Raw genomic sequence first — 140016 nt, forward strand, 5'->3', positions numbered from 1 at the left:
ATTAACTACTCCTTCCAAGGCCATCTGTCTGGTCCACACTAGAACCTATCTCTTGCCTGAGTTCCTAGAAAAGCTTCATGATTGACCTCCCTTGTCTATCCTCAACACTGTGTTATCTATTCTCAACACTGTGGCCAGGATGGCCCAGTGAAACAAGGTCCCATGGGGTCAAAGCCCCATAATGGCTTTCTATCACCCTACTGTCACCTCCCAGAGGTCATGTCCTAAGCTGTCTCTTGTGGCCACAGGGCCTTCTTGCTGCTCCTGGACATACCTGGTATGCTCCTGTCCCAGGGCTTTTGCACATGCTTTTCCTTCCATTTAGAAGGCTCTTGATGTGATATCAGTCACCTTCTTTAGATCTTGATTCAAGTATCACCTTCCTAGTGAAATACCACTTTCCCCCATGTGAATATCAACCAACACCCCACCTCCCTTTCATCACCCCGGCCCTGCCTCCTGCTTTATATTTCCAGAGCAGTTATCACAGTAACCAGTACATCTTGGCAAGGGAGAAACAGAGGCCTACATGGATAGTTTCACTTCTGACTCACTCCAATTTCCGACTCCAGAGCCCTGGGGGAAAAGGTGACCAGAGCTCTTGCACAGTCAGGATGCCTGGGCCCAGGAGTCCACCTAATGCACCCTCCACACCATCAGGGAAATGAGCCATAAGGGGAATCCACTTGCACATGAAACCTGAAACCAGACACCTTCCTCGATTACAGATGAGCACACACACTTCCTCCCCTTGCCTGATGAGCTCACCTGAGAAAACTGAGCAGGAAAGCATCCCAGGGCCCCAATCTCCCTCTGGCCCACGTCCTGGGAAACAGACAGCTCTCCTCCCTACACCAGCTACCTGTGACGGACGTCCGGCGCCCCCCTGTGGTCAGGCAGAGCACTGCACCTCTCCCTCTTTCCTGGGATGTCATCACAAACCAGACTTTGGTGCACAGTTTTCAGGAAGGACCCTGCAGCAGCAGCAGCAGCAGCAGGCTGCCCAGGTTTGGCCTCAGCCTTGCACATCAGGCCCCAAGTGGAACTAGAGCTTCCTGGAGACTGGTGTGCTGTGTGGCCTTGGAACCTAATAACAGGAGCTGAGATTTCAGTTCCAAATGAAAACTGGCCTCTTCCACATAGCACAGGAAAGTGGAGGATTTCTCAGGGGTGTGGTTTTGGAAGAAGTTCTTCTGCTGGTTGAATTCATAGACACCAGGCAGAGGACACCTGCTGCACCTCGTCCAAAAAAGCAAGGGGCACCCGGGCAGGATCAATAAGGTTACCTAGGGACCACTTCACACCAACCACCCTGCTGAGCTGAGGGCATGAGAACCAAAAAAAGTAGCTTTCGTGGTACATCTGCAGCAGTAGGGCTGGCCAGGAAGCAGAGCCCTGTCCCTGGAGCAGGATGGCCTGCCCTCAACAGTGATGGTCCACCACCATGGCCTCACAATCTCCCAGATATCTGATCTGACAATGCTTCCAGGCTCAGACCTGCTCACATGATGAGTCATAAGATCCAGAGACTGCTTTTCACCCTGGCTCAATGCCACTCACAAAGAAGCAAACTCCAGCCTCAGAAATGTGTTCATCATTAGTTCTGGAATTCCCTGGGTTTGTCTACACTGGCCCACCCAGGTGTCCCATCCGATCATTCCTCAAGTGCCCTAGGGTTTCAAGCCACTTTCAAGCTGCCCTTATAAAGGCAGGAACTGGTCCGAGTAGAAAGACCAGCCAAGTGACTCTGCGTGCTGGAAACTTGGACAACATCTTCCCTGTACACCAACACCTCCAAGTCCAAGCTTCAAACCTTTGTTCACTATGCACTGAGGACCGTGTCAGCATGAACACTGCTCTGTCAAATCTCTTATCTCCCATTTCTTCAAATCAGAAACCAGGCTCCAGTCACCACTTCCTTTTCCCTTCAGAGAAGTAAGGAAAAGGATAGAATAAAACACTACATGTGTGGGGCACCTGGGTGTCCCAGTGGGTTAGGCCTCTGCCTTCAGCTTAGATCATATCTCAGCATCCTGGAATCGAGCCCCGCATCAGGCTCTCTGCACAACAGGGAACCTGCTTCCCCCTCTCTCTGCCTACTGTTCTGCCTATTTGTAATGTCTCTCCCTCTGGGTCAAATAAAATCTTTTAAACAACACACACACGAGCAAGATGGCGGAGAAGTAACAGGCTGAGACGACATCGGCAGCAGGAGACCAGCTAGATAGCTTGTCAAACCATTTCGAACACCTACAAACCCAACAGGAGATCAAAGAGAAGAAAAGCAACAATTCTAGAAACAGAAAATCGACCACTTTCTGAAAGGTAGGACCTGCGGAGAAGCGAATCCAAAGCGATGGGAAGATAGACCGCAGGGGGAGGGGCCGGCAAGCGGCGGCGCACAAAACCGGGACTTTTGAAAGTCTGCTCCACTGAGGGACATCGCTCCAGAGGCTTAACCGGGGTGAAGCCCACGCGGGGTCAGCATGGCCCCAGGTCCCGCGGGGTCACAGAAGGATCAGGATGTCTGAGTGTCGCAGAGCTCGCAGGTATTAGAGCGGGGAAGCCGGCTACAGAGACGGAGCCGACAGTGAGCTCTCAACTCGGGGTTACCTTGGACCGGTCGCAGGCTGGGTGAGCTCGGAGCATGGCTGGAGACCAGGGAGACGGGAGTGATTGAGCGCTTTTCTCTGAGGGCGCACTGAGGAGTGGGGCCCCGGGCTCTCGGCTCCTCCAGGCTGGAGACCAGGAGGCCGCCATCTTCGTCCCCGTCCTCCGGAACTCTACGGAAAGCGTTCAGGGAACAAAAGCTCCTGAAAGCGAACCGGAGCGAATGACTTAGCCTGGCCCCGGCTAAGGGCGGTGCAATTCTGCCTCGGGCAAAGACACTTGAGAATCACTACAACAGCCCCACCCCAGAAGATCAACAAAAAATCCAGCCAAGACCAAGTTCACTTACCAAGGTGAACAGCAGAATTCCAGAGGAGGAGAAAGCAAAGCACGGAATTCATGGCTTTCTCCCCATGATTCTTTAGTCTTGCAGTTAATTAATCTTTTTAAATTTTTTTTTCTTCTGCTATTTTTTTTAACTTTTACCCTTTCCTCTTTTAACGGTTTTTACCTAGTTTATCTTAACAATACCTTTCATTAAAAAAAGATAATCATAATCTTTTTTTTAAAGATTTTATTTATTTATTTGACAGATAGAGATCACAAGTAGGCAGAGAGAAAGAGGAGGAAGCAGGCTCCCTGCCAAGCAGAGAGCCCAATGCAGGACTCAATCCCAGGACCCTGGGATCATGACCTGAGCCAAAGGCAGAGGCTTTAACCCACTGAGCCACCCAGGCGCCCCAATCATAATTTTTTTGAACCTTTGTTATTATAGTCATATTTTATCCTTCATTGTATCTAACTTTATTTTTTTTTTTTTTTACACATAGGGTTTTTTTCTTCTAAAAAAATTTGGGGTACAACTTCTTCTAATAGATCAAAATATACCCTAAATCTAGCTCCAGGCTTGTTCTAGTCTCCAGCCCAAGCAAATTCTCTCCACTTTCTTTTTCTTTATTCTCCCAACCAACTTACTATATCAACTCTTTTTTTAAAATTAAAAAAAAATTTTTTTCACCTTTATGGGCATGTTCCGTCCCTTCATTGTGTTTACCCTTAAATATGTTCTTCATTCTTTAAAATTTAGAAAGGCAGTTTCTTCTAAGAGACCAAGATACTCCCAAAATTAAATGGGTGACCCTGTTCTAGTCACCAGTCTAATACATATATATTTTTAATCCAGCTTCCAGGCCCCCAACTGGGGACACTCCTGCAGGATCCTGACCGGCTATGACCACCAACCCCAGGGCATGAGGCACAGTGCTGAAGTTGGGGGACTACTCTGAGGATTGTTGCCACCACACCTGTGCCTGGGGGAACAGGGACCTGGAGGACCCTTCTGCACAATCCTGACAGCCTATTGCCACCATCCATGAGGGACACAGGGAACAATGCTAAAATTAGGAGATGCCTCTGAGGCATCTACACCTGTGCCTGGGGCGGGAGACAGGAACCTGGAGGACGCACCTGCATGATCCTTGTGGGCCTTTACCACCATCTCCAAGGGACACAGCGCACAATGTTGACGTTGGGGGTTGGCTCTGAGGCTTGGTGCTGCCACACTTGTGCCTGAACAGGGGGACCCTGCTGAGCTGGAGGTGCTGCTCAAGGTCCATTACCTGCACTGTGTCAGGGACTGGGGTGCAACCCACTGACGTGGGGACTGTGTGCCATCCTGGCATCCCAGTCTTCCAGGGGAACACTGGGAAATCTGAAATGTCCACAACTCATCCCACAAAACCAGAGGTGAGTGGGCATCCTAGAGTTCAAGGATCTGGGGGGTATGGCCAATTAACGGATATAGGGCAGAAGGGACTTTCGAGGGAAAAAGGAGAACTCATCTGAGTTCCCAGGATTAGCTCATTCCATGCCCCCTTCCAGTACCCCCACTTCCCACATGGAGCTCAACCTACCACCCGAGTCCCCACCCCAGCCCACAGCGTGTACTCACCCACCAGGGAACCCCCACAGGTCAATCTCGCTTTCTCCTGCCTCACTGCTGTATCCAGGGGCAGCTGGGGGCCCACCCAGAGAGAGGTAGCTCCACCCCCACACGGTGACTGGTCAGGGAGGGTGGTGCCCCAAGCCCATTGGTGGCTACACCTGCCTGCATCCAAGCACCAGAACTTATACCGGTGCCTCCCTGTAACTGCAGGGGGTCCTGGAGGCCCTTCCCACCTGTACAGCTGGCTGCAGCTGGCTGGGCGGCACAGGCATTGGCGGTGTTTGGGGCGGGGCCCCCACAAACAGGGCCCCTTCCCCGGATTCCTCTAGCTGCAGACCACCCTCAGAGCCTTGCCCCTTCCCTTCCTGCAACACTTCCTGAGGAGTTGTGCCTGGCTCCTGACAAGGTCAACTGTTCTCAGACCTTCTGAGGCTTGGGCTTCAGGAAATGCAATGGTTTCCCACATTTCCAAGACAATTTTAAGACCCAAATAGTAATGCTCCAAGTGGAAAGAACTTCATTTTCTGGTCTAACCCATGGAGTGGATAGTGCTTCTTAGACCTTGAAAACACCCTTCTAGGATAAGCCCATTTGTGATGGAATATATATTCCCAATTAAAACTCTTCAGAGTGTAGGGATAGAGGAACATTCCTCAATTTCATAAAAAAAACACCTATGAAAAGTCCATAGCACATGTCATTCTCAATGGGGAAAAGCTGAGAGCTTTTCCCTTAAGCTCAGGAACACAACAAAGATGCCCCATTCTTGCCACTATTTTTCAACATAGTACTAGAAGTCCTAGCATCAGCAATCATAAAACAACAAGAAATAGAAAGCATTCAAACTGACAAAAAAAGTCAAACTCTCTCTCTTCACAGATGACATGACACTATATGTAGAAAACCCAGAAGACCCCACCCCCATATTACTAGAACTCATACAGCATTTCAGTAATGTGGCAGAATACAAAATCAATGCACAGAAATCAGTTGCTTTTCTATACACTAAAAATGTAACTGTAGAAGGAGAAATTAGGGAATCAATTCCATTTACAACAGCGCCAAAAACCATAAGATACCTAGGAATAAACCTAACCAAAGAGGTCAAGGCTATATACTCTAGAAACTATAGAACACTTATGAAAGTAATTGAGGAAGACACAAAGAGATGGAAAAATATTCCATGTTCATGGGTTGGAAGAATAAATGTTGTCAAAATATCTATGCTGCCCAGGGCAATCTACACGTTCAATGTCATCCCTAGCAAAATACCATTGGCATTTTTCAAAGAGCTGGAACAAACAGGAACCAGAAAAGACTCCACATAACAAGGGAAAGGTTGAAAAAGAAAACCAAATCTGGGATCATCACATCACGATGCCCGACGTCAAGCTGTATTACAAAGCTGTGAGCATCAAGACAGCATGGTATTGGCACAAAAACAGAACATAAATCAATGGGACAGAGTAGAGAACCCCAAAATGGATCCTCACTTCTATGGTCAACCCATCTTTGGCAAATCAGGAATGAATATCCAGTGGAAAAAGAACAGTCTCTTAAATAAACTGTTCTGGGAAAATTGGACATCCACATACAGAAGAATGAAACTGGACCATTCTTTTACACCATACACAAAGATAAAATCAAAATGGATGAAAGACCACAATGTGAGACAGGAATCCATCAAAATCCTAGAGGAGAACATAGGCAGTAACCTCTTTGACCTCAGCCACAGCAACTTCTTTAAAGACACATCTCTAGGGGCACCTGGGTGGCTCGGTCATTAAACGTCTGCCTTCAGCTCAGGTCATGATCCCAGATTCCTGGGATCAAGCCCCACATCAGATTCCCTGTTCAGCAGGAGGCCTGCCTCCCCCTTTCCCACTCCCCTTGCTTGTGTTCCCTCTCTCCCTGTGTCTTTCTCTGTCTAATAAAAAATAAAAATCTTAAAAAGAAAAAGACTTGTCAAGGGAAACAAAAAAAGAAATAAATTTGGGGGACATCATCAAGATGAAAAGCTTCTGCACAACAAAGGAAACCGTCAACAAAACTAAGAGACAACCCATGGAATGGGAGAAGATATTTGCAAATGGCATTACAGATAAAGGGCTCGTATCCAAGATCTATAAAGAACTTATCAAACTCAACACCCAAAAAAACAAATAATGAAGTCAAGAAATGGACAGAAGACATGAACAGACACTTCTCCAAAGAAGACATACAAATGGCCAAAAGACACATGAAAAAGTGCTCCACATCACTAGCCATCAGGGAAATTCAAGTAAAAACCACAATGAGGTGCCACCACATTCTAACACCAGTTAGAATGGCAAAAATTAACAAGACAGGAAACAACAAATGTTGGCAAGAATGTGGAGAAAGGGGAACCCTCTTACACTCCTGGTGGGAGTGTCAGCTGGTACAGCCACCTTGGAAAACAGTATGGAGGTATCTCAGACATTAAAAATAGAGCTACCCTACAACTGACCAATTGCACTACTGGGTATTTACCTGAAACATACAGATGTAGTGAAAAGAAGGGACATGTGCACCCCAGTGTTCATACCAGCGATGTCCACAATAGCCAAACTGTGGAAGGAGTCGAGATGCCCTTCAACAGACGAACGGATAAAGAATATATGGTCCATGGGGCGCCTGGGTGGCTCAGTGGGTTAAGCTGCTGCCTTCAGCTCAGGTCATGATCTCAGGGTCCTGGGATCGAGTCCCGCATCAGGCTCTCTGCTCAGCGGGGAGCTTGCTTCCCCCTCTCTCTCTGCCTGCCTCTCTGCCTACTTGTGATCTCTCTCTGTCAAATAAATAAATAAATAATCTTTAAAAAAAAAAAAAAGAATATATGGTCCATATATACGATGGAATATCACCCAGCCATCAGAAAGGATGAATACCCACCATTTGCACCAACATGGGTAGAACTGGAGGGGATTAAGTCACAAAACTGGAGTGAAGTAAGTCAACCAGAGAAAGACAACTATCATACAGTTTTACTCATACGAGTAGCGTAAGGAATAACATGGAGGACCACAGGGAAGGAGGGAAAACTGAGCGGGAAGAAATCAGAGAGGGAGACAAACATGAGAGACTCTGGATTCTGGAAACCAAACTGAGGCTTACAGAAGGGAGGGGAATGGGGTACCACAGTGATGGGTATGAAGAAGGGCACGTGTTGTGATGAGCTCTGGGTGTTATACACAACTAACGAATCATTGAACACTACATTGAAATATAATGTACTATATGTGGCTAACTGAGCATAATAAATAAATAAATGTGCTTTCTACATGAAAAACAACAATGGGAAGAGAAGTTCAGATTTGTAAGATGTAATGTTCAGATTATAAGATGAAACGTTCTCAACATCTGTTTCACAGCAGTGTAAACACACTTAACACTGCCAACTTTATACTGAAAATGCTAAAAATGGCAAAATCAATGTTCAATTCTTTATAATTTTTTAAAAGTACATTCTGTACGATGCCATTTTTATATTTTACTCATTTATTTCGGAGAGAGAGTGTGCGGCATGAGAGTGGTGGGAGAGGCAGGAGGGGAAGAGAGAACCATGAGCCCAAACTACACTGAACACAGACCCTGCACTGGGCTCGATCCCACATCCTGAGCCAAAAACAAGACTCCGTGGCTTAACTGAGCCACCATCCACCTCCACGGGCACTAGCATTGTTTACTTCACTGCTATCTCCACCACCGCTGTGTTGAACTCTGTTGAAAATACATCTATGAGGGGCACGTGGGTGGCTCAGTGGGTTAAAGCCTCTGCCTTCAGCTCAGGTCATGGTCCCAGAGTCCTGGGATCAAGCCCCATATCGGGCTCTCTGCTCAGCAGGAAGCCTACTTCTCCCCACCCGCCCCCAACTGCCCCTCTACCTACTAGTGATCTGTCTGTCAAATAAATAAATTAATCTTTTAAAAAAATACATCTATGAAAAACTGTGCCAGAGCTTCCAGGGGTGAGTCGGAGTATAAGCACTGCCAGGTGACGGGTGCACCTGTGGCCTAGGAAGGGTGCTGCTCACCATTCTCCCAGACAGGGGTGTCCGTCACCCTTCTCTCCAGGGGAACTGCAGGAGACCCCCTGTCCTCAGGCACCTGAGGTCCACCTGACCCAGGAATTCACCTTCTCTAGCAGAGAACAGATGGGGCTTCCTTCTCTGGCTAAGAATATGAACCTTGATCCTGCGAAAGGAGAACTCTGCTGGGACTCCTGGCCTGGTAAGGAAGCTGTGCCCACTGTGTGTGTGACAGAGCCAGAGCAGCTGGGCATGGAGGGAATGAGTGCCTTAAGTCAGCCTTGTGTGCGGCAGTGTGGGAGCAGCAGCCCCTGCTTCCTGGGTAGCAGTGATGTGTGCAAAAGGAGGGAGGCAGGGGCACCTGGGTGGCTCAGTGGGTTGAGGCCTCTGCCTTCGGCTCAGGTCGTGATCTCAGGGGCCTGGGATCGAGCCCCGAGTCCGGCTCTCTGCTTGCCAGGGAGCCTGCTTCCCCCTCTCTCTCTGCTTGCCTCTCTGCCTGCTTGTGATCTCTCTCTCTGTCAAATAAATTAATTAATTAAATATTTAAAAAAAAAAAAAAAGGAGGGAGGCAAGGGTGGAGCCTTCTAAGCCACACCAGTCTCACCCTTGGTCCTGAAACCAGCAGGAAGAGAACGCTGAAGACAGAGACTCCAGGGGGATTCCCATCCAGGGAAAGGGGGTCCGCTGGAGGGCACTGAAGCTGCCAGCCCCGCCGACCACAGGCCATTGGCACAGGATCACCTCTGGCACTTCTTTAGCATGTTGTCCGTGTTCATGTGTGGATAGTGATTGACCCACTGGTGCACTTCCAGAGTCAGACTGGAAAACTTCCAGTGCCTGCTCATGGGTCAGAGGACCCCACGCCCAGAGAAGCAGAGGATGTCCCTCTTTCTCCAGAGCTGGAGAAGGCAGCCACCACCCTGGGGCAGGACCTGGTCCAGGCATATGTTCTTCCTGAAACCCCCACTTTCAGTGGGCATTGCTGCACCTGAGAAAGACCCACTCAGCCCCAGAGTCAGGAGCCGTAAGGGGCTGTCTCCCATTCTGGCCCAGGATCATGGCTAGAAACAATCCTGTCTTTGAGATGACGGGTCTTCTTCAGGAGCCAGAGAGAGGACTGGCCCCTCCCCCTTCCCAAGTCCAGGACGCCCAGGACCCTGCGAGAGCTCTTCATTCAAGGAGGAGTCATGGAGAGCGTGTGTGTCTTGTCAGCCCAGCAAGTGAAAGAACCAAACCCCAGTTCTCAGGTTCTAACAGAAGCAGAATTTCAATGTACTGCTTGGGGGCAGCCACATCCCCTCTTACATGGCCTTGGGGGACCCCAGGGGAAGTCTTCCTTGCTCTCCTGCCCTCAGAGTGAGGAGATGACCCCATGTTCCAGGGCTCCACCCTGTCCCACTGATGAGGAAGAGCCACACATAGGGACCTGGTGTCAGGAGTGTGGTCTCCAAGGGGCTTGGCAGCTGCGTAGAAGGGCTGAATGGCTTTGGGAGGAGGGGTGCTCACTGGCAACACTGTGCACCATCCCCCGCAGCACTCTGCAATCCAGACTCTGTGCCCACAACAGGTCAATCACCAGCTCCCATATGTTCCTGCCACGGGAGTGATTGATCATTCGGGATCACTGCATTGCACAGAGGCAAAGAGTGAGGCCCAGAGAGGGGAGGCAAATGACTCCAGTCACAGGGCTGCTCAGCAGAGGGGCTGGAAGGCCAGCCCTGCCGAGCCACCGTTAGCCCAGCCAGGGATTCCCTGAGCCCAGGGCGAGCTCTCCCCTGCCTGCCCGGCCACACACCAGCCCCTGAGCTGGATGATGGGCTGTTCTTGGCTCTGAGGGTGTTGCTGACCAACTAGGAGAGGGAGTCCAACTGGCAGGACAGGCTGTAGCTATAGGACAGAGTGACAGTCTGAGCTAGCACAAGCCACACTCTGGTTTCCCTCCCAGAGCCTGCCTGGGAGCTGGAGTATGGGTGCCCTAGGGGCCAGCACACAACAGGGTCTGTGCAGACCAGGGAGCCATGGCCCCCAGGGAGAGTCCATTCTGCCCTCTCCCTGCTCCTGTGCCACATAACCTCTCCTCACTGTGGGACTCCAGGACCTAAAATCAGGCCCCATAGGGCTGGCATGGCGCCAGCTTGTAATGAGTTTCAAGACTCCTGGAGCAGCAGATTTCCTGGGGCTGGAGGGAGGTCTGGCTGCAGACGAGGACTGGACTGGGGGAAATGCGGGCCTCATGGAAGGTGAAGGAGGGGGCAGGGGCCGAGTCCTGGGGCCACAGCTCACGTCTAAAAAGGGCTGAAATCCATGCGTGTCCACAGGGCCCCTCATTACGGTAACAACCCCCTCACACTTGGGCATCCTGGTGGTGACCCCCTCCTGCCTGCCCTCCTTCCCACCCCTCTGACTCTAGCCAGGGCTAAATCCAGGGACAGGCTAGAGCTCTGTCCCAGGGCACAGCCGGGAAGACAAGCAGAAGGAGGAGAGGAGAACTGAACGGGGCGGACTGATCTCCCTGCCCTGACTAGGCCTCCACTGATGTCTCCAAGTCCTCTGGCTCAAGCCCGCATTTAGCTGGACCCTGTAATGGAGTCTGAATTCCAGACCAGCTGGGTGGGGGGAATTCAGTGATTTTCACATCCCCAGATGTCCAACCCGCCTGGCCTGGCACCCTGAGCCTTGCTTCCCAGGATAGGCATGGTTCTGGTGCTCAGCAGACTTCGGGGCCACAAAGCACCTGGCAGTGATGAGGGAACATGGGGGACCAGTCGGGGACAGTGCCATGGTGGGTACTCATCCACCACAAGGCTGGGTCAGGGGACAGGTACTGTGTGCAGGTCTCCTGGGCACACCTGGCCCTCTCGGAATGGAGGTCTGTGTGCCTCGTGCACCTTTCCTCCACCTCCACCTATGCCTGGAGGAACAGCCAGGTTCAAGCATTTCCATGTCCAACCTTCGGGACAGTTGGGAACCTGTGCTCAAGAGAGGCAGCGACTGGCCCAGGACAAAAATCGGGTACCGAGTCCAAGGGGCAGTGCTTCCCTCCAGGCCTAGGCAATTCCTGACCCTCCCATGAGGTTTGCTTTGAGGGTGAGAGCTCCTCAGATCCTTGGGGAGAGCTACCCACCCCATCCCATGTGGGGACATGACCTCGGGCATCCCCAGACATCTAGAGGCATATGTGTTTGAGCGTGCATGTGTGTGTGTGTGTGCACGCACACACACACACACACATACACACACGCACACACACCCCACTCTGCCCAGCTAGGGGTCAGAGGGGGAGACACCCTGGGACAATGGTGGGTAACAAGGGGGAAAGAAGAAAGAGGTTGGAGACAGCTGGGCCATGGGGTCGGGGGCATCAGGACTCCTGGCAAGGACCAAGATCCAAAGCATGGGGAAGGGAGACAGGACAGGCTGATGGTCAAGGGGTCCCCAAGGGGCCCAGGGGCTTTGCCAGGGCACTGGGTGATGACAGGGTCTGGGGCCTGGTGTCCATCACCACCCTGGACTACTGGAAGTAGGAAGAGGCACCCCCCACCCCCAGTGTGGACAGGGCTACAACACCGAAGGCCTCCCCTTCCTCTTCTATCAGTGGGGCCATAGAGACAGGGTGTCCCTAGTCTCCCTCAGGCTTGTAGAAGAGCCTGTTGGCCTTGAATCTCTGTCCCTGACCCACTGTGCTCCCAGTCTTGGGAAAATGCTTTGGACTCCCTCGAGGTCCTTCTGAGCAGAAGACAGCCTGGGGACTCAGGGGGCTGACCTTGTGGGCTTGCAGAATGTGGCAGAGCACTGGACCCCTGGTCTGGGGACCCAGGGCAGGACCCTCCTGGTTGCAGCCGCAGGGTCCCCACCGGGAAGAGGTTCCAGAGTCAGAGCTCTGCTCGGGGTGAGAAGGCCTTACTTAGCAAGGAACCGAGCACCAGCCCAGGAGAGGGAAACAGGGACAAGGGAGACTTCGGAGGTTTCTCCCCTCAGCCCTGGAGCCCACAGATCCGGCTCCTGGGAGACACCCACAAACAGAGACAGACGCAGGCACAGAGACAAAGACAGAGACAGAGACAGACACTGAACCCAGGAGAGAGGGAACCAGGAGAAGTCCCAGACTTTCCTCCATCGGCTGGGAAATGGCAGCCAAACATTGTGTCCCCTTCTCAGTCCCACGGGCCAACCATCCTGGGAGGACGGATTCTGGAATGCCCGGGGTCTCCTGTGGGGGGTGGCCAGCACATGGGCGCAGACGAGGCCCTTGGACCTCCACCTAATGGGAGCCCCGGGAAGCCTGTGTCACCAAGGTCAGAAGCCATGCACTGCAACCTTGCCACGGGGGATGGGACACAGGCAGGAGGACGGTGGCTTTGCCTGGATCCCAGAGCAGATCCAGGCCCCTCTGGGCTGTGTTCCATGCCCCCGGCCAGCCCCTGGCTCACCCGTGCCTGGCCAAGTGTGTGCACCAGCCTCCTGGGAGAGCGGGGATGGAACGTATGCAGGGGTCCTACCCCTGATGCCATCCCTAGAGGGAGAAGCCAGGACACCCCCAGTGTGCAGACGGGGAGACTGGGGAGGCCCTGAGAGCCACAGGGTGTGTGCGGGCTCACAGACCTGGGCAGGAGCAGGAGCCCGGTCTGAACCCAGCTCTGGGCCCTCCCAGCGGGGACAACAGCTGCACCCAAGCCTCCCAGGGGCTGTGGGGAGGCTGTGTGGGGGTCACTGGATGGACAGGGCACGGGGTGGAGGGTGAGTCTTGAGCAGCTGGGGGAGGGGCGCCCTCAGGGAGCTCTGGTGGGAGCAGGAAGTCCGGTAAGGAGCTCCCAGGCAGTGGTGACCTCACTTCCCTGACGACAGAGCCCAACGGACTTGGAACCCACGTATCCAGGCACCCACATTCCAGAGAAAACACCCCTGCCCAGCTCATTTCTGGGCAGATCCTGAAGGAAGCGACATGTTCTGCTGCTGCCTACCGAAGCCCAGAGGATGCAGGCAGAGGAGAGCTTACCCGCCAGACACGTCCCCTCACTGGGCAGGTCGTGTCAGGCTTCCCCAACGACTCTGGCCCTTTGGCAAAAAGAATCAAAAGGTGACACCAGGAGGCTCAGAGTCAGACAGACCCACACCTTCTGACCGACCCGTGTAGGCCTAGGGCTCCTCCCCGTGTGTGTGTGTGTGTGTGTGTGTGTGTGTGTGTGTGTGTGTACAGAGAGCTCATCGGGGATGGAGATGCCCCAAACAGGAGCAGGCTGATGAAGAGTCAGATGCCTGATGGGCAGGTCATGTTCACACCCCAGGTTAAGGCTGGCTGGGTGGGACGGAGTGTGGGGGCTGCACCCTTCTGCCCAGGGTTGATCCTGAGACCCTTCAGGGATGGGTCACTGACCCAGGTGCGGGGCTGGGCACGCTCAGGTCTGCGTGGGATCTGGGAGAAGCAGGGGCACTGGGCAGGAGCACGGTGGGTACGGCCGGGCAGGGCTCTGACGCCTCTTGCACACTCCCCGTCTCTGCCTTGGCAGGCCACGGATGAACTCCGAAGGAGGCGGGAAGACACGCACCCCTCCCCGACCCCAGAGTCCCCGGTCCTGGGAAGGCCCCCGCTACATCCCAGACCACTGCCCGCGGTACTCCACTGGATTGTGTTCCTGGACACGGAGCCCACGGAGGCCAAGTCCGAGGGTGAGAAGGCTGGGGTGGGGTGCCTGTGGCTGTGTGGGGAGGGGTCGGTGCTGGGCCCCACAGGGAGAAGCCCCCACAGGCTGGCGTGGGGCCAGGAGCCTCGACTTGGCTCGGAGCACCCAGGGGGTGGACTGCAGTCGGGGAGACGTCCCCGGGAGGGTTTTTTCGTGGCTGCGGCTTCTCCGGGAGGCCCCGGGCTGGGCTCTGTCTCTGCAAAACCACAGGGAGAGGCAGGCCCGCGGGTGACCTTCTCTCCTCTCCCAGCTTCTCCAGCGGAGGAGCTAGACCCACTCCCAACTTCAGCAACTCCGGAGGGGCACATGGTGTCTGGAGTCACTTCAGCGGGAGACCGGGAGCCCACAGGTGTCCGGGCGCCTGCCCACGGAGATGCTGATGCTGTCCGGGGAGAGCTGGCTCCTGCTCCTGCTCCTGCCCCCACCCTTGCTCCTGCCGCTCCCCCTGCCCCTGCCCCTGCCAGAGCGACTCCCACTTCCCCTGCCCCTGCCTGTGCTCCTGTTCTGGCCCTTGACCCAGATCCTCCCTTGGTCCCACCCCTTCCCCGACCCCTCCCTGGGCCCCTGTTCCCGCCCCAGACCCAGCTCCTGCCCTTGACCTCGCCCAGGCCATCACCCCTGCCCTTGCCCCAGCTCCTGCCCCTGCCCCTGCCCCCGCCCCTAGCCCTTCGCCTTTCCCTGCCAGGGCCACTGCCCAGGCACCTGCCCCTGCACCGGCCCCAGACCCAGGTCCTAACCCTGTTCCTGCCCTTTCCCCTGCCCCTTCCCGTGCCCCTGCCTGGAAGGCGTCCTCTTTCCCTGCCGGTGCCCCTGTTCCTGCCCCAGACCCAGGCCCTGCCCCTGCGTCTTCCCCTTCAACTGCCGCCATCCCTTCCCCTGGCCCTGCCAGGACCACTCCCCCTTCCCCTGGCCCTGCCTAGGCCCCTGTTCCCACCCCAGACCCAGCTCCTGCCCTTGACCTGGGCCAGGCCATCACCCCTGCCCTTGCCCCAGCTCCTGCCCGTGCCCATTGCCCCACTCCTCTCCCTTCTCCTTTCCCTGACAGGGCCAAGGCCCCTGCACCTGCCCCTGCACCTGCCCAAGACCCAGGTCGTGCCCCTCCACCTGCCCCAGACACAGGTTCTTCACCTGTTCCTGCCCCTTGCCTTGCCCCTTCCCGCGCCCCTGCCAGGACAGCCTCCCCTTCCCCTGCCTGTGCCCCTGTTCCTGCCCAAGACCCAGCTCCTGCCCTTGACCCTGCACCGGCCATCACGCCTGCCCTTCCCCCAGCTCCTGCCCGTGCCCCTTCCCCTGCTCCTATCCCTTCTCCTTTCCCTGACAGGGCCACTGCCCCTGCACCTGCCCCGGCACGTGCCCCAGACCCAGGTCCTGCCCCTGCACCTGCCCCTACACCTGCCGCAGACCCAAATCCTAACCCTGTTCTTGCCCCTGCCCCTGCCCCTGTCCCTGCCCCTGCCTCTGCCAGGAAGGCCTCCACTTTCCCTGCCGGTGCCCCTGTTCCTGCCCCAGACCCAGCTCCTGCCCTTGACCCTGCACCAGTCATCACCAAGGCACTTGCCTCCGTTCCTGCTCCTGCCCCTGCCCCTGCCCCTGCGTCTGCCCCTGCCCCTGTCCTTTCTCTTTTCCCTGCCAGGGCCACTGCCCCTGCACCTGCCCCAGACCCAGGTCCTAACCCTGGTCTTGCCCCTGGCCCTGCCCCTGCCAGGAAGGCCTCCACTTTTCCTGCCGGTGCCCCTGTTCCTGCCCCAGACCCAGCTCCTGCCCCTGCGTCTTCCCCTTCAACTGCCGCCATCCCTTCCCCTGGCCCTGCCAGGACCACTGCCCCTTCCCCTGGCCCTGCCTAGGCCCCTGTTCCCGCCCCAGACCCAGTCCCTCTCCTTTGCTCCTGCTCCTTTCCCTGCCCTTGCCTGGGCTCCTGTTCCTGCCTCTGACCCAGCTCCTGCTCTGGATCCTGCACCGGCCACTACTGCTGACCCTGTCCCCGCCCCTAGCCCAACCCCTGCCCCAACACCTTCTCCTGCGGGCCTCCCAGACCCGCATCCAGAGCCCACAACTCTGCGGGGAGATCTCCCCAGAAAAATACCATCAGTTCCATCCCCTGACCCCGACATCCCCCCAGAATGTTTCATCCCCTCCCCTTGTGTTCTTCCTCTCCTGTATGGAGTCACCGTTCTCGTGGCCGTCCATCTCCTCTATGCCGTGTATTATTTATTTTAAATAAAAGTTCTTGTTTTCCCTTGAACACGTCATGAGCATGAAGTGCATTCCCAACACTGTGCCACCACGCCACAGAACATCATTGCAGGCTCTCTCCTTCCCCAAAGGAGGAGACCCTGAGCCCAAGCCCTCCTGCCCATTGTTCCCCCAGCCTGGCCCCTCGCAAGCCCTAAGCTGCTTTCTCTTTCTGTTCCTGCACGTGTTCTGGAGGTTTCTGGAAGTGGAATCCCTCAATAGGTGCCTTTGTGTCTGCACCTATTTTCAAAGGGCCCTTGTTTGGGGTTTGGTTTGGTTTGGTTAGGTTTGGTTTGGTTTTTGTTTCTTCTCTCTGTTTGACATAGAATTTCCCTTATTGGATGTTGAGACGCCCAATGGATTACAGAGGAGATGTCATCCTAGGGACCCCTTTAGGAAATCTGGGCACAATCTCGGGGCCAAGGCCCCTGTTCCTGCTGGGACACCACAGTCGGTCCCCAGACAGGACACGGCTGTTTCCTCCTGTGGCCCACACAGAAACCAGGGAAATGCAGAAAGCTGGAAGACACACCGTGGAGGGCAAAAGCATCACTCACAACCCTCGGCCAGAGAAAGGTCTCCCATGGGTCGGCTCCAATCCATGCTCCAGGTTACTGGGTCCCACAGGGACAGAGACAGGGACAGAGACTAGACACGTGCAAGTCCAAGGGGGAGGAGAGGCACACAGGCACTATGTGTCAGGAGTTGCAGGAGCTCCCGGGGAAGGACTCAGGCAAAGGAAACCCTGGGGAGGCAGTGCTGGTCACCCTCAGATTGGCAGGTGTCTGGTCTGGGGACCAGCAGCCCTGGGGAGAACGTGAGGAAGCAGAGGTCCAATGGAGGGCCCCTGGAGAGAAGGCAGACAGGCACCCCTGTCTGAGACAACAGTGAGTGGCACCCATCCCAGGCCACAGGTCCACCTATCACCTAGGAGGGCTCAGCCTGGGACTCACCCCCAGAAACTCTGGCTCGGTTGGCCATGATGTGTTTTCAGTAGTATTGGGCACAGCAGTGGTGGAGAAGCAGGGAATGGGGCAGTGTTCATGCCCAAGGAGATGGAGGGCATCCTCATCCCAGTCCTCATGACACAATGTCCTGGGGCTCCTTTCTCAGTGTTGTCTGGGGCACAGGATCGTGGCAGGCCCTCCTGAATCCCACTCCTGCCACCCTACTCCTGGGGACATTCATAACAGTTTAAGGAGGACGTAGAGAGGATCCAGGATGACAGAGGGCCAAGGAAAAGGAAGGTCAGGACTGGGAGGACAGATGGACCAGCCCCGAGACACCATTCAGAGCCTAATCTTAACCCGAACCAGAACCCTAATACTAAGCCGAATCTGAACCGGAACCCGAACCCTAACCCTAACACCGAACCTCAATGCGAACCTAAACCCTAACCTCAAATCCTAAAACTGAACCCAAACCCGAACCCTAACCCTAAACCTAATCAAAAACGCCTAACCCTGACCCAGACCCTGACTGTGAGCCTGACCCTAACCCTAACCATACCCTGAAGCTGACCCTGACCCTAACCAAGAAACAAACCCTGACCCTAACACTGACCCTGACCCTGAAGAGAGCCTCACCCTCACCCAGACCGCAACACCGATGACGCTGACCATAAACCTAACCCTGACCCTGACCCTAACACCTAACCCTGATTCTCAACCTAACCCTAAACCCTACACTAACGCTAACCCTCACCCTAACCCTGTCTAACCCTACCCTAACCCCAACCCTAACACTAACCCAAACCCTAACCCCAAGCCCTAACCGAGACCCTAACACTGACCCTGACACTAACCCTAACCCTGACCCTGACCCTAAACTGAAACCTACACTGAACCATGACTCTGACCAAAAACCTAACCCTGGCCCTGACCAGAACACTGACTCGGAGCCTGACCCAGTCCCTAAACCTAACCCTGAGCCTAACCCTAACCCTGGTCCTAACACTGACCCTGACCCTAACCCTGACCCTAACCCTAAAACGTACAATAACCCTGACCCTGGCCTTAACCCTAAAACTAAACCTAACCTTAACCCTAAACCTAAAACTTACCCTAACGCTGACCCTGGACCTGACCTTAAAACTGACACTGACCCTGACCCAAACCATGACGGTAACACTGACCACGACCCTGACCCTAACCCTAACCATGACCCTGACACTAACAAGGACCCTGACCCTAAACCTAACCCTGATTCTAACCCTAACCCCAACCCCAAACCCTAACCCTAACCCTAAAACTTACCCTAACCCTGACCCTGGCCCTGACCCTAACACTACACCTAACCTTAACACTAACCCTAACCCCTAACCCCTAACCCTAACCCTAACCCTAACCTTAACCCTAACCCTCTCTCTCTGCTTGCCTCTCTGTCTACTTGTAATCTGTCTGACACATAAATAAATAAAATCTTAAAAAAAAAAAAAAGAAACTCGTAATCCTACAAAACAAACTGAGGCTAGGAATAGGGTGGCTTGGTTATGGACATTGGAGAGGGTATGTGAAATGGCATGTGCTGTGAATTGTATAAGCCTGTTGATTCACAGACCTGGAACCCTGGAGCAAATAATACATTATATGTTAATTTTTTAAAAAAAGAAAACTGAAAAGACTCTACCCCAAAATTGCTATAACTGTTACAGGAATTCAACAAAGCCACAAGATATAAAATCAATACATTTCTATACACTAACAATGAAACAGGAGAATGAGAAATCAAGGAATCAATCCCATTTACAATTGTATGAAAAACCATAAGATACCTCAGAATAAAATGAACCAAACAGGTAAAAGAACTGTGCTCTCAAAACCAAAAAGCACTTAAGAACGAAATTGAGAAAGGAACAAAGAAATGGAAAAACATTTCATGGTCTTGGACTGGAAGAACAAATATTGTTAAATTGTCTATACTACCCAAAGCAATCTACACATTCAAAGCAATCCCTATCAAAATACCATCAGCACCAAACTATAGAAAGAACCTAGATGTCCATCAACAGATGAATGGATCAAGAAGATGTGGTATATATACACAATGGAATACTATGCAGCCATCAAAAGAAATGAAATCTTGCCATTTGCAACGACGTGGATGGAACTAGAGCGTATCATGCTTAGCAAAATAAGTCAAGCGAGAAAGACAACTATCATATGATCTCCCTGATATGAGGAAGTGGTGATGCAACATGGGGGCTTAAGTGGGTAGGAGAAGAATCAATGAAACAAGATGGGATTGGGAGGGAGACAAACCATAAGTGACTCTTAATCTCACAAAACAAACTGAGGGTTGCTGGGGGGAGGGGGTTTGGGAGAAGGGGGTGGGATTATGGACATTGGGGAGGGTATGTGCTTTGGTGAGTGCTGTGAAGTGTGTAAACCTGGTGATTCACAGACCTGTACCCCTGGGGATAAAAATATATGTTTATAAAAAATAAAAAATTAAAAAAATACCATCAGCATTTCTCAAAGAGCTGGGAAAAAATCCTAAAATTTGTATGGAACCCAAAAAGACCCTGAATAGCCAAAGAAATGCTGATAAAGAAATACAAAGCTGAAGGCATCACAGTCCCAGACATCAAGCAATATTACAAAGCTGCAGTCAAGACAGTATGGTACTGGCACAAAAACAGAAACATAGATCAATGGAACAGAATAGAAAACCCAGAAATGCATTCTCAGCTCATGGTCAATTAATCTTCAACAAAGCAGGAAAGAATATCCAAGAGGAGGGGTGGGGGAGGAAACAAGTCTCTTTAGCAAATGGTGTTGGGAAACCTGGACAGCCACATGTAGAAGAATGAAACTGGACCACAAAAATAAACTAAAAATGGATGAAAGACCTAAACGTGTGATAGGAATCTATCAAGATCCTAGAGGAGAACACAGGCAGTAACCTATTTGATGATGGCTGAAAAACTACTTCTTAGGCATGTTTGCAGAGGCAAGGGAAACAAAAGTAAAAATGAACTATTGGGATTTCACCAGGGTAAAAATTTCTGCACAGCAAAGGAAACAAACAACCAGACTGGAAGACAACCTATAGAATGGGAAAAGATATTCACAAATGACATATCAGATAAAGGTCTAGTATTCAAAATCTATAAAGAACTTATCAGACTCAACACCCAAAAAAACAAAAGTCCAGTCAAGAAATTGGCAGAACACATGGATAGACACTTTTCCAAAGAAAATACAAATGGCTTAGAGACTCATGAAAAAAATGTTCAACATCACTCATCACCATGGAACTATAAAAACAAAACCACAATGAGATATTACTTCACACCTGTCAGGAGGTCTAAAATTAACACCTCAGGAAACAACAGATGTCGGTGAAGATGCAGAGAAAAAGGAACCCTCTTACACTGTTGGTGGGAATGCAAACTGGTATAGCTACTCTGGAAGGTTCCTCAAAAAGTTAAAAATAGAGCTACCCTATGACTCGGGAATTGCACCATCAAGTATTTATTCAAAGAATAGAAAAATTATGACTCAAAGAGGCAACAAACAATGTTGCCCATTGTTGCCCATGTCTTTTCCCATTCTATAGGTTGTCTTCCAGTCTGGTTGTTTGTTTCCTCTTTGAGTCATAATGTTTGAGCCCCAATGTTTATAGCAGGAATGTCCACAATTGCCAAAATATTGAAAAAGCCTAGATGGTCATCAACTGACAAATGGATAAAGAAGTGGGATGTGTGTGTGTGTGTGTGTGTGTGTGTGTGATGGAATATTACTCAGTCATCAAAAAAAATGAAATTTTGTCATTTGCAATGATGTGGATGGAACCAGAGGGTATTATATTAAGCTAAATAAGTCTGTCAGAGAAAGAAAAATACCATATAATTTCACTCATATGTGGAACTTAAGAAACAAAGCAGATGAACATAGGTGAAGGGAAGGAAAAATAAAATAAGATAGAGAGGCAAATAAAAGAGACCCTCACTTATAGGGAACAAATTGAGAATTCCTAGATGGGAAGTGTGGTGAAGAAATAGTAATTGGGTGATGGACATTAATGAGGGCACTTGATAGAATGAAATTTTGTGTTATATATAACTAATGAATCACTAAACTCTACCTTGAAAAAAATAATACACACTAACTAACTTTAATTAACTTTAATTAAACTTTTAATTGACCTTTTACAAGGTCAATTAGATTAGGCACTTATTTCCTGTGGGTTTATTTTTTTAAGAATTTATTCATTTATTTGACAGCAGAGATCACAAGCAGGTAGAGAGGCAGGCAGAGAGAGAGGAAGGGAAGCAGACTCCCCCCTGAGCAGAGAGCCCAATGAGGGACTCAATCCCAGGACCCTGGGATCATGACCTGAGCTGAAGGCAGAGGCTTTAACCCACTGAGCCACCCAGGCGCCCCTTTCCTATGAGTTTAAATAGGTTTATCTTCTATAATAAAGTTTGATTTTAGAGCTCCTTAATGGCATAACCATGGCATAGTATTAAAATGGTCATTTTTAAAAGTGTTTTCAAATAATTTCAAATCTCAGAAAACTTGCAATATCTAATATCCCTTCATTCAGTGGTTAATGATGCACATTTGGTTCTTCACAGAAAATTCTCCAACGTATTTTTCCCAGTTTAGTTACAATTTAATTCAATGATAGTAAACAACTCACACATCAGGCTAACAACAATGTTGAAAATCTAATCCACAAACACACTTCAATACAAGTATTACCAAGTACAACAACTACATAAAAATATGAATCTTTCTTCATCCTGATTCTGAGACTATTCCTTATTTTCATAACCTTGATAAATTTCAGGAGTTCAAATTTCTTCAACCTCATCAGGCAGTTTCAGGCATCATTGTACTCCTGATTTTAGAAGAAAAGTTTGCAGTGTTTTACCATTGATTATAATGTGAACTGTGACTTTGTTGTATGTGGCCTTTATTATGCTGAGGTATTCTACTTCTCTACACAATTTTTTGGTGGTTTTATTATGAAAGAATTTCATATTTTGTCAAATTTATTTTTGCATCTACTGAGATAATATGATTTTATCTTTAATTCTATTAATGTGATATATCATATTTATTGATTTATATGTTTTGAACCATACTAGCCCCTCAGGAATAAATGCTACTTGGTTATGGTATATAATCTTTTTAACATTTTTTAAAATTTGGTTTCTTAATATTTTCTGAGAATTTTTGTACCTATATTCATCAAGAATATTGGTCTAAAGATTTTTTTTTTACTTCTGGAATCCTTGTCTGGATTAATAACAGTATAATGTTGGCCTCATAGAAAGAGTTTGAAAGTGCTTCTATTCTTAAATTTTTTGTAAGAGTTTGAGAAGTTCTTCATTAAACATTTGGTAGAATTCACCAGCTGTTTAGTTCCTGGGTTTCTGTACAATTGGTGTTCTCAGAATATTATAGTACACCTTATAGTGGTGTACGACCTACATTTACTGAAATAAAATATTAAAAAATATTATTTTTTTAAAGATTTTATTTATTTATTTGAGAGAGAATGAGTGAGAAAGAGCATGAGAGAGGAGAAGGTCAGAGGGAGAAGCAGACTCCCCAAGGAGCTGGGAGCCCAAAGTGGGACTCGATTCTGGAAGTCCGGGATCATGACCTGAGCCGAAGGCAGTTGCTTAACCAACTGAGCCACACAGGTGCCCTTAAACATTATTTTTAAAACATCTTTCATATTGGGGCACCTGGGTGCCTCAGTGGATTAAAGCCTCTGCCTTATGCTCAGGTCATGATCCCAGGGTCCTAGGATCGAGTCCCACATTAGGCTCTCTGCTCAGGGGTGAGCCTGCTTCCCCCCTCTCACTCTGCCTGCCTCTCTGACTACTTGTGATCTCTCTCTGTCAAATAAATAAATAAAATCTTTTTTAAAATCTTTCATATTAATGCCTTTACAGAGTGTGTTACATGCTACATTCATGAAGACCATATTTTTTTACTGAAATCATACTGCTTTTATGTTATCATATATTCTCACTCTTAGAAAACTACTTTAAACTTTGAAACAATCCATGTAACATACACCATAGTGTGGTGAACATATATTTCATTTAATAACGCTATATGTACTCACATATACAACTAGCATTCCTTCCTTTTATGCCTGGGCATTTACAGAATGTATTAAATTGACTTTTGTAGTGGGAATAGAGTTCCTTATTCCTTGGACATGGCTGTATAGAGATCAGATCACTTGGAATACCCAGGAAATTGGTCTGACCATTGGAAGAAAAATTTCCATGGTTGGAGGGATATGGTGTGGCAGGTACAGGTGTATGGAAGTGAATTGGGGGAGAGAAAGCCGCCATCCTGCAAAGCGGAGGGAATAATTTCCATGGGGGGAAAAAAGAGAGATAGGGAGAGAGTGGCTGAGAGAGTGTGATGTAAGATTCACACAAGAACCTGGGGAGCTGTGGAAAACATTTGGGGGAATTAAGCATCTGTTTTAGTCCTGGGTTTTCTCTACAAGTAGTGTTTTCAGAATATTATAATACATTTTATACTGGTGTACTAAGTGCAGTGGTGTGCTACTTCACTTGGTACACAGGTTTTTTTGCAGTGAGTGTAGCTCAAAGTCTGAGATTTTGGAAGTACACAAGTTTTGGCTGAACAGAGCTATAGCAGGTACACCTGTAGAGAAGGATGGCTCTGGCCCAACAGTGTACACAAGGTGGTGTAGAGATCTCCTGGGTCACACAGAGAGAGATCATTCCCCTTCCTGGAGTACATTTGGAAGAGGGTATATTGTCTCTCCAAGGATGAAAGACCATGCAGGCACCAGAAAACTGGCTCCCATTGGCAGGGCAAAGAGGCATGCACAGAGGGTGGATAACCTAGTCGTTGCTTTTTGTTGTCTACACCATAGATTCTGCACACTGCACAGACATAGACAGTTTTTGTGGTTCAAAGGGCCCTAATAAGAACACAGAAGGGCTCTCATCTAAGGAGGGAGCAGATCCAAGGTGTGCCAAGTCCTTTAAGATTTGGAGTTTTGAATCCCAGCCATGTACAAAAGATAAAAGCAGGAGAGCTGTCCAGACAGACATGCTGATGGCCCTCAACTTTTTGCAGGGCTTCCTGAAATGGAGACAGGAAATCCCCTGTCCATAGACAAGAGACTGGGGTAGCACTATTTTACCATTGCTACAAATACAATTGGACTGCAGAGAACAACACAGCAACCCCCAGTGAAGATAGAAGCCCCTTACATCAAACCCTGCCACCCATGCTTGGCAAATGCTTTTTTTTTTTTTTTTTTTTTAACAGGGGAAAGATTGACTCAAAGTCAGCCCAGCAGACCTCTTCCCTAGAGGGGCAACACAGGCAGCATGCCATAAGCCCCATACAGTGCCTCACAGCATCCCCTTCAGTTCCAGTGGAAATAGGACTAGGCTGTATTCTTTTCTTTCTTTCTTTTCTCTCTCTCTCTCTCTCTCCCTCTTTGAATCAGGCTTATGCTTTCTGACTTGTTTGGTTTTCTTTCCATCTCCTTTTTGGTTTTTTCTTCTTTTTTTGGATCAGTCTTCATTTTTTTTCCTTTCCTTTTTTTTTTTTTTTTTGATAGAAAGGATCACATTTTTATTTTATCTTATTTATTTTATTCTTTTCTTTTTTCTTTTTATTACTGTGTTATGTTAGTCACATAAAATACATCATTAGTTTTTCAATGCTGTGTTCCAAGATTCATTGTTTATGTATAACACCCAATGTTCCATGTAATACATGCCCTCCTTAATACTCACCACCAGGCTCACCCATCCCCCCACTCCCTCCCCTCTAAAACCCTCAGTTTGTTTCTCAGGGTCCACAGACTCTCATGGTTCTTCTCCCCCCTTGGATTTCCTCCAATTCACTTTTCCTTTCCTTCTCCTAATGTCCTCCATGTTATTCCTTATGTTCCATAAGTAAGTGAAACCGTATGATAATTGACTCTCTCTGCTTGACTTATTTCACTCAGCATAATCTCCTCCAGCCCCACCCATGTTGCTGCAAAAGTTGGGTATTCGTCCTTTTTGAAGGCTGGGTAATATTCCATTTTATATATGGGCTACATCTTCTCTATCCACTCATCTGTTGAAGGGCATCTTGGCTCTTTCCACAATTTGACCATTGTGGACATTGTTGCTATGACCATTGGGGTACAGATGGCCCTTCCTTTCACTACATCTGTATCTTTGGGGTAAATACCCAGTAGTGCAATTGCAGGGTCATAGGATAGCTCTATTTTTAATTTTTGGAAGAATCTCCACACTGTTTTCCAAAGTGGCTGCACCAACTTGCATTCCCAACAACAGTGTAAGAGGGTTCTCCTTTCTTCACATCCTCTTCAACATATGTTGCTTCCTGTGTTGTTAATCTTTGCCATTCTGACTGGTGTAAGGTGGTATCTCAGTGTGGTTTTGATTTGAATTTCCCTGATGGCTAAAGATGATGAACGTTTTTTCATGTGTCTGGTAGCCACTTGTATGTGTTCTTTGGAGAAATGTCTGTTCACGTCTTCTGCCCATTTTTTGACATGATCATCTGCATATTTTCAAATGAAACTGCCCTGAAACAGGAGCTCAATCATAAGGGGAAAATAGGAAGAAATTAAAACACTTGAAAGTTAAAGAGCATACTGCTCAAGAATGATTGGGTCAACCAGGAAATCAAAGAAGAACTTAAACAATTCATCAAAACCAATGAGAATGAAAACACATCATTACAAAACTTATGTGATACTGCAAAGGTGGTCCTAAGGAGGAAATATATAGCCAACTAAGCCTCACTCAAAAATGTAGAAAAATCCCAAATATACAAGCTAACCTTACAACTAAAGGAGCTGGAGAAAGAACAGTAAATAAAATCTAAACCAAGCAGGAGAAGAGAAAAAATAAAGATTAGAGAAGACCAATGAAATAGAAACACCAAAAACAGTAGAGCAGATCAATGAACTAGAAGCTGGTTCTTTGGAAAAAATTAAGAAGATTGATAAACTTCTAGCCAGACTTATGCAAAAGAAAAGAGAAAGGACTCAAATTAATCAAATCATGAATGAAAAGGGAGAGATCATGACTAACACCAAGGAAATAGGAATAATTATTAGAAATTATGATCAACAACTATATGCCAATAAATTAAGCAACCTGGAACAAATGGATGCCTTCCCAGAAACTTATAAAATACCAAGACTGAAACAGGAAGAAATAGACTATCTGAATAGACCAATAACCAGGAACAAAATTGAAAGAGTATCAAAAACCTCCCAAAAAACAAGAATCCTGGGCCAAATGGCTTCCCAGGGGAATTCTAACAAACATTTAAAGAAGAAATAATACTTATTCTTCTGAAGCTCATTCAAAAAATAGAAGTGGTGGTGGGTATTAGGGAGGGCACATATTGCATGGAGCACTGGGTGTGGTACAAAAACAATTAATACAGTTAGGCTGAAAATAAAAAAAAAAAAATAGAAGTGGAAGGAAAACTTCCATACTTTCTCCATGAGGCCAGGATTACCATGATCTCAAAACCAGGCAAAGACCCAATCAAAAGGGAGAATTAAATACTAATATCCAAGGTTAACATAGATGCCAAAATACTCAAGATCCTAGCCAATAGGATCCAACAGTACATGAAAGGATTATCCATCATGACCAGGTGTGATTTATTCCTGGGATGCAAGGATGGTTCAACATTCACAAATCAATCAATGTGATAATGTGATAGAACACATTAATAAAAGAAAAGACAAGAACCACGGTGTTCTATTAATTGATGCAAAAAAAAAAGCATTTGACAAAATACAGCATCCTTTCTGATTAAAACTCTTCAGAGTATAGGGATGTAGGGAACATTCCTCTGATTAAAACTCTTCAGAGTATAGGGATGTAGGGAACATTCCTCAACTTCATAAAATCCACAGTAAATATCATTCTCAATTGGGAAAAGCTGAGAGCCTTTCCCATAAGATCAGGAACATGACCAGGATGTCCACTCTCACCACTATTGTTCAATATAGTACTAGAAGTCTTAGCAACAGCAATCAGAACACAAAATGAAAAAACCGTATTCAAATTGGCAAAAAAGTAGTCCAACTCTCTCTCTCTCTTTGCAGAAATATGATACTCTATGTGGAAAACTTAAAAGTCTTCACCCCCCCCCAAGTTACTAGAATTCAAACAAGAATTCAGTAATGTGGCAGGATAAAAAAAGAATATCAATGCACAGAAATCAGTTGCTTTTCTGTACAGTAATAATGTAACTGTAGAAAGAGAAATTAAGGAATCGATTCCTTATTGTCAATTCCTTATTGTCCTTAAGGAATTGATTGTTATTTACAATAACACCAAAAACAATAATGTACCTAGGAATAAACCTAACTAAAAAGATAAAGGATCTGTACTATAGAAACTACAGAACACTTAGGGAAAAAATTGAGGAAGACAGAAAAAGATGGAAAAGTATTCCATGCTCAAGGGTTGGAAGAATAAACATGGTTAAATGTCTATGCTATCAAAGCAATCTACATTTCCAACACCATCCCTATTAATATAAAATTGGCATTTTTTCAAAGAGCTGGAACAAATAATTTTAAAATTTGTATGGAAACAGAAAAAACTATGAATTGCCAAGGGAATGTTGAAAAGGAAACCAAAGCTGGGGGCATCACATTGCCTGATTTTATGCTCTATTACAAAGCTGTAATCACCAAGACAGCATGTACTGGCACAAAAACAGACAAATAGATCAGCAGAACAGAGTATAGTGTCCAGAAATGGACCCTCAACTCTATGGTCAACTAATCTTCAACAAAGCAAGAAAAAATATTCAATGGGAAAAAGACAGTTTCTTCAATAAATGGTGCTAGGGAAATTTGACAGCTATACACAGAAGAATGAGCTCAACCATTCTCTTAGACCATATACAAAGATAAACTCAAAACGGATGAAAGATCTCAATGTGAGAAAGAAAGCCATCAAACCCCTAGAGGAGAACACAGGCAGTAATGTCTTCAAACTCAGCTGCAGTAACTTCTTGCTAGACATGTCTCCAAAGGCAAGGGAAGCAAAAACAAAAATGAACTTTTAGGACTTCATCAAGAAAAAAAGCTTCTGCCTAACAAACGAAACAGTCAACAAAACTAAGAGACAACACTGGTTGGGAGAAGATATTTGTAAATAACATTACAGATAAAGGGTGTATACAAAGTCTATAAAGAGCTTCTCCGGGTAGTTCCAATCTATAAAGAACTTCTCTGGGTAGTTCCAGAATTCTCATGAATTCTGGAACACTGAAAAGAAAATTTAAAAATAAATAAAATAGTCATAATTCAAACTGCAAAAAAAAAAAAAAGAACTTCTCAAACTCAGCACCCCAAAAACAAATAATCACATCAAAAAATGGGCAGAAGACATGAACAGACACTTCTCCAAAGAAGACATACAAATGGCTAAGAGACACATCAAAAAATGTTCAACATCACTAGTCATCAGGGAAATTCAAATCAAAACCATATTGATAATTGACTCTCTCTACTTGACTTATTTCGCTCAGCATAATCTCCTTCATTCTTCTGTGTATGTTGACACAAAAGTTGGGTATTCATCCTTTCTGATGGCAGAGGGGGAGACAAACTATGAGAAACTGTGGACTCTGAGGAACAAACTGAGGGTTTTGGAGCAGAGGAGTGTGGGGGGGTTGGGTGAGCCTGGTGCTGGGTGTTAAGGATGGCACATATTGCATGGAGCACTGGGTATGGTGCATAAACAATGCATCTTAGAACACTGAAAAAATAAAATAAAATTGTAAAAAACCATATTGAGATACCACCTTACATCACTTAGAATGACAGAAGTTAACAAGGCAGGAAACAACAAATTCTACTGAGCATGTGGAGAAAGGGGAATCCTCTTACACTGTTGGTGGGAATTCAAGCTGGTATAGTCACTCCAGAAAACAGATGGAAGTTCCTCAAGATGCTAAAAATAGAGCTACCCTATGACCCCAGAATTGCTCTACTGGGTATTTACCCCAATTATACAGATGCAGTGAAAAGAAAGTCTCCTGCACCCCAATGTTCATAGCAGCAATGTCTACAATAGCTCATCTATGGAAGGAACTGAGATGCCCTTCAGCAAATAAATGGATAAAGAAGATATGGTTCCTTTTTACAATAGAATATTACTCAGCCATCAGAAAGGATGAGTACCCACAATTTGCATCAACATGGATGGAACTAGAGGGGATTATGCTAAAAGTGACATAAATCAAGCAGCTAAAGACAATATCATATGGTTTTACTCATGTGGAACATAAGGACTCGCACAGAGGACATTAAGGGGAAGAAGGGAAACTGAAAGGGGGGAGTCAGAGGGGCAGATAAGCCATGACAGACTGGGAAATAAACTGAAAGCTTTAGAGGGGAGGGGGGTGGGGAGATGGGGTAGCCCAGTGATGGGTATTAAGGAGGGTATATGTTGTAATGAGCACTGGATGTTATATACAAATAATGAATTGTTGAACACTACATCAAAAACTAATCATGTACTCTATGATGATTAACATTACATAACAACAACAAAAACTATTACCCTGATTCTAAAGAAAAAAAGGAAAGGAAAAAAAGAAGCCTGATCCAAAGAAAAAAGAGAAAATGAAATGAAGCAAACAAACAAAAAAACTATAAGCCTAATTCCAAAGAAAAAAGAAAAAGTACAAAAGAATAAGTTTAAATATATATGGCCTGAGCCTATTTCCACCAGAACTGAAGGGGATGCTTTGAAGCACTCAATGATTAGTAGACTTAGTGCATGTGGCCTGTTACCTGTTTTGCTCTTCTGGGAGAGAGGCCTGCTGTGCTGGCTCAGAATCAACCCTGCCCTTGTTAAAAACAAAACAAAAGGGGTGGGAGGTTGGGGGAGCCAGGTAGTGGGTATTATGGAGGGCATGGATTGCATGGAGCACTGGGTGTGGTGCATAAACAATGAATTCTGTTACGCTGAAAAGAAATTAAAATAAATAAATTAATTAAATTAAAAAAACAAAACAGTTGCCAAGAATGGGGTGGGGAGGCTTATGGAGGTTGATGTAAGCAACTCCCACCTCCACTGGGGGCCACTGTGTTGCTCTCTGATGTCTGACTGTGTTGATAGTGGGAGTAAAATGATGACATCCCCATCTCTCTTTCCTAGACAAGGGAATCTCACACACCCTGCTGTTTAGGAGGCGCTCACAGGAGATGGAAGGCTGTTAAGGTACACAGTACTCAGTTTTCCTGCATTGTATATTTGGCAGAGCTGGGATTCAAAACTCCAAATCTTAAAGGAGCCGACCATTGGTATCCACTCCCTCCTCTGGATCAGAGGCCAGCTATACTCTTACTAGTCCGTCTTGCCCCCAGAAAACAGTCTCCTGCCTTTGCAGTGCTCAGAATCTATGGTACGTTCACCTCAAAAATCAGCAACTGGGCTATCCATCCCCTGCCCTCACCTTTGACCCCTAACTATGAAAGGCCATTTGCTGGTGACTGCAGGGTCTATTGTCCTTGGAGAGGCAATATACCCTCCTCCAAATGTACCCCAGAATGGTGAACAATTTCTCCCAGAGCCACCCTGGTGATTGATCCCTACACCACTCTTTGTGCACTCCCAGGCCAGAGCCCTCCTTCTCTCCAGGAGTGTATGCTACAGTTTTGCTCCTACAAAAGTAATGTTGTTTTCAAAATCCCTGAGCATGAGTTCCACACACGGTGGAAAAACCTGTGCCACTCAGTTCCCCCCAGGTTTTCTTCTTGCCAGAACCTGACACCTCACTCTCTCAACACTTCTCTCCCAATCTCCCTTTTCTCTCTGTGGAAAGGGTTCCCTCCATTCTGCAGCACAGCAGCTTTTCTCTCCCCCAAATCACTTCCATGTACCTCACACCTGCCTCCAACTGTGGACATCCTTCTTCCAATTCTCAGATCAATTTCCTGGGTGTTCCAAGTGATCTGGCCTCAATACAACTGTGTTTGAGGGATAAGAAAAACCCAGAATCCCCCTACTTCTTCACCATCTTAACTCTTCTCTCCCAATATTAGATTGTTTTATACCATATTTTACACCTATGGCTCATGAGCAAGTCCCCAAGTTCTTTCTTTTTTTTCTTTTTAAACAAATCCCCTACTTATATTCAGATATATTTTAAGATGTGCACTGGAAGTACAGCCAGAGGTATAGTTTAAAAAAAATCTCACAGTTTATCAGCACTATTTACACTGTGCTATATATTCCTTTGATTTTTTTTTCATTTTAGCAAATACTTACTGAGTGGAAATTCTGTGCTAGTCTTTATTATAAACACTGAGGATACAGAATCTAACAAGGTGGTCAAGGTACCTGCTCTTGAGGAGTTAACATTCTAGTTGGTGAACATATACAATAATAAAACAAATTTTAAAACTAGTACAGTTAAGTACTGTAAAGATCATCTCACCAGAAGACAGAATTGAGAGTGATAGGTTCTACAGTACACAGAAGTGTAAGAGAAGACTACTTCTTACGCTCTTTTTCCTTCTTTATATTGGTACACACTTGAGTTTGTAATGTTTCAGAAACAGCCTTCATTTTATAAAAATCTATTATTTCTTCTTCCAGTTGTCTTCTCTCCTCCTCAAGTTTCATTGTCTCTTCTTGCTGGACTCTTTTAAGATGCTCAAACTTTTCCTGTAGCTGGGGAACAAATGTGCAGTTACGACTAAAAGCACTCTATTCCCAGGTGGCACATTCCCAGGAACATGCTTGTCTTTTCTACTGGTTATCAAACAGACTACATGAGAGTAGAGTTTGATATTAATAACAGTTTCAAAGTTTCATATTTAAAGTAAAAAATCAGGTATGCAATTTCTTTTAATTTTAAATGTGTCCCCATTGAGCCAAATGGAATAAAACACAGAGTTATGGAAAATATTCAATTGTAGAAATTTTTCCTAATGAGGTAATATTTTTAACTCTACATTTTACCATAAATCTCTTTGACTAAAATTTGATAAATCCCTGTCCACTAAAAGTACATACATTAAAATATGACATGGATTATAAAATGTTTCTTGACATTTAATTGATAAAGGCATTCTTTAGCATAATTATAGGAAGAAACAAAAACCTCATTCAGTTACTTTTTACTTGATTCTGAGATCTCATTTAATCTGTGGTACTTAAAATGAGCCCAGTTAGCCATAGGAAGGAAATAATATCACCTTACTTTCCATTACAGAAAGGCCTGGGTCTTTAGCATGAATTTATTGAACATAAGGATGGCTTGTATGCATCAGAGGACATATTATTTTTAAAGTTATGGTTACTATGATGTAAAAGTATGAAGTACAGACTCATTTTCAGTTTAACCTTTTGAAAAACAGACTAGGAGCCTAAACTGTCATAATATTAATTAACTAATTTATAGGGCTATGAAGACCATAGAACATTGTTAATACTAGGGGTTCTTAACTCTAGATGCCCATTAGAATCATTCAGTAAGCTTGCAAATCTCCCAGTGCACAGGTTGTACACAGATCAGTTGCATCACACTATCTGGAGTGGAAACCTGAGCATCACAGCTTTTAAAAATTCCTAGGTGTTTTAACGTGCAGCAAAGTTTGAGATCCATGGTATAAAAACAAAGATTACTTTTTCCTCTGCTGAAGTTGGATATCTCTTAGAATTATATTTTCATCCCTGAGAGGGAAATGAATATCTATACACAATTAGAAAAGCTGGGGATAAGATAGTCTGGTATCTATAAATGAGGTCAAAATCAGAACGAAAAAAAAAAGTTTCCCCTAAACATGGAAAGGTGAGTCTTGGAAGGAAAATAGCAGTGGAATAGGAGGACCTGAGGCTCACCTCATCCCAGAAACACACCTAAATAACTATCTAAACATGCCGAAAATCAACCTCAAGAGTGACAGAACAAACTCCACAACTAAAGGGAGAGAGGAGGCCACATTTTAAGTGTGGAGATGTGATTTTGGGGAGAAATGGATCACAGGTGCTGTGAAGGGCAGAGAGCTGTTGTCACACAGAAATGGCATGAGACAGAGGACTACATAGGGGAACACACCATGAGAACATTTCCCCAAAGCCATTGGTTTGGAAAGTAAGAGTGACTGAGCTTTGTGAGTTCTTGCAAACTGTCAGGCTTAAAGCCTGGAGTTTTAAAGGTCAGCAGGCTTTGTTGGGATAGAGCCCTGAGGGCACTGCCCTGCTCCTGGAGAGAAGATATACAGACAACCCAGGGGCATATTGCTTGGAAACAGCAATCTGGAGAACACCTGGGGCACATAGGTGAAAGATTATTTATTCTTCTCAGAGTGCATACCTGAGAGGCAGCATTCACTGAGACTTCTCTCCAGGAACAAAGGAGCTGTCTGGGACCATTTGCCTTGGTAAATGATTTGTTCCTTCTCTCCAGGAACAAAGGAGCTGTCTGGGACCTTCCTAAGTTCCTCAGCATAAACACAGAGCCACGTGCTGGAACAGATACAGCACTGACACTGGCTTCCTAAGTTCCTTATACCAAGCTCACCCCTCTGCATTCTGGAAGGACTGCTCTTCTTAGTCAAGCTTCTTCCCTCAATGTAGTGGGCCTCTCCCTCAGAACACCAGCACAAACTACCACCCATACCAACGTCTCCCCACTGAGTACTTCAGGGCCTTAGTTATGAAGGAAATGGTGTCAGGTCTCATTTCACAAAAGCAGACCAGAGCACATTTAGTTAAACCTCACCACATTCAGACCAGAGACCAAACACTGCCCACTCTTGGCAAGGAGTGCCCCTGTAGAGGAATGGCCTCATGGATAGATTATCCAAAACACAACAGCAGAGTCCACACAGGACATGCTGGAGACACTCTCTGAAGGCCAGGCCTGGGCACTACATGGTCTTTTCTTCATAAGACCATTACTTTCAGGAGCAAGAGACATAACTGGACCTTCTCACACAGAGAAGAAGGTAGAGACTTGGTCAAAATACCAAAACAAAAGGATTTATCCCAAATGAAAGCACAAAGTAAAATCAAGTCATAGAGTGAAGAAAAAAAGATATAGGTAACATGCCTAATGGAGAATTTAAAGGACCAGTCATAAGGATACTCACTGGGCTTCAGAAAAGAATAGAAGACATCAATGAGATCCTTACCACAGAGATAAAAGACTTAAAAAAAAAAAAAAAAGGAAAAGAGGTAAGATGGCAGAGGAGTGGGGTAACCTTAAGCCTGCCTTGTCATTGGAACACAGCCAGATAAAGATTGGATTATTCTTTTTCTTTAAGAATTTATTCATTTATTTGACAGAGAGATCACAAATAGGCAGAGAGGCAGACAGAGAGAGAGGGGGAAGAGGGCTCCCTGCTGAGCAGAGAGCCTGATGTAGGGGCTTGATCCCAGGACCCTGAGATCATGACCTGAGTCAAAGGCAGTGGTTTAATCCACTGAGCCACCCAGTCACCCCGAGATTGGATCATTCTAAACACCCAAAAAAGGTAGGAACTGTGGAGAGTTGATCCATGGGAGAAAAGATCAGAGGGTGCTCCCCAAGAAAGGGAGCTCTGACTGAAGAGGGGATAGCAAGAGAGAAGAGGAGAGAGAGAGAAAAAGCATGGAAAAAGAGAGATGGAGGAGAAAAAAGTGAAAAAGCAGACAGGTGTCTTTCACACAGTGAAAATATGCACAAGAAAGCTATTGCTCAAAACCGTTCATGGGGGGGGGGGGAGAGGCTTACATTACCACCATTTTTCTGTAGACAGCAGAACACAGATTCTGAGGTATGGGAAGTTTGCGACACACCGTTTCATGCTTGGGGAACTAAGTGGTATCCTTGTGTGGGAGCAGAGCTTAGCCCCAGCAGCTGGAAGCCTCAGCTCCCCCTTGAGAAGCAGTTCCCCTGCCTGGAGTGCATTTGGGAGAAGTGACATGGCTTCTCTGTGGGCAAAGTTCCCTGTGGGTGTCATTAAATGGTCCTGCCTACCAGTATAGGAACAAAGATGCTGGCTGAGAGGTACAGACGATGACAGTTCTGGCTGAGTATTGCAGTTTACCATAAAATCTCATACACTGCTTTCTGTAACAAGCCAACTCCAGTCACAGCTTGAGAACTTGAGTGCATATGGGAGAGGTGACAGGGCCTCCCCACAGGCAATGGACCCTGAGGGCACCATCGAAGGATCTGACCCACCAGCACAGGAACAGACACCAGCTGAGAGCTACAAACCTCAGTGCCATGTGTGTTGCAATTCACCATAAGCTCCAAAGTGCTGCATGATCCTGCCACTATCTTCTGCTACAAGGCAGCACTAGCCACAACATCAGGAAAACCTCCCCAGACAATCAGTGTGAGTCTGCCTTTCCAGGGTCTCTGAAGTGTAGAGTTTTGAATCAGCAACTTTACAGGTAATACAATGGCACTAAATTCATGTCTTTCAGTAATTACTTTGAATGTGAATGGACTAAATGCTCCAATCAAAAGGCATAGGGTATCAGAATGAATAAAAAACAAAAGACCATGCTATTTATAAGAGACTCATTTTAGACCCAAAGACACCTCCAGATTGAAACTGAAGGGGTGGAGAATCATTTATCATGCTAATGGACATCAAAAGAAACCTGGAGAAGCCATCCTCATAGGAGACAAACTAAATTTTAAACCAAGGACTGTTGGGACACCTGGGTGGTTCAGTCTGTTAAGCCTCTGTCTTTGGCTCAAGTCATGATCCCAGGGTCCTGGGATCAAGCCCTGCATCAGGCTCCCTGCTCAGCAGAGGAGTCTGCTTCTCCCTCTCCCTCTGTCCCTGTTGTTGTGCTCTCTCTCTCTCTAACTCACTCTCTCAAATAAGTAAATAAAAGCTCTTAATAAAAATAATAAATAAATAAAAATTTTAAAATTTTTTAAACCAAAGACAATAATAAGAGATGAAGAAGGACATATATCATAATAAAGAGATCTACCCAAAAAGATTTATCAATTGTAAAATATTTATGCCCCTAACTTAGGAGCAGCCAAATATATAAGTCAATTAATAACAAACATAACAGAACTCACTGATAATATTACAATAGTAGAAGACTTTAACACCACTCTTACAGCAATGGACATATCATCTAAACAGAAAGTCAACAAGGAAACAAGGACTTTGAATGACACACTGGGCCAGATGGACTTCACAGATATATTCAGAGAATTTTATCCTAAAACAGCAGAATACATGTTCTTTTCTACTGCACATGAGACATTCTCCAAAATAGATCACTTATTAGGTCACAAATCATGGCTGAACAAGTACAAAAAGACTGAAACCGGACCATGCACCTTTTCTAACCACAATATTATGAAACTAGAAATCAATCACCAAGAAAAAATCTGGAAAGACCATGAATACATTGAGGTTAAGCAACTTTCTATTAAACAATGAATGGATAAAACAGGAAACAAAGAGGAAATTTTAAAAATACATGGAAACAAATGATAATGAAAACACAACCATCAAAAACCTTTGGATGCACTTAGAGTGGTCCTAACAAGGAAGGATAGAGTAATATGGGCCTACTTCAACAAGCAAATAAGGAAAATCTCAAATAAGGAACGTAACCTCACACATAAGGAAGGTAGAAAAAGAACAAAAATTATTCCTAAAGCCAGCAGGAGGAAGGAGATAATGAAGATTAGAGCAGAAATAAATGATAGAGAAACAAAAACAGTAGAACAGATCAATGACATTAAGATCTAGTTCTTTGAAAAAATTAATACTATTGATAAACCCCTAGCCAGACTTATCAAAAAGTATAGAGAAAGGACCTGGATAAATAAAATCACAAATGATACAGGAGAAATAAGAACTGTAGGAACATGAACAATTATAAGAGAATATTATGAAAAACTATATGCCAACAAATTGGATAATTGAGAAGAAATGGATAAAGTCCATTTGGATATCAAAACTGAAACAGGAAGAAATAGAAAACCTGAATAGACCAATAGCCTGCAAAGAAATTGAATCAATAATCAGAAAACTCCCAACAAACAGACTTCCAGGACCAGATGATTTCCCAGGCAAATTTTACCAAACACTTAAAGAAGAGTTAATATCTTGTCTTCTCAGACTATTCCAAAACAGAGAAGAGGAAGAAAAAATTCCAAATTCATTCTATGAGGCCAGCATTACCCTGATACCACAACAGATAAGGACTCTAATAAAAAAGAGAACTAAAAGCAAATATCCTTTATGAACACAGATGCAAAAATTATCAGTAAAATACTGGCAAACCAAATCCAACAATACATTAAGAATGTCATTCACCACAATCAAGTGGGATTTATTCCTGAGCTGCAAAGGTCCTATACAATCAATCAATGTGATGCACTATAGTAGTAAAAGAAAGGATAAGAACCATATGATCTTTTCCATAGAGGCAGAAAAAGCAAATGAAAAAGTACATCAATTCATTAAAAAAAAAAAACCAACAAAGTAGGATTAGAAGGAATGTAATTCAACATAATAAAGCCCATATATTTAAAACTTACCACTAATATAATCCTTAAGAGAGAAAACAGAGCTTTCCCTCTATAGTCAGGAACAAACAGGGATATCCACTCTCACCAGTTATTTAATATAGTACCAGAAGTTCTAGCCATAGCAATCAGACAACAAAAAAAGAAATAAATGGCATCCAAGACAGCAAGCAAGAAGTAAAACTTTCAGTATTTGCAGAAGACATTATACTCTATATGGAAAACCTGAAAGATCCCCCCAAAACTGCTAAAGCTAATGAGAGAATTTAGTACATTTGCAGGGTACAAAATCAATGTACACAAATATGCTGCATGTCTACACACCAATAATGAAACATCAGAAGGAGAATTTTTTTTTAAAAATCTGATTTATAATTGCACCAAAATAATAAGATATCTAGGAGTAAGTCTAACAAAAGAGGTGAAAGATCTATACTCTGAAAATGATAAAATACTGATGAAAGAAATTAAAAATGACCATTTTTAAGCATGGAGTGGAAAAACACTCATGCTCATGTGTCTGGTTAAAAGCACTTAAAAAGAGCAAAAAACCTTAAGGTGCAACTGGTGGAATTGGGTGGTCATGGGCACAGGCCTAAGCCCATGAACCCAGGGCAGCCACCACCAGCAACCACCCATGAAGGAGAGAGTGCAGCAGAGCCTCCAGTTCCTGGCCCTTGAGCCCCTGGCTGTGCACTGCTTGTACCACTGCTCAGCTGGGACCACCCCTGTCCACATTTGAGGGAGTCATGGGCATTCTCTAGAACCACACCCTTTTGCGCTCTACACACACTGCATGACTAGGTTCTGACTGCACTCCCCTCCACATCCCATGCCTGAGAGACCTTGATGTGGGTGCTAGCTGGCAGTCTCTAGGACCGGCCAGGTTTCCAGATGCTGCATACTCCCAGCCTATGCCTGAAGGAACTCAGCTTGATCTCTAGTCTGGATCTCTTAGCTGCTGCAGCCCCATGACTGAGCATATCTGGTGGCATGGGCCTAGTCCCCAGATAGCAGTCCCAGCAAAGGCAGCCAGCAGAAGTGGGCTCCCTGGACCAATACTGCTCACAGTTTTAGTGGTGCAGGGGTGCAGAGAGAAGTGGGCACTTCAGGCAAACCCTGAGATGGTGACTGGGGACATACACTGCCTGTGGGAGGCCACACAGCTCAGTGGAGTTTGCAGAGGGGAGAGGTCTGTGTGTTCTGGACCACCCAGAGTGAATCAGACTGAGGCTTCTCTCTGAGATGGAGGTCTGGGTGTAGTTTGCTTTACACTAAACCTCCAAAAGGCCAAAAAGCCACAAAAAGCCACCAAAGAATGAAAAACCTCCAGAGAACAAAAGCCTGAAACACAGGTTTCACAGAGACCAAGCTCTTGATAGGGGGCAGGAGGACTCAACCCAAGCAAGACTGACTGAAAAACAATGAGGCATTCCTCAAGAAATTAAAAATAGAACTTCCCTATGACCCTGCAATTGCACTGTTGGGTATTTACCCCAAAGATACAGATGGAGTGAAAAAAAGGGCCATCTGTACCCCAATGTTTATAGCAGCAATGGCCACGGTCGCCAAACTGTGGAAAGAACCAAGAAGCCCTTCAACGGATGAATGGATAAGGAAGATGTGGTCCATATATACTATGGAGTATTATGCCTCCATCAGAAAGGATGAATACCCAACTTTTGTAACAACATGGACGGGGCTGGAGGAGATTATGCTGAGTGAAATAAGTCAAGCAGAGAGAGTCAATTATCATATGGTTTCACTTATTTGTGGAGCATAACAAATAGCATGGAGGACATGGGGACTTAGAGAGAAGGAAGTTGGGGGAAATTGGAAGAGGAGGTGAACCATGAGACTATGGACTCTGAAAAACAATCTGAGAGGTTTGAAGTGGCGGGGGGTGGGAGGTTGGGGTATCAGGTGGTGGGTATTATAGAGGGCACGGATTGCATGGAGCACTGGGTGTGGTGAAAAAATAATGAATACTGTTATTGAAAATTTAAAAAATAATAATAAAATTTAAAAAAAAAAAAGAAAAAGAAAAACAATGAGGCAGGACCTTCCCCTAGAAAGCAAGCCAAAAGAATGAGAGGACAACCACTACAGAGGCCCATAAAACTGTAAAATCCCAACATCAGGAGAAAACAATATATTAAGCTCCTGGTATTGCCCTAAAACCTTTATATTTCATAGATACAACCTTTTCAAAAATTCGTTCTCGTGATTCTTGTTCTTTTAATTTCTTTAACCTACATACCAGTACAACTAGAAGCTTAATACAACATACTCCATAATGTTTTAACTTGAACTTTTTCCATATATGTACCTGTGGCTTTTTTTCCTTTTTCTTTTTCTTTTAAATACATATAGATAACAAGCTTCAAGATAATACCTTTTCCCTATTCAATACTACCCCTATATATAAACCAGTTTTAATCTCCCTTTATCTCTGGAAAGTTGATTCCTTTAACAAAAATAACAAAATATACCAAGAAAGAGACAAAATAACCTTCCTCACCCACATCAAGGATTTATAACCACCCAGCTTTTTCTTCTGTCAGTGTTTCTGTGTATCTGTTTTGTTCTGGTATTATATAAATCTTATTCTCGCAGTTCATTTTGACTGGATTCTTGTCATTTACTTTTGGTGGTCTTTTTGTTTGTCTGTTTTTGTTTATATATCTTACTTTGGGGGCTCATTTTGGCTGGGTTTCTCTTTTTTCTCTCTTTCTCTCTTTTTTTCTTTTTCTCTCTTCTGATTGCTCCAAAACTTTCCAGGGTGCACCTTGCCTGGATCATGATTGATATATTCAGCCATACATCCCCTCAACCACCTCTCACCAAAATGACTAGGAGGAGGAACACCCAAGAGGGGAAAAATTCAGAGACTGTGCCCTCTCCCACAGAACTATCAGATATGGACCTAAATAGTAGGTCAGAAAGGGAATTCAGGGTAACAATTATTCAGGCAATGGCTAGGCTGGAGAAAACCATTAGTGACAACATAGAATCTCTAAGGGCAGAAATGAGAGCTAGACCCTTAAAGGGTCTATCCACTGAGAAGATCTAACAATTGTAAATATAATGCTCCCAACATGGGAGCAGCTAACTACTTAAGCCAACTGTTAATCAAAATAAAGAGTCATATTGATATGAATACATTAATGTAGGGGATTTTAACATACCGCTTTTGGTAACAGATCATCCAAGCTGAAAATCAGTAAAGAAACAGCTTTGAATGACACATTAGACCAGATGTACTTCATAGATATATACAGAACATGCCACCCTAAAACAACAGAATACTCATTCTTCTTGAGCGCACAAGGAACTTGTCCAGAACACTACATACTGGGTCACAAATCAGAGCTCATATGATACCAAAAGATTGAGATTACTCCCTGCATATTCTCAGACCAAAATGCTTTGAAACTGGAACTCAACCACAAGAAAAAGTTTGGAAGTAATTCAAACACTTGGAAGCTAACGACCATCCTGCTTAAGAATGTCTGGATCAACCAGAAAATCAAAGACGAACTTTAACAATTCATGGAAACCAATGAGAATGAAGAGATATATTGGTCCAAAACCTATGGGATATGGCAAAGGCAGTCCTAAGGGGGAAATACACAGCCATCAAAGCCTCACTCAAAAAAAACTGATAAATCCAGAATACACCAGTTTTCTTTACACCTTAAAGAACTGGAAAATTAGGAGGAGTCAAGATGGTGGAGAAGTAGCAGGCTGAGACTACTTCAACTAGCAGGAGATAAGCTAGATAGCTTGATCCCAAAACCAGACAAGGACCCCATCAAAAAAAGAGAGCTATAGACCAATATCCTTAATGAACACAGATGCGAAAATTCTCACCAAAATACTAGCCAATAGGATTCAACAGTACATTAAAAGGATTATTCACCACGACCAAGTGGGATTTATTCCAGGGCTGCAAGGTTGGTTCAACATCCGCAAATCAGTCAATGTGATACAACACATCAATAAAAGAAAGAACAAGAACCATATGATACTCTCAATAGATGCTGAAAAAGCATTTGACAAAGTACAGCATCCCTTCCTGATCAAAACTCTTCAAAGTGTAGGATAGAGGGCACATACCTCAATATCATCAAAGCCATCTATGAAAAACCCACCGCAAATATCATTCTCAATGGAGAAAAAATGAACGCTTTTCCACTAAGGTCAGGAACACGGCAGGGATGTCCATTATCACCACTGCTATTCAACATAGTACTAGAGGTCCTAGCCTCAGCAATCAGACAACAAAAGGAAATTAAAGGCATCCAAATCGGCAAAGAAGAAGTCAAATTATCACTCTTCGCAGATGATATGATACTATATGTGGAAAACCCAAAAGACTCCACTCCAAATCTGCTAGAACTGGTACAGGAATTCAGTAAAGTATCAGGATATAAAATCAATGCACAGAAATCAGTTGCATTTCTCTACGCCAACAACAAGACAGAAGAAAGAGAAATTAAGGAGTCAATCCCATTTACAATTGCACCCAAAACCATAAGATACCTAGGAATAAACCTAACCAAAGAGGCACAGAATCTATACTCAGAAAACTATAAAGTACTCATGAAATAAATTGAGGAAGACACAAAGAAATGGAAAAATGTTCCATGCTCCTGGATTGGAAGAATAAATATTGTGAAAATGTCTATGCTACCTAAAGCAATCTACACATTTAATGCAATTCCTATCAAAGTACCATCCATCTTTTTCAAAGAAATGGAACAAATAATGCTAAAATTTATATGGAACCAGAAAAGACCTCGAATAGCCAAAGGGATATTGAAAAAGAAAGCCAACGTTGGTGGCATCACAATTCCGGACTTCAAGCTCTATTACAAAGCTGTCATCATCAAGACAGCATGGTACTGGCACAAAAACAGACACATAGATCAATGGAACAGAATAGAGGGCCCAGAAATAGACCCTCAACTCTATGGTCAACTAATCTTTGACAAAGCAGGAAAGAATGTCCAATGGAAAAAAGACAGCCTCTTCAATAAATGGTGCTGGGAAAATTGGACAGCCACATGCAGAAAAATGAAATTGGACCATTTCCTTACACCACACACAAAAATACACTCAAAATGGATGAAGGACCTCAATGTGAGAAAGAAATACATCAAAATCCTTGAGGAGAACACAGGCAGAAACCTCTTCAACCTCAGCCACAGCAACATCTTCCTAGGAACATCGCCAAAGGCAAGGGAAGCAAGGGCAAAAATGAACTATTGGGATTTCATCAAGAACAAAAGCTTTTGCACAGCAAAGGAAACAGTTCACAAAATCAAAAGACAACTGTCAGAATTGGAGAAGATATTTGCAAACGACATATCAGATAAAGGACTAGTGTCCAAAATCTATAAAGAATTTAGCAAACTCAACACCCAAAGAACAAATAATCCAATCAAGAAATGGGCAGAAGACATGAACAGACATTTCTGCAAAGAAGACATCCAGATGGCCAACAGACACATGAAAACGTGCTCCATATCACTCGGCATCAGGGAAATACAAATCAAAACCACAATGAGATATCACCTCACACCAGTCAGAATGGCTAAAATCAACAAGTCAGGAAATGACAGATGCTGGCGAGGATGCGGAGAAAGGGGAACCCTCCTACACTGTTGGTGGGAATGCAAGCTGGTGCAGCCACTCTGGAAAACATCATGGAGGTTCCTTAAAATGTTGAAAATAGAACTACCCTATGACCCAGCAATTTCACTACTGGGTATTTACCCTAAAGATACAAATGTAGTGATCCAAAGGGGCACATGCACCCGAATGTTTATAGCAGCAATGTCCACAATAGCCAAACTATGGAAAGAACCTAGATGTCCATCCACAGATGAATGGATCAAGAAGATGTGGTATATATACACAATGGAATACTATGCAGCCATCAAAAGAAATGAAATCTTGCCATTTGTGACAACATGGATGGAACTAGAGCAAATCATGCTTAGCAAAATAAGTCAAGCAGAGAAAGACAACTATCATATGATCTCCCTGATATGAGGAAGTGGTGATGCAACATGGGGGCTTAAGTGGGTAGAAGAAGAATCAATGAAACAAGATGGAATGGGAGGGAGACAAACCATAAGTGACTCTTAATCTCACAAAACAAACTGAGGGTTGCTGGGGGGAGGGGGGTTGGGAGAAGGGGGTGGGATTATGGACATTGGGGAGGGTATGTGCTTTGGTGAGTGCTGTGAAGTGTGTAAACCTGGTGATTCACAGACCTGTACTCCTGGGGATAAAAATATATGTTTATAAAAAATTTAAAAAAAAGAACTGGAAAATTAACAACAAAATAAGCCAACCCCACACATAGAAGGGAATAATCAAGATTAGAGCAGAGATCAATGAGATAGACACCAGAGATACAGTAGAACACAACAACAAAACTAGAATCTGTTCTTTGAAAGAATCAATAAGATCAATAAATCAATAAACCACTGGCCAAAGTAATCCAAAAGAAAAGAGAGAGGACCCAAATTAATAAAATTATGATTAAAGGGCAGAGATCATGACTAACACCAAGGAAATAGAAACAATCATCAGAAATTATTATCAACAGTTATATGTCAATAAGTTAAGCAAGCTAGGAGAAATGGATGCACACCTGGAAACTTATAAACTTCCAAGACTGAAACAGGAATAAATTGACAACGTGAATAGACCAATATCTAATAATGAGATTGAAGCAGTGATCAAAACCTCCCAAAAAATAAGAGCCCAGGACCTGACAGATTCTCTGGGGAAGTCTGCCAAACATTAAAAGAAGAAATAATACCAATTCTTCTGAAGCTGTTTTAAAAAAAATAGAAACAGAAGGAAAACTTGCAGACTCTTTCAATGAAGCCAACATTACCCTGACCCCAAACCAAGCAAAGACTCCATCAAAAAGGAAAATTTCAGACCAATATCCCTGATGAATATGGATGCTAAGATTCTCAACAAGATCCTAGCTAATAGGATCCAACACAACATTAAAAACATTACCCACCATGACCAGGTGGGATTTATCCCTGGGATGCAAGGGTGGTTCAACATTCTCAAATCAATTGATGTGATAGAACAAACCAATAATAGAAGAGATAAGAACCACATGGTCATCTCAATTGATGCAGAAAAAGCATTTGACAAAATACAGCATCCATTCCTGATTAAAACACTTCAGAGTATAGGGATAGAGGGAACATTCCTCAACTTTGTAAAATCTATCTATGAAAAACCCACAATGAATATCATTCTCAAAGGGGAAAAGCTGACGGGAACACGACAAGGATGTTCACTCTCACCACTGTGGTTAAACATAGTACTGGAAGTCCTAGCAACAGCAATCAGACAACGAAAAGAAATAAAAGATATTCAATTTGGCAAAGAAGAAGTCAAACTCTCTTCGCAGATGACATGATACTTTATATGGAAAACCCAAAAGACTCCACCCCCATAACTATAGAACTCATACAGCAATTCAGCAATGTGGCAGGATACAAAATCAATGTACAGAAATCAGTGGCTTTCTTATACACTAACAATGAAAATACAGAAAGGGAAATTAGAGAATCGATTCCATTTACCATAGCACCAAGAACCATAAGATACCTGGGAATAAACCTAACCAAAGAGGTAAAGGATCTGTACTCGAGGAACTACAGAACTCTCATGAAAGAAATTGAAGAAGACACAAAAAGATGGAAGACCATTTCATGTTCTTGGATCAGAAGAATAAACATTGTTAAAATGTCTATACTGCCTAGAGCAATCAATACTTCCAATGCCATGCTGATCAAAATTCCACTAACATGTTTTAAAGAGCTGGAACAAACAATCCTAAAATTTGTATGGAACCAGAGGAGACCACAAATTTCTAAGGAAATGTTGAAAGAGAAAAACAAAACTTGGGGCATCACATTGCCTGATTATAAGCTTTACTACAAAGCTGTGATCACCAAGACAGCATGGTACTGGCATAAAAACAGACACATAGACCAGTGGAACAGAGTAGAGAGCCCAGATATGGACCTGCAACTCAGTGGTCAAATAATCTTTGACAAAGCAGGAAAAAATATCCAGTGAAAAAAAGACAGTCTCTTCAATAAATGTTGCTGGAAAAATTGGACAGCTATGTATAGAAGAATGAAACTTGACCATTCTCTTACACCATACACAAAGATAAACTCAAAATGGATAAAAGACCTCAATGTGAGTCAAGAATCCATCAAAATCCTAGAGGAGAACATAGGCACAGAAACTTCTTTCAAGATATGTCACCAAAGGCAAGGGAAACAAAAGAGAAAATGAACTTTTGGGACTTCATCAAGATCAAAAGCTTCTGCACAGCAAAGGAAACAGTAAACAAAACAAAAAGGCAACCCACGGAATGGGAGAAGATATTTGCAAATGACACTACAGACAAAGCGCTGATAATCAAGATCTATAAAGATCTTCTCAAACTCAACACACACAAAACAGATAATCACAACCAAAAAAAAAAAAAAATGGGCAGAAGACATGAACAAACACTTCTCCAAAGAAGATATACAAATGGCTACCAGACCCATAAGAAAATGTTCATCATCACTAGCCATCAGGGAGATTCAAATCAAAACCACATTGATATATGACCTTATACCAGTTATATATCAATGGCAAAAATTAACAAGACAGTAAAAAACATGTGTTGGAGAGGATGTGAAGAAAGTGGAACCCTCTTACACTGTTGGTGGGAATGCAAGTTGGTGCAGCCACTTTGGAAAACAGTGTGGAGATTCCTTAAGAAATTAAAAATAGACCTATGACCCTGCAATTGCACTGCTGGGTATTTACCCCAAAGATACAGATGGAGTGAAAAGAAGGGCCATCTGTACCCCAGTGTTCATAGCAGCAAGGGCCACAGCTGCCAAACTGTGGAAAGAACCAAGATGCCCTTCAACGGATGAATGGATAAAGAAGATACAGTCCATATATACTATAGAGTGTTATGCCTCCATCAGAAAGGATGAATACCCAACTTTTGTATCAACATGGGTGGGACTGGAAAAGATTATGCTGAGTGAAATAAGTCAAGCAGAGAGAGTCAATTATCATATGGTTTTGCTTGATTGTGGAGCATAATTAATAACATGGAGGACCTGGGGAAATGGAGAGAAGTGAGTTGGGGGAAACTGGAAGGGGAGACAAACCATAAGAGACTGTGGACTCAGAGAAACAAACTGAGGGTTTTGGAAGGGTAGGGGTTGGGGGGTGGATGAGCCTGGTGGTGGGTGTTATGGAGGGCACATATTGCATAGAGCACTGGGTGTGGTGCATAAAGAATTAATTCTGGAACACTGAAAAGAAATAAAAATAAATTAAAAAAATAAACCACCATAGGGTCCCCATAAAACTATAAAACCCCAGCACCAAGGGGAAACAGTATATTAAGCTCCTGGTATTACCTCATAGCCTGTATATTTCTCAAATATAACTTTTCTCTCTCACTCGCTTGCTTGCTCGCTTTTTAATTCTTTCTCATGATTCTTGTTCTTTGGTTTTTTTTACCTACTTACCATTTTATATTTTTAATTTTATTTTACTATTTCAGTGTCCCAAGATTCATTGTTTATGTATCACATCCAGTGCTCCATGCAATATGTGCCCTCCTTAATACCCACCGCCAGGCTCACCTAACCTCCCCACCCAACTACCATTTCACCTAGGTGTTTAATACAACGTATTACATAGTATCATTTTAACTTGAACTTTTTCATACATAGACTTTTTCCTTTCTTTTTCTTTCTTATAGATATAGATAGATAGATAGATAGATAGATATAAGCTTTTTTCCCTATTCAATATTACCTTTATATATACACCAGCTTTAATTTCCCTGTATCTCTGAAAAGTTGTGTTCTCTAACAAAGATAACAAGATACACCCAGGAAGAACTGAAATACACTTTCTCACCCACATCAAGGGATTATAACCATCCCTCCACCTTTTTATTTTGGATTTTTTCTTTTTTTGGTCTTTTTGTTTCTCTGTTTCCTTTTGTTTTCATACTTTATAAATCTTACTCTTGGGGTTCGTTTGGTCTGGGGGTTTTGTTTGTTCTGTTCGGTTTTTTTTCCTTTTTCTTTTCTTGGACTTTTGTTTGTTTGTTATGTTTTTTTACTTTATAAATCTTACTCTTGGGGCTCATTTTGGCTAGATCTCTTTTTCTTTCTTTCTTTTTGGTCGTGACTTCTGATTACTCCAAAACTTCCCAGGGTGCCCATTGCCTGGAGGGTGGTTGTTATTTTCACCTGTACAGCCCTCAACCACAACTCAATAGAATGATAAAAAGGAGGAATTTCCAACAGAGAAAAGGCCCAGAGACAATGGTATCTCCAGCAGATCTGATGGATATGGATCTAAGCAAGATATCAGAAATAGACTTCAGGGTAGCAGCTAGGAAGACAATAGTCAGGCTTGAGAAAAGTATTAACGGCAAAATAGAGTCATTAAGGGCAGAAGTGAAAGAAGATGTGGCAGAATTTAAAAATGCTATCAATAAGATACAATTTAATCTAAATTCTCTAACAGTTAGGGTAAATGAGGTAGAAGAATTAATTAGTGATCTTGAAGACAAACTAATAGAAAAGAAGGAGCAGTAGGAGGCCTGGAGCAAACAACTTAGAATCCTTGAAAACAGAATTAGAGAAATAAAAGATGCCATGAAATGTTCTAATGTCAGAATTATTGGGATCCCTGGGTGGGGGGTGGGGTGGAGAGAGAGAGAGGACTAGATGATATAGCTGAGCAAATTCTAGCTGATAACTTCCCTAATCTGGGCAATGAAGCAATCCTGTCCTAGAGGCAGAGAGGATATGCCCAAAGATCAATGAAGGCAGATCAACACCCAATCATGTAATCATAAAATTCACAAATACTATAATACAAGAATACGTTATTGTAGGTGACCTTAACACTCCACTCTCAGCAATGGACAGATCAACTAAACATAAAATCAACACAGAAACAAGAGCTTTGAACAACACATTGGACCTGATGGACCTCATATAAACATACAGAACATGCCACCCTAAAACAAAAGAACACTCATTCTTCTCAAGTGCAAATGGAACTTTCTCCAGAATAGACCACATACTAGGTCACAAATCAGAGTTCAGCCAATACCAAAACACTGAGATTATTCCCTGCTTATTCTCAGACAACAATGCTTTGAAACTGGAACTCAACCACAAGAAAAGGTTTGGAAGAAATTCAAACACTTAGAACCTAAAAACCAGCCTGCTCAAGAATGTTTGGGTCAACCAGGAAATCAAAAATGAACTTAATCAATTAATGGAAACCAATGAGAATGAAGACACATCAGTCCAAAATCTATGGGATACGGCAAAGGAGGTCCTAAGGTGGAAACACATAGCCATTCAAGCCTCACTCAAAAAAACAGAGAAATCCCGAATGCACATACTTATTTACACCATGAAGGAATCAACAACAAATTAGATCTACCCCATGCATGAGAAGAGAAATAAGATTAGAGCAGAGATCAATGAATTAGGAATCAGAGATACAGTAAAACACATTAATGAAACTAGAAACTGTTTCTTCAAAAGAATAAGATCAATAAACCAATAGCCAGACTTATCCAAAAGAAAAAAACAGAGGACTCAAAATAATAAAATTATGGATAAAAGGGGAAGATCATGACTAACACTGAGGAAATAGAAACAATCATCAGAAACTATTATCAAGAGTTATATGTCAGTAAGTTAATCAATCTAGAAATTGATACATTCCTGGAAACCTATAAAATTCAATGACTAAAACAAGAAGAAATGAACAACCTGAATAGGCCAATAACCAGCAATGAGATTGAAGCAGTGATCAAAAATCTCCCCCAAAAACAAGAATCCAGGACCTGATGGATTGCCTGGAGAATTCTACCAAATATTCAAAGAAGAAATAATACCTATTCTCCTGAAACTGTTTCAAAAATAGAAACAGAATAAAAACTGGATTTTTATGAAGCCAGTATTACCTTGACCCCCAAACCAGGCAAAGATCCCATCAAAAATGAGAATTTCAGAACAATATCCCTGGTAAATATGGATGCCAAGATTCTCAATAAGATATTCACTAATAAGATCCAACAGTACATTAAAAGGATTTATCCATCACAACAAGGTGGGATTTATCCCTGGGATGTAAGGGTTGTTCAATATTAGAAAATATTCAATATTAGAAAATCAATCAATGTGATAAAACACATAAATGAGTTTCTCAGTTGATGCAAAAAAAAAAAAAAAGCATTTAAAAAAATATAGCATCCATTCCTGATTAAAACTCTTCAGAGAATAGGGATAGAAGTAACATTCCTCAACTTCATAAAATCCCTCTATGGAAAACCCACAGTAAATATCATTCTCAATGGGGAAAAGCTGAGATCCTTTCCCTTAAGATGAAGAACATGACAAGGATGCCCCCTTTCACCACTATTGTTCAACATAGTACTAGAAGTCCAAGCAAAAGCAATCAGACAACAACAACAACAAAAACAACAAAATTTATTCAAATTGATAAAGAAGAAGTAAAAGTCTCTCTCTTTGCAGATGACATGATACTTCATGTGGAAAATCCAAAAGACTCCATCCCCAAATTATTAGAACTCATAGAGCAATTCAGCAATGTGACAGGATACAAAATCAATGTACAGAAACCCACTGCATTTCTATACACTAACAATGTAACTGAAGAAGGAGAAATTAAAAAATCGATCCCTTTTACAATACCACCAAAACCATAAGTTATCTAGGAATAAACCTAACCAAAGAGGTAAAGGATCTGTACTCTAGAAACTACATAACACTTGTGAGAGAAATTGAAGAAGACACAAAAAGAGGGGAAAACATTCCATGCTCATGAATTGGAAGAATAAACATTGTTAAATTGTCTATGCTACCCAAGTCAATCTATACATTCAATGTGATCACTATCAAAATACCATTAGCATTTTTCACAGAGCTAGAATAAACAACCCTAAAATTTGTATGGAACCAGAAAAGACCCTGAATCTCCAGGGATTATTGGAAAAGAAAACCAAGGCATGACAATGCCTCACTTCAAGCTATATTACAAAGCTGCAATCATCAAGACAGCATGGCAGTGGCACAAAAACAGACATGTAGATCAATGGAACAGAAGAGAGAGCCTAGAAATGGACCCTCAACCCTATGGTCAAGTAATCTTGGACAAAGAAAGAAAGAAAGAATAACCAATGGAAAAACGACAGTCTCTTCAATAAATGGTATTAGGAAAACTGAACAGCCATATGCAAAAGAATGAAACTAGACCATTCTCTTACAACATACACAAAGATAAACTGAAAATGAATGAAAGACCTCAATGTGAGACAGAAATCTGTCAAAATCCTAGAGGAGAACATAGGCAGTAACCTCCTTGACACTGGATATAACAACTTCTTTCAAGACATGTCTTTAGGGGCGCCTGGGTGGCTCAGTGGGTTAAGCCACTGCCTTCGGCTCAGGTCATGATCTCAGGTCCTGGGATCGAGTCCCGCATCGGGCTCTCTGCTTGGCAGGGAGCCTGCTTCCTCTTCTCTCTCTGCCTGCCTCTCTGCCTACTTGTGATCTCTCTCTGTCAAATAAATAAATAAAATCTTTAAAAAAAAAAAAAGACATGTCTCTAAAGGAAAGGGAAAGAAAAGCAAAAATGAATGTTTGGGACTTCATCAAGATCAAAAGCTTTTGCACAGCAGAGGAAACAGTCAACAAAACTAAGAGGCAATCCACTGAAAGGGAGAAGATATTTGTAAATAACATTTCAGATAAAGGGCTGATATTCAAGATCTATAAAGAGCTTCTCAAACTCAACACTCACAAAAGAAATAATCCCATCAAAAAATGGGCAGAAGACATGAAGAAACACTTCTGCAAAGAAGATATACAAATGACTAAGAGATGCATGAAAAAATGTTCAACATCATTAGCCATCAGGAAAATACAAATCAAAAACACAATGAGATATCATCTTATAGCAGTTAGAATCACAAAAATTAACATGACAGAAAACAAGTTTTGGAGAGGCACTGTTGGTATGGATGTAAGCTGTTATAGCCACTCTGAAAAACAGTGTAGAGGTTCCTCAAGACATTAAAAATAGAGCTATCCTATGACCCAGCAACTGCACTACTAGGTAGTAACCCCAAAGATATAGATGTAGGAAATAAAGGCCATATGCTCCCCAATGTCCATAGCAGCAATGTTCACAATAGCCCAACTGTAAAATGAACTGACATGCCCTTCAACAGATGAAAGGATAAAGAAGATGTGGTGCATATATACAATGGAATACTACTCAGCCATCAGAAAGGATAAGTACTCACCATTTGCATGGACATGGATGGAACTGAAGAGGATTATGTTAGCTGAAATAGGTCAAGCAGAGAAAGACAATAATCATAGGGTTTCACTCAGAGGTGAACATAAGGAATAGTGTGGAGGACCACAGGGGAAGGGAGGGAAAACTGAATGGGAAGAAATCAGAGAGGGAGACAAACCATGAGAGACTCTGGACTCCAGGAAATAAACTGAGTGTTGCAGAAGGGAGAGGGTGGGAGGATGGGGTAGCCAGGTGATGCGTACTAAGGAGGGCATGTGTTGTGATGAGCACTGGGTTTTATATTTGACTAGTGAGTCGTTTAACACTACATCAAAAACTAATGATGTACTACATGCTGGCTAACTGAACATAAAAAATAATTCCTCAAACCTAAAAAGAGGGAGATAGAGAGAGAAATACAAATCAAAACCACAGTGAGATACTATCTCACACCATTCAGAATGACTAAATATAAAAACAATGAGAAAATTTAATGACAACATAAAAAATAGTGAAACTTGAACACTTTCTTACACCATACACAAAAATAAACTCAAAATGGATGAAAAATCTCAGTATGACATAGAAAACCATTAAAATCCTAGTGAAGAATACAGGCAGTAACCTCTGACATCAGCCATAGCAACTTATTTCTAGTTAAGTCTCTTGAGGCCAGGGAAACAAAAGCAAAATAAACTATTTGCACTTATCCAGATAAAAAGCTTCATACAGTGAAGAAATAACAAGACTAAAAGGCAACTGACAGAATGGGAGAAGATATTTGCCAATGACTTATCTAATCGAAGTGTTAGTATCCAAAATAAGCGACCAACTTATAAAACTCAACACCCCCCCCACCAAAACCCACAAATAATCCAGTTATAAAATGTGCAAAAGACATGAGTAGACATTTTTCCAAAGAAAACATATGGGATGGCCAACAGACATATGAAAAGATGCTCAACATCACTCATCATCAGGAAAAAACAATCAAAACTACAATGAGATATCACCTCACAATTGTGAGAATGATGAAAATCAACAACACAGGAAACAAGAGGTGTTGGTGAGGATGGAGAGAGAGGGGAAACTTATTGTGTTGCTAGTGGGAATGCAAACTGGTGCAGCCACTCTGCAAAACAGTATGGAGGTTCCTCAAAAAGTAAAAAATGTAACTACCCTACAGCAATTGCACTAACTAGGCATTTACCCAAAGAACATGAAATATAGGCTCAAAGGTTTACATATACCTGATGTTTGCAGCTGCATATTTAACAATAGCAAAAATCAAAGCCCAAATGTCCATCCATTGATAATGGATAAAGAAGAAGTGGTATGTATATACAATACAGTACTACTCACCCATCAAAAAGAATGAAATCTTACCATTAGCAACAACATGGATAGAGCAAGGATGTATTATGCTAAGTGAAATAAGTCACTCAGAAAAAGACTAGTACCATATGATCTCTCTCATATATGCAATCTAATAAAGAAATCATATGAACATATGGGAGGGGGTGGAAAGAAAAAAGGGAGTGAGGGAAATAAGCCATAAGTGACTTTTAGTGATAGAGAACAAACTGAAGGTTAATGGAGGGAGGCGGTTGGGGGTTAAGCCAGATGGGTGATGGCTATTAAAGAGAGCACTTGTAATGAATTCTGGATGATTTATGTAAGTAACAAATCACTGAATTCTACTCCAGAAACCAGTATTGTACTCTGTGTTAACTAACAACAAAAAGAAAGAAAGAAAGAAGGAAAGAAAGAAAGAGAAAGAGACTTTTAATTATAGAGCGCAAACTGATGGTTACTAGAGGGAAAGGACTGATGGAAATTAAGGACTGTAGTTGACATGATGAGCCCAGCATGGTATATGGAAGTGTTGAATCACTATATTGTATACTTGAAATTAATATAACACTGTATGTAAACTAACTGAAATTAAAATTTAAATTTTTTTTAAAAATGAAAAGATGAACTAATCTTTAGTAATGTGTAGATGTACAAACATCAATTTTTAAGTATTTAAAATTATAAATTGTAATTTTGAATTCTGATTAATCTATCTGCTAGATGTGCTTAAAAGCTTATTTTACCTCTATGAGCCTCCACTTTCCATGTCAGCTAATCCTAGTTTCTATCTGCTTATTCTGTTTTCAGTGATTAAGTTGTTCCTTTTCTGAAGAAAGCCTAGAGGGCCTGCTACCTGTCACTTTGTTCTGTATGGATGCTTTTACAGTCCTGGATATTTTATTTCTGCCAGAATTTTTTCCTATAGCCATTCATTAATCTCTGTTAAGAATTTTGGCAACTCCTCAGTTTGCACAACCAATTTTTGTTTGGTTCTTCTTGAAGGAACATATAACTGAAGAACTGGAGAAAACAGATGTACACAAATAAGGTAGGGGGAAAAAATAGAGGATTTAAATTATTGATTTGGTTTTTGGTCACTTTGTACTCTGGGTTTAAGTTATCCTAAGATCCAACTATACTGTCTGTTCTTAGATTCCATAGGAAACCCTTGAGTACTTCTAAACTTTACCTTTATCTTTAAGATAATAGAATTTTTATTACTTATAGTTCAATTAACCATGATTGAGACATCTGGTATACAGCACCTAATCACTATCTTGCTTCTATTGAAAAAGTTCAATTGACCTATTTCTGCTTTAAACTAAATTCTTTTTTTTTAAGATTTTATTTATTTATTTGACAGAGATCACAAGTAGGCAGAGAGGCAGACAAAGAGAGAGAAGAAGAGAAGCAGGCTCCCTGCTGAGCAGAGAGCCCAATGCAGGGCTCGATCCCAGGACCCTGAGACCATGACCTGAGCCAAAGGAAGAGGTTTAACCCACTGAACCACCCAGGCGCCCTTAAACTAAATTCTTAAGTTAAAACCACATTCACTTGAGAGAACGATATTTTTGATTTCAAATATATTTTTGTTAAAAAAGCGTTGGTGCAAATAATCAAAATTATATAAGTAGTTTTTTTTCCATTTCTTTGGAAACATAAAGAAATGAAAAAAACTCACATGATTCATCAACTAAAAGTTCTTGAGGTCTTATATTAGTGAATATTTATCCACTTACTTATAAAAGGGAAGAAAATTTTCTAATGCAGCAGCAGTGTTAGAGAGTAATGACTCTTCACAGAAGTCAGTAGCTTGAATTTGTTATAAATTAAAATTTATGCTTGAAAATCCAAATTATAAGATAAGACAAAGGTAAATAGGTCTTACAAAATTGTTTTCACTTTTTAAAAAAGCGAATTAGATATTCTAGAAAAAAATAAAATTGCTGACTCTAATTTTTAAAGCTTGTGTTCAAACCTGTATCATAAATAGCTATCTTTTCCTTTTTAATTTCTTTTCAGTGTAACAGTATTCATTGTTTTTGCACCACACCCAGTGCTCCATGCAATATGTGTCCTACTTAACACCCACCACCTGGTTCCCCCAACCTCCCACCCCCCCGCCCCTACAAAACACTCAGGCTGTTTTTCAGAGTCCATAGTCTCTCATGGTTCACCTCCCCTTCCAATTTCCCCCAACTCCCTTCTCCTCTCCATCTTCCTTTGTCCTCCATGCTATTTGTTATGCTCCACAAATAAGTGAAGTCATATGATAATTGACTTTCTCTGCTTGACTGATTTCACTCAGCATAATCTCTTCCTGTCCCGTCCATGTTGCTACAAAAGTTGGGTATTCATCCTTTCTGATGGAGGCATAATACTCCATAGTGTATATGGACCACATTTTCCTTATCCATTCATCCATTGAAGGGCATCTTGGTTCTTTCCACAGTTTGGCGACCGTGGCCATTGCTGCTATAAACATTGGGGTACAGATGGCCCTTCTTTTCACTCCATCTGTATCTTTGTGGTAAATACCCGGCAGTGCAATCGCAGGGTCATAGGGAAGCTCTATTTTTAATTTCTTGAGGAATCTCCACACTGTTCTCCAAAGTGGCTGCACCAACTTGCATTCCCACCAACAGTGGAAGAGGGTTCCCCTTTCTCCACATCTCCTCCAACACACTTTGTTTCCTGTCTTGCTAATTTTGGCCATTCTAACTGGTGTACGGTGGTATCTCAATGTGGTTTTAATTTGAATCTCCCTGATGGTTACTGATGATGAACATTTTTTCATGTGTCTGATAGCCATTTGTATGTCTTCATTGGAGAAGTGTCTGTTCATATCTTCTGCCCATTTTTTTAAAAGACAGTCTCTTCAACAAATGGTGCTGGCAAAATTGGACAGCTATATGTAGAAGAATGAAATGCAACCATTCTCTTACACTGTACACAAAGAGAAACTCAAAATGCGTAAAAGACCTCAACGTGAGACAGGAATCGATCAGAATCCTAGAGGAGAACATAGGCAGTAACCTCTTTGATATCAGCCACAGCAACTTCTTTCAAGATATGTCTCCAAAGGCAAAGGAAACGAAAGAGAAAATGAACTTTTGGGACTTCATCAAGATCAAAAGCTCCTGCACAATAAAGGAAACAGTCAAGAAAACAAAGAGGCAACCCACAGAATGGGAGAAGATATTTGCAAATGACAATACAGACAAAAGATTGATATCCAAGATCTATAAAGAACTTCTCAAACTCAACACATACAAAACAGATAATCATATCATAAATATCTTTTGAAAAATAGAAAATATTCTCTAAAATCATCAAATAAATGCTTGAGATTAATACACCTAAAAATGAATACAAATTATACCAGATTAGCATACTTGCCTCTTTTTCAGATTCTTTAAATGTTGTTTCTTTCTCCTTTACTCGCTGCATAAACTTTTGTTTCAGTTCTTCTTCTTCCCTCTGACAGTGATCATAGAACTTCTGTCTTTTGGCTTCATAGATCTCTTGAAAACTACAAAAAAATAATTTATTACTATCATATTAAAATTGTAATATAAATAAAGCTGTAAAAATATATATTGTATGTTAAGTCCCATGTAAGGACATTTAACAACATTTTCTTCATGTATAGAAATAGAAATTTTTATGTCATGAGATGTAAAAAAAGGGAGTTTTAGTATTGAAGAATATATAGATTGTATGTCTGAAGAAGAGTAGAAGTTTAAAACAGTTGTATTAGTGATTTCTTGTTATCATTTTTCAATATATCATACTTTTTCACATCTTTTGATAATAAAATTTGGGGAAACCTCTACTTTACAAGGTTCTTATTTAAAATAAATCTGGGCAGGGATGCCTGGGTGGGACAGTCAGTTAAGCATCTCCCTTTGGCTCAGGTCATGATCCTAGGGTTCTGAGACTAAGTCCCACATTGGACTCCTTGCTCAGCAGGGAGTCTGCTTCTCTCTCAGCCTATCACCCCCCCAATTTTCCTCTCTCTGCTTCTCACTCACTGACAAATAAATTTTAAAAGTCTTTTAAAAATAAAAATAAAATTAAGCCAGGCGTCATCATCATCACTATCACAATCATCACTAAAATAATCAAAATAGTACAGTAGTAGCACAAAAATAGATACATAGATAAATGGAACATTGTAGAGAGGCCAAAAACAGACCCAGGTTTATATGGTCAATTAATATATGACAATATAATATATTATTATATATTATTATATATTATATATATAACATCTTTATATAACATAATATAGTTATATGGTCAATTAATATATGACAAGTGAGGCAATAATATACAATGGGTGAAAGATAGTCCCTTCAATAGCTGGTACTGGAAAACTGAACAGCTACATGCAAGAGCATGAAACTAGACCAGTTTCTTATACCATACACAAAAGAGCCTCAAAATTAATTAAATACCAAAATGTGAAACCTGAAACCATAAAAATCCCAGGAGAAAAAATAAGCAGTAATCTCCTGGATGTTGGCTAACATTTTTTTACCAACATTTTCTAGCTATGACTCCTCAGGCAAAAGAAACAAAAGCAAACATAAACTATTGTGGCTACACCAAAATAAAAGGTTTTTGTACAGTGGAGGAAACCATCAACAAAACAAAAAGGCAACCTACTGGATGGGAAAAAATCATTTGCAAATGATATATCTGATAAAAGGTTAATAACCTGTCTTGTTAATTTTGGCCATTCTAACTGGTATAAGGTAATATCTCAATGTGGTTTTAATTTGAATCTCCCTGAGGGCTAGTGATGATGAACATGTTTTGGAGGGGATGTGGAGAGAGGGGAACCGTCTTACACTGTTGGTGGGAATGCAAGTTGGTGCAGCCACTTTGGAGAACAGTGTGGAGATTTCTCAATAAATTAAAAATAAGGCTTCCTTATGACCCTGCGATTGCACTGCTGGGTATTTACCACAAAGATACAGATGGAGTGAAAAGAAGGGCCATCTGTACCCCAATGTTTATAGCAGCAATGACCACGGTCGCCAAACTGTGGAAAGAACCAAGATGTCCTTCAACGGATGAATGGATAAGGAAAATGTGGTCCATATACACTATGGAGTATTATGCCTCCATCAGAAAGGATGAATACCCAACTTTTGTAGCAACATGGACGGGACAGGAAGAGATTATGCTGAGTGAAATCAGTCAAGCAGAGAGAGTCAATTATCATATGGTTTCACCTATTTGTGGAGCATAACAAATAGCATGGAGGACATGGGGACTTAGGAGAAGGGAGCTGGGGGAAATTGGAAGGGGAGGTGAATCATGAGAGACTATGGACTCTGAAAAACAATCTGAGGGGGTTGAAGAGGTGGGGGAGTGGGAGGTTGGGGTACCAGGTGGTGGGTATTATAGAGGGCACGGATTGCATGGAGCACTGGGTGTGGTGAAAAAATAATGAATACTGTTATACTGAAAATAAATAAATTTAATTTTTTTAAAAAAAGGTTAATAACCAAAATATATAGAGACTTTATATGACTCAACACTAAAAAAATAATAAACTGATAAAAAATGGGCAAAGAACATGAATAAACTTTTTTCCAATGAAAATATACTGATGGCCAGAAAGCATGAAAAAATGCTCAACATTATTATCATTAGGGAGATGCAAATCATATCACAATGAGATATCACCTTACAACTGTTGAATTGTTAGAATCAAAAAGACAAAAATTTAAAAATGTTGGTAAAGATGTGGCAATGGGGAACCCTCATGCACTGTTGGCTAGAATGTAAATTGGTATAGCCACTGTGGAAAAAGAGTACAGAGATTCCTTAAAATATTAAAAATACAAATACCATATGTTCCAGGAATTCCACTACTGGTTATTTATCCAAAGAAAGTGAAACATTAATTTAAAAAGATAGGTGAAATGTATGAATTTTTGTGTTTATTTCAGCATTATTTACCATAGCCAAGATATGGAGGCAAACTAATTTTCCATCAATAGGAGAATGGATAAATAAAATGTGGTGTGGGTATGTATGTGTGTATGTGTGTGTAAAGAATATTACTCAACCTTAAAAAAAATAATCTTGCTATTTGTGACATGAATGGACCTAAGAGTACTATGTTAAGGGAAATGTCAGACACAGAAAGAAAAATACCATATAATTTCATTTATATGTGGAAACTAAAAAACAAAACAAATTAATAAATAAACAAATAAGAAAAGGAGAAACAAAAGAATAAATACAGAGAACAAACTGGTGATTGCCAAGGGGAAGGGTAATGGGAGATTGGCAAAAATAGGTAAAAGGGAGTGGGGGTACAGGCCTCTGGTTATGGTATAAAAAGTCATGGGATGAGGGCGCCTGGGTGGCTCAGTGGGTTAAGCCGCTGCCTTCGGCTCAGGTCATGATCTCAGGGTCCTGGGATCGAGTCCAGCATCGAGCTCTCTGCTCAGCAGGGAGCCTGCTTCCTCCTCTCTCTCTCTGCCTGCCTCTCTGCCTACTTGTAATCTCTCTCTGTCAAATAAATAAATAAAATCTTTAAAAAAAAAAGTCATGGGATGAATAGGAAATATAGTCAGTGGTATCATAATAGTGTTGTATGGTGACAAATGGTGGCTACACTTGTGAGCATAGCATAATGTATAAAGTTTTCAAATAATTATGTGTACACTTGAGAATAATGTAATATTGGGTATCAACTATACTTCATTTTTAAAAATTGACTTTGAGGGAAAAATTCTGGCTTGCACATCTTTATTAAAAAGTCCATCTCGGGGAGGAGTCAAGATGGCGGAGAAGTAGCAAGCTGAGACTGCTTCAGCTAGCCGGAGATCAGCTAGATAGCTTATCTAAAGATTGCAAATACCTGAAAATCCATCGGCAGATCGAAGAGAAGAAGAACAGCAATTCTGGAAACAGAAAAACAACCACTTTCTGAAAGGTAGGACCGGCGGAGAAGTGAATCCAAAGCGACGGGAAGATAGACCCCGGGGGGAGGGGCCGGCTCCCGGCAAGCGGCGGAGCAACCGCGCACAAAATCAGGACTTTTAAAAGTCTGTTCCGCCGAGGGACATCGCGCCAGAGGCTAAACCGGGGCGAAGCCCACGCGGGGTCAGCGTGGCCTCAGGTCCCGCAGGGTCACAGAAGGATCGGGGGTGTCTGAGTGTCGCAGAGCTTGCGGGTATTGGAACGGGAAAGCCGGCTACAGAGACAGAGCCGACAGTAAGCTCGCAGCTCCGTGTTACCTTGAACCGGTCGCAGGCTCGGTGAGCTCGGAGCGCGGCCGGAGGTCAGGCAGACGGAGTAACTGGGCGCTGTTCTCTGAGGGCGCACCGAGGAGTGGGGCCCTGGGCTCTCGGCTCCTCTGGGCCAGAGACCAGGAGGCCGCCATTTGTATTCCCGTCCTCTGGAACTCTACGGAAAGCGCTCAGGGAACAAAAGCTCCTGAAAGCAAACCCGAGCGGATTACTCACCCCGGCCCCGGCCCCGGGTAAGGGCGGTGTAATTCCGCCTGGGGCAAAGAGACTTGAGAATCAATACAACAGGCCCCTCCCCCAGAAGATCAACAAGAAATCCAGCCGAGACCAAGTTCACCTACCAAGGAGTCCGGTTTCAATACCAAGGAGAGCAGCAGAATTCCAGAGGAGGAGAAAGCCAAGCACGGAACTCATGGCTTTTTTCCTGTGATTTTTTTTTTTAGTCTTGCAGTTAATTTAATTTTTTCTTTTTCATTTTTTTTTTTTTTCTCACCTTCGGGTAAAATTTTTTTTTTTTAACTGTTACCTTTTTCTTTCTTTTTTAATGATTTTTTACTAGTTTATCTAATATATATATATATATATATATTTTACATTTTTCTTAGGTGTTTTCTTTTTTTAAAAATTCTTTTCTTTTCTTTTTTTTTCTTTTTCTTTTCTTTTTGTTTTTTTCTTTCTTTCTTCCTTTTTGAACCTCTTTTTATCCCCTTTCTCCCCACTCACGATTTTGGATCTCTTCTAATTTGGTTAAAGCATATTTTCCTGGGGTTGTTGCCACCCTTTTAGTATTTTACTTGCCCCTTCATTTACTCTTATCTGGACAAAATGACAAGACGTAAAAATTCAACACAAAAAAAAGAACAAGAGGCAGTACCGAAGGCTAGGGACCTAATCAATACAGACATCGGTAATATGTCAGATCTAGAGTTCAGAATGACAATTCTCAAGGTTCTAGCCGGGCTCGAAAAAGGCATGGAAGATATTAGAGAAACCCTCTCGAGAGATATAAAAGCCCTTTCTGGAGAAATAAAAGAACTAAAATCTAACCAAGGTGAAATCAAAAAAGCTATTAATGAGGTGCAATCAAAAATGGAGGCTCTAACTGCTAGGATCAATGAGGCAGAAGAAAGAATTAGTGATATAGAAGACCAAATGACAGAGAATAAAGAAGCTGAGCAAAAGAGGGACAAACAGCTACTGGACCATGAGGGGAGAATTCGAGAGATAAGTGACACCATAAGACGAAAACAACATTAGAATAATTGGGATTCCAGAAGAAGAAGAAAGTGAGAGGGGAGCAGAAGGTATACTGGAGAGAATTATTGGGGAGAATTTCCCCAATATGGCAAAGGGAACGAGCATCAAAATTCAGGAGGTTCAGAGAATGCCCCTCAAAATCAATAAGAATAGGCCCCACACCCCGTCACCTAATAGTAAAATTTACAAGTCTCAATGACAAAGAGAAAATCCTGAAAGCAGCCCGGGAAAAGAAGTCTGTAACATACAATGGTAAAAATATTAGATTGGCAGCTGACTTATCCACAGAGACCTGGCAGGCCAGAAAGAGCTGGCATGATATTTTCAGAGCACTAAACGAGAAAAACATGCAGCCAAGAATACTATATCCAGCTAGGCTATCATTGAAAATAGAAGGAGAGATTAAAAGCTTCCAGGACAAACAACAACTGAAAGAATTTGCAAATACCAAACCAGCTCTACAGGAAATATTGAAAGGGGTCCTCTAAGCAAAGAGAGAGCCTACAAGTGGTAGATCAGAAAGGAACAGAGACCATATACAGTAACAGTCACCTTACAGGCAATACAATGGCACTAAATTCATATCTCTCAATAGTTACCCTGAATGTGAATGGGCTAAATGCCCCTGTCAAAAGACACAGGGTATCAGAATGGATAAAAAAAACAAAAACCCATCTATATGTTGCCTCCAAGAAACACATTTTAAGCCCGAAGACACCTCCAGATTTAAAGTGAGGGGGTGGAAAAGAATTTACCATGCTAATGGACATCAGAAGAAAGCAGGAGTGGCAATCCTTATATCAGATCAATTAGATTTTAAGCCAAAGACTATAATAAGAGATGAGGAAGGACACTATATCATACTCAAAGGGTCTGTCCAACAAGAAGATTTAACAATTTTAAATATCTATGCCCCCAATGTGGGAGCAGCCAACTATATAAACCAATTAATAACAAAATCAAAGAAACACATCAACAATAATACAATGATAGTAGGGGACTTTAACACTCCCCTCACTGAAATGGACAGGTCATCCAAGCAAAAGATCAGCAAGGAAATAAAGGCCTTAAATGACACACTGGACCAGATGGACATCACAGATATATTCAGAATATTTCATCCCAAAGCAACAGAATACACATTCTTCTCTAGTGCACATGGAACATTCTCCAGAATAGATCACATCCTCGGTCCTAAATCAGGACTCAACCGGTATCAAAAGATTGGGATCATTCCCTGCATATTTTCAGACCACAATGCTCTAAAGCTAGAACTCAACCACAAAAGGAAGTTTGGAAAGAACCCAAATACATGGAGACTAAACAGCGTCCTTCTAAAGAATGAATGGGTCAACCGGGAAATTAAAGAAGAATTGAAAAAAATCATGGAAACAAATGATAATGAAAATACAACGGTTCAAAATCTGTGGGACACAACAAAGGCAGTCCTGAGAGGAAAATATATAGCGGTACAAGCCTTTCTCAAGAAACAAGAAAGGTCTCAGGTACACAACCTAACCCTACACCTAAAGGAGCTGGAGAAAGAACAAGAAAGAAACCCTAAGCCCAGCAGGAGAAGAGAAATCATAAAGATCAGAGCAGCAGAAATCAATGAAATAGAAACCAAAAAAAACAATAGAACAAATCAACGAAACTAGGAGCTGGTTCTTTGAAAGAATTAATAAAATTGATAAACCCCTGGCCCGACTTATCAAAAAGAAAAGAGAAAGGACCCAAATAAATAAAATCATGAATGAAAGAGGAGAGATCACAACTAACACCAAAGAAATACAAACTATTATAAGAACATACTATGAGCAACTCTACGGCAATAAATTTGACAATCTGGAAGAAATGGATGCATTCCTAGAAACATATAAACTACCACAACTGAACCAGGAAGAAATAGAAAGCCTGAACAGACCCATAACCAGTAAGGAGATTGAAACAGTCATTAAAAATCTCCAAACAAACAAAAGCCCAGGGCCAGACGGCTTCCCGGGGGAATTCTACCAAACATTTAAAGAAGAACTAATTCCTATTCTCCTGAAACTGTTCCAAAAAATAGAAATGGAAGGAAAACTTCCCAACTCATTTTATGAGGCCAGCATCACCTTGATCCCCAAACCAGACAAGGATCCCACCAAAAAAAAGAGAGCTATAGACCGATATCCTTGATGAACACAGATGCGAAAATACTCAACAAAATACTAGCCAATAGGATTCAACAGTACATTAAAAAGATTATTCACCACGACCAAGTGGGATTTATTCCAGGGCTGCAAGGTTGGTTCAACATCCGCAAATCAGTCAATGTGATACAACACATCAATAAAAGAAAGAACAAGAACCATATGATACTCTCAATAGATGCTGAAAAAGCATTTGACAAAGTACAACATCCCTTCCTGATCAAAACTCTTCAAAGTGTAGGGATAGAGGGCACATACCTCAATATCATCAAAGCTATCTATGAAAAACCCACCGCAAATATCATTCTCAATGGAGAAAAACTGAAAGCTTTTCCGCTAAGGTCAGGAACACGGCAGGGATGTCCATTATCACCACTGCTATTCAACATCGTACTAGAGGTCCTAGCGTCAGCAATCAGACAACAAAAGGAAATTAAAGGCATCCAAATCGGCAAAGAAGAAGTCAAATTATCACTCTTCGCAGATGATATGATACTATATGTGGAAAACCCAAAAGACTCCACTCCAAAACTGCTAGAACTTATACAGGAATTCAGTAAAGTGTCAGGATATAAAATCAATGCACAGAAATCAGTTGCATTTCTCTACACCAACAGCAAGACAGAAGAAAGAGATATTAAGGAGTCAATCCCATTTACAATTGCATCCAAAACCATAAGATACCTAGGAATAAACCTAACCAAAGAGACACAGAATCTATACTCAGAAAACTATAAAGTACTCATGAAAGAAATTGAGGAAGACACAAAGAAATGGAAAAATGTTCCATGCTCCTGGATTGGAAGAATAAATATTGTGAAAATGTCTATGCTACCTAAAGCAATCTACACATTTAATGCAATTCCTATCAAAGTACCATCCATCTTTTTCAAAGAAATGGAACAAATAATGCTAAAATTTATATGGAACCAGAAAAGACCTCGAATAGCCAAAGGGATATTGAAAAAGAAAGCCAACGTTGGTGGCATCACAATTCAGGACTTCAAGCTCTATTACAAAGCTGTCATCATCAAGACAACATGGTACTGGCACAAAAACAGACACATAGATCAATGGAACAGAATAGAGAGCCCAGAAATAGACCCTCAAATCTATGGTCAACTAATCTTCGACAAAGCAGGAAAGAATGTCCAATGGAAAAAAGACAGCCTTTTCAATAAATGGTGCTGGGAAAATTGGACAGCCACATGCAGAAAAATGAAATTGGACCATTTCCTTACACCACACACAAAAATAGACTCAAAATGGATGAAGGACCTCAATGTACGAAAGGAATCCATCAAAATCCTTGAGGGAGAACACGGGGCAGCAACCTCTTCGACCTCTGCCGCCGCAGCAGTATCTTCCTAGGAACAACGCAAAAGGCAAGGGAAGCAAGGAAAAAAAAAATGAACTACTGGGATTTCATCAAGATCAAAAGCTTTTGCACAGCAAAGGAAACAGTTCACAAAATCAAAAGACAACTGACAGAATGGGAGAAGATATTTGCAAACGACATATCAGATAAAGGACTAGTGTCCAGAATCTATAAAGAACTTAGCAAACTCAACACCCAAAGAACAAATAATCCAATCAAGAAATGGGCAGAAGACATGAACAGACATTTCTGCAAAGAAGACATCCAGATGGCGAACAGACACATGAAAAAGTGCTCCATATCACTCGGCATCAGGGAAATACAAATCAAAACCACAATGAGATATCACCTCACACCAGTCAGAATGGCTAAAATCAACAAGTCAGGAAATGACAGATGCTGGCGAGGATGCGGAGAAAGGGGAACCCTCCTACACTGTTGGTGGGAATGCAAGCTGGTGCAGCCACTCTGGAAAAACAGCATGGAGGTTCCTCAAAATGTTGAAAATAGAACTGCCCTATGACCCAGCAATTGCACTATTGGGTATTTACCCTAAAGATACAAATGTAGTGATCCAAAGGGACACATGCACCCGAATGTTTATAGCAGCAATGTCCACAATAGCCAAACTATGGAAAGAACCTAGATGTCCATCAACAGATGAATGGATCAAGAAGATGTGGTATATATACACAATGGAATACTATGCAGCCATCAAAAGAAATGAAATCTTGCCATTTGCAACAACATGGATGGAACTAGAGCGTATCATGCTTAGCGAAATAAGTCAAGCAGAGAAAGACAACTATCATATGATCTCCCTGATATGAGGAAGTGGTGATGCAACATGGAGGCTTAAGTGGGTAGAAGAAGAATAAATGAAACAAGATGGGATTGGGAGGGAGACAAACCATAAGTGACTCTTAATCTCACAAAACAAACTGAGGGTTGCCGGGGGGAGGGGGTTTGGGAGAAGGGGGTGGGATTATGGTCATTGGGGAGGGTATGTGCTTTGGTGAGTGCTGTGAAGTGTGTAAACCTGGTGATTCACAGACCTGTACCCCTGGGGATAAAAATATATGTTTATAAAAAATAAAAAATTAAAAAAAAAAAAAAAAAAAAGTCCATCTCTTCTCCCAAAATAAAAGTATAAAAATTAAGTCAGACATCTTTCAAAATTTAATTCCAAGACAATCAGTTCAGTTTTGTTTGTCTTCAAAGTACCTAAAAAATCAATATACCTGGATCATACCACACTGTCATCCTTTGCAGCACAAATCCTATTCCTCTTAAATATAACTAAATACACCTGCTCTTAAACTATTTTCACTTGGCTTCTACAATATTTCTGTTGCTTTTCCTCTTTCCTTCATCCAACATTCAATGCCCTTTGCCATCCTTCTCAATATCCTTTGCCAATCTTTATTAATCTTTGCCAATTTTGAAAATCTCCTTCATGAACATCTATTTCATATAAAATACAAAAATAAAAACAAAATAATATTTTTTTGGAAACACATTTCAACATATATTCATAGTGAATACTCATTTTGAGCATATAAATGGTCCCTTGAATTACATTGCTGCTAATAACTCTATCCATCTATGGTGATTAATAAACATATAATTCAAGATGACCCAGAATGTGAAATGTACAGTTATTCTCATTCCAAATGATTGAATCTCATGGTTGTTAGGGATTTCTAAATCACCCATTAACTTGTTCTGACAGGATCTTCTCCACTCACCTAAGTGGCTTGTTGTCTGGACCCACATCAATAAAGCCCATTTTCTTCAGTCTGCAGCACCTATAGCGTTCATAATGCTGAATGTGGGTTTGTTCTTTCAGATCTTCCATATTTATACAAAGAAGCATATCCCGGAGCTTGACAAAATCACAGTGATTTTCATTTTCCACTAGGCAGAAAAATAAGAAAACACCAACATTCATTACCAATCCTTGACACCCAATAAGTATTCTTGAGTGAAAGTATGCATGAAAAGCACAATTAAAATAACAGTAAGAGGGAGAAAATATGGCAGGGAAGTAGGAGGAGGTGCCTTTTCAACTTGTACCCCAAAGTGAGCTGATTACCTACCAAAGAACTCAGATCACCCATGAAATCAGCCAGAGATCAGAATTATACATGTCTGGATCTCTACAGAGGCAGAAGATGCCAGTGGGCAGGTAAAGCAGAGTGGGAATGTCGGACTGATACCGGAAGATAAACAAAAGGGAGAGGGAGCCACCAGAGACGACCATTTGGAAAGTAATACCCCTAATATGAAAGTGCCCTGCGTCTGGGGACCAGCATTAACTTGGAGACTAGTTGAAAGCACTCAGAAAGAGCAAAGGATCGCGGTGGGGGGGGGGGAATTGTGGGAATTGGGGTGGCTAGGGACAGGGGCTTAAGTCCCCAGACTCAGGACAGCCTCCCTTGGCGCTGAGCCAGAGAGAGTGTGGTGGAGAAACCAGGTCTTGGTCCCTGAGCTGCCAGCATGCCTGAGAACATGTGGGGTCCAGCTCCTGTGAAGGGCTGGGAGCCTCACCAGATGGCAGAACGCAGAGCTGTGTTACAGAGCCTGAGACAAGCCCCTCGCCCTCCCCTGAGAGAGGTGTGGTGAAGGCCCAGCCTGGTGCTCTCAGACCTGTGTACTGCTACTGGAGCCTGAGACACGTGTGCGACCTGCAGCCTCCCCTGAGAGAGGTGCGTGCAAGCCCGGTGCTCTTAGACCCAGAAAGACCAGGCACTCCCAGCCCAGGACCAGCAGGAAAATCTCAGTGTGTGATCGCTGCTTGGAACCTCTCAGGTGGTCTGGAGCTTCCCAGACAGCCGCTGCTGCCATGGTTTGGGGTACAAGCAGAAGATCCTGCATCCCCAGGGACTGCAACTCGGAACCTGCTCTACCAGCTGCCAAGGGGGAATTTATATGGGCTCTGCAGCACCCAAAGGAGAGCAGACTGATACGTTTCTCAATGAAACTAGAAGCTGGTTTTTTTAAAGAATCAATAAGATTGATAAACCATTGGCCACACTAATCCAAAATAAAAGAGAGAAAGCCAAAATTCATAAAATTATGAATGAAAAGGGAGAGATCACAACTAACACCAAGGAAGTAGAAACAATCATCAGAAGTTATTATCAACAGTTATATGCCAATAAGCTAAGCAACCTAGATGAAATGGATGCATTCCTGGAAAACTATAAGCTTCCAAAATTGAACCAGGAAGAAATTGACAATCTGAATAGACTGATATCTAGTAACAAGATTGAAGCAGTGATCAAAAACCTTCCAAAAAACAAGAGCCCAGGACCTGATGGATTCCCTGGGGAATTCTACCAAACTTTCAAAGAAGAAATAACACCTATTCTCCTGAAGCTGTTTCAAAAAATTGAAGCAAAAGGAAAATTTCCAGACTCTTTCTATGAAGCCAGCATTTCCTTGATTCCCAAACCAGGCAAAGACCCTACCAAAAAGGAGAATTTCAGACCAATATCACTGATGAATATGGATGCTAAGATTCTCAACAAGATCCTAGCAAACAGGATCCAACAGCACATTTAAAAGATTATCCACCATGACCAGGTGGGATTCATTCCTGGGCTACAAGGATGGTTCATCATTCACAAATCAATCAATGTGATAGAAAAAATTAATAAGAGAAGAGAGAAGAACCACATGGTCCTCTCAATTGATGCAGAAAAAGCATTCGACAAAATCCAGCATCCGTTCCTGATTAAAACGTTTCAAAGTATAGGGATAGAGGGAACATTCCTGAACTTCATAAAATCTATCTATGAAAGACCCACAGCAAATATCATCCTCAATGGGAAAAAGCTTGCAGCCTTCCTGTTGAGATCAGGAACACGACAAGGATGCCCACTCTCACCACTCTTGTTCAACATAGTATTAGAAGTCCTAGCAACAGCAATCAGACAACAAAGAGAAATAAAAGATATCCAAATTGGCAATGAAGAAGTCAAACTCTCTCTCTTCGCAGATGACATGATTCTTTATATGGAAAACCCAAAAGACTCCACCCCCATAACTATAGAACTCATACAGCAATTCAGCAATGTGGCAGGATACAAAATCAATGTACAGAAATCAGTGGCTTTCTTATACACTAACAATGAAAATACAGAAAGGGAAATTAGAGAATCGATTCCATTTACAATAGCACCAAGAACCATAAGATACCTGGGAATAAACCTAACCAAAGAGGTAAAGGATCTGTACTCAAGGAACTACAGGACACTCATGAAAGAAATTGAAGACCCAAAAAGATGGAAGATCATTCCATGCTCTTAGATCAGAAGAATAAACATTGTTAAAATATCTATACTGCCTAGAGCAATCTATACTTTCAATGCCATTCCGATCCAAATTCCACCAGTAGTTTTCAAAGAGCTAGAGCAAATAATCCAAGAATCTATTGGAATCAGAAGAGACCCCGAATCACTAAGGAAATGTTGAAAAACAAAAGTAAAACTGGGGGCATCATGTTACCTGATTTCAAACTTTACTACAAAGCTGTGATCACCAAGACAGCATGGTGCTGGCATAAAAACAGACACATAAACCAGTGGAACAGAGTAGAGAGCCCAGATATGGACCATCAACTCTATGGTCAAATAATCTTTGACAAAACAGGAAAAAATATACAGTGGAAAAAAGACAGTCTCTTCAATAAATGGTGCTGGGAAAACTGAACAGCTATATGGAGAAGAATGAAACTCGACCATTCTCTTACACCGTACACAAAGAGAAACTCAAAATGGATAAAAGACCTCAACATGAGACAGGAATCCATCAGAATCCTAGAGGAGAACATAGGCAGTAACCTCTTCGATATCAGCCACAGCAACTTCTTACAAGATATGTCTCCAAAGGCAAAGGAAACAAAAGAGAAGATGAACTTTTGGGACTTCATCAAGATCAAAAGCTTCTGCACAGCAAAGGAAACAGTCAAGAAAACAAAGAGGCAACCCACGGAATGGGAGAAGATATTTGCAAATGACAGTACAGACAAAAGATTGATATCCAGGATCTATAAAGAACTCCTGAAACTCAACACACACAAAACAGACAATCATATCAAAAAATGGGCAGAAGACATGAACAGACACTTCTCCAATGAAGACATACAAATGGCTATCAGACGCATGAAAAAATGTTCATCATCAGGGAGATTCAAATTAAAACCACATTGAGATACCACCTTACACCAGTTAGAATGGCCAAAATTAGCAAGACAGGAAACAACATGTGTTGGAGGGGATGTGGAGAAAGGGGAACCGTCTTACACTAACGGTGGGAATGCAAGTTGGTGCAGCCACTTTGGAGAACAGTGTGGAGATTCCTCAAGAAATTAAAAATAGGGGCACCTGGGTGGCTCAGTGGGTTAAAGCCTCTGCTTTCGGCTCAGGTCATGATCCCAGGGTCCTGGGATCGAGCCCCACGTCGGGCTCTCTGCTCAGCAGGGAGCCTGCTTCCTCCTCTCTCTCTGCCTGCCTCTCTGCCTACTTGTGATCTCTGTCTGTCAAATAAATAAATAAAAATCTTAAAAAAAAAAAAAGAAGAAATTAAAAATAGAGCTTCCCTATGACCCTACAATTGCCTTGCTGTGTATTTACCCCAAAGATACAGATGGAGTGAAAAGAAGGGCCATCTGTACCCCAATGTTTATAGCAGCAATGGCCACGGTCACCAAACTGTGGAAAGAACCAAGAAGCCCTTCAACGGATGAATGGATAAGGAAAATGTGGTCCATATACACTATGGAGTATTATGCCTCCATCAGAAAGGATGAATACCCAACTTTTGTAGCAACATGGACAGGACTGGAAGAGATTATGCTGAGTGAAATCAGTCAAGCAGAGAAAGTCAATTATCATATGACTTCACTTATTTGTGGAGCATAACAAATAGCATGGAGGACAAAGGAAGATGGAGAGGAGAAGGGAGTTGGGGGAAATTGGAAGGGGAGGTGAACCATGAGAGACTATGGACTCTGAAAAACAGCCTGAGGGTTTTGAAGGGTCGTGGGGTGGGAGGTTGGGGGAACCAGGTGGTGGGTATTAGAGAGGGCACGTATTGCATGGAGCACTGGGTGTGGTGCAAAAAACAATGAATACTGTTACACTGAAAAGAAATTTTTAAAAAAAGAAAAAAGGGCTAAAAAAAACAGCTAAGAGATTTTTATAATTAATAGATATAATTCTTTGGGACTGTAACTATGATTATATGGTATATATCTATTATAGGCAGAGTTTATTTTTGGATAAGGACATTTGCTTTATATTTATTAGCCAATGAATAAATAAGTAATTGAATTAACATTCATATTAGTGTACAGTGTAGTTTGTTAATTATTGTTAGCATTTTACAAACTACCCCCAAGGTATTTCATAGAGCACTAACAAAGACTGTTATCTAATTTCACTAAAGTAAATAATTTCATTAATGTAAATCCTGTTACCATGAGGGCATTAAAAACTATGCATGATTTAGTTCTCAAACAGTATTTATATCCCATATTCATGAAACAAAATTAGCAATATTTAAAATCAATCAATAAATTTACATGGCACTCTCCTGTGTTTGTCATATCCAGACTACTGAGCATTATATATATTTTATTGTGCATGATATTGTAACCAAACTTTTTTTTTAAAGATTTTATTTACTAATTTGACAGAGAGAAATCACAAGTAGACAGAGAGGCAGCCAGAGAGAGAGATAGAGAAGAGAGCCCGATGCGGGACTCGATCCCAGGACCCTGAGATCATGACCTGAACTGAAGGCAGCGGCCCAACCCACTGAGCCACCCAGGCACCCCTGTAACCAAACTTAATATTCATTGAGGTATATTGTTTTTAAGTATGTTTCATATATTTAATTTTTAAGATACCTATTAATAAGACAATATTTTGGAAACTAGTATAAGTGGAGATAATCTAATCCCCAATAATTTATATTACAACTATATAAACCAGAGAATAAATGACTGCCTTTTATACTATTTCAACCATCACAATGTTAGATAGCTAATAATAACATTTAATAAATTTTTAGATAGCTAAATAATATTAAATTAAATTAAATATTAATTAAATTAAATATTTAAATGTTAGATAATTAATAATAATATTTAATAAATATTTAAGCATAATGTTTCCAAAGGTAAATTACCTTTCTTTATTTTAAAAATAGTTTACCATCCTTTTTGTCTAGTAACCTCTCAAAAATGCTTTATAAATTAAGCAGTAATTTATTTATGCAATAGGTTTTAAACACTGATATTTATGATTCAATTTTGTTCAAAGTTCTTTTGTTCAAGTCACTTTCCAACATTCTTAATGCAATTCTGTATGCATAGAGAGATAGCATGCATATGTCAGACTGGGGTAAATGAGGAGGTTCTAACAAAAATCTGTGAATATTTTTCTAAAGTACCACCTAGGAAACTCTTATGAGAATGAATTATAGTCAAAATAAGAATTCACTTATATGGAAAAGATTTGTGCTCTTCATGAGTAACCCTTCATTTATTCTTTAACAACAACTACCAATATTGATTCAAGTTAAAATATTTTAAGACTATGAGAACACACACACACACACACACACACACACACTTTCCAGAGCAAACCTGCTCACTTTCATCGCATTTACCTTGTAAAACTCCCCAAGGGTACTGACGGCCTCTGACCATTCTTTTTCCAACTTTAACTTCATCCATACTCCCTACTACAGCAAAAGGTAGTTGTCCCTAAAAGTAAGAAAAATTTCAGTTATGTTCCCTTATAACAATATGGCCTACTCTGGGTTTTTTTTTTTTTTCTGTTATGGAAATCAATAGAGACAAGAATATCATAGTAAGTTTATTCAAACAAGGCATTACCCAGTCTTGAATTTTAAGACTTGGTAGTAAATATGTGCAAATTAATTTTTGCAAGCATTATCATCCAGCCATGCACACAAATGAAAACTACCTACTGAGTAGAGCCTAAAGCAAGGGATTCCGCTGTGGGGAATACAAATAAATATTTTTATTAGACACAATTTTTTCCACATTTTCCTACCATGAAACACAAGTATGTGGAGGAAATAATATGCAAACAACTTTTAACCCCAGTATACAAGTTAAAATGGAAAGTATTAAGGAAAAACTATAATAATTAGTTAATGGATATACAGAGTATATTAATAAATATACTATATATGTCTAGTGAATTCTAAATAAAATTAAAAGGTCACACTGGGAAGTGAGAGTCAGAGGGATCTGAAAATTAATGTGAAACCAAAGGGAGATTGGGGGAGATGATAAGCAAAGTAAGAAGAATAATCATCAGTAAAATAAGCTTTTGAGCCAAATGTAAAGATGGCAGAAATATGCAAGATAAATTCATGATTTGTCAGAATTACATAGATTGCCTTAATAGAAGGGCTGATATACAAGAAATGTCAAATATAAAAATCATTAAACATCATGTCAAGTATTAAATAATTAACAGTATTTACTTTATTAATCAATTTTGGTTTAAAATAAGTATTACCTATGAATTCCTAGAGGTAAAATTAGAAAGGTCAAAATCTTTAAGACAAAATCTAAAGAAAATATAACGCAGAAGAATAAATAAAAATTTTGTGAACATTGGGGTAGAGATGGCCCTTCTTTTCACTCCATCTGTATCTTTGGGGTAAATACACAGCAAGGCAATTGTAGGGTCATAGGGAAGATCTATTTTTAACTTCTTAAGGAATCTCCACACTGTTTTCCAAAGTGGCTGCACCAACTTGCATTCCCACCAACAGTGTAAGAGGGTTCCCCTTTATCCACATCCTCTCCAACACTTGTTGTTTACTGTCTTGTTGATTTTTGTCATTCTAACTGGTGTAAGGTGATATCTCAATGTGGTTTTGATTTGAATCTCCCTGATGGTTAGTGATGATGAAAAGTTTTTCATGTCTAGTAGCCACTTGTATACGTTCTTTGTGAAATGTCTGTTCATGTCTTCTCCCCATTTTTTGACGTGATTATCTGTTTTGTGTGTGTTGAGTTTGAGGAGTTCTTTATAGATCTTTTATATCAGCCTTTTGTCTGTAGTGTCATTTGTGAATATCTTCTCCCATTCCGTGGGTTGCCTCTTCGTTTTTTGGACTATTTCCTTTGCTGTGAAGAAGCTTTTTATCTTGATGAAGTCCCAAAGTTCACTTTTGCTTTTGTTTCCTTTGTCATTGGAGACATGTCTTGAAAGAAGTTGCTGTGGCTGATGTCAAAGAGGTTACTGCCTATGTTCTCCTCTAGGATTTTGATAGATTCCTGCCTCACGTTGAGGTCTTTTATCCATTTTGAATTTATCTTTGTGCATGGTATAAGAGAAAGAAACAGATAAGTCAAAATAAACAATAATCACATCCAAGAATGGGCAGAAGACATGAACAGACACTTCTCCAAAGAAGGCATACAAATGGCTAACAAACCCATGAAAAAATGTTCACCATCATTAGCTATCAGGGAGATTCAAATCAAAACCACATTGAGATAGCACCTTACACCAGTTAGAATAACAAAAATTAAGACAGTAAACAAGTGTTGGAGAGGATGTAGGGAAAGGGGAACCCTCATATACTGTTGTTAGGAATGCAAGTTGGTGCAGCCACTTTAGAAAACAGTGTAGAGATTTCTTAAGAAATTAAAAATAGAACTACCCTATGACCTGAAATTGCACTGCTAGATATTTACCCCAGATGTAGTGAAAAGAAGGGCCATCTCTACCCCCACCATTCATAGAAGCAATGGTCACAGTTGCCAAACTGTGGAAAGAGATGCCCTTCAACAAACGAATGGATAAAGAAGATATGGTCCATATATACAATGGAATATTATGCCTCCATCAGAAACGATGAATACCCAACTTTTGTATCAACATGGATGGGACTGGAAGAGATTATGCTGAGTGAAATAAGTCAATCAGAGAGAGTCAATTATCATATGGTTTCACTTATGTGTGGAGCTTAACAAATAGCATGGAGGACATGGGGAGATAGAGAGGAGAAGGGAGTTGGGGGAAATTGGAAGGGGAGGTGAACCATGAGAGACCATGGACTCTGAAAAACAATCTGAGGGTTTTGAAGGGGCGGGGGGTGGGAGGTCAGGGTACCAGGTGGTGGGTATTATAGAGGGCACGGATTGCATGGAGGAAACCGTGGTGCAAAAATAATGAATGGTGGGTGTGGTGCAAAAATAATGAATACTGTTATGCTGAAAATAAAAAATAAATTTAAATTTTTTTCTATAAGAAAAAACACTTCTAAAGTGAAAAAGAAATGAGAATATATTCTCATTTCTTTGCAATTTTGGAATATAGTGTCTTCTAAAACACAAACTGAAAATCAAGGAGGAACTGACAAATCACCCTGATGTGTCCACCCTGAGAAATTATAATCTTTCTCCAGGCCTCCTCCTTCTTTTTTTTCTTTTTTCTTTTTTTCTTTCTTTTTTATTGATTTGGACCATCTTGGCTTTGGTGGCATATCTGTAGTAGCTTTTGACTACTTCACATTATTTCTAAGGTGCATTTTGCTTGGGGCATGGTTGACATTTTGGACTCTGTTCATTTCCTCAAACATCCCTCAACAGAATGACTAGGAGGAGGAACTCCCAACAAAGGAAAGAACCAGAGACAATGTCCTCTGACATAGATTTAATGGAAATGGATTTAAGCAAGATGTCAGAGATAGACTTCAGATTAGCAATCATGAAGTCAATAGCTAAGCTTGAAAAAAGCATTAGTGATGATATAGAATCTCTAAGTGGAGAAATGAGATCTAATCAGGATGAATTTAGAAATGCTATGAATGAGATGTCCTCTAAACTGGATATGCTAACAGCTACAGTAAATGAGGCAGAAGAACAAATTAAAGATCTAGAAGATGAGTTGACAGAAAAGAAGGAAGCTGAGGAATATAGGAATAGGCACTAGTAGCCCATGGAAATAGACTTAGAGAGATCAATGACAGCACAAAAAGTCCCAATGTCAGAATTACTGGGATCCCTGAGGGGGTAGAGAGAGAGAGATCAAGAAGTATAATTAAGTAAATCGTAGTTGAGAACTCCCCTGATCTCCAAACAAGCATTCGTGTCTAAGAAGCAGAGAGGACTCCTCCAAAGCCAACAGTAATAGAACAACACCCTGACATATAACAGTGAAGCTTGCAACTCTTAGAGAAAGAGAAGCTATCCTGAAAGCAGCTAGGGGGAGGAGATTTCTTACTCTCAGAGAGAGGAACAACAGAATAATGTCAGACCTTACTACAGAGATCTGGCAAGCCAGAAAGGGCTGACAAATTATTCAGAGTATTAAATGAGAGGAAAATGCATCCAAGGATACTTTATCCAGCAAAGCTGTCATTTGGAATGGACGGAGACAAGGAGTTTCTGAGACCAACAGAAACTGAAAAAATATGTGACCACCAAGGCAGCCCTGCAAGAAATATTAATGGGGGTTCAATGAAAAAAAGAAAGACCCCAAGAATAATATAGACTAGAAATTTACAGAGACAATCTATAGAAACAGGGGCTTTAAAGGCAATAGGATGTCACTAAATTGATATCTTTCAATAGTTACTCTAAAAGTAAATGAGCCAAATGCTCCCACCAAGAGACACAGAGTTTCAAATTCGATGAAAAAACAGGAACCATCCATATCCTGAATTCAAGAGACTCATCTTGAACCTAAAGACACCTCCAGACTGAAAGTGATGGGATGGAGAACCATCAATCATGCCAGGAGACTTCAAAAACAAAACAAACCAAAACTGGTGTAGTAATTCTCATATCAGATGAATTAGATTTTAAACCAAATAGTGAATGGTGACTAACATAACACAATAAGGGGGGAAAAGGGCAAAAAATAAAATAAAATAAACCAAATAGTGTAGTAAGAGATGTAGAGGGACACTATATCATACTTAAAGAGGCTATCCAACAAGAAAATCTAACAACTGTAAATATCTATGCCCCCAACATGGAAGCAGCCAACTACATAAGCCAATTGTCAACCAAAACAATGAATAATATTGATAATAATACATTAATAGTAGGAGACATCAACACTCCACTCACAGCAATAGACAAATCATCTAAGCAGAAGATCAACAAAGAGACAAGAGTTTTGAAGGACACATTGGACCAGATGGACGTTGTAGATATATACAGAGCATTCCACAAAACAACAGAACACTTATTCTTCTCGAATACACACAGATCTTTCTCCAAAACATATCACATACTGGCTGATGAATCTTGTTGCAACCAGTACCAAAAGGTGGGGGTTCTTTCCTATAAATTTTCAGACTACAATGCTTTGAAACTGGAACTCAACCACAAGGAAAAATTTGGAAGTTATGCAAACACTTGGAGGTTAAAAATCATCCCGCTAAAGAATAAATGGGTCAACCAGGAAATTAAATATGAATTTAAACAATTCATGCAAACCAGTGAAAATGAAAACACAATAATTCAGAACCTATGGGATACTCGAAAGGTTGTCCTTAGAGGGAAGCACATAGCCATCCATGCCACTCTCAAAAAAAAAAAAAAAAAAAAATCCCAAATGCACAAGCTAACCTTAAGGATCTGGATAAAGAACAGCAAATAAAGGCTAAACCAAGCAGGAGAAGAGAAATTAATAAAGATTAAAGCAGAAATCAATGAAATAGAAACTAGAAGAACAGTAGAAGAGATAAACGAAACTAAAAGCTGGTTTGTTGAAAGAATTACTAAGATTGATAAAACTAGCTAGATTTATCAAAAAGAAAAGAGAAAGGAACCAAATAAATAAAATCATGAATGAAAGGGGAGAAATCATGAATAATACCAAAAAAATAGAGACAATTATTAGAACTTATTACCAGCAGCTATATGCCAACAAACTAGGCAATCTGGGAAAAAATGGATGCATTCCTGCAAACTTATAAACTACCAAGACTGAAACAGGAAAGGTAGAACATCTGAACATACCAGTAACCAGCAAGGAAGTTGAGACAGTAATCAAAAACCTCCTCAAACCAAGAGTCCAGAGCCAGATGTCTTCCCAGGAGAATTCCACCAAACATTTAAAGAAGAAATCATACCTATTCTATTGACATTATGTTCCAAAAAATAGGTATGGAAGGAAAACTTCCAGACTTATTCTATGAGGCCAGCATTAATTTGATTCCCAAACAAGGCAAAGGCCCCATCAAAAAGGAGAAACACGGACCAATATCCCTGATGAACATGGACACCAAAATACTCACCAAGGTCCTAGTCAATAGGGTCCAATAGTATATTAAAAGGATTATTCACCACAACCATGTGAGATTTATCCCTGGGATGCAAAGGCGGTTCAACATTTGCAAGTCAATCAACATAATAGACCAAATTAATAAAAACAAGAACCATAGGATTCTCTCAACTGACACAGAAAAATCATTTGACAAAATACAGCATTCTTTCTTGATTAAAACTCTTCAAAGTGTAGGGATAGAGGGAATACACTTTACTATCATAAAAGTCATCCATGAAAACCCCACAGTGAATATCATTCTCAATGGGGGAAAAAATGAGAGCATTTCTCTTAAGGTCAGGAACATGACAGGGATGCCCATTCTCACCACTATTGTTCAACATAGTACTAGAAGTCCTAGTCTAAGCAATCAGACAACAAAAAGAAATAAAAACAGTCAAATTGGCAAAGAAGAAGTCAAACTCTCTCTGCAGATGACATGATACTTTCTGTGGAAAACCCAAAAAACTCCACTAGAACTCACACAATAATTCAGCAGTGTGGCAGGATACAAAATCAATGCACAGAAATCAGTGCATTTCTATACACTAAACATGCAACTGAAGAAAGAGAAATTTAAGAATCAATCCCATTTACAATAACAACCTCAAGATACCTAGGAATAAACCTAACCAAAGATGTAAAGGATCTGTACTCTAGAAACTACAGAACACTTGTGAAAGTATTTGAGGAAGACACAAAGAGATGGAAAAAGATTTCATTCTCATGGATTAGAAGAATAAACGTGAAAATTTCTATGCTGTCCACAGCAATCTATGCTTTCAATGCAATCACTATCAAAATACATTTGCCGAATTTTCACAGAGTTGGAACAAACAATCTTAAAATTTGTATGGAACCAGAAAAGACCCTGAATTGCCAGGGAATTGTTGAAAAAGAAAGCTAAATTTGGGGGCATCATGACGCTTGACTTCAAGCTATATAATAGTGCTGTGATCATCAAGATAGCATGGTATTGTCACAAAAACAGACACATAGATTAAAGGAACAGAATAGAGTCTCCAGAAATGGTCCCTCAAGTCTATGGTCAACTAATCTTCAATAAATCTGGAAAGAATATCCAATGGAAAAAAAATAGTCTCTTGAATAAATGGTTCTGGGAAAATTCGACAGCTATGTACAGAAGAATGAAACTTGACCATTCCCTTGCATCATACACACAAAGAGAAAACTCAAAATGGATGAAAGATCTCAATGTGGGATGAATCCGTCAAAATCCTAGAGAAGAACATAGGCAGTAATCTCTTCAACACTGACCACAGCAACTTCTTTCAAGACATGTCTCTAAAGGCAAGGGAAGTGAATGCGAAAATGAACTTTTGGGACTTCATCAAGATAAAAAGCTCTTGCACAGCAAAGGAAATGGTCAACAAAACTAAGAGGGAACCCACAAAAGGGAGCAGATATTGCGAATTAAGATAGGGCTGGTATCCAAGATCTATAAGGAATTTCTCAAACTCAACACCCAAAACCCGAATAATCCAGTCAAGAAATGGGCAAAAGACTGAAGATACACTTCTCCAAAGACATACAAATGACTAGCAGATGCATGAAAAAATGTTTAACATCACTAGACATCAGGGAAATTCAAACCAAAACCACAATGAGATATAAGTTTACACCAGTTAGAATGGCAATTAACAAGACAGGAAACAAGTGTTGAGGAAGATGTGGAGCAAGGGGAACCTTATTACACTGTGGGTGGGAATTTAAGCTGGTATAGTCACTCTGGAAAACAGTATGAAGTTTCCTCAAGACATTGAAAATAGAACTACCCTACAACCTACCAACCGCACTACTAGGTATTTACCCCACATACAGAGATGTAGTGTAAAGAAGGGGAACATGCATCCCAATGTTCATGGCAACAATGTCCACAATAGCCCAACTATGGAAGGAACTGACAGGCTTTTCAATTGAGGAATAGATAAAGAAGATGTGGCACATATATACCATGGAATATTACTCAGCCATCAGAAAGGACGAATACCCTCCATTTGCATCAACATGGATGGAACTGGAGGAGATTAAGTTACATGAAATAAGTCAAGCAGAGAAAGACAATTATCATATGGTTTCACTCATATGTGGAACATAAGTAATAGTGTAGAGGCCCACAGGGGAAGGAAGAGAAAACTGAGTGGGAAGAAATAAGAAAGGAGAAAAAACTATGAGCGACTCTGGACTCTGGGAAATAAACTGAGGCTTACAGAAGGGAGCGGTGAGGAGAGGGGATAGCCCAGTGATGTGTATTAATGAGGGCATGTGTTGTGATGATCACTGGGTATTATACGCGACTAAAGAATCACTGAACGTTACATTAAAAACTTTGATATACTATATTGCTTAATTGAACATAATAAAAAATATTTAATTATAAAAATAAAAACATTTTTTCCAATTAAAAAAAAAACCTCTTGGTATTAGGATGTTCCAGCTGATCTTCCAGGGGAGGCATTTGTTGTACTGGTTCTCAGGTGTCTGCCTCCTCAGAATTGCACCGTCCTTGTTAGGAGGCTGGGTTCAGTGTGAATGCCTCTAGATTGTTCTATGTGGCTTTTGTTCCCTGAAAGATTTCTGCACTTTTAGAGGATAAATATCAAAATGGCAGTCTCTCAATCTCCAGCCCCAGATCTTAAATACTGCACCCCCCATTCTTCAATAAGTCCTCACAGAAAACCAGTCAGTCACTCTTGTCTCCCTGGTTTCCATCTGTATTCACCCAGGCTGTGACCAAGCATCTTTACCTTGGGCTCCTAACCCCATTTTGAGTCTCCAGACTTTAGAGTCTCCAGTGGCATGCACTGCACCACTCCTCGCAGGGGTTAGAGAAAGGTCTTGCCACAGTTCTGCCTCTTGCTGGGCCCTTGCTTGGAGAGTGGTTGCCTGACCAGACCAAGCTTCATTGTTTATGGCAACACAAAGTTGAAAGCCCATTTCTGGCCTCTCTGTTTGCAGCTGGCTTCCCTGTTCCAGTGTTTGGAAACTCTGCAACCCTCAGGTACCCCTTTTCTTTTTGTGACGCCAGGGATCCTGAGACTATGCTATTCCACTTAGGATTCTGCCTGCTTTGCCACCTGAGTGCCTTTCAGACCAGAACACCCATCACTGAAGCAGATGTCTAGAAGTTTTGATTTTGCACTCCACTGCTATATCACTTTGCAGTAGCCAGCTTATGGAGGCTCCCTACCCCTACCCCCATGGTTTAATCTTCAGATACATGGCCTAGGATTCTTTGCAAAAATAGTTGCTTTTCTATTCAGAGAATTTCAGCAATTCTTTTCTTAGAGCTCCAGTTGAGTTCATAGATGTTCATAAAGATTTTATAGGTATCTAGCTGAATTCCAGGGGCCAGACAAAACCAGGATCCACTACTCCTCTGCCATCTTCTTCTAAAATCTGTTATGCCTCTGTACACCTATAATGAAGCAGCAGATAAAGAAACCAAGGAATCGATCCCATTTTCAATTGCACCAGAAACAATAAGATACCTAGGAACATATATAACTGAAGAAGCAAAAAGTCTACACTCTGAAAACAATAGAACACTTATGAAAGAAATTGAAGAGGACACAAATAAATGGAACAAATTCTGTGCTAATGGTTTTGAACAACAAACACTGTTAAAATGTCTATACTAACCAAAGCAATCTATGCTATTCAATCCCTATCAAAATACTATCAGCAGTTTTCACAGAGCTAGAACAAATGATCCTATAATTTGTATGGAACCAGAAAAGACCCCAAATAGCCAAAGAATTGTGAAAAAGAAAAACAAAACTGGAGGCATCACTATTCTGGGTTTCAAACTATGTTACAAAGCTGTAGCCATCAAGATATTAAGGTACAGGAGCACCTGGGTGACTTAGTCTGTTAAGTGTATGCCTTCAGTTTAAGTCATGATGCCAAAGTTCTGAGTTCAAGCCCTGCATCAGGCACCATGCCTAGTGATGAGCTTGTTCCACCTTCTCCGTCTGCAGTTCCCCTTGCTTGTATTCTCTCTCTGTCAAATAAAGAAGTAAAATCTAAAAACAAAAAGACAGTATGGTACTGAAACAAAAACAGCCACATAGATCAATGGAACAGAACAGAAAACCCATGAATGAACTCTCAAATCTATGGTCAACTAATCTTCAATAAATCAGGAAAGAACATCCAAAGGGAAAAAGACAGTCTCTTCAACAATGGTGTTGGGGAAACTGGGGAGCAACATGCTAAAGGATGAAATTGGACCCCTTGCTTACATCATAAAACAAAAATAAACTCAAAAGGGATGAAAGACCTACATGTGATATAGGAATCTTTCAAAATCCTAGAGGAGAACACAAGCTAAAACCCCTCTGACCTCAACCTTGAAACTTTTTTTTAAAGATTTTATTTATTTATTTGACAGACAGAGATCAGAAGTAGGCAGAGAGGCAGGCAGAGAGAGAGGAGTAAGCAGGCCCCCTGCTGAGCAGAAAGCCCAATGTGGGGCTTGATCCCAGGACTCTGGGATCATGACCTGAGCCAAAGGCAGAGGTTTTAACCCACTGAGCCACCCAGGTGCACCAACCTTGCAACTTTTTATTAGACATATAACCTGAAGCAAAGTAAACAAAAGCAAAAGTGAATTATTGAGACTTCACCAAGATAAAAAGCCTCTGAAGAGCAAAGGAAACCATCAACAAAACTGAAAGGTAACCAATGGAATGGGAGTAGATATTTGCATATTTTGTATCTGATAAAGGGTTAGCATCCAAAGCCTATAAAAGACTTATCAAATCAACAACAATAACAAAAATAATAATCTAGTTAAGAAATGGGCAGAAAGGGGCACCTGGGTGGCTCAGTGGGTTAAGCCGCTGACTTCGGTTCAGGTCATGATCTCAGGGTCCTGGGATCAAGCCCCATATCGGGCTTTCTGCTCAGCAGGTAGCCTGCTTCCCTTCCTCTCTCTCTGCCCGCCTCTCTGCCTACTTGTGATCTCTCACTGTCAAATAAATAAATAAAATATTTCTGGGGCGCCTGGGTGGCTCAGTGGGTTAAGCCGCTGCCTTCGGCTCAGGTCATGATCTCAGGGTCCTGGGATCGAGTCCCACATCGGGCTCTCTGCTCGGCAGGGAGCCTGCTTCCTTCCTTCCTTCTCTCTCTCTCTGCCTGCCTCTCAGTGTACTTGTAATTTCTCTCTGTCAAATAAGTAAATAAAATCTTAAAAAAAAAAAAAAAAAAAAAAGAAATGGGCAGAAGACCTAAATAGACACTTTCCCCAAGAACATACGAATGACTAACAGGCACATGAAAAGATGGTCAACATAACTTATCATCAAGGAAATGCAATTCAAAACCACAATGATATACCTCCTCACACTTGCCAGAATGGCTAAAATTGACAACACAAGAAACAAGAGGTGTTGGCAAAGATGTGGAAAAAGGGGAATCTTCTTGCACAGTTGTTGGAAATGCAAACAGTTGCGGTCATTCTGGAGAACTCTACAGAGTTTCCCTAAAAAGTTAAAAATAAAACTGCCTTAAAATCCGATAATTGCAATACTAGGTATTTACCCAAAGGATACAAAAGTACTGATGTTTGTAGAAGCATTATCAACAATAGCCAAATTATGGGAAGAGTCCAAATGTCTATTGAATGTCCATTGAATGATGGGTGAATAGAGAAGATGTGATATATATATATATAATGGAATATTACTCAGGCATCTAAAAATGGAATCTTAACATTTGCAATGACATGGAGGGAAATAGAGGGTATTATGTTAAGTGAAATAAGTCAGAGAAAGACAAATAGCATATGATTTCACTCATGTGGAATTTAAGAAACAAAACATGAACAGAGGGGAAGGGAAGGAAAAATGAAATAAGATGAAATCAGAGATGGAAATGAACTATAAGACTCCTAACTATAGGGAAAAAACAGGATTGTTGGAGGGAGATGGGGGGGTTAGGGTACTGAAATAGATTACATTGAGTGAAATAAGTCAAGCAGAGAGTGTCAATCAACTATGGTTTCGCTTATTTGTGGAGCATAAGGAATAACATGGAGGACATGGGGAGCTGGAGAGAAGGGAGTTGGGAAATTGGAGGGAGGGATCAGCCATGAGAAACTGTGGACGCTGAGAAAAAAACTTGAGGGTTTTGGAGGGGAGGGAGGTGGGAAGTTGGGTGAGCCTAGTGGGGGGTATTATGGAGCACTGGGTGTGGTGCATAAACAATGAATTTGGGAATTCATTGAAAAGAAATTTTAAAAAAAGAAAAAAATGGATCTTTGTTTCCATTTTCCTGATCCTTATAAAATGGATATAAACAAATATTTCTCCTGGGAAGATATGCTAATAGAAAATAAGTACATGAAAAGACCAAATATCATTAATTCTCTTCATATTATATGTCCATAACAGAGAGCAATCAACTACAGACAGAAATCGATTAGTGGTTGCCTGGGGTTGTTGAGGAGGCGATCTGACAGGTAGCAGAGGAGAAGAGAAGCAAGAAAGAAAGGGGGGAAGGAAGTAGAAAGAAGGAAGGAAGGAAAGAAGGGAAGAAAGAAGAATAAGAAGAAGAAGGAGGAGGAGGAGGTGGAGGAGGAAGGAGAAGAAAGGAAAGAAAGAAAGGAAGGTAGAAAGAAAGGAAGGAAAGAAGGAAGGAAAAAGAGGAGGGAGGGAGGGAGAGAGAACAGAAGGAAGGAAGGAAGGAAGAGTTGAAGGGGAGGGGATTGAAGGGAAAGAGAGAAAAGAGATTTCCTACAATAGATTTAAAGTCTCTTTGGGGTGTGTGTGTGTGTGTGTGTGTGTGTGTGTGTGTGTTTGCTTGTTTATTTTTTGCAAGCAAGATGGTGGAGAAGTAGGGGACTGTATTTCAACCAGCCCCTTGAATTGAGCTGGATATCTACCAGACAATTCTGAACAACCCCTGAACATTTTGAGATGTAAGAATATATATCCAGATCTATACCAACAGACTATCTCTGGCAGCTGGTTTCACGGTATGACACAGGGAGATACAATTCTGTGTAAGCCATGTTATGGGGAAGTTGAAATAACACAGGAGCACAAGTGTCCCTCACTGGGGCCCAGGCACAGGCTCACAGAGCAGTAGTGGCATGGAAAGGACTTAGGGCAGCCCCTCAGACTGAAACCTGGAGCTATAGGGGCATGCAAATGAACTGGGGGAGGATTTGGTGGTTTTAGAAGCATGAAGGACAAAGATGTGTCTGGACATGGAAGCAAGGACTGGGAGTGCATCTGTGTGGCATACAACCCAGGATGCTGAGGTTTTTAGGAGCATAGACAAAAACAAAGTCAGTATGGCTTGGAGCACTCTCTGGAGAACAGAATGCAATCTCTCTGTTCTGAGACAGAAGTTTGAATACAGTCAATTCTGTGTTGTATGTGCTTTGTAGAGACAGAGAAAGCCACCAGGAAAAGCCACCAGAAAGCAAGCCCCCCAAAACTGATTTTTCCTGACCAACCCTCCTCCAACAAGGAACATGGGAACTCTGCCCAAACAGCATTGCCTGAGTAACAGCACAGCAGGTGCCTCCTCCAAATAACAAGCCAGAAGAACAAGAGGCCGACAACCCTAAGGTCTCTATAAAACAGGTGGATCTTGCTTGGGTTGTGGTCAACAGTTTGGTCTCTGTACATTCCCTCAACCACTCCTCACCAGAATGCCTAGGAGGAGAAACCCCCAACACAGGAAAAATTCAGACTGTGATATCTGCCACAGAACTAAAGGATATGGCTATAAGCACGGTATCAGAAATAGAATCCAAGGTGGCTATCCAGAAATAGAATTCAGGGTAACCAGAAGATGGTTGGAGAAAACAATTAGTGGCAACATAGATTCTCTAAGGGCAGAAGTGAGAGCTGATCTAGCAGAACCTTAAAATGTTATTAGTGAGACCCAATCTAATCTAGACACTTGAACAGCTAGGGCAAATGAGGTAGAAAAAGGAATTAGTGATCTAAAAGACAAACTGATAGAAAAGGAGTAGGAGGAGGGCAGGAACAAGCAGATTAGAAGCTATGAAAACAGAATTAGAGAAATAAATTATGCCATGAAACATTCCAATGTCAGAATTATTGAGATCCCCGAGGGGCTGGAGAGAGAGAGAGGACTAGATGATACAGTTGAGCAAATCCTAGCTGAGAACTTCCCTAGTCTGGAGAATGAAACAAGCATTCACATCCTAGAGGCAGAGAGAATATCAGTCCCCAAGATCGAGGAAAGCAGACCAACCTCCAGGCATGTAATAGTGAAACTCACGAATCTTAAAACCAGGAAAACCATCTTAAGGGTAGCTAGGGGGAAGAGATTGTTGGGCATAGGAGGAGGAACATCGGAATAATGTCAGCCCAGTCCACAGAGACCTGAAAAGCCAGAAAGGCAAGACTCACTCAAGGTCCTAAATGAGAACAACATGCAACCAAGAATACTTGATCCAGCAAGGCTGTCATTTAGAATGATGGAGAGATAAAGAGCTTCCAAGACTGGCAAAAACTGAAAGAATATGTGGCCATTAATCTAGCCCTGCAAGAAATATTCAGGAGGGTTCTATAAAAGCATAAAGACCCCAAGAGTGATACAGAACAGAGATATATGGAGACAATCTGTAGAAACAAGGACTTCACATAACATGATGACAATAAAATCATACCTTTCATAATCAATGTGAAAAGCCTAAATGATCCCATGAAATGGCACAGGGTTGAAGATTGGATGAAAAGACATGACCCATCCATATGCTGTCTACAAAAGACACATTTTGAACCTAAAGATACATTCAGACTGAAAGTGAAGGGACGGAGAACCGTCTTTCATGTCAATGGACTGCAAAAAGAAATCTGGGGTAGTGATTTTCAGATCAGACAAATAAGATTTTAAGCTAAAGACTGTAGTCAGAGATACACAAGGACACAACATCATGCTTAAAGGATCTATCCAACAAGAGGATCTAACAATTGTAAATATCTATGCTCCCGGGCGCCTGGGTGGCTCAGTGGGTTAAGCCGCTGCCTTCGGCTCAGGTCATGATCTCAGGGTCCTGGGATCGAGTCCCGCATCGGGCTTTCTGCTCAGCAGGGAGCCTGCTTCCCTCTCTCTCTCTCTCTCTCTCTGCCTGCTTCTCCATCTACTTGTGATTTCTCTCTGTCAAATAAATAAATAAAATCTTTAAAAAAAAAAAAATATCTATGCTCCCAATATGGGAGCAGCCAACTACATAAGCCAACAGTTAACCAAAATAAAGAGGCATATTGATAAGAATATGTTAATTGTAGAGGATCTTAACACACCATTCTCAGCAATAGACAAATCAACCAAGCAGAGAACCAAAAACAAACAAACAAACAAACAACAACAACAAAAAAAAACCAATAGCTTTGAATGACACATTGGACCAGATGGACCTCATAGATATATGCAGAACATTCCACCCTAAAACAACAGAATACTCATTCTTCTCTAGCTCACATGGAACTTTCTCCAGAATAGACCACATACTGGGTCACAGATCAGGGCTCAACCAGTACCAAAAGATAGAAATTATTCCCTGCATATTCTCAGACCACAATGCTTTGAAACTGGAATTCAATCACAAGAAAAAGTTTGTAAGAAATTCAAACACTTGGAAGCTAAAAACTATTCTGCTCAAGAATGTTTGGATCACCCAGGAAACCAAAGAAGAACTTAAACAATTCCTGGAAACCAATGAGAATGAAAACACTTCATTCCAAAACCTATGGAATAGGGCAAAGGCAGTCCTAAGGGGGAAATACATAGCCATCCAAGCTGAAAGAAAGAAAGAAAAAAAAGAAAGAAAGAAAGAAAGACAAAAGAGAAAAAGAAAAATCCTGAATATACAAACTGTCTTTACACCTGAAAGAATGGGAGAATCAACAACAAATTAAACCTAACCCATGCACAAGAAGGGAAATAATTAAGATTAGAGCAGAGATCAATCAGTTAGAAACCAAATATACAGTAGAACACATCAAGGGAACTAGAAGGTGGATCCTTAAAGGAATTAATAGGTGATAAACCACTGACCAGACTAATCCAAAAGAAAAGAGAAAGGACCCAGAATAATAAAATCATGATTGAAAGGGGGGATCGCGACTAACACTAAGGAAATAGAAACAATAATCAGAAATTATTATCAACACCTATATGACAATAACTTAATCAACCTAGAAGAAATGGATGCATTCCTGGAAACCTATAAACTCCCAAGACTGAAACAGGAAGACTTGACAACCTGAATAGACCAATATCTAGCAAGGAGATTGAAGAAGTGATCAAAAACCTCCCAAAAAACAAGAGGCCAGGACCTGATGGATTCCCTGAGGAAGCCTGCCAAACATCAAAGGGAGAAATAAAACCTATTCTTCTGAAGTTGTTTCAAAAAATAGAAACAGAAGGAAAACTTCCAAACTCTTTCTATGAAGCCAGTCTTACCTTGATCCCAAACCAGGCAAAAACCCCCATCAAAAAGGATAATTCCAGAACAATATCCCTGACCAATATGTATGCCAAGATTCTCAACAAGATCCTAGGTAATAGGGTTCTACTCTACATTAAAAAAATTATCCACCACAACCAAATTTATCCCCGGGAGGCAAGGGTATTTCAACATTTTCAAATCAATCTATGTGATAGAACAAATCAATGAGAGAAGAGAGAACAACAACATGGTCCTCTCAATTGATGCAGAAAAAGCATTTGACAAAACATAGCATCCTTTCCTGATTAAAAATTTTCAGAGTATGGGGATAGAGGGAACATTCTGCGACTTCATAAAATCCATCTATGAAAAACCCACAGAGAACATCATTTTTTTTTTTTTTTTAAGATTTTTTTTATTTATATATTTGACAGAGAGAGATCACAAGTAGGCAGAGAGGCAGGCAGAGAGAGAGAGAGGAGGAAGCAGGCTCCCTGCTGAGCAGAGAGCCCGACGCGGGGCTCGATCCCAGGACCCTGAGATCATGACCTGAGCTGAAGGCAGCGGCTTAACCCACTGAGCCACCCAGGCGCCCCCAGAGAACATCATTCTTAATAAGGCAAACCTGAGAGCCTTTCCATTTAGATCTGGAACACAAGGATGCCCACTATTGCCACTATAGTTCAACATAGTGCTTCTAGCAACAGCAATCAGCAATCAGACAACAAAATGAAATAAAAGGTACTCAAATTGGCAAAGAAGAAGTCTAACTCTCTCTTTTCGCAGATGACATAATAGTTTATGTAGAAAACACAAAAGACTCCACCCCAAAATTACTAGAACTTATACAGCAATTCAGTAATGTTGCAGGATATAAAATCAATGCATAGAAATCAGTTGCTTTCTTATATACTAAGAATGTAATTGTAGAAAGAGAAATTGGAGATTCAATTTTATTTACATAGCACCAAAAACCATAAGATACCTTGGAATAAACCTAGCCAAAGAGGTAAAGGATCTATATTCAAGGAATTACAGAACACTCAATAAAGAAATTGAAGAAGACACAAAAAGATGGAAAAACATTCCATGCTCATGGACTGGAAGAAGAAACATGGTTAAAATGTCTATACTACCCAGAGCAATCTATAATTTCAATGCCATCCTGATCAAAATACCATTGGCATTTTTCAAAGTGCTGGAACAAACAATCCTAAAATTTGTATGGAACAGAAAAGACTCTGAATTGCCAAAAAATGTTAAAATAGAAAAACAAGGATGGGGGCATCATGTTGCCTTATTTCAAGCTATATTACAAAGTTTACCACCAAGACATCATGGTATTGACACAAAAACAGACACATAGACCAATGGAAGAGTATAGAGTCCAGTTATGGACTCTCAACTCTATGGTCAACTAATACTCAACAAAGCAGGAAAAAATATGGAATGGAAAAAATATAGTTGCTTCAATAAATGATGCTTGGAAAATTGGAAAACTATGTACAGAAGAATGAAACTCAACCATTCTCTTACACCATACACAAAGATAAACTCAAAATGGATGAAAGACCTCAATGTGAGACAGGAATCCATCAAAATCCTAGAGGAGAACATAGGCAGTAACCTCATTGACATCAGTCACAGCAACTTCTTTCAAGACACATCTCCAAAGGCAAGGGAAACAAAAGTGAAAATAAACTTTTGGGACTTCATCAAGATGAAAGGCTTCCACACAGCAAAGGAAACAGTTGGCAAAACAAAGAGGCAACCCCAGAATGGGAAAAGATATTTGCAAATGACACTACAGACAAAGGGCTGATTTCCAAGATCAATAAAGAATTTCTCAAACTAAACACACAAAATACAGATAGGTCAAAACTGGGCAGAAGAAATGAACAGACACTTGTCTAATGAACACATGCAAAGGGCTAACAGGCACATGAAAAAATGTTGATCATCATTGGCCAGAAATTCAAATCAAAACCACATTGAGATACCACTTTACATCAGTTAGAATGGCAAAATTGACAAGGCAAGAAACAACAAATGTTGGAGAGGATATGGAGAAAAGGGGACCCTTTTACACTGTTGGTGAGAATGCAAGTTGGTGCAGCCACTTTGGAAAACAGTGTAGAGATTCCTCAAAAAATTAAAGATAGAGCTACCCTGTAACCCTGGAATTACACTATTGGGTATTTACCCTGAAGATTCAGATGTAGTGAAAAGAAGGGCCACATGCACCCCAAGGTTTATAGCAGCAATGTCCACAGTAGCCAAACTGTGGAAAGATCTGAGATGCCCTTCAACTGATGAATATAAGGAAGATGTGGTCCATATATATAATGGACTATATCTCATCCATCAGAAAAGATGAATACCCAACTTTTGCATCAACATGGATGGGGCTGGAGGAGATTATGTTGAGAGAAATAAGCCAAGCGGAGAAAGCCAAGGATCACGTGGTTTCACTTACTTATGGAAAATAAGGAATAACATGGAGGACATTAGGAGAAGGAAAGGAAAAGTGAATTAGGGGAAATCGGAGGGGGAGATGAACCATGAGAGACTGTGGACTCCAACAAACTGAAGGTTTTGGAGGGGGCAGAGAAGGGATGGGTGAATCTGGTGGTGTATTAAGGAAGGCACGTATTACAAGGAGAACTGGGTGTTATATATAAACAATGAATCTTGGAACACTACATCAAAACCTAATGATGTATTGTATGGTTACTAACATAACACAATAAAAATTTTTAAAAAATAAAATAAAATCTTACATTCATTGAGGAGTTCACCTGAGCAGTAGTTTCATCATGTGTTGGAAACTGATATATCTGGATGCCATTGCTAACCAATTCACTCATTATTTTACACTTGAATTTCTGTAAATCATTTTTAGAAATTGTATCTGCTTTGGCAATCAATGGTACAATGTTCACCTGTAAATAAAGAGCCAAACAAAATCTCACCATCAAGGATTTGTTGTTATTCCTGGAGTTTTTATGTCAAAACCTCATAATCTCTCACAGTAAAATTTTTATAACTAGATAATCACTGGCTACTACCATACCTTTGTCACAAAATGGCTGTCCAAAATCATTAGTACTTTTGAATATTAATCTTTTATCAGAATTCAGGTTTAGAAGTTCCAAATTTATTTTCTCAAACTATCTTAAACTTTCCATACATTTAGAGTTATTAAAATGTACATAGTAGAATAAGAGAGTCAAATTAATTCATATTCAATTTGATTTCTTAAACTGAGTGCTCAAAGTCAGGAGTAACTTGCATCAATACTATACATTAATACTATACATTACATTATTACTATAATTAATACTATACAATAATATTAATTTATACTAAGTTAATTCTCTTTCATTTTCATCACCTTCTTCATAAATCCATGTCTTTGTAGATATATTTGTTTGTGGTTTTCAAAGGCCACCTAAAAATAATATACCTTTTTTGTTACCATACCTTGAAGACTGAATGTGTGTGTATGTGTGTGTGTGTATATATATATATATATATATATATATATATATATAAATATAAATCTTGCTCACAAATATCATTTGATATTTTTAAAAAGGTATTATTTCTAAATTGCATATTTGAGGTTGAAATTTTATTCATAAACTTTTCTTTGTAGTTCTGCAATATGATCACTCCTGTCTCCATGCAGTTACATTTTAATAATTAAACTTTGTAGAAATTAAAAATACACAAAATTATAAAATATCTGTTTTTATTGTGAAAGTATCTTATCAAATCATAGATATATAATGTCAAGTTCTGTGATATTGTAAGTGTGCATAAAAGTCAGTTCTAGGTATATTGTTTTTATTTTAGATTCTTCAAAGTGCATTTTTTAAAAATCCTTGTACAAATCTAGGGCCTCACTATAACACTGATGTTCAAATTTTAGAATCTTAAATAGAACCTTCTACAGTAAAAAGCAGACAACTACTAAGATAGGTTCAAGTTTAACATAAATATTTTGGGTCATATTGCTGAGAAAGCTATCTTCTAATGATAGCAAAACCTTAACACATAACAAGTAGAAATTTCCATGTTAATAATCCCTTAAGTGTTCATATTTGAGGGATGAAAGTCACTTATTGCAAAGAGAATTGAGCAACCTAGAAGAGAAGACAGCAGACACACACACACACACACCATTGCTCACCCTTCTATGTAATGTTCCTGTAAAAAAAAAATAAAAGTAATTTTCTATATCTGGAAATTTTTTGATGATAACAGCTACCCATAAAATTAAAAATAAAACTATGTGTCCCTAGTGGTTGAATATCCTAATGATCAAGAAATTGAGCCATCTCTTGATTTTAACTAGAAATCTAACTTCTTTCAACAACATGGTGACATATAAGATTAGGTACAGGATAGGTGAGCCTGTTGGTGGGTATTAGGAGGGCACATATTGCATGGAGCACTGGGTGTGGTGCATAAACAATGAATCTTGAAACATTAGAAAAAATAAAATAAAATTAAGATGTTTAAAAAAAAAGATTAGGTACAAAATTTCTTTCCAGTTTGAACAATACATAGCACAAGTCAGGACTTCTTTGATAAAAATTTTACAACTTTTTCTCTCCTCAACCTAATAAAGTGTAGAAAAAAAACTCATGACATAAAAGTTTCTTTCACATGTATTTATCCTCTACTGGAAAAAATATATACATACATATTAAATCCTGAATCCTCTGTGATAGGACCACTAACCAGGATCATGAAAACTTTATGATTCACACAATCAGGAGTAACAGGTAAATGTTAATGGGATTGTTTTATAGTACTGTATAATGAAATCAATTTCAAAAATACAGAAAAGCTGCCACAACCTCTATGATTTTAATCATAAAAAAAAACTGTAAATTTTTATTTTAAAATTTTTTAAATCTTTTTTTTAAATATTTTTATTTATTTACTTGACAGAGAGATCACAAGTAGGCAGAGAGGTAGGCAGAAAGGGGGGGTAGGAGGTTGGGGCACCAGGTGGTGGGTATTATAGAGGGCACGGATTGCATGGAGCACTGGGTGTGGTGAAAAAATAATGAATACTGTTATGCTGAAAATAAATATATTAATAATAAAAAAAAGAAAGACAGAGAGAGAGAGGGAAGCAGGCTCCCCGCTGAGCAGAGAGCCCGACGTGGGACTTCGACCCAAGCCAAAGGCAGCAGCTTAACCCACTGAGCCACCCAGGTGCCCTATTTTAAAATTTTTTAACTTTATCTTATTTTCCTAATACACACCTAATTAAATGTTTCTGGAAAGCTAAGGTTGAAATTTATCAAATGCTAGTACCTGCTCAATGTATCATCCCTCCCCAGTGCATATGTTGAGGCCCTAACCCCAAGTATCTCAGAAAAGACTCTTTAGAGAGGTGATCAAGTGAAAATAAGGTCATTAGAATAGGCCCCAATCCAATGTGACTGGTGTGTTTATAAGAATAGGAAACAGAGGTTGCCTGGATGGTTCAGTGGGTTAAGCCTCTGCCTTCAGCTCAGGTCATGATCTCAAGGTCCTGGGATTGAGCCCCACATTGGGCTCTTTGCTCCATGGCGAGCCTGCTCCACCCCCCCCCCCACTGCCTGCCTCTCTGCCTACTTGTGATCTCTGTCAAATAAATAAATAAAAACATTTTTTAAAAAAAGAAAAGAAAAATATATTTTAACATATTAAAATTAACAAGTTCTTCTATGTAAATACCTTCAAGTTATATATTATCACAAAATAATTATCAAATCTTGGTAGGTTGATGGATTTATCTAACACACCTTACTGTCAATGTTCTTCATAGTTAATAGATCAAGGGACTTCAGGGAATGTCCTGTAGGTGAAATGAAGTAAAGACACACATGTATACGGGAATCATGGTAGTCAATGAAGGAACGTTTAATTTTCAATTCTTCTTGAAGATAGGCCTCAAATTGAGCATCTACATAGTCAACTACAGGTTGATAGCTGAAAAAAATTATTTCAACAGATTAAAATGACAGATTAATAACACCTATAGTCTGTCTTTTCACCATTTAATAAATTATTAATATGGGGGAGCTTGGGATGATGGTGGAGTAGGACACTGTGCTCACCCCATCCCATGTTCACAAATAGAAATAATCCACATCCAAGTCAACAAATCAGAGAGAGATCCAAAGACTAGAAAAACAAATTCCACAACTAAATATAGAGAAGCTACATCTGGGGTGCCTGAGTGGCTCAGTAGGTTAAGTCTTCGGTTCAGGTCATGATCCCAGGGTTCTGGAATGGAGCCCCCAAATTGGGTCCCTGCTTTGTAGGAAAACTGCTTATTCCTCTCTCTCTCTCCCTCTGTCCCTCCCTCTGCTTGTCCTCTCTCTCAGAGGAATAAATAAAATCTTAAAAAGAAGAAGGAAGAGGAGGAGGAGGAGGAGTAACAGGAGGAGAAGGGGGGAGGAGAAGGCGGGGAGGAGAAAAAGGAAAAGGAGAGGGAGAAGGGGAAGAATCTGTATCTGAAAGTTTAGGAAGGTCAGAAAGGTGGAGGAAAAGTGCTCACAGAAGGGAGAGAGCTGCATGTGCAGAGAGGGGAAAGAAATAGGTCCTTGCACGAGGGAGCTCACACAAGGAAGACAAATCCCCACGTCTTTTTGGTTTTAAAAACCAGAGGGTTGGGGGGAGGAGTCAAGATGGCAGGCTTGACTGCTACTGAGATGGCATCTCAGTAGCAGGCTGAGATGACATCAGGTAGCAGGAGTTCAGCTAGATCTTTATCAAACCATTCCAAACACCTACAAATCCAACAGGGGATCAAAGAGAAGAGCAACAATTCTAGAAACAGAAAATCAACCACTTTCTGAAAGGTAGGACCTGTCAAGAAGTGAATCTAAAGTGAGAGGAAGATAGTCTGCAGGGGAAGGGGCCAGCTTCTGGCAAGTTGTGAAGTAACAGAGCACAAAATCAGAACTTTTAGAAGTCTGCTCCACTGAGGAACATCACTCCAGAGGCTAAGCGGGGGTGGAGCCCTTGTGGGGACATGGTGGTCTCAGGTCCCATGGGGTCACAGAAGGATCAGGATCAGGGGTGTCTGAGTGTAGCAGAGCTTGCAGGTATTAGAGGGGGGAAGTCAGATACAAAGATGGAGCAGAGGAGTGAGCTCTCAACTCAGGGTTACCTTAAACTGTGATCCGTGGCACAGTTGGACCACTGCCCTTTGAGCAGGGACCCCACAAATGGCAGATCCAGGAAGACCCCCTGGAAGAGCAATAGGGATCTGCTAGGTTTGGAGACTCCAAATGGGGCTGTGTGCCAGAGACAGAAAAGCTCAGTCACAGGCTAGGTGAGCTCAGAGCACTGCTGGAGACCAGGGAGATGGAAGTGATTGAACGCTTTTCTCCAATGACGCACTGAGGAGGGGACTCTGAGCTCTCGGCTCCTCTGGGCTGGAGACTGGGCAGCCACCATCTTCATTCCCATCCTCCAGAGCTCTACAGAAAGAGTTCAGGGAACAAAAGCTCCCAAGACCCAACCGGAGCAAGTTACTTAGCCCATCCCTTGGCAAGGGCAAGCAATTCTTCCTGGGGAAAGACACTTAAGAATCACTATAGCAGGTCCCTCCTTGAGAAGACCAGCAAGAAATCCAGCCAAGAACAAGATCACTGATCAGAGAAAACAGCAGAATTCCAGAGGAGGGGAAAGCAAATCATGGAACTCATGGCTTTTTCCCCTTGATTCTTTAGTCTTGCAAAGTTAATTAATTTTTTTTCTTATTATAATTTTTTAACCTTTACCCTTTCTTCTTTTAACATTTTTTAATTCGCTAATCTTAACAATAACTTTCTTTAAAAAATCATTTTGAACCTTTGTTATTATAGTCATATTTTATCCTTCATTGTATCTAACTCTATCTTTTATATACACATAGGGTTTTTTCTTCTAAAAAATTTAGGGATACAATTTCTAATTGATCAAAATATACCCTAAATCTAGCACAGGGTTTGTTCTAGTCTCCAGCCTGAGTAAATTATCTCCACTTTCTTGTTTTTTCTTTTCCCAACCAACTTATAATATCAAATTTTTTTTTTTAGAATTTTTTAAAATTTTCATCTTTACAGTCACATTCCATCATTTCCTCATGTTTACACTTATTTTTGTATAAATATAAATATAAATAAATAAAAGTGTGTGTGTGTGTTTCTTTATTTAAAATTTTGGGAGGTAGTTTCTTCTAAGAGAGCAAAATGCTCCCAAAATCAAGTGGGCAGTTCTGTCCTATTCAGCAGTCTAATATGTATTTTTTCTTTTTTCTTTTTCTTTTTTTTTATTTTTTAACTTCTTTTTACCCCCTTTCTTCTCCCCACAATTTGGGGTCTCTTCTGATTTGGTTAACACATATTTTTCTGGAGTCTTTGCCACCATTTTAGTATTTTATTCTCTTGTTCATATATTCTTTTTTTTCCTTTAACTTCTTTTAGCAAAGTGTACTTTTTAATAAATTATTAATTTTTTTATTTTTTTAATAAACATATAATGTATTTTTATCCCCAGGGGTACAGGTCTGTGAGTTACCAGGTTTACACACTTCACAGCACTCACCATAGCCCATACACTCCCCAATGTCCATAACCCCATCCCCACTCCCGTCCCCCCTTCCCCCCACAACCCTCAGTTTGTTTTGTGAGATTAAGAGCCACTTATGGTTTCTCTCCCTCCCGATCCCATCTTGTTTCATTTATTCTTTTCCTATCCCCAAATCCCCCATGTTCCATCTACACTTCCTCATAACAGGGAGATCATATGATAGCTGTCTTTCTCCAGCTGACTTATTTCACTAAGCATAATACCCTCTAGTTCCATCCATGTCATTACAAATGGAAAGATTCCATTTCTTTTGATGGCTGCATAGTATTCTATTGTATATCTATACCACCTCTTCTTTATCCATTCATCTGCTGATGGACAGCTAGGCTTCTTCCATAGTTTGGTTATTGTGGACATTGCTGCTATAAACATTCGGGTGCACATGCCCCTTTGGATCACTTTGTTTGTATCTTTAGGGTAAATACCCAGTACTGTGATTGCTGGGTCATAGGGTAGCTCTATTTTCAACTTTTTAGGGAACCTTCACACTGTTTTCCAAAATAGTACTAGAAGTTCTAGCCTCAGCAATCAGACAACAAAAAGAAATTAAAGGCATCCAAATTGGCAAAGAAGAAATCAAATTATCACTCTTTGCAGATGACATGATACTATCAGTGGAAAACCCAAAAGACTCCATTCCAAAACTGCTAGAACTTGTACAGGAATTCAGTCAAGTGTCAGGATAGAAAATCAATGCACAGAAATCAGTTGCATTTCTATACACCAACAACAAGACAGAAGAAAGAGAAATTAAGGAGTCAATCCTATTTACAATTGCACCCAAAACCATAAGATACCTAGGATTAACCTAACCAAAGAGGCAAAGAATCTATACTCAGAAAACTATAAAGAACTCATGAAAGAAATTGGGGAAAACGCAAAGAAATGGAAAAATGTTCCATGTTCCTGGATTGGAAGAACACATATTGTGAGAATATCTATGCTACCTAAAGCAATCTACACATTTAATGCAATCCCTATCATATATTCTTATCTGGATAAAATGACAAGGCAGAAAAACTCACCACGAATAAAAGAACAAGAGGCAGTACTGAAGACTAGGGACCTAATCAATATGGATGCTGGTAATATTTCAGATCTAGAGTTCAAAATGATGATTCCCAAGGTGCTAGCTGGGCTCAAAAAAGGCATGGAGGATTTTAGAGAAACACTATCTGGAGAAATAAAAGCCATTTCTGGAGAAATAAAAGAATAAAACGTACTGAGCTGAAATCAAAAAAGCTATTAATGAGGTGCAATCAAAAAATGGAGGCTTTTACTGCTAGGATATGAGACAGAAGAGAGAATTAATGATATAGAAGACCAAAGACAGAGAATAAAGAAGCTGAGCAAAAGGGAGACAAAAAACTACTGGACTGTGAGGGGAAAATTTGAAAGATAAGCGATAAGAGAAAATCCTGAAGCAGGTCCAGAAAAGAAGTTTGGAAGAAATATTAGATTGGCAGCAGACTTATCCACAGAGACCTGGCAGGCCAGAAAGAACTGGCATATTCAGAGCACTAAATGAGAAAAACATGCAGCCAGGTATACTATGTCCAGCTAGGTTATCATTGAAACTAGAAGGAGAGATAAAAAGTTTCCATGACAAGCAAAAACTAAAAGAGTTTGAAAACACCAAACCAGCTCTACAGGAAATATGGAAAGGGGTCCTCTAAGCAGAGAGAGCCTAAAAGTAGTAGATTAGAAAGGAACAGAGACAATATACAGTAATAGTCACCTTACAGGCAACACAATGGCACTAAATTCATATCTTTCAATACTTGCCCTGAATGTAAATGGGCTAAATGCCCCAATCAAAAGGCACAGGGTATCAGAATGGATAAAAAAACAAAACCCATCAATATGCAGTCTACAAGAAACTCATTCTATTTTTTAAAAGATTTTATTTATTTATTTGACACAGGAGAGATCACAAGTAGGCAGAGAGGCAGGCAGAGAGAGAGGGGGAAGCAGGCTTCCTGCTGAGCAGAGAGCCTGATGCGGGGCTCAATCTCAGGACCCTGGGACCATGACCTGAGCTGAAGGCAGAGGCTTTAACCCACTGAGCCACCCAGGCGCCCCAAGTAACTCATTTTAAACTCATTTATACACCTACAGATTTAAAGTGAGGGGGTGGAAAACAATTTACCATGTTAATAGACATCAAAAGAAAGCTGAGGTGGCAATCCTTAGATCAATTAGATTTTAAGCCAAAGACTATAGTAAGAGATGATGAAAGACACTATATCATACCTAAGGGGTCTGTCTGACAAAAAGATCTAACAATTTTAAATATCTATGCCCCTAACATGAGAGCAGCCAACCATATAAGCATTATAACAAAATCAAAGAAACACATTGACAATAATACAATTATGGTAGGGGACTTTAACACGCCCCTCACTGAAATGGACAGATCATCCAAGCAAAAGATAAACTAGGACATAAAGGCCTTAAATGACACACTGGACCAGATGGACATCACAGATACATTCAGAACATTCCATCCCAAAGCAACAGAATACACATTCTTTTCTAGTGCCATGGAACATTCTCCAGAATAGATCATATCCTGGGTCACAAACTGGGTCTCAACCAGTACCAAAAGATAGGGATCATTCCCTGCATATTTTCAGACCACAATGCTCTGAAGCTAGAACTCAATCACAAGAAGAAATTTGGAAAGAACCCAAATACATGGAGGCTATAGAGCATCCTACTAAAGAATGAATGGGTCCACCAGGAAATTAAAGAAGAATTGAAAAAATTCATGGAAACAAATGATAATGAAAACACAACTTTCAAAATCTATGGGACACAGCAAAGGCAGTCCTGAGAGGAAAATATATAGCAATACAAGCCTTTCTCAAGAAACAAGAAAGGTCTCAAATACACAACCTAAACCTATACCTAAAGGAGTAGAGAAAGAACAACAAAGAAAGCCTAAACCCAGCAGGAGAAGAGAAATAATAAAGACCAGAGCAGAAATCAATGAAATAGAATCCAAAAAAACAATAGAACAAATCAACGAAACTAGGATCTGATTCTTTGAAAGAATTAATAAGATTGATAAACCCCTGGCCAGGCTTATCAAAAGGAAAAGAGAAAGGACCCAAATAAATAAAATCATGAATGAAAGAGGTGAGATCACAATGAATACTGAAGAAATACAAACAATTATAAGAACATATTATGAGCAACTATACACCAGCAAATTTGACAATCTGGAAGAAATGGATGCATTTCCAGAGATATATTAACTACCACAACTGAACCAGGAAGAAATAGAAAACCTGAACAGACCCATAACCAGTAAGGAGGTTGAAGCAGTCATCAAAAATCTCCCAACAAATAAGAGCCCAGGGCCAGACGGCTTCCCAGGGGAATTCTACCAAGTATTTAAAGAAGAATTAATTCCTATTCTCCTGAAAGTGTTCCAAAATATAGAAATGGAAAGAAAACTGTCAACTCATTTTATGAGGCCAGCATCACCTTGATCCCAAAACCAGACAAAGACCCCATCAAGAAAGAGAATTATAGACCAATATTCTTGATGAACAGAGATGAGAAAGTTCTCACAAAATACTAGCCAACAGGATCCAATAGTACATTAAAAGGATTATTCACCACGAAGAAGTGGGATTTATTGCTGGGCTGCAAGGTTGGTTCAATATCTGCAAATCAGTCAATATGAAACAATATATGAATAAAAGAAAAAACAAGAACCATATGATACTCTCAACAGAAGCTGAAAAAAGCATTTGATAAAGTACAACATCCTTTCTTGATCAAAACTCTTCAAAGTGTACTGACAGAGGGCACATACCTAAATATCATTAAAGCCATCTATGAAAAACCCACCTCGAATATCATTCTCAATGGAGAAAAACTGAGAGCTTTGCCGCTAAGATCAGGAACAAGGCAGGGATGTCCATTATCATCACTGCGTTTCAACACATTACTAAAAGACCTAGCCTCAGTCATCCGACAACAAAAAGAAATTAAAAGCACCTGAATCAGCAAAGAAGAAGTCAAACTATCACTGTTTGCAGATGATATGATACTTCATGTGGAAAACCCAAAAGACTCCACTCCAAATCTGCTAGAACTGGTACAGGAATTCAGTAAAGTGTCAGGATATAAAATCAATGCACAGAAATCTGTTGCATTTCTATACACCAACAAGACAGAAGAATGAGAAATTAGAGAGTCAATTCCATTTATAATTGCACCCAAAACCATAAGATACCTAGGAATAAACCTAACCAAAGAGGCAAAGAATCTACTCAGAAAACAATAAAGTACTCATGAAAGAAATTGAGGAAGACACAAAGAAATGGAAAAATGTTCGATGCTCCTGGATTGGAAGAATAAGTATTGTGAAAATGTCTATACTACCTAAAGCAATCTATACATTTAATGCAATTCCTATCAAACTACCATCCTTTTTTTTTTTCAAAGAAATGGAACAAATAATCTTAAAATTTATATCGAACCAGGAAAGACCTCGAATAGCCAAAGGAATATTGAAAAAGAAAATCAAAGTTGGTGGCATCACAATTCCAGACTTCAAGCTCTATTACAAAGCTTTCATCATCAAGACAGTATGGTACTGGTACAAAAACAGACACATAGATCAATAGAACAGAATAGAGGGCCCAGAAATAGACCCTCAACTCTATGGTCAACTAATCTTTGACAAAGCAGGAAAGAATGTCCAATGGAAAAAAGACAGCCTCTTCAATAAATGGTGCTGGGAAAATTGGACAGCCACATGCAGAAAAATGAAATTGGACCATTTCCTTACACCACACACAAAAATACACTCAAAATGGATGAAGGACCTCAATGTGAGAAAGAAATACATCAAAATCCTTGAGGAGAACACAGGCAGAAACCTCTTCAACCTCAGCCACAGCAACATCTTCCTAGGAACATCGCCAAAGGCAAGGGAAGCAAGGGCAAAAATGAACTATTGGGATTTCATCAAGATCAAAAGCTTTTGCACAGCAAAGGAAGCAGTTCACAAAATCAAAAGACAACTGACAGAATGGGAGAAGGTATTTTCAAACGACATATCAGATAAAGGGCTAGTGTCCAAAATCTATAAAGAACTTAGCAAACTCAACACTCAAAGAACAAATAATCCAATCAAGAAATGGGCAGAAGACATGAACAGACATTTCTGCAAAGAAGACATCCAGATGGCCAACAGACACATGAAAAAGTGCTTCATATCACTTGACATCAGGGAAATACAAATCAAAACTACAATGAGATATCACCTCACACCAGTCAGAATGGCCAAAATTAACAAGTCAGGAAATGACAGATGCTGGCGAGGATGCGGAGAAAGTGGAACCCTCCTACACTGTTGGTGGGAATGCAAGCTGGTGCAACCACTCTGGAAAACAGCATGGAGGTTCCTCAAAATGTTGAAAATAGAACTACCGTATGACCCAGCAATTGCACTACTGGGTATTTACGCTAAAGATACAAAGGTAGTGATCCGAAGGGGCACATGCACCTGAATGTTTACAGCAGCAATGTCTACAATAGCCAAACTATGGAAAGAACCTAGATGTCCATCAACAGATGAATGGATCAAGAAGATGTAGTATATATACACAATGGAATACCATGCAGCCATCAAAATAAACGAAATCTTGCCATTTGCGATGACGTGGATGGAACTAGAGGGTATCATGCTTAGCGAACTAAGTCAGTCGGAGAAAGACAACTATCCTATGATCTCCCTGATATGAGGAAGCGGAGATGGAATATGGGGGATTAAGGGGGTAGGAGAAGAATAAATGAAACAAGATGGGATTGGGAGGGAGACAAACCATAAGTGACTCTTAATCTCACAAAACAAACTGAGGGTTGCTGGGGGGAGGGGGGTTGGGAGAATGGGGTGGGGTTATGGACACTGGGGAGGGTATGTGCAATGGTGAGTGCTATGAAGTGTGTAAACCTGGTGATTCACAGACCTGTACCCCTGAGGATAAAAATATATTATATGTCTATAAAAAATTAAATAAATAAATAAATAAATAATTTTAAAACATACATATATATATTTTAAAAAAGATATGGTAGTAAATGAAACTAGGTGAGACGCATAGAAGACCTTTCTGAACTATCTTTGCGACTTTTCTGTAACTGTAAAATTTTTTCTAAATAAAAATAATTATATATACTAAAAAAAAAAAGATTAAAAGCTTCTGCACAGCAGAGGAAACAGTACACAAAAGAAAGAGGCAACCCACGGAATGGGAGAAGATAGGAGATATTCGCAAATGATACTACAGACAAAGGGCTGATATCCAAGATCTGTAAAGAATTCCTCAAATGCAACACCCATAAAAACAGGTAATCATGTCAAAAAAATGGGCAGAAGGCATGAACAGACACTTCTCCAAAGAAGACATATGAATGGCTAACAAACACATGAAAAAATGTTCATCATCACTAGCCATCAGGGAGATTCAAATCAAAACTACATTCAAATCAAAACCACTGTTACACCAGTGAGAATGGCCAAAATTAACAAGGCAGTAAACAAGTGTTTGAGAGGATATGGAGAAAGGGGAATCCTCTTACACTATTGGTGGGAATGCAAGTTGGTGCAGCCACTTTGGAAAACAGTGTGAGATTTCCTAAGAAATTAAAAATAGAGATTCCCTATGACCCTGTAATTGCACTATTGGGTATTTACCCCAAAGATACAGATGGAGTGAAAAGAAGGGCCATCTGTACCCCAGTGTTCATAGCAGCAGGGCCACAGTTGCCAAACTGTGGAAAGAACCAAGATACCCTTCAACAGACAAATGGGTAAAGAAGATATGGTCCTTATATTCTATGGAGTATTATGCCTCCATCAGAAAGGATGAATACTCAACTTTTGTATCAGCATGGATGGGACTTGAGGAGATTTATAATGAGTGAAAAGTCAAGCAGAGAGAGTCAATTATCATATGGTTTTGCTTGTTTGTGGAGCATAAGGAATAACATGGAGGACATGGGGAGATGGAGAGAAGTGAGTTGGGGGGAATAGGAGGGGGAGGCAAACCATGAGATACTGTGGACTCAGAAACAAACTGAGGATTTTGGAGCGGAGGGGGGTGAGGGGTTGGGTGAGCCTGGTGGTGGGTATTATGGAGGGCATGTATTGCATGGAGCACTGGGTGTAGTGCATAAATAATAAATTCTGGAACACTGAAAAGAAAATTTTTAAAAAGAAACATAAAAAAACATATTTGATAAGAACAATTAAGTGAAGAGTAGTAAAATAAGGTATTCTTGTACAAATAATGAGGTTAAATACGTAATCAAAAATCTACCAACATAGTGCCTCAGTGGGTTAAGCCTCTGCCTTTGGCTCAGGTCATGATCTCAAGGTCCTGGGATCAAGCCCTGCATCAGACAATCTGCTTGGTGGGGAGCATCCTTCCTCCTCTCTCTCTCTTCTCTCTGCCTGCCTCTCTGCCTACTTGTGATCTCTGCCAAATAAATAAAAAAAATCTTTTTTTTTTTAATCTACCAACATAGAGAAACTCAGGACGATATTGCTTCAATATTGAATTCTAATAAACACTTAAGGAAGAATTAACACCAATACTTAAACTCTTCCACAAATTTAAAGGGATAATTTTAAACTCATTTGAATGGTCAGAATTATCCTGATACTAATACTAATACTAATGAGAAGAAATGACACGCCATATCCCTATTGAACACAGATGCAAAGTCTTCAATGAAATACTTTGCAAATGAATCAGCATCAAATTAAAAGCATCATACATGAAGACAAAAAGAGATTTATCTTCAGAATGCAAGGATCATTCAACATAAGCAAATTGATTTATAAATGCCACGTTGCAAAATAAAAATCAAATAACCAATAGTTGCAGAAAAGTATTTGATAAAATTCAACACCCTTTCATGAATTAAAAAAAAAAAAACTCATGAAACTAGGTATAGAAATAATTTATCTCAACACAATAAAGGCCTTTTATGAAAAGCATCTAAATTGTTGACTTTATTATACACTGGTTAAGTGAACATAATAAAAAAGTTAAATTCAAATCCAAGCAGCTTGCACCCTAAAAATTAAAAAAAAGATAAAAAGTAAACTGCTGACTTTATAGGCATTGAATTATTTGTTGTGTTCTTATCTTTTTAATTTTTATAAAACCAGTAATAATGTATGCTTTTTCATTCCTGAGATTAGTGATATTTGACTCCTCATTTCTTTTGCTTGCTCAGTCTGGTTAAAGTTTTTCACTCTTATCAATCTTTGTAAATAACCAGCAAAGTTAATTTGCTGATTTAAATGATTTTCTGACCTTTTTTCCTCTTTTCATCAATTTCTGCTGTAGTATAATTTTTCCTTTCTTTTTCTTGCTTTAGGGTAAATTTGTTTTTATTTGTCTAGTTTCTTAAAGATGAAGTTCTAGAACCTAGGTGAGGTTCGGTGGGCTGAGGTCCAGAGCCGATGACCAAGAAAGAATTCTTGAGACATCTTTGGTGCAAAATGGTGGTTTGTTAAAGCACGGGGACAGGGCCCATGGGCAGGAAGAGCTGCTGCCCTGGGTTGTGAGGGATGGCAGGTTATGTACCCTGTGGTTGGGGGAAGGTGAGGGGAAGGGAAGTTTCAATGGAGTTTTCACATGCTAAAGAGGGCCTCCAAGGTGCCAGGATGTCCCAGGCCTACCCGAGGCCTTGCCCTGGTGGCTGGATCAATGTTGTCTTTAGACCAGCCATTAACATTAAGATAGTTGGGAGACTTTCTGGTGGGATGTCACAATCCTGCTATCAATCATCTTTGTTAGTGAGATTTAGGACAGTTGTAAGCCAAGGGAGACTCCTGTCTAGCAGGACTGTGAGCTCTGCTAGTTAACTATTTGCTTATTGTTCATGGCAGTCAGGGCTGCCTGAGGGATGCTACACATATGACTGAGGGGGAGCGGATGGAGAGGGGGTGCAAGGCACCAGCTTTTGCTTTGTCTTCAGCCAGCCTCGTGCTCCCTCATCATTAACATGGAAATTACAATACTTGGGATTGGTTTTTTTTTCCTAATATAAGTATTTTATGCTATAAATTGCCCTCTAAGCAATACTTTTGCAGCATCCTGTAGGGTTTGTTTTTTTTTTTAATTGTGGTAAGAACAATTAACAGGAGGTCTAGTTGCATAACAAAGACTGTTAAATCTTCTATTGTCCAACAGATCTCAAGAACTTGTTCATCTTGCATAATTAAAATGTTATATCCATTGAACAGTAACTCTTAATTCCTCCTTCTCAGACACTGGAAAACATTTTATATTCTTCTAGTAGTTTGATGAGAGTTTGTGATCAAGAAAAATGCCTGAGGTCATAATTTGCATAGAAAGGTGTTTACATAGGATGTTTGGGGGGTTTTGTTCTTGTTTTTGTTTAGTATGTTTCAGAATTATCTACTAACCTGTTCATAAAGGTGTATGCATTTTTAATTACACATAATATAGTTTAAATAAGTTTGTTCTGTATTATTTCAAACATATCTTAATTATTACAAAAATTCAGTAGTTGTATGACAACAAAAGGTCTGAGAGGACACTTACTAAACCTACAGAAGTGTCTGTTGTTGGAAAAAGAAAAGGCCCAAAGTACCTATGTTTGGCTAAGTGGGTTTTCATTTCATCTGGTGCATTTCAATTTTTACCGAAATAAATTTATTTATAAGTTGGATAAGTGATAGAAAATAAGTAATCCAGCAAGTAAATTTAAAGATTTTATTAACTCACTTTATTTATTTATTTATTTATTTATGAGAGAGAGAGGTGAGAGCACAAGCCGGGATGGAGGGGCAAAGGGAGAGGGAAAAGCAGGCTCTCCACTGAGCAGGGAGCCCAATATGGGGCTTGATCCCAGGGATCATGATTTGAGCTGAAGACAGATGCTTACCTGACTGAGCTACCCAGACATCCCAAAGACAAGTAAATAAATGATAAAGATCCATTTTAGAAATTATTTAAGAATCAATCTTATCTTATAAATTACGAACAGTGGATTCAATGGTGAGACCCAAAAAGATGTGTCTGAGTTCTATTCCATAAAACCAGTAAATTTAATTTTATTGAAAATAAAGAGTGTTTGTACAAATACAATCATCCTGGATAACCTAGAGACATCTTATATCAAATAACAAATGCCCTTAAGAGATGCAAGAGGAACAAAGAGGGCTCTGTGAAGATAGAGGCAGATGGGAGAGAGATAGCCAGAGGAAGTATTAACAAAGAAACTAAATTTCTTGAAATAAGAAAATCTTTTATAATTAAAATAAGAAAACACTAACCTGGCTTCTTTGTTTATTTGATCACCATATCCCACTGTCTTCACAACAGTTAATTTCAATTGAACATTACTTTCTTGAAGTTCATATGTCTGAATTTTAAGTCCAACATTTGAGTAAAAATGTGAGGATTTTTTGTCTTTCAAATTAGTATTGAATAATGTGTCAATGAGTGTTGATTTTCCAATCCCAGTTTCCCCTGTAACAAACATAGATGCATTATCTAGGGACAAAAGATGGCTGAGAGGAAATAGCACTCTTAACCCCTAAAGTGGTTTAAAGGGTCTCAAATATTTCAATGACTATAATTTCTTTTAAAGTATACTTGCTTCTCTTAACCCTCTCAGTCATTAATATAATATAGAACATATATACACAAAGATAATCCAATTTTGAAGAGCAATGAAACATTTAAAGAAAAAAAGTCAAGGTAGTATGACTAACATGATGAAAACAAACACAGATCAACAGACATGGTCTTGAATTAACAGCACCAGTGTTATACTACTTAAGATAAGTTGAAATGAGCATTAAAGAAAACTAATTAATAATTCAGATGAAGAGTCAGACACTTACCCACACAGAGAATATTAAAAGAGAATCCTTGTTGGATAGATCGATTCACCAACTGATGAGGCAAACATTCAAAACCAAAATGACCAAGCATTGTTAAACAACGGACAGTATCTCCTTTGGGCTTAAAAAATAAAAATAAAATATTTTAATTAGAATTAGTAATATCATTTGAAAATATAATTTTAATATGTTAAGGAAATTAGAATTATCATTTGGTTATCATAACTTAGACAACATTCAAATGAAGTAAATTCATAAGCAAATAAGTCTTTGTCCAGACACATAAATTTTGCTTTCAACTTACAAAATAGTAAATCTGGAGGAGGAAGAAGAAGATGGTGGTAAAGTAGGAAGACCCTAGGCTCATCTTGTCTCACCAACACAAATAGATAACTATAAAAATCATTCTAAATACCCCCAGAAATCATGAACAATGACAGAACAACTCCACACTAAAGGGAGAAAAGAGGCCTCATCAAAGAAGATAGAAAGTGTGGAGAAGTGATAAAGGGGAGAAAAAAGATAATGGGAGCTGGAATATGATTAGAGCCAAAGTTGCAGAGAATGCTGAGAGAGGGGAGCACACAGGAGCACACACAAGGAGAAAGTTTTGCAAAAGATATGGGCTTGGAAAACTAGAAGGACTGAGTTTCATGATTTCTTACAACCAGCAGGGCTTAAAGCCTGCAGTTTTAAAGGTAAGCTGCCTTGTCTGGGATAGACCTCCAAGGGCATGGTGCTGCTCCTGGAAAGAAGGCAGGCAAACAACCCAGGGGCAGATCCCATGGAAACAGGGCACTGATGACTGCCTGGGGCACATGGGGGGAGATTATTCCCTCTTCTCCAGGCACACACCAAAGAAGCATTGTTCACAAATATATCTCTGGGGAAAAAAGAGCTCTCTGGCGACTTTTCCCTCATCTGCCCACAGCATAAACACAGAGTTGCTGGAAACAGCACAGTGCCAACACTGGCTGCCTAACTTTCTTACACAAAGCCCCATCCCTTGAACTCTGGTGGACTACCCTTCTCAATCAAGCTTTCCTCAAGCACAGTGTGACAGGCCCCACTTCCAAAAGACCAGCACAAATCCCTGCCCACACCATGTCTCCTGACCAGAGAGTTGTGTAGGGCTTCAGTTGTAGTGGAAATAGTATCAGGTCTCATTTACCAAGCAGACCAGAGCACAACTAGTTAAAATCATTCTGTCCAGAGACTGTGCCCTGACCAATGCAGGCAAGAATAGCCTCTGCAGGGACGCCTGGGTGGCTCAGTTGGTTGGACGACTGCCTTCGGCTCAGGTCATGATCCTGGAGTTCCGGGATCGAGTCCCACATCAGGCTCCCAGCTCCATGGAGAGTCCGCTTCGCTCTCTGACCTTCTCCTCGCTCATGCTCTCTCTCACTGTCTCTCTCTTAAATAAATAAATAAAATCTTTAAAAAAAAAAAAAAGAATAGCCTCTGCAGACCACTGGTATGAAAAATAGAGCAACAGTGAGTGCATGCAGCACAGATCAGAAACACTCATTGAAGCATCAGACCCTGGACACTATATGACCTCTGCCTCATAAATCCATACAGGGGTCCTGAGAGTATCAGGAACAAGAAAAATAATGGGGCTTTCTAACACAAAAAAGAAGACAAAGACAAACAAAATGCCAAATAGAGGAATTAATCCAAAATGAAGAACAAGATAAGGTTACAACAAGAGATCGAAGCAAAGCAGATATAAGTAACATGTGTGATGGAGAATTTAAAGCAACAATCACAAGAATACTCTCTGGGCTTAAAAAAAAAAAAAGGAATAGAAGAGATCAGTGAGACCCTTACTGCAGAGAGAAAAGAGTTTTAAAAGAATCAGTCAGAAATGGAGAGTGGAGTAAATGAGATTGGAAACAGGACTGATGCAATGAACAGCAGGCTGGAAGAAGCAGAGGAATGAATTAGTGACAGAAAAGACAAAGTAACAGAAATTAAAGAAGCTGAACAGCATAGAGAAAGTATAACACAAGAATAGACTTATGGAATTCAGTAACTCCATCAAATCTAGTAACATGCATATTACAGGAGTCCCAGAAGAAGAAAAGAGAGGAAAAGGGGCAGAAATTTTATTTAAAGAAATAGTAGCTTAGAAGTCAAACTCTTACTCTTTGCAGATGACATGATACTTTATGTGGAAAACCCAAAGGACTCCTCCCCAAAATTACTAGAACTCATACAGGAGTTCAGGAATGTGACAGGATATAAAATCAATGCACAGAATGCATTTCTATACACCAACAATCAGACAGAAAAAAGAGAAATTAAGGAGTTGATACAATTTATAATTGCAACAAAAACACTAAGATACCTAGGAATAAAACTAGGTGGCTCAGTGGGTTAAAGCCTCTACCTTCAGCTCAGGTCATGACCCTAGAGTCCTGGGATCAAGCCCCTCATTAGGCTCTCTGCTCAGCAGGGAGCAGCTCTCTCTCTCTGCCTGCCTCTCTGCCTACTTGTGATCTGTGTCTGTCAAATAAATAAAATCTTTTTTAAAAAATCTAACCAAAGAGGCAAAGGATTCGTAGTCAGAAAACTATAGAACATGTCATTGCAAATGGCAACATTTCCATTTTTTGATGGCTAATAGTCCGATACATATATATATATATATACACATATGTGTGTGTGTATATATATATACACACACACACACACACTATATATTATATATAGTATTTTATATATATATATATACATATATATAACACATCTTCATTCATCTGTCAATGGACACATCTGGGCTCTTTCCATAGTTTGGCTATTGTGGACATTGCTGCTATAAACATTCGGGTGCATGTTTCCCTTCGGATCACTACATTTGTATCTTTAGGGAAAATACCCAGTAGTGCAATTGCTGGGTCATAGGGTAGCTCTATTTTAAACTTTTTGAGGAAACTCCATACTCTTTTCCAGAGTGACTACACCAGCTTACATTCCCAATGACGTAGGAGGGTTCCCCTTTCTCTGCACCCTCGCCAACACCTGTCATTTCCTGACTTGTTAATTTCAGCTATTCTGACAAGTATAAGGTGTATCTCATTGTGGTTTTGATTTGTATTTCCCTGATGACAAATGATGTTGAGCACTCTTTCATGTGTCTGTTGGCCACTTGGATGTCTCCTTTGCAGATTATTATGCCAAGTAAAATAAGTCAATCAGAGAAAGACAATTATCATATGATATCACTAATGTGCATAATTTAGGAAACAAGAGAATCATATGGGAAGAGAAGAAATAAAACTATGTGAAACCAGAGAAGGAGACAAACTTAAGAGGCTCTCAATCTTAGGAAACAAACTGAGGGTTATTGGCGGGTAAGTAAATGGGGGGATGGGGTTGCAGGGTGATGGACACTGGGGAAGATATGTGTTGCGCTGAGCACTGTGTCTTGGGTAAGACTGATGAACCACAGACCTGTACCCTGAAACAAACAACAGATTATATATTGATTTAAAATATTTTTTTTAAAGATCCTAGAGGAGAACACAGGCAGTAACCTCTTTAACATTAGGTAGCAGCTTCTTTCTAGATATGAGGCAAGAGAAACAAAAGCAAAAATAAACTATTGGGCTTCATCTAAATAAAAAGCTTCTGCACAGCAAAGGAAATAATCAACAAAATGAAAAGGCCACATGTGGAATAAGAGAAGATAATTGCAAATGACATAGCTGATGAAGGGTACAAAATGTATAAGGAACTTAAAAACTCATGCCAGAAATACAAACAATCCAGTTAAAATTAGGCAGAAGACATGAATAGAATTTTTCCGAAGAAGACATCCAGATGACAGGCATGTGAAAAAATGTTCAACATCACTCATCAGTAGGCAAATACAAATCAAAACTACAATGAGATACCACCTCACACCTAGCAGAATGGCTAAAATTAAGAACATAGGAAACAAAAGGTGAGGGTGTGGAGAAAGGAAAACCCTCTTACACTGTTGGTAGAATGTAAACTGGTGAAATCACTCTGGTAAACTTTATGGGAGTTCTCAAAAAATTAAAAATAGAGCTACCCTATGACCCAACAATTACACTGCTAGGTAGTTACACAAAGAGTACCAAAATACTGATTTGAAGGGCTATACCTCTCCCAGTGTTTAGAGCAACGCTATCAACAATAGTCAAATAATAGAAAGAGCACAAGTGTCCACCAACTGATGAATGGATAAAAAAGTGGTATACACAATGGAACATTACTCAACCATTAAAGAGAATGAAATCTTGCAATTTGCAATGACATGGAAAGTGTGTTATACTAAGTGAAATAAGTCAGTTCAGAGAAAGACAAATACCACATTTCACCCATAAGTAGAATTTAATTAAAAAATGAACATAAGGGGGTAAAAAGAGAGGAAAACCAAAAAACAGACTCTTAACTATAGAGAAGAAACTGATTATTACCAGAGGGAATTGGACAGAAGGATGTGGTAAATAGGTGATGGGGACTAAGGAGCTCACTTGTTTTGATGAGCACCAAGTGTTGTATTCCTGAATCACTAAATTCTACATGTGAGACTAATATTACACTATATGTTAACTAACTGGAATTTAAATAATAATTTGGAGGAGAAAATATGTGGTATATGTATATGCAATAGAATATTACTTAACCATGAAAAAGAATGAAGTGTTGTCATTTGCAACAGCATGGATGGACCTAGATGGTATAAAGCTAGGTGAAATAAGTCACTTAGAGAAAAACATGTACCATATTGTTTTTCTTATATTTAGAATTTAAGATACAAAGCACACAAAGAGAAAAGGACAAACAAAAAAATAGACTCTTAAATTCAGTGAAGAAACGTGTTTCTCAGAAAAAAGATGGGGGGGTATAGGGAAATAGATAAAAGAGACTAAGAGTACATTTATCATTATGAGTAGTGAGTAATGTATTGAATTTTTAAATCATATTGTTTATCTGAAACTAATATAACACTGTATCTTTTATTCTTTTTTTAAAAAATCTTTTTAATAACATATAATGTATTATTAGCCCCCGGGGTATAGGTCTATGAATTGCCAGGATTACACACTCCACAGGACTCACCATAGTGCATGCCTTCCCCAATGTCCATAACCCAACCGCCCTCTCCCTACCTCCCTACCTCTCCCTACCTCCTGCCCTGGCAACCCTCAGTTTGTTTTGTGAGATTAAGAGTCTCTTATGGTTTGTCTCCCTCCTGATCCCATCTTGTTTCATTTATTCCTTTCCTACCCCCCATGTTGCCTCTCAACTTCCTTATATCAGGGAGATCATATGATAATTGTCTTTCTCTGATGGACTTATTTCGCTAAGCATGATACCCTCTAGTTCCATCCACCTCATCGCAAATGGCAAGATTTCCTTTCTTTTAATGGCTGCATAGTATTCCATTGTGTGTGTATATGCATATGATTACACACACACACATACACACACACATATATATGACCTCTTCTTTATCCATTCATCTGTTGATAGACATCTAGGTTCTTTGGTTATTGTGGACATTGCTGCTATAAACATTTGGGTGCAGGTGCCCCTTCGGATCACTACATTTGTATCTTTAGGGATAATACTGCATCTTAATTACACTGCATCTTAATTACACTAATATAACACTGCATCTTAATTACACTTAATTAAGTGAGTCTACTCAAGCTTTAAATTCCAATATGGGAGGGTTGCCTGGGTGGCTCAGTGGGTTAAGCCTCTGCTTTCAGCTCAGGTCATGATCTTAGGGTCCTGGGATCAAGCCCCACATCAGGCTCTCTGCTCGACAGTGAGCCTGCTTCCCCCTCTCTCTGCCTGCTTCTCTGCCTCCTTGTGATATCTCTCTCTCTCTGTGTCAAATAAATAAATTTTTAAAAATCTAAAAAAAAAATTCCAATTCCAATTCCAAAAAATTTTTTAAAAAAACTAGGCATCCTCACGTATTGATGGTTGTAGTACAAACTGACAAAATATCTTTATGGAGTGATTTGATAATTACTATCAAATTTTGCATTGTATATATTTTCTAACCCAACAGTTCAATTTCTAGCACCGTATTCAAAAATATACATGAAAAAGTATGTAGAAGCATATTAAAAACAGCATTATATGGAATTGGGAAGAAGAAAGAAGGAGAAGAAGGAAGAGGAGGAGGTGGGGTAAGAAAAGAAAAAAATAGCAGGAGTTACCTTATCACTACCTGGAGGGGACTGGTTATTGAAGAAAAGTACATTTATAACAGCTCTGTACTAGAAAGTACATAGCTATTAAGAAGAATAAGGTTGATCTGTGTGCTGATATGAAAGTCATCCAGAGATTAGTTATTGCTGGTTAAAAAAAAAAAAAAGCTAGAATGAGAGAAGTGTCTTCTCTTTCTTATTATTTGAGCATGATAATTTTATTATTCAAATGAGAGAATAAACTAGTTGCCAATTGTAAAAGGATTCAAAAAAAGACCCTGCAAGATTACTTGCTAAAAGATATAGAGCAAGCATTTATATATCAGATTTAAGTTTGACTATTGGCCTTTCAGATCCCTTCTATTTCTAAAATCTTATTATTTTAATATCATGTAAACAAAGGGGTGTTCACCATGGTTTAATGCAAAGGGGGGATCAAAGAAAATATGAAATGGACATTAGTCAGTGCTTTAGTTTCTGAAACAAAACTTTGACAGTGATTTAAAAAACAGTGAAGATGAAAGGTGGATCAAGTGTGATTTTAAAAGTGTGACTGATATAGAAATAAAATCAAATTAAGACATTCACTCCATTGGACATTCTTTCCTGCTTTGTCGAAGATCAGGAAATGACAGATGCTGGCGAGGATGCGGAGAAAGGGGAACCCTCCTACACTGTTGGTGGGAATGCAAGCTGGTGCAGCCGCTCTGGAAAACAGCATGGAGGTTCCTCAAAATGTTGAAAATAGAACTGCCCTATGACCCAGCAATTGCACTATTGGGTATTTACCCTAAAGATACAAACGTAGTGATCCAAAGGGGCACATGCACCCGAATGTTTATAGCAGCAATGTCCACAATAGCCAAACTATGGAAAGAACCTAGATGTCCGTCAACAGATGAATGGATCAAGAAGATGTGGTCCATATACACAATGGAATACTATGCAGCCATCAAACGAAATGAAATCTTGCCATTTGCGACAACATGGATGGAACTAGAGCATATCATGCTTAGCGAAATAAGTCAAGCAGAGAAAGACAACTATCATATGATCTCCCTGATATGAGGAAGTGGTGATGCAACATGGGGGCTTAAGTGGGTAGGAGAAGAATAAATGAAACAAGATGGGATTGGGAGGGAGACAAACCATAAGTGACTCTTAATCTCACAAAACAAACTGAGGGTTGCTGGGGGGAGGGGGTTTGGGAGAAGGGGGTGGGATTATGGACATTGGGGAGGGTATGTGCTTTGGTGAGTGCTGTGAAGTGTGTAAACCTGGTGATTCACAGACCTGTACCCCTGGGGATAAAAATATATGTTTATAAAAAATAAAAAATTTAAAAAAAAAAGACATTCACTCCAGGGCGCCTGGGTGGCTCAGTGGGTTAAAGCCTCTGCTTTCGGCTCAGGTCATGATCCCAGAGTCCTGGGATCGAGCCCCACATTGGGCTCTCTGCTCCGCGGGGTCCTGCTTCCTCCTCTCTCTCTGCCTGTCTCTCTGCCTGCTTGTGATCTCTGTCAAATAAATAAATAAATATCTTGAAGAAAAAAAAAAAGACATTCACTCCAAAGGAGTACCAGTGAGAAGGAAAAGAAAAATATTATAGTTTGGATATAGAAAAACCTGCATGTTTAGAGGAAGAGAAAACACCAAGAAGAGAGCCATTAGTTGTTAAGACAATGGGGGTGGGGAGAAAGGGAAGAAATCAGAGAAGGAGACAAACTATATGATACTCTTGACTCCAGGAAACAAACTGAGGGTTGCAGAAAGGGAGATGGGTAGGGGGATGAGGTAACTGAGTGGTGGGCATTAAAGAGAACACATGATATGATGAGCACTGGGTGTTATACTGAACTTATGAATCATTGAACATTATATCAAAAACCTTAACTAACTGAATTTAAATTTTTAAAAAAGACAAACGAACATTATTTAACATAGATCAATATTCATGTATATATTTGAAATTCTGCTCAAAAAGAATTCAAAACTGAGTTTTCACCCATCAGGCATACTATTCTTCTTTTTTAGTTAAATTTTTATGTGAATTATTATATATTATCCCTAGTACAGAGATCATCTTAAAATGAAACTTGGTTCAATCTCCCACTGAGCAAAGAAATAAGCAAGGATTTACCCAAACATTTCCTAGAATAATTCATTTAAAAGTTACTTATTATCAGTACATAAAGTTCCACAAATACCTGCATCAAAGTAAGGCTATTCTTCTCACCTAATAGGAAGTTCTGGAGTTTTAATTTGTTATTCTTTGGTGTTAAATAGGAATACTCTTTTGCACTACTGAAAAGGTCTGTAAACTCAAGAAACAGGCAATGGTTATTCAAACCATTATTGGTATTTAACTCCAACCAATATAAAAGTTAATTCATGTGCAAACATAACAAACATGAGCCTTTATCATCTATGTCTATATCATTTTACTGAGTCAATATTTCAAATTTATTCAATCTCATTAAAGTACAAAATGGAAAGTTCTGTTTGAAAGATATACTCAACTATATCTTCATCATGGGGTATTTGTGTGGGCATGCACATTGGTTTTTCTGCCATTCCAGGCTGAAAGAGCTGAAAATGAAGAAATAAAAATTGTATTAAAATTACTTTAAAATTAAATTACTTTAGAAGGCTATATTCCTATAATATAATTTAGATCAATAAGGAAGTCTAATAGGACATTATCCCAGGTTTTGGCTTTCAGTCCACACAACTGACCTATTTTAAATTGTGGCCGTTTTTCTAGACAGGTTTCTATATAATAAATAATATGTGAAATTTAACTTACAATGTATACAGATACATTAAATCATAAACATGCAAAATCATCTAAAGAAAGTAAACTCTCTTCTGAAATCAAGACAACAGAGAACATTCTTCTTTAAGGTACTATGTGGTTAGGGTTAGAATAACAAAATAAAATAAAGTACAATGTGGGTGGGAAATAGGTAACTTTGCTTTAAAAAGTGCTTAAAAGAATCAGGAAAACACAGAATTACTTAACTTTCAAAAATAGCTTACCAGGGAAGACTAGGGTGTTACAGTGTACTTATTCAAGGAGAATTGGAAAAGAAGAGCTTATAAAATCTAAACAAGTCCCTTAGACATTTAATTAAATTAATAATTGTCATTTATGATGCTCTTTACGCACCTAGTATTGTGCTGAGTGCTTATGTGCTTCAGCTCCTTTAGTCCTCATAGTAGATAGATATATACATATTTTTGTTGCCATATGCCAAGAGAGAAAATTCAGATTCAGAAAAATTCAAGTAACTTACTTGCCCAAGATTTCAATTATGCAGGAGACATAGGTCTAAACAGATCCAAAGCTGGTGTTCTTTCTACTGTCCCCAGTTATGGACCAAATAGTCGCTGTGTTTGCAACACTGTGGTAAAGGGAGGAAAGATACAAAAAGAGCGTGTTGTGCTGATTTCTAAACAGTACTGCCTGAGAAGAACATGCCGCCCTACTTTTGAGTACAGCACAAAGATATGAGAAATGAGGCATGATTTAAAAGGAAATATTATACACAAGTATACCAAAAAGAAAAGCAAACAGAATGAAAGAATGGCTCTGTACCATGGTTTCTTCACTTGATACATCCCGAGGATTATTCCTCTTTTGTGTATATACTGACCTCAATTTTTTTTCCTTTGTAACAAATAATGTTCTCTAATAAAGATAGTGTTCTGTTTTATGGTATGGTTTACTCTAGTCTAGTATATGTGAAAGTTCTATATTATTTAGCAGAACTTTAATGATGGGCATTGCAGTGATTTCTAGTATTTAATTACAATCAACAAGAGCGCCTGGGTGGCTCAGTGGGTTAAGCCGCTGCCTTCGGCTCAGGTCATGATCTCAGGGTCCTGGGATCGAGTCCCATATCGGGCTCTCTGCTCAGCGGGGAGCCTGCTTCCTCCTCTCTCTCTCTGCCTACTTGTAATCTCTCTCTATCAAATAAAAAAATAAATAAAATCTTTAAAAAAAATAATTACAATCAACAATAAACATCTAAACCACGAAAAAAATTATTTCTTAACTTCTTCTACCTATCCTCTCAGAATTGAAATATTACTGTAAATTCAAGAGCTTTGAGTTTTAGTTATGCAGATGAAAAAGTTCTGGAGATCTACTAAATACCATGGTAACTTGGAGATCTACTAAATATCATGGTAACTATAGTTAATAACACTGCATTGCATACTTGAAATTTGCTAAAACTTTGCTAAAAGAGTAGATCTTAAGTGTTTGTCCACCCCCCCCACACACACACACATGCATACAATGGTCTACCTATGTGAGGTGATGGTAGATTTATTGGGATAATCACTTCACAATGTATAGGTATATCAAAATATCACATTGTATATCTAAAATATATACAGTTTTTATGTGTCAATTACATCTTAACAAAGCTGTAAAAAAAGAGAAAAATATTTTCAGAGAGAGTATCTCTAACTGCTGACTTTTTGGCAAGCCTGTAAAAGATGTCTTGAAAACTAGAGATACAAGTTATCTAGTATTTTAAAACCTAATTAACTGTGCCTTAAACAAATTGGAGTTTACTTATGTCACATAAGTCTTGAGCAAAAATTCCCAAAGTACGTTCCCTGTGACTCAGGAGATCACTGATACTTTTTCAAGGAATCCATAAGAACAAAATTTTTTGTAGGGGCACCTGGGTGGCTCAGTGTGTTGGGCTGCTGCCTTCGGCTCAGGTCATGATCTTGGGGCCCTGGGATCAAGTCCCACATTGGGCTTTCTGCTCAGTGGGGAGCCTGTTTCTCTCTCTCTCTCTCTCTCTCTCTGCCTCTCTGCCTGCTTGTGATCTCTCTCTGTCAAATAAATAAATAAAATTTTTTTAAAAAAGAACAAAATTTTTTCTAATAATATGAAGGTAATTTGCTTTTTCCAATGTGCTGACATTTGCACTGATGGTTCAGAAACAGTGGTAGGTAAAACTGGTGCTGCTTTAATCTGGCAGTGGCACCAAATTGTATTATTAGTCATTGTGTTAGTCACTTCACACACTCATGCAAAAAGAAAAAGAAGGTGAGTACCCATAAATATTTATACTATGCAAGTGTGATGGATGTCTTAGGTAAAATAAGTTATGTGATTGTGAGAAATAATAACTCCTTTTGTCAAGGAACACCAATTTCCATTGAAAAAACAACTGACAACATTAGTTTTCAGGCTTTGTTATTTCTAGGACAGTTTCTTGAAAACGAATAAAATGTACTTTGTAACATGAAGGAAAATAACTGGAAATAATATGTTGCAAATGGTAAAATTTTAGTCTTTTGGTTTCTAGAGAACTCCTATCCACCAACATTTTCCTGACAGATTCCTAATGCTTACAAACTTGCCCTAAAAGATTAGTGGTGATATAAACAAATACAAAATTTTTATGTTGTATAATGAAGTATGTCAGCATTAAATAGACTAAGGTTCCCAACTATTGACATTTGAGGCTGTATGATTCTTTGTCGTGAAAGGGCTATAAGATGTTTAGCAGCATCTCTGGCCTGTACTTAGTAGATGACAGCAACAAGCCTAGAGTGTGACAACCAAACCTGTTTCCAGATATTGCCAAATATTTCCTAAAGGGTAAAATCACCCTCAGCCAAGAAACACTGGGTTGAATAATGTAAACAGATATTTTCCAAATGACCAATGCATTACATTACAAAGTTATACATGAGTTCAAGATCCATTTGGAGAGTGAGATAGAACAACAGATTTTAGTGTAATAAAACAAAAAGTTCTTTAATATTGTTTGAGATTCTACATTGCAACTTAGCTTATCACATTTTGGTGGAGTATCAAAGGAAAACATTAACAATTATGTGAGAAAATTACTTAAGGATTCCTTTTTCTCCATCTACATATGTGTATGAAACCAGATTTTCTTCAGAAATACCAACCAAGGCAACACATCAAGAGATTGAATGTAGAAGCAGATATGGTCATTGAACTGTCTTTTAAATTTTTGCTTTTTATATTAAGTGAGAATATAGTTACATTATGATGTAAAATTTACCCTATTAATTTCAGCAGATTTCAGTAAATTCACATTGTATCTCCAGAACTCCTTCTTTTCTCAAAGTGATTATACTCATTAAATAGCAACTGACCATCCCCTTCACCCTCCCCTCAGTCCCTGGCAATCTTTGTCCTTACTGTGAATGTCAGAACTTGGATACTCTAGGTATTCCATATAAGTGGAATTATATAGTATTTGCCCTTTTGTAACTGAATTATTTCATTTAGCATAATATCTTCAAGATTTATCCACGTTGTAGCATGTGTCAGAATTTTCTTCCTTTTTTAAGTTTTTTATTTAAATTCAATTTAGTTAACCTATAGTGTATTATTACTTTCATGGGTAGAATTTAGTGATTTATCAGTTGCATATAACACCGGTGTTTATTCCATAAAATTTTCACCCTTTTAAAGGCTGAATGATATTCCATCGTATGCATATACCCCATTTTGCTTATCCATTCATCTGGCAATGGACACCAGGTCTCTTCCACTTTTTGGCTATTGTAAATAATGTTGCAATGCAAATATTTATTTGAGACCCTGATTTCAATTTTGTGTGGGTATATGCCCAGGAGTAGAATTTCTGGATCAGATTGTGAGTCTGTTTAATTTTTTAAGAAACTGCTTAACTGTTTTCCACAGCAAGTGTACAGTTTTACATTCCCACTAGTAATGCACAAATGCTTCCTTTTCTCCACATCATTCCCAACATTTGCATTTTGTAGCCTTCCTAGTAGTAGTAGCCCTCCTAGTAGGTATGAAGTAGCCTTTCTAGTAGGTGTGAAGTAGCATCTTGTAGTTTTGATTTGCATTTCCCTAATAATTTGTGATGTTGAATACCTCTTCATATGCTTATTGACTATTTGTATACCTTGTTTGAAGAAAGGTCTATTCAAGCCTTTTGCCCACTTTTTAATGTGGTTGTCTCTTATTTGTTGTTGACTTGTAGGAGATTTTATATTCTGGATATTTATATCTTATCAGATATATAATGATTTGCAAATAATTTCTTGTATTTTGTTAATTGTCTTTTCACTCTATACTAGTGTCCTTTGATCTACAGAAGTATTAAATATTCATGAAATCCAATTTATTTTTTTTCTTTTGTTGTCTGTTCTTTTGATGTCAACTGCAAGAAATCATGGCCAAGAGCATGTTATGAAGTTGTACTCCTATGGTTTCTTCTAAAAGTTTTATAATTTTAGCTCTCACATTTAGATCTTTGATCCATTTTGAGTTAGTTTTGTATATGGTGAAAGATTAGGGTCAAACTTTATTCTTTGGGATATGAACATCCATATTTCCCAACACTATTTGTTGAAAAAATCCATTCTTTCCTCATTGAGTATGCTTGGGACTGTAGTTGAAAAATCACTTGATTATATATGTGAGTGGTTATTTCTGGGCTTCCTCTTCTAATTCATGGGTCTATATATTCGTCTTTATGCCAATGACACACTGTTTGATTACTGTAGCTTTGTAATGAGTTTTGATATCAGAAAGTGTGAGGCTTCCAACCTTTCCCTATTTTCAAGATTTTTTGCCTTTATAGGACCCCTGAAGACTCTTCATGAATTTTAGAACAACCTTTCCTATTTTGGGAAACATTTTTTTAAGATTTTATTTATTTATTTGACAGAGAGAGATCACAAGTAGGCAGAGAGAGTGAGAGGGAAGCAGGCTCCCTGCTGAGCAGAGAGCCTGATGCAGGGCTTGATCCCAGGACCCTGAGACCATGACCTGAGCCGAAGGCAGAGGCTTAATCCACTGAGCCATCCAGGCACCCCTTGGGAAACATTTTAGAATTCTGATAGGATTACACTGAATCTGGAGGTCATTTTGAATAATACTTATATCTTAACAATATTAAGTTTTCCAATTTATGAACAGAAGATGTTTATGTTTGTCTTTTTTAAAAAAAATTTTAACCAGCTTTCTTTAATTAAGCCAAACATTTAAGAGATTTGAAAAACTACAATTCTCAACAAATTTCCTTTGTTTGAGAAAATATTGTTTAGGAGCTTACAAGGAAGATGGCAAAGTAAGAGGACTCTAAACCCACCTCAACCCATGGATATGACTAGATAACTCTTGCATCAGAGAAAACAACACAGAAAAAGGACCCAAACACTGACTGAACAAATTCCACAACTAAATGTAGAAGAAAAAAGAGAGAGAGAGAAAGTGGGAAGGGTGAGCACTAGGTGAGAACACAAATACCAATAGATCTGACCACCAGAGGGAGGGAGCTATGGGCAAGAGAAGAGAGAAAAAACTACTAGCACACCAGGGAGCCTACAAAGGGAAGAAAAATCCCCATAGCATCTGGCTTTGAAAATAAGAGGAGCCAAATTTCTCGTGCTCAGAACCATCAGGACTTAAGGCCTGGAACTTTCAAAATCAGCAGAATTGGTTCTGAGACAGCCTGAAGGATGATAGGAGGCTGAACCCCTTACCTTAAGGAAACAGCACAACAAACAGCCCACAGATATGCAGGAGGAAGACTAATCTCAGAGTTCACTGAGGGGCTTCTCCAGGAATAAAGGAGCTAAAAGTTGGCACTTCCCTCCCCTACTCCTCATCAAAAACACACAGCCATCTTCCAGAACCAGCAAGGCTCCAGAATTCACTACCAAACTTGCTTACTCCATGCTCTAGCCTCTACCAACAGACCTGTTTCAGACTTGGGAGCTGTGGATCCTCTCCCCCAGAGAATCTGTGCAAACCTTGACAATACTGTATCTTCCAACCTGCCACAGAGGATGTATACACCTTGTTATAACTGCACCCCTCACCTATGCATGTTTTGCAGTATCCCTGGGGGAGGAGGACCAGCACCCCCTAGTTAAAAATGCACATCCCACCCACTGCTTTCAAGAGCAACAGACTTAGCTGACTTTCTTAACACAGAGAAACAGACATAGAGAGGAAGGTGAAATGAGGAGTAACATGTCACAAATGAAAGAACAGGACAACTACAGCAAAAGACCTAAGCAAAACAGATACAAGTAACATGACTGATAGAGAATTTAAAGTAATTATCATAAACATAGTCACTGGACTTAAGGAAAGACTGGAATACCTCAGTGATATCCTTAACAAAGAAATAGAAAACATTAAAAAAAAAAAAGAACCATCAAAGATGAAGGACACAATAAATGAAATTAAAAATACATTTGGTGATGAGGTACCTGGGTGGCTCAGTCAGTTAAGTGTCTGCCTTCAGCCCAGGTCATGATCCCAGGGTCTTAGGATTGAGCCCTGCACTGCGCTCCCTGATCAGTGGGGAGCCTGTTTCTCCTTCTGTCCCTCTCCCTGTTTGTGTGTATGCTTGTGCTCTCTCACTCTCTCTCTTCAAATAAATAAAATCTTTAAAAAAATACACTTGACAGCAGGGTACCTGGATGGCTGAATCAGTTAAGTGTCTAACTCTTGGTTTCAGCTCAGGTCATGATCTCATGTGTTGTAGGGACTAGCCCACATTGGGCTCTGTTCAGTGGGAAGTCTGCATAAAGATTTTCTCCTTCTGATTCTCCCCTCATCCATTCACTTTCTTTCTCTCTCTCTCCCAAAATAAATAAATAATTTTTTAAAAAATACACTTGGGGTACCTGGGTGGCTCAGTCAGCTAAGCAGCTGTCTTTGTCTCAGGGATCATGATCCCAGGATCCTGAGATCAAGCCCCACGTCAGGCTCCTTGCTCAGTGGGGAGTCTGCTTCTCCTTCTCCCCCTACTTGTGCTGTCTCTTGCTCTCTCTCTCTCTCTTTCTCTCAAATAAATAAATAAAATCTTCTAAAAAATACACTTGGTGGAATAAATAGGCTAGAGGAAGCAGAGAGAAAAAATAATAAACTAGAAGACACAGTAATGAAGCTGAACAAAAGAGAGAAAGAAGAATTATGCAAAATGAGAATAAAGTTAGGGAACTCAGTGACTCCAAGAAGCATAATAATATTCACATTATGGGGATCCCAGAAAGAAAAGAGAGACAAAAGAGGGAAGAAGTTTTATTTGAAAAAATAACAGCCGAAAGCTTTCCTAATCTGGGGTAGGAAACGAATATCTAGATCTAGGAGGCTCAGAGATGACCCAACAAATTCAACACAAACATATCCACAAGATATATTGTAATTAAAATAGGCATGTGCTGTGATGAACATTGGATGTTATATGCAACTGATGAATCATTGAAAATTACATCAAAAAGTTATGATGTGCTATATGCTGGCTATCTGAACATAATAAAAAATAAAATAGGGTGCCTGGGTGGCTCAGTGGGTTAAGCCGCTGCCTTCGGCTCGGGTCATAATCTCAGGGTCCTGGGATCGAGTCCCGCGTCGGGCTCTCTGCTCGGCGGGGAGCCTGCTTCCTCCTCTCTCTCTCTCTGCCTGCCTCTCTGCCTACTTGTGATCTCTCTCTGTCAAATAAATAAATAAAATCTTTTAAAAAAAATAAAAAATAAAATAAAATAGCAAAATGTAGTGAAAGAAGAAAAAATTAAAAGCAGCAATATGAAAGACAGTTGCATACAAGGGAAACCTCATAAGGCTATCAGTGGATTTTTTTCAACAGAATATTTGCAAGCCAGAAGGGAGTAGCATGATACATTCAAAGTGCTGAATGGGGAAAATCTGCAACCAAGAATGCTCTATTCAACAAGGCTATCATTCAGAACAGAAGGAGACTTAAAGAGTTTCCCAGATAAACAAAAGTCTTTCAGGAGAAAGAAAAAGTGGCAGCATAAAAATAGGAAACACAAAAACAATAAAGATGAACGTTTCTGTACAAAATCAGTCAAGGAACTCATAAAATAAAAGTACATAAAATATGACACCATATACCTAAAACATGGGGAGGAGAGGAATGAGAGTGGGTTCAAACTTAAACCACAATCAACTTAATATGCATAAGGTGGTATATACAAACCTAATGGTAACCACAAATCAAAAATCACTAAGATATGCAAAGAAAAAGAAAGAAACCAAATATATCACTAAAAGAAACCAGCAAACGATGAAAGAGAAAAAGAGAAGAAAGGATCACAGAAAAACTTCATAACTACAAAACAAGCAATAAAATAGCAATAAACTCATACTTATCAATACTTACTTTGAATGCAAATGGACTAAATGCCCCAAACAAAAGACGTAGGATGACTGAATGGATTAAAAAAAATAAGACCCGTGTATATGCTGCCTACAGAAGACTCATTATAGACCTAAAGACACCTGCAGGTGGAAACAGAGAAATATTTACCATGCAAAAGGATGTCAAAAGAAAATCATAGTAGCAGTACTTACATCAGACAAAATTGATTTTAAAACAAAGAGTGTTAAAAGAGACAAAGGAGGACACCATACAATAATAAAGGGCTCTGGGTTTATGCTTAGGGGGTGGAGTAGGGAACAGCACCAACCAGCTCCATCTTGCCATTTGCAATGTTGTGGATGGAACTTGAGGGGATTATGCTAAGCAAAATAAGTCAAAGAAAGAAAGACAAATACTATATGATTTCACTCATATGTGGAATTTAAGGAACAAAACAGATGAATATAGGGGAAGGGAAGGAGAAATAAAATAAGAGGAAAGCAGAAAGGGAGGCAAACCATGAAAGACTCTTAACTATAGGGAACAAAAAGTGTTGCTGGAGGGGAGGCTGGTGGGGTAACTGAGTGATGGGCATTAAGGAGGGTATTGAAGTAATGAACACTGGGCAGTGTATGCAACTGATGAATCACTGAATTCCACCTCTGAAATTAATAATACAGCACATGTTAAATTAAATTTTAATTTTAAAAAATAAAATAAACTAGAATTTAAGCTCCACTGGTCACAAGAACTCATGCAATTCAGCCCCTCTCACCTTCTAAACCAATAGCTTTGGGAAACATTCTCCTTGTGTGTGTTCCCTTCTCTGTTGCCCTTCTCCATGACCATGGCTCCCTCCCCTTCTCAGCACCTACAATCTGTTTCACCCTTAAACCATATCTCTGTACTTCCTACCTTCTTTGATGTTGCCTTTTCTCTCCCCTTAGCTGTGGAGTTTGTCTTCATGTCAATTTCTGAGGTATCAGAATGATTTGATAGTTATCTAGTTGTGTTTGTGGGGCAAGGGGAGCCTAGGGTTCTCCTACTCCTCTACCATCTTCCTCTCCTCTAAACAAGTTTAATAAAAAAAAAAAATTATTAAGTTATCTTCTCCTCTCCATCTCCCCAACGGAGAGGAAAAGGGAACTGGGGGAAATTGGAGGGGGAGATGAATCATGAGAGACTGTGGACTCTGAAAAACAATTTGAGTGTTTTGGAGGGGTGGGGGTAGGAGATTGGGTGAGCCTGGTGGTGGGTATTATGGAGGGCACGTATTGCATGGAGCACTGGGTGTGGTGCATAAAAAATGAATTCTAGAACACTGAAAAGAAATTTTAAAAATTTTTTTTAAAATAAATTATTAAGCTATCATGGGAGATGTAAAAAGACAGAAAGAGAGCTCTAGAACATATTCTAGGACTGAGGAGTATACCCAAGAAAGGACACATGGTTAAAGATTGGATAAAAAGACAGGACCCATCCATATGCTGTCTACAAGAGACTCATTCTGAACTAAAGAAACATCCAGACTGAAAGTGAAGGGATGGAGAACCATCTTTCATGCTAACAGACCACAAAAGAAAGCTGGGGTAGCAATTCTTGTATCAGATAAATTAGATTTGAAGATAAAGACTATGGTTAGAGATACAGAAGGACACTACATCATTCTTAAAGGGTCTATCCAAAAAGAAGATCTAGCAACTACAAATATCTATGACCCCAACATGGGAGCAACAAACTAAATAAGCCAATTGTTAATCAAAATAAAGAGATATTGATGATAATAATACATTATTTGTAGGGGATCTGAACACTCCACTCTCAGCAACAGACAGATCATCTAAGAAGAATAAACAAAGAAATGAGAGGTTCAAATGACACACTGGACAAGATGGACCTCATAGATACATAGAGAACATTCCACCCTAAAACAACAGAATACTCATTCTTCTCGAATGCACATGGAACTTTCTCCAGAATAGACCACATACTGGGTCACAAATCAGGTCTCAACCAATACCAAAAGACTGAGATTATTCCCAGTGTATTCTCAGACCACAATGTTTGAAACTGGAACTCAAATACAAGAAAAAAGTAGGAAGACATTCAAACACTTGGAATCTAAAGAATATCTTGTTTAAGAATGTTTGGGTTAACCAGGAAATCAAAGAAGAACTTAAACAATTCATGGAAACCAATGAGAACTTGGTCCAAAACCTATGGGATATGGCAAAGGTGGTCTTAAGGGGGAAATACATAGCCATCCAAGCCTCACTCAAAAACAAAACAAAACAAAACAAAAACCCAGAAAAGTCCTGAATATACAAACTGTCTTTAAACTATGAAGAACTGGAGAATCAACAACAAATTAGGCCTACTCAACACACGAGAAGAGGAATAATTAATATTGGAGCAGAAAGAGCAGAGATTAATGAATAAGAAACCAGAGATACAGTAGAACACATCAAGAAAACTAGAAGCTTGTTCTTGGAAAGAATAAACAAGATCGATAAACCACTGGTCAGATGAATCCAAAAGAAAAGAAAAAGGACCCAAATTAATAAAATTCTGAATCAAAAGGGAGAGATCACAACTAACACCAAGGAAATAGAAACAATAATCACAAATCATTATCAACAGCTATATGCCAATAAGTTAATCAATCTAGAAGAAATGGATGCAGTCCTGGAAACCTATAAACTCCTAAGACTGAAACAGGAAGAAATTGACAATCTGAATAGACCAATAACTAGTAACAAGATTGAAGCAGTGATCAAAAACTCCTAAAAAAAACACAAGACAGGACCTGATGGATTCCATGGGGGAATTCTACCATTCAAAGAAGAAATAATACCTATTCTCCTGAAGCTATTTCAAAAAACAGAAACAGAAGAAGAACTTCCAGACTCTTTCTATGAGGCCAGCATTATTACCTTGCTCCCCAAACCAGGCAAAGACCCATCAAAAAGGAGAATTTCACACCAATATCCCTGGTAAATCTAGATGCCAAGATTCTCAACAAGATCCTAGCCAATAGGATCCAACAGTACATTAAAAAGATTATCCACCATAACCAGATGTGATTTATTCCTGGGATGCAAGCGTGGTTCAACATTCTCAAATCAATCAATGTGATATAACACATCAATAAGAGAAGAGAGAAGAACTACATGGTCCTCTCAACTGATGCAGAAAAAGCATTTGACTAAATACAGCCTTTCCTGATCAAAACACTTTAGAGTATAGGGATAGAGGCAACATTCCTCAACTGCCTAAAACCCATCTGAAAAACCCAAGGCGAATACCATTCTCAATGGGGAAAAGCCAAGAGTCTTTCCCTTAAGAACAGGAACACGACAAGGATGCCCACTCTCACCACTATTGTTCAACATAGTACTAGATGTCCTAACAATCAAAATGTACTCAAATTGGCAAAGAAGAAGTCAAACTCTCTCCCTTTGCAGATGGCATAATACTTTATATGAAAAACCTGGGCGCCTGGGTGGCTCAGTGGGTTAAGCCGCTGCCTTCAGCTCAGGTCATGATCTCAGGGTCCTGGGATCGAGTCCCGCATCAGGCTTTCTGCTCGGCAGTGAACCTGCTTCCTCCTCTCTCTCTCTCTGCCTGCCTGCCTCTCTGCCTACTTGTGATCTCTCTGTGTCAAATAAATAAATAAAATCTTTAAAAAAAGAAAAAAAGAAAAACCCAAGACTCGGCCCCCAAATTATTAGAACTTATACAATTCAGTACTGTGGCAGTATAAAAAAATCAATGCACAGATCAATGATCAGATTGATCAAAATCAAATTGACAAATTTGATCAAATTGATCAAAATCAATGTTTTCTTATACACTAACAATGAAATTGTAGAAAGAGAAATTGGAGATTTGATTCCATTGACATAGCACCAAAAACCAAGATACCTTGGAATAAACCTAACCAAGGAGGTAAAGGATCTATAATCTAGGAACTACAGAACACTTATGCAAGAAATTGAAGAAGACACAAAAAAATGGAAAAATATTCCATGCTCATGGATCATAAGAACAAACATTGTAAAAATGTCTATACTGCCCACAGCAATCTATACTTTCAACAGCATTCTGATCAAAATACCTTGGGCATTTTTTCAAAGTGCTGGAACAAACAATCTTAAAATTTGCATGAAACCAGAAAAGACCCTGAATCACCAAGGAAATGTTGAAAAAGAAAAACAAAGATGGGGGCATCACATTGCCTGATTTCAAGCTTTACTACAAAGCTGTGATTACCAAAACAGCATGGCACTGGCACAAAAACAGACACATAGACCAGTGGAACAGAGTAGAAAGCCCAAATATGGACCTGCAACTCTATGGTCAAATAATCTTTGACAAAGCAGGAAAAAATATCCAGTGGAAAAAAAGATAATCCCTTCAATAAATGGTATTGGGAAAATTGGACAGCTATATACATAAGGATGAAACCTGACCATTTTCTTACACCATGCACAACAATAAACTCTAAATGCATGAAAGACCTCAATGTGAGGACAGGAATCCATCAAAACCCTAGAGGGGAACATAGGCTGAAACCACCTCCATATCAAACACAGCACATCTCCAAAGGCAAAGGAAATGAAGTGACAATGAACTTTTGGGATTTCATCACGATAGAAAGCTTCTGCACAACAAAGGAAACAGTCAACAAAACAAAGAGGCAACCCACGGAATGGGAGAAGATATTTGCAAATGACACTACAGACAAAGGGCTAATATCCATGATCTATAAAGAACTTCTCAAACTCAATGCCCAAAAAACAAATAAAAAATGGGCAGAAGACATGAACAGACCCTTCTCCAAAGAAGACGTACAAATGGCTAACAGACACATTAAAAAATGTTCATCAGCAGCCAGCAGGGAAATTCAAAAATTCAAAATTCAAATAAAAATTTTTGAATTTAAAATTCAAAAATCAAAAACACATTGAAATACCACAATGTGAGCTCAGAGCACAGCTGGAGGCCAGGGAGACTGGAGTGATTGACTGCTTTTCTCTGAGGGCACCCTGAGGAGCTCTTGGCTCCTCTGGGCCGGGGATTGGGGGCCACCATTTTCATTCCCATCCTCCAGAGTTTACAGAAAGTGTTCAGGGAAAAAAAGCTCTGAGAGCGAACCCTAGCAGATTACTTAGCCTGGCTCCTGGCTATGGTGGTGCAATTCCGCCTTAGGCAAAGACATTTGAGAATCACTGCAACAAGCCCCTCCCCAAGTAGATCAGCAAGAACATCCAGCCAAGACCAAGCTCATTGCTCAAGGAGAACAGTGGAACTCCAGAGAGAGGGGAAAGCAACACATGGAATTCATGGCTTTCTCCCCATGATCCTTTAGTCTTGCTAAGTTAAATTTTTCTTAATTTTATTTTTTTCTTATTCTATTTTTTAAACTCTTCCTCTCCTCTTTTAACATTTTTAAACTAGTTTATCTTAACAATATCTTTCTTTAAAAAAATCTTTATAAACCTTCATTGTTATAGTCATATTTTATCCCTTCATTGTATTTAACCTTGTTTTTTATATACGTATAGGTTTTCCTAAAAAATTGTGGGATACAATTTCTTCTAATAGATCAAAATGTGCCCTAATCTAGCACAGGGCTTTGTTCTAGTCTCCAGCCTGAGAATATTCCCTCCTCCTTTTTTTTTCCTTTTTCCAATGAACTTATCTTATAAATTCTTTTTTTAGAATTTTTAAAAAATTTTCACCTTTACAGTCATATTCCATCACTTCATCATGTTTACCCTTATTTTTGTGTGTATATATATAAGTTAAGTATATATATTAATAAATTACCTCCCAAAATTTTAAATAAAGGATAACTTATATATATAAGTTTAAAATTATATATATTATTTAAAATTTTGGGAGGTAATTTATTCTAAGAGATCAAAGTACACCCAAAATCAATTGGGGTGAATCTGTTCTATTCACCAGATATATATATACATATATATATACATTTTTTAATTTTTAAATTTTCTTCTTTCCCCGTTCTTCTCCGCCTGGTTTTGGATGTCTTCTGATTTGTTAGTATATTTTTCTGGGATCTTTGCCACCCTGTTAGTATTTTCTTCTCTCGTACATATATTCTTTTTTTTTAAAGATTTTATTTATTTATCAGAGAGAGAGGGGGAGAGAGCGAGCACAGGCAGACAGAATGGCAGGCAGAGGCAGAGGGAGAAGCAGGCTCCCTGCTGAGCAAGGAGCCTGATGTGGGACTCGATCCCAGGACACTGGGATCATGACCTGAGCCAAAGGCAGCTGCTTAACCAACTGAGCCACCCAGGCATCCCATCTCGTACATATATTCTTATCTGGATAAAATAACAAGGCGGAAAAACTCACCATAAAAAAGAAGAAGAAGAAGAGGCAGTACTGAAGGCTAGGGACCTAATCAATACAGAACTAGAGTTCAGAACTATGATTCTCAAGGTGCTAGCTGGGCTTGAAAAAAGGCATGGAAGATAATAGAGAAACGCTTTCTGGAGAAATAAAATTCCTTTCTGGAGAAATAAAAGAACTAAAATCTAACCAAGTTTAAATTTTTTTAAAAAGCTATTAATGAGGCACAATCAAAAATGGAGGCTCTTACTGCCAGGATAGATGAGGTAGAAGAGAGAATTAGTGATATAGAAAACCAAATGACAGAGAATAAAGATCCTGAGCAAAAGAAAGACAACTGCTGGACCAGAAGGGGAGAATTTGAGAGATAAGTGATACCATAAGATGAAACATTATTAGAAAAATTGGGATCCCAGAAGAAGAAGGGGGGCAGAAAGTATATTGGACCAAGTTACAGTAGAGAGTTTCCTTAATATGGCAAAGGGAACAAGCATCAAAATCCAGGAGGCACAGAGAATACCTCTCAAAAGCAATAAGAATAGGTCCACACCCTGTCATCTAATAGTAAAACTTGCAAGACTTACTGACAAAGAGAAAATCCTGAAAGCAGGTTGGGACAAGAAGTCTGGGAGAAATATTAGGTTGGCAGCAGACTTATCCACAGAGACCTGGCAGGCCAGAAAGAACTGGCATGATATATTCAGAGCACTAAATAAGATAAACATGCAGCCAGGAATACTATATCCAGCTAGGTTATCATTGAAACTAGGAGAGATTAAAAGTTTCCAGGACAAACAAAAATTAAAAGAGTAGGTAAACACCAAACCAGCCATCCAGGAAATATTGAAAGGGGTCTTCTAAGCAAAGAGAGAGCCTAAAAGTAGTAGATCAGAAAGGAACAGAGACAATATACAGTAATAGTCATCTCACAGGCAATACAATGGCACCAAATTCTTATCTTTCAATACTTACCCTGAATGTAAATGGGCTAAATGCCCCAATCAAAAGGCACAGGGTATCAGAATGGATAAAAAAACCAAAACCCATCAATATGCTGTCTACAAGAAACTCATTTTAAACTCATTTATACATCTCCAGATTTAAAGTGAGAGGGTGGAAAACAATTTACCATGCTAATGGACATCAAAAGAAAGCTGGGGTGGCAATCCTTATATCAGATCAATTAGATTTTAAGCCAAAGACTATAATAAGAGATGAGGAAGGACACTATATCATACTCAAAGGGTCTGTCCAACAAGAAGATCTAACAATTTTAAATATCTATGCCCCTAACATGGGAGAAGCCAACTACATAAACCAATTAATAACAAAATCAAAGAAACACATCAACAATCATACAATAATGGTAGGAGACATTAACCCTCCCCCTCACTGAAATAGACAGATCTCCAAGCAAAAGATAAACTAGGACATAAAGGACTTAAATGACACACTGGACCAGATGGACATTACAGATATATTCAGAACATTCCAACCCAAAGCAACAGAATACACATTCTTCTCTAGTGCACATGGAACATTCTCCAGAATCGATCACATCCTGGGTCACAAATCAGGTCTCAACCAGTACCAAAAAATTGGGATCATTCCCTTCATATTTTCAGACCACAATGCTCTGAAATTACAACTCAATAACAAGTGGAAAGTTGGAAAGAACACAAATAAATAAAATCATGAATGAAAGAGGAGAGATCACAATCAACACCAAAGAAATACAAACAATTATAAGAACATATTATGAGCAACTATATGCAAGCAAATTCGACAATCTGGAAGAAATGGATGCATTCCTAGAGATATGTTAACTACCACAAATGAACCAGGAAGAAATAGAAAACCTGAACAGACCCATAACCAATAAGGAGATTGAAGCAGTCATCAAAAATCTCCCAATAAACAAGAGCCCAGGGCCAGATGGCTCCCCAGGGGAATTCTACCAAGTGTTTAAATAATTAATTCCTATTCTCCTGAAAGTGTTCCAAAAAATAGAAATGGAAGGAAAACTGTCAACTCATTTTATGAGGCCAGCATTACCTTGATCCCAAAACCAGACAAAGACCCCATCAAGAAAGAGAATTACAGACCAATATCCTTGATGAACAGAGATGTGAAAATTCTCATCAAAATACTAGCCAATAGGATCCAACAGTACACTAAAAGGATTACTCACCGCAACCAAGTGGTATTTATTACTGGGCTGCAAAGTTGGTTCAACATCCACAAATCAATCAATGTGATACAAAACATTAATAAAAGAAAGAACAAGAACCATATGATACTCTCAATAGATGGTGAAAAGGCACTTGACAAAGTACAACATACTTTCTTGATCAAAACTTTTCAGTGTCAGTTAAAGGATACATATCTCAATATCATCAAAACCATCTATAAAATACCCACAGCGAATATCATTCTCAAAGGGGAAAAACTGAGAGCTTTTCCTCTAAGGTCAGGAACACAGCAGGAATGTCAACTATCACCACTGCTATTCAACATAGTACTAGAAGATCTAGCCTCAGCAATCAGACAACAAAAAGAAATTAAAGGCATCTGAATCAGCAAAGAAGAAGTCAAACTATCATGCTTTGCAGATAATATGATACTTTATGTGGAAAACTCAGAAGACTCTACTCCAAAACTGCTAAAACTCATACAGGAATTCATTAAAGTGGCAGGATATAAAAATCAATGCACAGAAATCAGCTGCATTTCTCTGCACCAACAGCAAGACAGAATAACAAGAAATTAAGGAGTCAGTCCCATTTATAATTGCACCCAAAACCGTAAGATACCTAGGAATAAACCTAACCAAAGAGGCAAAGAATCTATACTTGGAAAACTATAAAGTACCATGAAAGAAATTGAGGAAGACACAAAGAAATGGAAAAACGTTCCATGTTCATGGATTGGAAGAACAAATATTGTGAAAATGTCTATGCTACCTAAAGCAATCTACACATTTAATGCAATCCCTATCACAATACCATCCTTTTTTTTTCAAAGAAATGGAACAAATAATCTTAAAATTTATATGGAACCAGAACAGACCCCGAATAGCCAGAAGAATGTTGAAAAAGAAAGCCAAAGTTTGTGGCATCACAATTCCAGTCTTCAAGCTCTATTATAAAGCTGTCACCATCAAGATAGTATGGTACTGGCACAAAAACAGACACATAGATCAATAGAACAGAATAGAGAGCCCAGAAATAGACCTTCAACTCTATGGTCAACTAATCTTCGACAAAGCAGGAAAGAATGTCCAATGGAAAAGAGACAGTCTCTTCAATAAATGGTGTTGGGAAAATTGGACAACTACATGCAGAAGCAAGAAACTGGACCATTTCCTTATACCACATCCAAAAATAGACTCCAAATGGATGAAAGTCCTCAATGAGGACTCAAAATCCTTGTGAGAACACAGGCAGCAATCTCTTCAACTTCAGCCGCATCAATTTCTTCCCAGAAACATCACCAAAGACAAGGGAAGCAAGGGCAAAAATGAACTATGGGCACTTCATGAAGATCAAAAGCTTTTTCACAACAAAGGAAACAGTCAACAAAACCAAAATACAACTGACAGAAGGGAAAAGATATTCACAAATGACATATCAGATAAAGGGCTAGTATCCATAATCTATAAAGAACTTATCAAATTCAACACCCAAAGAACAAATAATCCAATCAAGAAATGGGCAGAAGACATGAACAGACACTTCTGCAAAGAATACATCCAGATGGCCAACAGACACATGAAAAAGTGCTCACTATCACTTGGCATCAGGGAAGTTCAAATCAAAACACAATGAGAGGGCACCTGGGTGGCTCAGTGGGTTAAGCCTCTGCCTTCGGCTCAGGTCATGATCTCAGGGTCCTGGGATGGAGTCCCGCATCGGTCTCTCTGCTCAGCAGGGAGCCTGCTTCCCCCTCTCACTCTGCCTGCCTCTCTGCCTACTTGTGATCTCTCTCTGTCAAATAAATAAATAAAATCTTTTTAAAAAAACACACACAATGAGATACCACCTCACACCAGTCAGAATGGCTAAAATTATCAAGTCAGGAAACAACAGATATTGGCGAGGATGTGGAGAAAGAGAACCCTTTTACACTGTTCATAGGAATGCAAGATGGTGCAGCCACTCTGGAAAACAGTATGGAGGTTCCTCAAAAAGTTTGAAAATAGAGCTACCCTATGACCCAGCAATCAGATTACTGGTATTTACCCTAAAGATACAAATGTAGTGATGATGTGAAGGGGCATGTTCACCCGAATGTTTATAGCAGCAATGTCCACAATAGCCAAACTATGGAAAGAACTGAGATGTCCATCAACAGATGAATGGATAAAGAAGATGTGGTATATATACACAATGGAATACTATGCAGCCACCAAAAGAAATGAAATCTTGCCATTCGCCACGACATGAATGGAACTAGAGGGTATTATGCTGAGAGAAATAAGTTGATCAGAGAAAGACAATTATCATATGATCTCCCTGATATGAGGAATTTGAGAGGCAGAGTGGGGAGTTTGTGGGGTAGGGAAGGAAAAAATGAAACAAGATGGGATTGGGAGGGAGACAAATCATAATAGACTCTTAATCTAGGGCACCTGGGTGGCTCAGTGGGTTAAGCCTCTACCTATGGCTCAAGTCATGATCTCAGGGGCCTGGGATTGAACTCTGCATCAGGCCCTCTGCTCAGCGGGGAGCCTGTTTCCCCTCTCTCTCTCTCCCTCTCTCTCTCTCTGCCTACTTCTCTGCCTACTTGTGATCTCTGTCTGTCAAATAAATAAAATATTTTTTAAAAGAGAGAGAGAGACTTTAATCTTACAAAACAGACTGAGGGGTGTAAGCCTGACGATTCACAGACCTGTACCCCTGGGGCAAATAATACATTATATGTTAATAAAAATAATCAATAAGAAAAGAAGGAAAATTTGAACAGGCCAATCACTAGCAAAGAAACTAAATCAGTAATCAAATCTCCCAACAAACAAAAATCTAGGAACAGACGGTGACACAGGAGAATTCTATTAAACATTTAAAGAAATTTTTTTTTTCTATTCTGTTAGTCACCAATACCTAATCTTCTCAAACTATCCCAAAAAATAGAAAGGAAGGAAAACTCCCAAATACATTCTGTGAGGTCAGCATTAGCCTGATGCCAAAACAGAAAAGTTACCACTATAAAAAGAGAACTACAGGACAATATCTCTAATGAAAATAGATTTAATAATCTTCACAAAATACAGAATCCAACATACATTAAAAAAAATCAAGTGGGATTTACCACAATCAAGTGGGATTTACTCCCAGTGTGCAAGGGTAGTTCAATGTTCTTGAATCAATCAACATGATACATCCCATCAACAAGAGAAAGAATAAAACCATATGATCATTTCAACAGACACAGAAAAAGCATTTGCCAAATTACATCCATTCATGACAAAAACCCTCAACAAAGTAAGTTTAGAAGGAACATACCTCAGTATAAGTAAAGACCATATGTGACAAACCCACAATGAACATTATACTCAATGGTGAAAATTTGAGAGTTTTCCCACTAAGGTCAGGAACAAGACAAGGATGTCCACTCTCACCAGTTTTATTCAACATAGTACTGTGTAACTGTCCCTCAGAACAATGTACTGCTTAAAATATAATGAGAAATTATACTAGTAACCAAGCATGCTTAGATATAGTCTTAAGAAAAACATGTACTAGCAACAGACCTCTGGGCGAGAAGATGATATATGTCCTTGATGCCCAGCAGCTGGGGACACCTGGACCACTCAGGGTGGAATGCCACCTGCTTCATTTTTCTGTTATCTCCCCTTCCCGGGAGAGAAGCTCCAGTTAATCAGACAATCCCTTTTGTTTGGGTTTGCTCAACTATCGGTCATGTACTATGTGACCAGACATATTTTGCCATTCTTCTTACTTACCTACAAGACTTGTGGTTAATGTGTAACCTACTTTGGCTTCTTGGTGGGTTTTTCCCTACCTTCCAATAAATATGAGACTGAGGGGTTGTTTGGGGAAACAGTCTTCTGTACTGTTGACCTCTGCTCCCTTTCTCTTGCAGCTGACTTGTTTGTGCCTCATTCTTCTCCTGTGCATGGTCAGGAAGTGGCAGTACTGAAAATCCTAACCACAGTAATCAGACAACAAAAAGAAATAAAAGGCATCCAAATTGGTAAAGAAGTAAAACATTCCCTATTGGGAAAAAAAACCTGAAAGACTCCACCAGAAAACTACTAGAACTGACAAATGAATTCAATAATGTCCCAGGATACAAAGTCAATATAAAGAAATCCGTTGCACTTCTATACATTGATAAAGAAGCAGCAGAAAGAGAAATTAAGAAAACAATTTACAACTGCACTGAAAATAATAAAATATCTAGGAATAAATTTAACCAAGAAGGTTAAAGATCTATTCTCTGAAAACTATATAACATTGATGAAAGAAATTGAGATTCCATGCCCATGAATTAGAAAAACAAATATTGTTAAAATGTCAATATCACCCAAAGCAATCTACACCTTTAATGCAATCCTTATCAAAATACCAACAGCATTTTTCAGAGAACTAGAACAAACAACCTAAAAGTTTAATGGAACCACAAAAGATCCTGAGAAAGCAATTTTGAGAAAGAAAACCAAAGCTGGAGGGGTCACAATTCCACATCTCAAGTTATATTACAAACCTGTCAAAATCAAAACAGTTTATACTGATATGAAAGTAGACACAAAAATCAATGAAACCAAATAGAAAACTTAGAAATAAACCCACAATTGTCTGGGCAGCTTATCTTTGACAAAGTAGGAAAGAATATCCAATGGGAAAAATACAGCCTCTTCAACAAATGGTTTTGGGAAAACTGGACAACATCCAAAAGAATAGAACCGAATCACTTTCTTACATCATGACAAAAATAAGTTAAACATGGATGA

The 140016-nt window shown here is 40.1% G+C and overlaps 1 protein-coding gene across 1 annotated transcript; it reads right to left on the bottom strand.

The window, feature by feature from the left end:
• Window positions 1–30558: 30558 nt before the first annotated feature.
• Window positions 30559–118896, bottom strand: SEPTIN14 (septin 14). Its single transcript, XM_045075221.1, has 10 exons — window positions 118800–118896; window positions 118024–118092; window positions 109304–109424; window positions 108731–108926; window positions 95553–95739; window positions 92526–92687; window positions 73627–73723; window positions 67695–67863; window positions 57242–57374; window positions 30559–32217 (listed from the first exon to the last, which is right to left on the bottom strand). Exons 2-10 carry the CDS (start codon window positions 118075–118077, stop codon window positions 32038–32040), a joined length of 1299 nt encoding a protein of 432 aa, XP_044931156.1. The 5' UTR covers window positions 118078–118092; window positions 118800–118896; the 3' UTR covers window positions 30559–32037.
• Between the last annotated feature and the right edge of the window lie 21120 nt (window positions 118897–140016).

Source organism: Mustela putorius, unplaced genomic scaffold (genome assembly GCF_011764305.1).
Source record: "Mustela putorius furo isolate JIRA1106 unplaced genomic scaffold, ASM1176430v1.1 tig00000139_pilon_pilon_pilon, whole genome shotgun sequence".
Lineage (NCBI taxonomy): Eukaryota > Metazoa > Chordata > Mammalia > Carnivora > Mustelidae > Mustela > Mustela putorius.

Bases quoted from the DNA above. Each gene is read 5' to 3' on its own strand.
- SEPTIN14 (XM_045075221.1), bottom strand. From the start codon at position 118,077: ATGGCAGAAAAACCAATGTGCATGCCCACACAAATACCCCATGATGAA. The intron at 109,425-118,023 runs GTTGAGTATATC...TTATTTTTTAAG, and splicing joins TACCCCATGATGAAGATATA to CCCAAAGGAGATACTGTCCG. The intron at 73,724-92,525 runs GTAAGATTTTAT...TCTTACTTTTAG, and splicing joins AGGTGAACTCCTCAATGAAT to GGACAACTACCTTTTGCTGT.